This window comes from Carica papaya, chromosome 8 (assembly GCF_054855325.1).
Source record: "Carica papaya isolate Zhongbai chromosome 8, ASM5485532v1, whole genome shotgun sequence".
Taxonomy (NCBI): Eukaryota; Viridiplantae; Streptophyta; class Magnoliopsida; order Brassicales; family Caricaceae; genus Carica; species Carica papaya.
In genome coordinates, this window is record NC_142316.1 from 34282675 (window position 1) to 34420730 (window position 138056).

Genomic DNA, 138056 nt, shown 5'->3' on the forward strand with positions numbered 1-138056 from the left:
TTTTTTTATATTCTTATTTTTAATTTATATATATATTTTTTCAATAATATATAATATTTATCCATCTAAATTTTTAAAAAGGACATAACATTTAATTTTTAATTAATTATAAATTATATAACGCGAAATAAAGATTTAATTATGTACTGTATTTAATTTTAATAAATACAGTACAATTATTTATTTATTTATTAAAACTATTTTTATTTAAAAATAATTTAATATCACTTCACCACTCAAAGTATAAACAATGCCTGTTTTACGTAGCGAGCCCCGTTATCCCCGCATGCTATTTACTGCTGGATTTTTTTCATCGTCTCTCTCATTTGGCTAAGAAAAGCTTTTGAAGTTTGATCTGGTATTGAAAAAGGTAAGACATCTTTTAACACCCAGATTATCTATTGCTTCTTAACAGAACCGATTCTCTCGCTTCGCGTCTGAGTCCAAAGGAATAAGAAGGGGAAAAAGAACTTAGGGTTTTAGTCTTAGTTATCCGTCGAGTTTCTTCCGAGATATTTCGGTACATGCTTATTTAATTTCTCTTTCTATATGTATAGTTTTGTTCTTGCTCTCTGTTTGTGTACTGTCAATCGCTTTCTCCGTGATAAGGTGTTGAGGCTGCGTTTCTTTCTTTTTTTATTTTTTATTTTTTATTTTTTATTTTTGGCATTTTGCGTGGTGTTGTTACCGTAGTAAACATGGTGTTTCAATTCTTCGATTGGTCTGTTGTGTCTGTCGTGATGTTTTCTACCGGATCTGCTTGCTTTCTCATTGTGTTGTGATGTTTGATTTTCTTAACGGGTTGTAATCTCAACAGTTTTAGCGAATTTTGTGTTTGAATACTGATTTCTCGGACGTGCGCCTGTTTTTAATATCTATTATTGTTTGCTTAATCAGGTTTTTGTTTTTGCGGCGGTGTTTTCATCATTCGGAAGTCTTTTCTTCTTTGTTTCTACTATTTTTTCCTTGTTGAATTTACCAGACTTTTGTGTTGTTTTATGATGGTGGTTGTGTTGTTGTGATTTATTAGGGTTTGATCCACAATTTATACAGAGGAAGGAAATAAGAGGAATTTTAGTTTAGAGGAGTCAAATTTCGCGTCATTTTTTAGCTGGCTTAGGCGTTTTAGTTTCGGAAATTAGGATACACATTAGATACAATTTTCAAGATGAGAACTTCGTGGGCAGATTCTGCAACTAACTTAGAGAATGCTGCTTCGGGTTCTTCTGCTAGCAACAGCTTATCTCGTCCTCAACGGTCTGCATATGTTCCACCACATCTTCGTAATAGGCCACCATCATCTGAACCCTATGCTCCTTCACCAGCCAATGATCTTGTTGCTTCTGGTGGTCCTCATGGTGGGTCTCGCTGGGGTGCTGGTTCTAAACCTGATTATGGGCGTCCGGCACATGGCTCTGGTAGTATGGGATATGGTTCTGGAGTTAGAAGTGGTGGTGGTTGGAATAATAGAAGTGGCGGGTGGGACAGGGGAGAGCGGGAAGTGAACCCATTTGGAAATATCGATAATGATGCAGAGCCTGCCTTTGACGATCAAGAGAACACAGGCATTAATTTTGATGCCTATGAGGATATTCCAGTTGAGACAAGTGGGGAAAATGTTCCTCCACAAGTTAATACATTTGCCGAGATAGACTTAGGGGAAGCACTGAATCAAAATATTCAAAGGTGCAAGTATGTGAAGCCTACTCCAGTTCAGCGGCATGCTATTCCAATATCACTTGCACGGAGGGACTTGATGGCTTGTGCCCAGACAGGATCCGGGAAGACAGCTGCCTTTTGCTTTCCAATTATCAGTGGAATTATGCGGGAGCGATACATCCAGCGACCACGTGGGCCCCGGACTGTGTACCCACTTGCTCTTATTCTCTCTCCAACGAGGGAGCTTTCATGCCAAGTCTGTTATCAGTCTGATTACTTGCATGATGTGCTTTGTTAAAAGTTGCAAACTTCCGAGTGGATAATCCTTACTTTGTTTCTATTTTTACTTACTTGCAGATACATGATGAGGCCAGAAAGTTTTCCTATCAAACTGGTGTCAAGGTGGTGGTTGCTTATGGAGGAGCTCCAATTAACCAACAGGTTTTAATCATGTGTCATCACTGGTGGCATTCTCTCTTTTGTACTATTATATTGTTTATTTTCTAAGAAAAATGAAAATCGGTATTTGAATTGTTTTCATATGAAGTTATTGAACTACTTGACATATCAAATTCTTTTTTTGTTTGTTCGTGTGGCGTTGGCTTATGTTTCCAAATTTGCAGAATTCTGGAATTGCTTAAGCAAATAATCTGCAAACAGTGTAAAGTTTTCATATTATGATTTATTTGCTTGTGGTTCTTTTTTCAATGATATTTTAGTTAAATGACATATGAAGGTCAATAGGCATTCTCGCCAAGGGGGAGGGAGTTGGTGGGAATCTGGTTTAGGGAATGAAACATTTGACAAAAAAAAAAATTAGGCTTTGAGAATGATTCTAGGTTGCAACATGATCAAGATTTTTTAAGGTTTTTGTTCCAACATATGCAGTTGCCTCTTGGTCTTGATGTCATATTGAACTTTGAGGTTGAAGTGTTTTCTTGTTTTTTTTTTTTTTTGTTTTTTTCTGTTCAACCTCCCTCTCCTTCTCTCCTAATCCATACTGTTGATAGCATATGTTTGTGGATCTCTTTTCCTGCTAGTCATTGTTTACTATGGATTGTTATTATGCAGCTGCGAGAGCTTGAGAGAGGAGTTGATATTCTTGTGGCAACTCCTGGGCGATTGGTTGATTTACTTGAGAGGGCTAGAGTCTCCTTGCAGATGATTAGATACTTGGCCCTTGACGAGGCAGATAGGATGCTAGATATGGGTTTTGAACCTCAAATTAGAAAGATAGTGGAGCAAATGGACATGCCTCCAGCAGGTGTGAGACAGACAATGCTGTTTAGCGCCACCTTTCCAAAAGAGATACAGGTTTGTTTAGATTGTTTCGATGGGATTTCTGCATCTTCACATTTTGCTGCATTTTTGGTGATAACAGCAGACCAACCCGGACTATGTGGTTCGGCCATATAACAAACTGAAACTAGTCAGATATTTTGCTGTTAAATAAATCAAAATAAATTAAAAAATATACTCAATAAATGTCTAAATTTTGTCATATTATACATATAAATAATAAATCATATATCTATCTAATTTTTGTCAATTAGAAATTAAAATTCATCAAGTAGTAATAAAATTTTAAAAGTAAATTAAAATATACAATTAAATATTAATAAAAATATATAATGAAAATTTAAATATTTTAAATTTAAATAAAAAACTTTCTTAAGTATATATTATATTATATTTAAATCCGACATATATATTAGATTTACATATAATGTGTAAAATATTTTATACCTTGTTTATATACAAAAAATGTTATATTTACTAATAAAATATATATTCAATATAATTGGTCAACCATTTTGTAACTGTGGTCAATTAAAATTACAAACCAAAACCAAAAATATTTGTAGAGTTATGTAGTTCGGATCAGTTATTGGTTCTCATGCACACCCCTATATTTAGCTGAATCTTCTTTTTCATTAGTCTTTATTTTTAATTGTCAAGGACTTTTACCTAGTGGTATGTCATTAGATTCACTTTTATCATTTTATCATTCTCATAACTATCTTTTGCCTAAAATTATGTGATGTTGCCTAGCATGTGAAGTTCTTATCCATTTTTTTTGTTTGTAGACAATCTCAGTTACAGTTACACAGTCATTTGTAAAGACCTTTTTGTTTTCCATATGCCACAGAATCCCAGTGGAGGTTTTGTGTACTGCAGTGACAATTTTTTTCCGAATACTTGTCTGTCTTGCAGAGACTTGCATCTGATTTCCTTTCAAATTACATATTTTTGGCTGTTGGACGAGTTGGTTCAAGTACAGATTTAATTGTTCAAAGAGTAGAATTTGTTCACGAGTCTGATAAGAGAAGCCATCTTATGGACCTTCTTCATGCACAGAGGGAAAACGGAGTTCATGGCAAGGTAAATAAATGCACATTTGCTACATTGTGAATTTAGGACTTGCTTAATGAAGATCTATAATCCATATTGTTAATTTTTTCTTTTGATACAGAGTACTTAGGCATAGTATTAATTATATTATCCTGGACTAAGTTTATTATTCAAACTGCTGGTCTGAAGATGTTCATTCATTCAATTTGACAGCTCTATTGTTTCTAGCAGTTTCTGAATTATAGTCTTGAAATTTGGCAGCAAGCTCTGACGTTAGTTTTTGTGGAGACCAAGAAGGGAGCTGACTCATTAGAACATTGGTTATTTGTCAATGGGTTTCCAGCAACTACTATTCATGGTGATAGAACACAACAGGTGAGTTGCTTGGAGATTTGAATAAGATTCATTAACAAAAGGAGTAATAGGATTTTATGTTTTCTATTCTTTCAAATTCATTTTGTTCTTGTGCTTTTGTTCCTTGTTAATGAGCTTAAAGTCATGTTTGGCTGTGCTGGTATGCTTTATGTTAGCCTGACTCATCTTAGCTTGAGTATGATTCTTGCATTTGCTTAGTATTGAGTGCGTTAAAAGATTATGAAGTTTGAATAAAAGCATAATATGAGTTCAAATCTTCCATTTTTTTACAAGAGCAGAAAATGTATTTGGTACCAAGTGGTTCCTGATAGTACACATAAGCTAATTACAAGCACAAAAAGATCCACGGGTTCTCCTTCACTTGTCAGAGTGTGGGTTGTAATCCAAAGATAAAAGGATATACATCCAAAAATCTCTAACCCTATGAAAAGAGGTTCACCCTATTGGAAATTCTTTTTTCATGCTTCTTCCAAATAGATCGAAGGATAGAAAATGTAACATACTAGACCGAGGACACCATGACAACAAATGCCCCAGGTTTAAATGTTTTAGACTGTGCTCTTTAGTCAAATTTTACAATATTTTGGTGCTTTTCACATTAGTTTCGAAACATTGTGAAAGATTAAAAAAAAATCAAACATTTTTTTTCTTACTTGTTCAGGTAATCTGTTTTCTGATTTCCCACTTGACACTTGATAATGACTTTAATTCTTATCTCTTGTAAGTGAAACCAACTTAGTTGCTTGGTCACATTTGAGTGACTACTAGTTTTAGGCAGTTCGATTCAATTATTTTGCTGCTTCAGAAATTGATGTTGTGATGGAATGGCTGCAATATTTAACAGGAGATTTAGTTATTTATAGTCTAATTACACTAGCAACCTCTATTTTAGGTTATGCTGTGATTACCTCCTTGACTTTAAAACATACACGTCAAAGAAATTATAAAATTAGTTAACTATCTTGCTATATGTACAATATCAAAATGGTTGAAGTTAAATTAAAGTTGTAATATGTTTTTTGACTAAAATAATCTATTTTGTCATTTGAAAACATTTAATAGATTTATGTGAATAGAAGATTTAATGAAATAAAATTTTGCATTTTTCATCAAATATGTATTGATTAATATGAAACAAATTAAGTAATATGTATATCTTTAAAATACAGGGGATAAGTGTAGGATATGCTAAACTAGGAGGCAGTTAATGTACTTTACATTTATTTGTATAGTGCCAATTTATTTTTGAGAGAGAAAAGGAATATTTTTTTAGAATAAAAATTAATGTAGTTTATATAGGCACCAAAAGAGTGCAACCAGCAGACAAAGCTTAACAAATTGTCAAGATATCAGTTAGGTTCTCAAAATCCTCATCAGTGTAAAGAGGATGATCCTTAAATAAGAAAACCTGGGTTTTGGAGCTAAACATCATGGATTATATTGAAAGAAAATTCTCTGTCATGAAAAACCTTTTTAGTTCTTCATTCCGAATGACACATAAGGTAGCCAGAGAGATAGGGCCTAAATTCTCATCGTAGTGCTTATCCCCATCGAATACCTTCATACCCAGATCTCCTATTTGACCAAGCCAACAATTGCACAAATTTAACCCTGAAAGTCTATAGGCCATAGACCAAACCTGCTAAGAGAAAGGACACCAGAGGAGAAGGTGATTACCCGACTCCACATCTTTCTTACATAAATAGCACCCATGAACAATGACTTTCTCCTTTTAATCAGGCTCAACTATTTCTAAAATACATTCCCTTGTTGCTTCCCAAGCGAAGAAAGCAACTCTAGGTGAAGCATTGTTTTTTCAAATCAGTTTCCATGAAAATTTCACATTGATTATTCCACTCTTTGCTGATTGGAGATAGTAGGATTTCACCGAAAATGTCCCTTCCGATCTGAGCCTTCCAAACTGGCTTAGCCAAGATATCTTTTAGCCGTGCACATTGGGACAAACACTGGAACAAATTGACAATATTCACTTACTTTCCGGTCATGGAGATTCCTGGCCAGTTCCACCCCCAAACACCTTACCCAAGGAGTTGGCAATTCACCACCCTCATTTCGCTGCCGTTTCCTCTTTGTTATGAGCTAAGGAATAAGTTGTGGAAAAACGTTTGGCAAGTGCACCACCCTCATTCTGTTCATCCAACCAAAAACTCACCCTTTTGGCCAATTCAATTTTCCACCAGATACACCCATGAAAACCCTCCCTTCCCATGTCTATTTTCTTTCATAATCAAATCATCATACTGACATTTAGTGCTTCTAGAATATCAGTCCTTACTTTCTGTTAAAACTTGGCTTTGATCACTCTCCTTCAAAGATTTTTGTGCGCTCTCATGAATTCCTATAGCCACTTACGCTACAGTGCTTTGTTGAATTCAACCATTAATCTGATTCCAAGATATCTCTGAAGCAGGCCTTTTTTGACATCCCAAGTCACCAAATAGAACTGAAGTCACCCAATAGAGACTGTTGCTATATAGCCTTCTGATTTTTTTGCTATGCTCACCAGAGTAGTTAATCATGACAAGTGATAGCTTTAATTCCTTATTTAAAAAATAAGTAGTTGCACGTTTGGATAAAATACTAATTACAAAATATTTTTATAAGAAAATTAATAAAAAATATATATTTATTATAAATATTTTATAATTTACAACGATATATAGTGGATAGTGAGTGTAAAAGTAAATTCGTTAGATAAAAAAATAAGTATATAAAATGTTAAAATTTAGGTCTTTATTTTTTACATTCTTAAAATCACTTTTAAGAACCTAGTGAGCACACTTTATCAAACATGAAGATTGGAATAAAGTGCTTAAAGCTGCTTATAAGCATATAATAAACAAATCCCAAACACCTTTAAGTTTGTATTGCTTTGTGGTTTGTAGTTTATTTCAGCGACATGTGCCGTTAATTTATGTTTAATCACGTTTTTAACTGATAGTTTTGATTCAGATTTTCTGAGAATAATTTTAGCTCAATTAATGCTTTGGTTGATTCCAACTCATTGATGGGTAATTGGCACATACTTCAAACGAGCTGAGTTGGGTGACCCACTTCAATTTTTGCATCTCATGGACCTTGATTTGGAAAACATCCATCTCAGCAGTAAATTCAAACCTGAAGAAAAACAGGAGTCCTCTTATTAGATATTTTATCCTACGGTTTGTGTTTATTATATTGTCAGGCAGCAACGTCTTTGACATATTAATCATATGATTTTATCTGATCCAGGAAAGAGAAATGGCATTAAGATCATTTAAGAGTGGGAAGACACCGATATTGGTGGCAACAGATGTCGCAGCGCGAGGCCTTGATATACCTCACGTAGCTCATGTAGTTAACTTCGATCTACCCAATGACATTGATGATTATGTTCACCGGATCGGACGAACAGGTCGAGCAGGCAAAACAGGGCTGGCGACTGCCTTCTTCAATGAAAGCAACTTTTCAATGGCAAAGCCCCTCACGGACCTAATGCAAGAAGCAAATCAGGAAGTACCTGCTTGGCTCGCTCAGTATGCATCACGCGCCTCATATGGTGGCGGTAAAAATCGGCGTGCGGGAGGGCGTTTTGGAGGCCGTGATTTTAGAAGAGAAGGCCCTATTAACAGAAGTGCAGATTACTACAGTGGAGGGAACACCGGCGGCGGCGGATACGGGGCTCCCGGAGGTTATGGCGGGGGTTACAGCGCCGGTGTGACCAGTGCATGGGATTAGGGTCTCTCATCTTATACTGAATATATTTTCTTCTCTCTCATTAGTTTTCATATTCTTCTCCTTCAGCATTCAAGGATATGATCCTGTGCTCCACCTTTCTCAACTGCTGCTAGTTCAAAATTTCAGGGAAAATAGTTCTAGGTACTAATCTAGGGTTTAAATTTTTTTAGGTTATTATTTTAGAGTCATTGATTTATTGATGTTCTCCATTCTTTTCTCTCTTCCTCCTCTCCTCAGTCACTATGAATCTTGTAAAATTCCCAAAAAAAAAAAAAAAATTGTTGACTTTTCATCTCGTAGTTTTATTAAGAAAAAAGACTTTGTATCGGTAACTTTTCGCTGCTCCTGGTGTTGAAGATGGTCAATCTGAACGCTCCAGTCTCCATTACTCTTTTAGGTAAAACCATTTTTTCTTAATTATTTCTGCCTAATTGATTATTAACACAAATTTTGTCGATGAACAGAAATATAATAGTATTGATAATAGTATCTTGTAATGTAATCTTGGTATATGTCAGCTTTGATTATATATGTATCACCTATGCATTTTGCAGGGTTACGCAAATGCATCATATTAAGACCCTACCAAACTTACCAGGCAAGCAAGGAAACCCGTATTACGTGGCAGCTGTAACATATGTGTGTATATATATATATGTGTGTGTGTATGTATCTATATCTTTGTACTCTTACCAAAAAAATCTCTAGTAGAAAAGTATATAAGCCTTCCCGGCATTAATTAGAATTCTTACGTTTAGGTTAGCTCTAAAAGCATTGATCTTTCTATAACGTACAAGACACTATGACATGTAATTGTGTTTGATGTCAAATTCTCATTCGATTCTAGATCTTGGGTAAGTAGTGTTATTTCAATTTTACGTATTAAACGTGTTGCTAAATCAATTTCAAATTTCAAATTTAATGTTAAACATTAGATTGGTTTTTATCCCACGATATAAAAGCAATTCGTTAATGACATTTTTAAAAACCCATTACTATTTTTTTTGTGTGGATAATTTATAATGTCAGAGTAATATATACATACATACATATATATATAATTTGCACATCAAAATCTCAAATTTAGTAGTTAATTACAAATATAACTTTATAATTTCAGTGTTTTTTTAATGTATCAATCGCTACTTAACTCAATAATTGATATGTCTATTTTTTTAAAAGAAGTCACGAGTTCGAATCGGATTGTATTTCTATATATTATATTATTTAAAAGTTATTTGTATTGTATTGTGATTGATATGTATATATATATATCATTTCATTGATGAGTGTATATATTTTTTATTTTTTTTAAAAAAATCTTTTAATATACGAAATTCATGAACAATTAAATTTTAATGTATCAATCACTACTTAACTCAATAATTAGTATGTCTATTTTTTTAAAAGAAGTCATGAGTTCGAATCGGATTGTATTTCTGTGTATTATATTATTTAAAAATTATTTGTATTATATTATGATTGATGTATATATATATCATGAATGAATATATTTTTAAATTTTTTTTAATGACCAATTAATTTTATTTAAAAAATATTTTTAAATTAATTATAAAATTTATTAAATTCAAAATTCAGATTTGGAACATTAACTACGATGTTTTTTTTTTTTTTTTGGGTTCATAATTATTCGTAAAGAGAACTTTTATGTTTGGATGATGCCATGAAAAAAGCACTCCATCGCTTGAAAAGTAGAAAATTCCAACCACCATCCGCAGCAGTCGAAACCGGAATCAGCGACAGAAACGAAACTACACTTCTCTCGTCCAATCAGATTCTGCCGTGTCCGCCACGCGCACAGCGTTGTAGTGTTTAATTCTCCCGTGCACAATTATAATTCCTAACAGTTCGTTAATTATTTTTTTATTTTTTAATAAAATATATGAAAAACGTTTTGAATATAAAAAGTAACCAAAAGTAACTTATTCAAAAAGTTTTAACAAATTAATTACATAATTTTTACGTCATAATTATGTGCTTAAAAAAAATAAAATTAATATTATTTATCCTTTGGCTGGTAGGGGGTGTGGAATGACCGAAATGCCCTCGCATTGTGCGGAACAGTCGTTGCCCTTGATATTTCTTTTCCCCCTTATTCTCTCTCTCTCTCTCTCTCTGTTATTTATTTTCTCGGGAATTAGAGAAGAAAAAAGGAGGAAAAAGAAAAAAAAAAAATGAAGAAAAGATTTTGATAATTTGATCTGATTTTGAAAAGGGGAAGACATCTCAAAACACAAATATCTTGCTCTTCATTCTCTCTCTCTCTCTCTCTCTCTCTCTCTCACCTGCATAAAGCTTAGCCGATACTTACGCTTCGTGTCCTGAGACCGAGAAGGAGTTATTAGGGTTTCTGTCTTCGAGCTTCAATCGAATTGAACTGAGATTGATTACATGCTTGTTCCAGGTTTACTTCTCTCTTTGCCTTTCGCACGATTTTCTCCTCCTTGAAATGCCGCGAGCTAGGTTTATATTTTCGCATTAAGCGCGGGGGGTTGGTAGGAAGTGAATTTGGGGTCTGTTGTTGATTAATCTTTTTATTTTGGTCTAATCGCATTGGTTTCGTATACTTTGGTTGTTATTTTCTACCGGATCTGTTTGTTTGCTTGATTGTTTTATGATATTTGGTAGATTGTTGTAATCGTATCTGTATCTCTGCGAATTTTTAAGCTCGGTTGCTATTTTTCTGTTTGTTGGATATGCATGTTTTTATTTTGAAGTTTTAGTTTTTATGGTTCCTCGATCATATCTTCGTTCTTCTGTTTTTTTTTTTTTTTTTTTTTTTTTGAAGCGGGTTTTTGTTTATTTTTTGGACTAATTTTTGTTTTGTTTTGTTTGACCGTGGTTACATGTATTGATTAGGGTTTGATCTGCGATTGGTGTAGAGGAAAGGGAAAAAAGATTCTGTTAGTTTGAAGTCCTCCGATATTTTGTTATATTCTGTTAGCTGGATTAGGCATTTGCTTTTAGCTTTGGGATTATCCTAAAATTAGGAGCAATTTTGGAGATGAGCACTTCATGGGCAGATTCTGTGGCTAATTCAGAGAATGCAGCTGCTGGTTCTTCTGATAACAATAGTGTTTCTCGTCCTACACGACCAACTTATGTTCCGCCCCATCTTCGTAACAAGCCACCGTCATCTGAGCCTCCTGCTCCTTCCCAGGCTAATGACCGTGTAGTTTATGGTGGGCCCTCTGGTGGTTCCCGCTGGGGTGGTGGTCCTAGACTTGATTATGGGCGTCAAGGGTATGGCTCTGGTGGCTTCGGGTATAGTTCTGGAGTTAGAGGTGGTGGCTGGAATAATAGAAGTGGGGCCTGGGACAGGAGAGGACACGAAGTAAACCCATTTGGTGATGATGATAATGATGCCGAGCAGGCCTTTAGTGAGCAAGAGAACACAGGGATTAACTTTGATGCCTATGAGGATATTCCAGTTGAGACAAGTGGAGACAATGTTCCGCCACCTGTTAATACATTTGCTGAAATAGACTTAGGTGAAGCATTAAACCAAAATATTCGCAGATGCAAGTACGTAAAGCCCACACCAGTTCAACGTCACGCGATTCCAATATCGCTCGCTGGGCGGGATTTGATGGCTTGTGCTCAAACGGGGTCGGGGAAGACAGCTGCTTTTTGCTTTCCAATTATTAGTGGAATCATGCGGGAGCAGTATGTACAGAGACCACGTGGTGCCCGCACAGTTTACCCGCTTGCTCTTATTCTCTCCCCAACAAGGGAGCTATCATGCCAGGTTCATTGTTAGCCAGAGTACTCAAGTGAGGTACATTGTTAGGAAGTTGCAGAATTCATATGGGTGATCTTTATTTTGTTTTATTGCTATTTACTTGCAGATACATGATGAGGCTAGAAAGTTTTCCTATCAAACTGGTGTCAAGGTGGTGGTTGCTTATGGGGGAGCGCCAATCAACCAACAGGTTTCCATTATATGGCATTAATCGTGGCATTCTTGCTTTCCACTTATACATGGGTTTTCCAGAAAAGAGAACATTATCAAAAAATTATCACATTTTTCATTATCCTTGCAATTAATATTTATTTATTTTTTTTATAAATATTATCATCCTTTCTGAAATCCATCAAATTCTGGAATTCCTATTGTTTTTTTTGAAATGAAAGAAAAGTATATTATTATGGACAAAGGTACCAAGAGGGTACCGCTCGTATATAAAATAGTTACATATCAGTTAAGTAGTTAATGACCATTCCAATCTCTTCCCAGTCTCTCATGTCATGATCCAATAAAATAGAAGCAAAAGTGTTACTCCATTTATCTCTAATTTTTACAAAGTCAATTTCAATACCCTCGAAAGTTCTCATATTTCTTTTCTTCCACACTACCCAAAAAATGATAAGCAGAACTAAGAATAAATGTTTTTTCTTTTTACATATACCTGACCAAGCCCACAGTTCCTTACCAACCAAAGTCCATGATAACCCAATTCATTTCCATAATCCCATAAACAGTTGTCCAAATATTGTAAACAGCTGGACAATTGAGTAAGATATGATTGCATGATTCCTCATTGTTTTTACATAGATAGCATCTATTTACCAAGTGTTGCCTCTCCTCTTCAACATATCAATGGTTAGGATACTTTCTCGAGCAGCTTCCCAAGCAAAAAAAGACATTCTGGGAGGAGGTTTTGATTTCCAGATCTGTTTGTAAGGTGCTGTCAGCTCAACCCCACTCTCTTTTTTGCCTAAGTAATTGTAATAGGACTTCACCGAGAAGCCCTTCTGCTTGTCAAGTTTCCAAATTCTGCTGTCATTCTCCGTCAGCTTGATATTGGTCTAACAGAGGAGCAAGTTACAGTATTCTTCCACTTCCCAGTCCTTCTGGAATTCCTATTGCATATTTTGTAGCTGGTATCAAGTTTTCAAATTATGATCTCTGTGTAGTTTCTGTCTCAGGACTTAGTGCTGTGTAGGCATTCTTGTAGATTGGCTGCTGTACCACATTTCCAACCTTTTGGAGTGTAACATATTTGATGGCTATAAGAAAAAAAAAATTAAATCAATGGTTTCTGATTTCTATCATTTCTGCGTTCTTATAGCTTGCTCTTCCATATCTAACATATTAGAGAGTAAAATATAAATGGTTTTACCTTTTTATTGTCAGTAAATGTTCTTGTTGTCTATATGACATCTTTCCCAGTTTCCCTTGAACCAGTATTTATTTATCCCTTATAGAGGTAGTGCGGGATGATTTATGGGCAGAAAATATTTTGTTTGCTGCTGAAAAAATGAGTTAATATGCTACAGGGGGTTGCGTAATTTTGTTATAACTTGTGTTTGCTCCAAAGGATTTACCCAATAGCATATTTACTTTTAATTTTTTCTTCCCTTATTTTCCTCTCTAAATCTGTTTTGTACTTGTGATATGTTTTTCTATCAGTTGCGTGAGCTTGAGAGAGGAGTTGATATTCTTGTAGCAACTCCAGGACGATTGGTTGATTTGCTCGAGAGGGCTAGAGTTTCATTACAGATGATTAGATACTTAGCACTCGATGAGGCAGATAGGATGCTGGATATGGGATTTGAACCTCAAATTAGAAAGATTGTGGAGCAAATGGACATGCCTCCACCAGGTGTTAGACAGACAATGCTTTTTAGCGCCACATTTCCAAAAGAGATACAGGTTGGTTTGCCATTCTGCCTTTTTTTGTTAGGTTGTCTCCATTTCCTTGTGGTTGGTGTGATTTATTTTCTTTTTATTCGTGTAGATTTTTATTCTGAAATCCTTCACATGCATGACCTTTTTTGCTAAGATTACTTGCTAGCATGTAAAGTTCTTATAAAATATGGAGTACTAGATATCATCGATATCTTTCTTTCAAAATATATTATTTTTTCATTTGCTTCTTTCTCTTCCTTAGTAATATTTCTTCTTTTATCTAAAAAAAAACATTTTTTCTTGCATGCAGAGGCTTGCATCTGATTTCCTTGCAAACTACATATTTTTGGCTGTTGGAAGAGTTGGTTCAAGTACTGATTTAATTGTTCAAAGAGTAGAATTTGTTCATGAGTCTGACAAGAGAAGCCATCTTATGGATCTTCTTCATGCACAGAGAGAAAATGGAACACACGGCAAGGTAAAAAGATGCATGGCAGCATTGCATTTTTGGTTTGCATATTGAGGCTCCTTATTTTAGTGAAATTAAGTTTTATTATTCTGAAGTAAAGTTATCATTTAAAGTGCTAGTCTAAGGGTATTTTCTGATTTAATTGATAAATTTACTGTTTTGAGCGGCTTATTTTGTAGTTACGTTTTTAAATTTGCAGCAAGCTCTTACATTAGTTTTTGTTGAGACAAAGAAGGGGGCAGACTCCTTGGAACATTGGTTGTGTATGAATGGGTTTCCGGCAACTACCATTCATGGTGATAGAACACAACAGGTGAGTTGATCAGATTATGAATAGTTAACCAATGACCGTTGATGTTACTTTTTTTTTTAAGAATATGTTGTCTTTATTTGGTTTACTTGTCATCAACGAACCTTTTTCACTTGCTTGACTCATCTTGACATCAGTATGAGCCATGCACATATGACTGTTTAGCCTTGAGTTAATAGCTAAAATTAATGCATAAATGATTTCTTATCTCCATCATTTTTTGTTAAGAACACAAAAGCCTTAGAATTCACAAGCCTCCGTGTAGAAAACCTTTGCACAAATCATTAGACTATTTATGAGGTGCCCCAGATTTTCTCCATCAATTAAATGATGACCCGTGAACAAAATACACAGGATTTGAAACTAACCAGCCCTAATTTGCCAAAAGGAGAACAAATGTCGCTGTAAAGTCTTCCGTCCCTCCAATGATATTACCCAGGAGATAGCCAAAGGGGTGAGATAAACTATTTTTTTTTTGTTTTACCCTCTCAAAGATCCCCTCACAATCCTGAAGTGACCCACAGCCTTCTGGCCTTTGAGCAACGTAGGAGTAGATTATGAGGGAATTCATTCTTGTGGAGACAATGGAAGCATCTGTGAGCCCAACTTCTTCCACATTTCATCAATTTATCAATAGTGAGAATACTGCCCCAAGCAACTTCTTAGGCAAAAAAGGAAATTTAGGGTGAGTCTATCTTGTTTGTGATTGGTCCAAGGGACCAGACTTAGGAATGTTATTCTGGTGCCTATCACGTTAGTGCTTGGTATACAACTTTTTGAAAGCTTATGAAAGATATAAAATGTGTGACAAACATGTAAAGATGTTCGTTTTTTTTTTCTTTTGAAATAAAGAGATGTTCTTAATTAGGTGAACTATTTTTCTATTCTCTTTTGGTATTTGACACATTTGATGATAATTTCTTGCATCCTAGGGGACAACACTTGGAAGATTGATTATTTAAGTATAAGTACTGTATTTAAAAAAAAAAATTAGTATAAGTAGGGACACTTGGTGAAAATTCAGAAGACACCCTTGTCTGTGCGGTAAATTTAGGATCTTCGGAGATGACTTTTTTTTTTCCCAGTAGTGATTGTTGCATAAAAATCTGAATAGACTTCTACTGCAAAAGAAAAAGAAAAGAAAAAGAGAAAAAGAAAACCTTCTGAATAGAAAACTTGAGTTATTAAAGTCCTTTTATCCTGTATTTCACATGTATATTATTTGGGAGCAATGTCTTTGACGCTTTTAGCCTATGGCTTTGCTTGATCCAGGAAAGGGAGATGGCATTAAGATCATTTAAGAGCGGGAATACGCCAATATTGGTGGCAACAGATGTTGCTGCACGAGGTCTTGACATACCCCATGTTGCTCACGTAGTTAACTTTGATCTACCCAACGACATTGATGATTATGTTCACCGGATAGGACGAACAGGGCGAGCAGGAAAAACAGGGTTGGCAACTGCCTTCTTTAATGAGAACAATTTGTCAATGGCAAGGCCCCTTGCTGATCTAATGCAGGAAGCAAACCAGGAAGTGCCTGCTTGGCTCACTCGGTATGCATCCCGTGCTTCATATGGTGGTGGAAAAAATCGGCGATCTGGGGGAGGGCGTTTTGGTGGCCGTGACTTCAGAAGGGAAGGCTCTTTTACTAGAAATATGGATTACTATGGAGGGAATAGTGGTGGTGGTGGGTATGGTGTGCCTGGAGGTTATGGTGGGGGTTATGGTCCTGGTATGACCAGCGCATGGGATTAGAGTCCCAACTTTTACTTAATCTTTCTTTTTCCGTTTTTGTTTTCTCATGACTATATATATATATTTTCCCTTCAGAGTTTAAGGATAATTTTGTGTCTTCATCTCTTTTTCAACTGCTGCTGACTTTTTGTTGGGTTTCGATATTGGATTTATTGTGGCAAGTTCTATTGAGAGGAGTATCGGGAATATCCTCTCTGATTGGAGGATGGATGTAATTATGGTTTTCTTTTTAGTGAGATAACGTGTTAGATTTCTCTATGTGCCTCTATGCACATCTGCATGAGCACACCGAGAGACTAGGAAGGTGTTATTTCCATTTTTTGTTAGGTGAGAATTTCTGAAAGAATTACATACAATCTGAATAGAATTACATGCAAGGAAGACTCTAGCTTTAGTTTCATTCACGGTTTAGTTATAAATTGAAAGTTCTGTTGAAAAGATGAGGTTTTTATGCTTGTGCTGGAAAATTTGATGTTGTTGGAATGCAGGATAGATGTATTTCAACAGGGGCATGCACAATTGATTCAGTGATTAAAAAATATGCATGTTATTGTAGGTTTTCAAAGGCTCTCTCTCTCTATCTAGTAAGAGATATTCATTTAGAAGTAGTGTTTTTCCTGTTGATATTGACCCATCAAGTAGCCTTGCTTTACTGTTAAGTTCTTTTGTATTGACACTGAAAATCTATGAAAGTAGACATTGAAAGCTTTCTGCTTGGGCATTGTTTGCATGTTTTTTGGCTTCTTATGAAGTTGACTCTCTCTAGTAAGAGATTCATTTAGACCCATCTGAGTAGCCTTGCTTTACTACTATTAAGTTCTTTTGTATTGGCACTGAAGATCTATGAAAGCAGACATAGAGAGCTCTCGGCTTGGGCATCGTTTGCATTTTTTTTTTGGCATCATATGAAGTTGATTTGCCAAAAGACAATTGGGTATCGGAGGATTGTTGAATGCCGATGCAAATCCAATCAATGCTATCTGGTAAAATGAAAAGAAATCCATTTGGAACTTCAGTGTATAAAATTCTTTCCATGCATGTCAAGCAGCAATTGCTTCGATCATATTTGGTAGAAAAAGAATGCGAAGTTGACCTCGAGATCAATGTGAGGATTCATGATAAAATTGGTCAGATGTATCATCATCCTAAAGATACACATACAGAGAAATTATCTTTATATTGCGAAGTACATGTTTGTGTCAGGGTATGGAAATGTTTGACATGAAACTGCCACTTCAATTGCCAAAATTCACCTAATAGAAAATATTACAAGTTTGGTGGTGAAAATTTGAAGGAAAAAAAAAATGTATTCATATAGAAAAGCTATATATGTCTAGCAGAAAAAACATTAAACTAAAAATCAATGTCATCTTTTGCAATGACATGTTCTAAAAGAATTTGACAAATACTTTTTTTTTAAAAAAAATTAATTATTTTAATTTTAAAAAATTTAATGTGTCATAACTCGCAAGAACGAATTATAACTTAGTCATTATAGTTTTATTAACACACTAATAATATAATTACGAAGTGATGAGTTTTAGATTCGAACTCAATGATTTTTAAATAATAAACAAAATTTTTAATTACTAAACCATCGTATCAATAATAAATAATTAGAAAAAATATTGTGCTGCTTATACATTCAAACAGCACAACACTTACATAAAGAAAGGGCGACAGGCAATAACAATATACGGCCAATTTTACAAACTCATACGAGCGCAGCCAAAATGATATGACAGCATTTGTATGGAAATCTTTGAACAAGTTATGGCCAAGGTGAGGATAAGGAAACACAAGGTTTGTACATTCTATATGTTCATGTCCTACTCTAGATATCATACTCTTTCAGTTTCTGGCAGTAATATTCAAGGGAAGCTCATGAAAAGCAATCTTCTTCTGTTTTCTCTTAAGGTAGCAAGAGAAACATATTGAAATTTTTTTCAGGCTGCTATTAACATTAAGTTGCAGAACTTCTAACTAGTGGTTTCATAATGTAAGTTACTATATCCTCACTGTATCCGTGATAATAAGGGACATGATAACATATCAACCACTGGGAAATAAGTGAAACTGAAAAGGCTCTACTCTCTAGTATCTACACCAAAATGGGAGGAGAAAACACTTCTGCAATAGAGAAGAATAACATGTCATTTAGCATTTTCTGAACAATTCAGTCCTTGAATTTACTTGGCATCAGTAGTGATCTACAGCTAAAATTCTAAAACCATATGCTTTATACTGTCTACGTAATCTTTTTGAGGTAAAATACCATTTATGAACTTTATTACTATATGCTAAAGAGTAAGAAAATCATGATATTAAAAATGAAGTAAATTAGAGTGTCAAAGAAAAAATAAATTAAGATGTTGTAAAGCAAATAAATGAGGGTGTTAGAGAAAATAAATTAGATTAAAGAAAAAACTATATCTTTTCTAATTAATTGTTTATTTTCTTTTTCGTTATAGAAAACTTTTATATATGAGACTGCAATATTCAAGTAAATACACGTCAATTGAAAAAAACCATTCTTAACAATATGTTCTGATTGGTTTTAAGTTTGTTCCTTCTGCAACAAGTTCCAATTGTTTCTCCCTTCCTCAAAGCTAAAATCCAATGAATTGTCTTACGTGCAATATGAAACAAAAGGGAAAACAAACTTATGGAATGCCAAACTAATTTGTTTCTCCAAATGTTGTAGATTTAGAGAAGTCAAAGTTTAAATCATACTCTAAATTATTTGATGGTAAATACAAAATGGAGAGAACCATATAATTTAAAAGCAAGACACAATAGGTAAAGCTAAAAAGCACAGCAATGGAAATCAAAACCTGCTGCCCATTCTCTAAACAATCTTTGTTTTACAAAAAGAACCTACCTCAACGTTGATAATCACTTTTCCTATCTTGACTGAGCTCTAAAAGGGTGTTGTTTCTGTTAAAGAATTACTCCTCGTTGTCGGATTCATCATCTGTATCTGATGTTTCTCCAAAGCATTCATCATCGGTTACACACTCTTCCTCTTCCATCTCTTCTTCTTCTGTTTCATTCTCTATATCATCAAGCAAATTGTTTTCCTGAGATATCATATTCACACCTCGACCACGATAAAGAAGACCTGTTCTCATGACATGATAAAACTTCTCTCTAAAATTGGCTAGAGGATGTGGATCTGTCAATTTCCCTCGGCGGTAGCCTTCCTTGAGTACCACAGTCGTCGTCTTACATTTTAATGATAAATAGAAAATCCCAGGATACCTTGTAAACAACCGAGTAAATTTATGAGTAAGGTTCAGTTCCTCTCTCAAGCTTCTCAAGTAGTTCCTCTTGGTCTTCTTTTGAATAGTCAAGCTCAGAAACTCATGCAGAACTCCAACAGCTCTTTTCTCCATAAGATCAGTCTTTGGGTCTATATGCCTTGAATCCTCATATGGTGATATATATGGCAGCTTCTGAAACTCCTCCATCCACGCCCTAACCTTCTTCTGTGCTCCATATCCCCTTGGAAAATTCATTGGGAATGCTAGTGCTGTTTGTCCTCTCTTAAACTGCCTATACTGATCTCGTGTTTCACTGGCCTCATTACTCCGCTCCAATGCCGAAGCAGCAAATTCCTCATGCCATTTTGCAAGTCGCAAACATGGAATCCCATTTGAGGCTTTAACAAATTGAAAATGACATGGGTATTTCGGAACCAATATTTTCTCACAGTTATCAGGCAAACCCAGATCCCATCTCAAAGAATGCAGTGACTTGAGAGGAACTATCCTATTTTTCATCATCATAAGCACTCTAGAAAGTCTCTCCACGGTATCATTCTCCTGATTCTGATATATACTTTGTTCTTGTGAGTCCAGCAAAAGTGCAGTGTCTGTCAACTTGAAACAAGGCAAATTTGCATAACGATCGTGTGGAAATTCACGGAAAAGAGTTGGATACCTACATGGAAATAAAATTTTTTTTTCCCCATCAACACAAAATCTTCTACAAAGTCCTGTCTTACAATAAGAAAAATTCAAAATGCAATATCCATTGATCTTATACAGAGGCAGATATGCAACAAAACTACAACAAGCAGCCATCAGAAATAGCTTGGTACCTCCATGATTACCATTTCACAAGCTCTCTAACTAATCACCCCCACAATTACAGGATAAACTGTCTTCACCTAGGTTCTGTTGGAACTAAGGAAGAGAAAAAATAATAATAAACTCAGAGGACAGGAGAAGAGAAAATAGATATTGATATGATTTTCTGGTCTCCTCTCTTCTGATTTTGTTCTTATTTTTTCTCTTCTTTAGAGCCTCTCAGAAGTAAAAAGCAGCAGCTTTATATAGCAAACCACAAATAGCTTTTGAAAGCTTTGTGCAGCCAGCAATTCCATGTTTTGATGGTCATTATGGCCATTGGAGTATGCTTATGGAAAACTTTCTAATATCCAAAGAATACGGGACTATGGTTGTTTCTGGAATAGCAGAACAGCAGGTACTACATTGACAGAAGTCAAGAAAACGAAGCTCAAGCACAGAAGTTTATTCTTATTTTTCTGTTCTTAAGTTCCAACAGGTTCAACATAATCACAATTTTGATGACAGTATAGCAAGAGTGCAGAATCTATCAATAAAAACCGCCAAAAATCATAAATTTGTAACCAAAAGATTCAGGAAAAGGAGCTATAAAACACCTGCGCAAGAAGCGAAGAACCGGAACAGTGAGGCCAAGGAGCTTTTGCCAATCGGCAAAAGACTTTGCAGTGAGGAACCCAGTAGGAGAACGTTTGATTGCATCCTTGAGGAGGCAAGCAGCCTTGAGATCAGTCTCCGTGTCGATGACATGATCGAGACTTCGGTTTTTAACCCATTTGAGCCTAACCTTGGCTATCCCTCGCCATTGATGGCATTGGGGAAGAAGAAAAAAAAGATTATGGTGACTCGGCTTTAATCCCTCCGCCGGCGGCTGTAGTAGAAATCTCGGTATTGAAGTGAAAGACTTTCTGGGTCCGAAGAACATGAACTTGCAGTTAGTTTTGCAGAGAATCTGTAAATCCCAAAAGATTATGTTTCATTTGATGCTGTGTCTTTGGTTTTCTCCTCCTATTTGTTCTTGTTCGTTCGAGGAAGACCGCCTAATTGCTCCAGTGATTTATTCATGTAAATTTGCAGACAAATAAATGGAGTATTTCATTATATATATTAAAGATTTACAGTGCAAATTAACTGATTTTTTATTTAAAGTTCAAGTTGAAAATTTATTTTTCATAAAAAATTTATTGACAAAATTTTTATGATTTGCTTAATTTTGATTTTTTAATATAATATATAAATAATAATAATCATATAAACAGTACAAACTCACGATTTCACATGTAGGAAAAAAAATAGTAATTATTTAAATAAGGAGTATTTAGTAATTTAGTATTGATTAATTAAAAATAAATTGTTTTAAGAAAATATTAAAAAATATGAATCTGAAGTAAAACCAAAAAATAAAAGACCAAACTTTAGAATTTTTACCATCCCTAATACGGTGGTGTTCAGAAAAATTCTGTAAAAGGATTGAACGAACAGAAAAAGTGTCTTGACGGGTGACAACAATGGAAATGCAAGAGGAGCCAACGTGGAGCAGAGAAACAGTGCCAAAGGTGATGAAGATAGTGAGCGCAAGGCTTCCTCAGAAGGACCTCATATCTCTCCTTCTCGTAAATTCATGGCTGTATCATACTCTTCTCTCCTGCTCATCTCTGTGGTTGGTACGCCTATGATTTTTCCCCTGCTAATAAAAAGTTTCACCCTCTTTTTAAGTTATTTCTACTGTAAGTTGCTTCTTCTGATCTGGGTTTTGCTTATTTTGGAAGGTCATTAACTTGCGTGAGATGCTTAATGCTGGAGATCGACTGATTGCTGCTCTCTCATTGGTAGGTTTTAGAAGTTCTGTAATTGGTTTTGGTGAAGTCTTAATTTTTTTGGCATGAAATGAAGATGGGTTTCTCTTTTTTTTTTTCTTTTTCTTTTTTAGTTTCTTGCTAGGAGCTTTTTTATTTTGCTGGGTATGGTGAGTGCATGATTAATGGGAAAGTGATGAATTGATGTCCCTTTTGTAGTCCAGATATCAACATGTGAAACAAATAGAGCTTGAATTTGCACAAGATGTTGAAGACAGACATATGGAACTTGTTAAAAGCAAGGTAATGTTTTTATTACTCAGGTAATGGAAACGTTTTTCTTTTTTTGAAAAACAAAGCGTGGGTTGTGTTGATACATACAAAATTTGTAAGTCAATTTATGTATCAACAAGTTCTACTAAATCCTCCAAAGAACAAGAAGGATGATATTGTAACAAAAAACCAAGAGTCTAAAACCATATATAGATATCAAAACCATTTACATCCTTCACCTCACTTAGGTATTGGGAATTATCACTGAGGAACTCAGGAAGGTGGGAAGAAGAAATTTTAAATATGAAGTTTTTTTTGTTCAAAATGATTTTTTTTTCTCTTTTGGATTCATATAAAAAATTTTCTTTGTTTTCTCTTTATTTCTGTTTAACATGTGAAGTTATTTTCTAATGTGTAATGATTTCAGTGCTCAAATGCTCTTCAAGATTTGGAGTCTTTGAATCTGAATGTGTGCCAAAAGATTTCTGACAAGGGAATCGAAGCCATCACCAGTACTTGTGCAAAATTGAAGGTCCTCTCTATCTATTGGAACGTGAGGTATTATTGGTTTCACCTGACCACCAGACATGCTTTAATATCTGATTGTTTACTATCAAAGCCGAATTTTCTTGGTTGTAGTGAATTATTGAACATCACTTGAATCTCAGGGTAACAGATATGGGCGTGGAGCATCTGGTGAAGAACTGCAAATATATAGTAGACTTGAACTTAAGTGGGTGTAAGGTATCAGATTCCTGATTAGGTCAGAATTTTGTCCTGAATGATACTATCAGCAAAACAGCTGTGTGATTATACATATCCCCTTAACATATTCATACTCCGTTTCTCTCAGAACTTTAGGCTAGAGTAGAAAAGATGAACAGTTTTATGTATGCTTGTTTGTCTAATGGTCAAGGCCAAAAGACTTCTACTCAATTTCCAACTCTGCAATGATGCACTTTAGGGAGATTTATTTTGGTAGGATGAAGTAACTGAAACCTTGGGAATGTTTGTAACTAAATTTGTGGCTTATTTTTGCTGTTGGAATCTATCAGTGATAAGCCATAATGAGAAGTATAAGAAGAGTACGCACTTGTAAGAAGTTTAAGAAGGTGTGACTTGTAAGATAACTGAGATGATTCATGAGTCGCATCGATATTTGCATCATTACATGGTGACAAGGTTTACCATTTAATAGATCAAAAGGTCCTGTGGCAGCAGTGGCCAAAAAGAAGATGTTAATTAGTCCAGCCTAAAAATGTCAAATACTTGACCTTTCATTTTCTGTGTTTGGTGAAGTCAATAAGGCGTAATGAAATGTCAGTTATAAAAAAAACATCTCCTACATTTCACCTATGAACAATTTTAACAAATGCTGAAGATCCTCCAATTATGACTGATACTTGCATCTATGCCCAGACTAAAAAGCTGCTGTTCCTGGCCTGATATGAGAAGAGTGAATCAGTGCATAGCTTTCAGTGGCCAAGGTAGTGAGTCGTTGCAATTCAAGAAACAGAAATAGGGAGGGGATGGAGTAGGGATCAATGGGAAGGAAAGATGGCTCTCTATGTCCATCACTTCTCAGGTCTTACTTCACTCATAAATAAAAATCTTGGTCTTTAACTTTGTGGCGGAGTGAGGACTGACAGGAGATCCAAAGGAAATGAAGTGCACATTGAAATTTTTTTATTATTGTATAACTACCCAATTTTCTTTTTTAATGACTAAAAAAGATGGAGACTTGCAATGTAATATAATCATGGAGGTTCATTTTTGGAAGTTTTGTTTACTCTAATCCCTTCAAGTAAAGAATAAGTGCATTCATTATAGATTTTATTCTGTTTCCTTTTAAGAATTCCTTTTACATGCATGTGTTTCAGTTTTGAACTAATATTTGTTATTTTAATGCACTGACTTCTAATAAAGGCTTTTTGGGTAACAATTGCAGAATATAACTGACAAAAGTTTGCAATTAATAGCTGATAATTATCAAGACTTAGAGTCACTGAACCTGACTAGGTAAGGAAATTTTCTTTATTTTATTTTCCATCGGATCAAGGTCATGTAAATGTGAAATGAAAATGATGTCTGAGAGAGGTTCTCTTTTAGATTTATGATTACCAATTTAGACTGTGAGCAATCTAGGAAGTGGTGATATGACTATGCATTTTGATGAATGGGATGAATGCGATGATGATAATGGTACTCACAACTTGCATGCAATAAAGAAGGTACTCACAACTTATAATGATTATGGGTGCTCCCAGGTGCATCAAACTCACGGATGAAGGCTTGCAACAGATATTGTTCAAGTGCTCTTCTCTCCAGGGCTTAAATCTTTATGCACTTTCTAGGTATGCCATGATATTGTCGGTACCTATGTGGACAGTTGTAACTATTATTGGTCTATTTTGGAACTGATGTAAATGTTTGTTCAGCTTCACAGACAAGGTTTACAAGAAGATATCACTTTTAGGCCATTTAAGATTCTTGGATTTATGTGGAGCCCAGGTAGCAAAATTTCCCAAAAAATTACATTTTTTTGGTTGAACTTGATGCTAATCAAATAGTTGATGTCAGAATTTATCCGATGAAGGACTTTCTTGTATAGCTAAATGCAAAAACCTGTTATCTCTCAACTTGACATGGTAAGGAAATTTTTGAACATGCTGTTGACATTACATAAAGTAATAGCGTTATAGGAGGCTAATGTTTGTGACTTTATAGGTGTGTAAATGTCACCGATGTGGGCGTGATTGCCATTGCTCAGGGTTGCACCTCCCTTGAATTTCTTAGGTACTTCATTAATATTATTATTTAATTTGCAATTATTGCTATGAGTTATTTCTAAGATTTCATAAGTTTCTGATCATTCATCCAGTTGCTTCTGCATCTAAATGATGAGTATTCTTTTAAGTAGATTCCACTTTTTAGTTGTGTTTCTAGACTCTAGCAATGGGTACCCAGTGGTAATTCCCTGAGAATATGATTTGGAAATAGCTCCCCCAAAAGCTTTTTTATTTCTTTCTTTCCCTACCACCCAAAAGATAAGTCAAGAGAGTAAGATTTAGATATTTTTTCTTTTTACAATCCCCCCCCCAAAGCCCAAATCTCCTCCCCTTACTGAACCCGCAACAGCGCAATTAATTAATCCTTAGCATCCATAGACCATTTACCAAAGATTATACCCCACAGGGCACCATAAAAAAAAACAAGTGAAGTTGGAGAGCAGTTTATTGAGGTACCACACTTAGCATGACCTGTAAGAAGCACGGAATCATTAGTAAAAAGGGCCAAGTTCAGATGCAGTAATACTAACTCGGTCTTACTCTAGCACTAAGAAAAAGGAAACAATTCATGTTGAGAAGGAAAATGGGAAAATGAAGATTTGGCATGATTAGATTTGACTGATTGAAATTTTGCTGATATTGGCATAATTTATACACAATCACACATGAACCTGAACACATAAAAAGTTAGATGTCAACTGATAGTTTGAAAGTTTTGAGCAAATAGCGAAGCCAATATTCATGAGTTGTGCGGTGGGCAAATAAATCAGCATTCAATGAGGTTCTAGGAAACATATGCAATTTTAATCGAAGAGCCTGGTTTTGATTGTTGATAATTTGTTCTTATATGGTGAGATGCTGTGAGCCTGGTTTTGATTGTTGAAGATAATTTGTTCTGTCTGTGAAAACTTTTATGGTGAGAGAAATAGAAGAGTTTTTGAAGGGATTGATGATGTGGGGGATTTTGATAAGATCGGGAATAGATGGTTCCAAACTCTTAATTTTTTTATTTTGGGTCATCCTCTTTTATTCTTGTAGGATTTTTGGAGACTTTACAGACATTTTGTTAGAGGTGTAAATACTTTGTATACGTTATTGGAACCCCCTTGATACCTGTTAATATATTTGTATACTTTTTATTTTTAAAAAAAATTCTTCTGTTCATTTCTTACTAATATTATTGTGTAAATAACCCACAGCTTATTTGGAATAGTTGGAGTGACTGATAGATGCCTGGAGTCTCTTTCAAAGTTCTGCTCAAACACCCTCGCCACTCTTGATGTAAATGGATGCATTGGCATTAAGGTATTTCATGGTACTAATAAAAAAAGGTCTTTTAATACTAGTATACTAATATGTTGGCCGACAGATCGAAATCACCTAATTTAATGCTGTTGTATCCTATAGTTTTTACCGAGACATGCATACACCTCATTGTGAATTGGATATAATTTGAGATTATCCGGAACGAAAGGTTGATAGAAGCCATGGTGAATGTAAAAGGCGTGACAAATGAGACAAATCACTTTTAATTTGGCCGAAAAGGAGGCATGTGGGCAGATTAAGTGAAAATGAAATGGGTTCCATGGATAAGCTGTGAAACATTCCATGGATAACTCAACTGTTAAGAGTCTGTGTATGTACATATTAACGTGCATGCTTGCTTGTGAGCGAAGAATCTGTGCTCGGCACGTATACATACACACATTATACACAGGGTGCTGCAGCTTTTAAACTCTTGATTATTTCTGGAGTTGATGAATATGTGTTGTTCTTGCAGAGGCGAAGCCGTGATGAACTGCTTAGCTTGTTCCCACATCTGAAATGTTTCAAAGTGCATAGCTGACAAGTTCTTGATGAGAAATTTTAAGATGGACTTTCTGACATTGAAGCAAGTGGCAGCGCCAATCATTAATTTAAATTGGAAAATTGTTCTTATATGACATTAAATTAATAGTGCAGATTAAGATGTTGATTTTGTGTTCGATCCGACTTGCTTACTGTTAGCAAGTCCTCTGAACAGCTTGTATACTCACTTGTTGATATTGAGAAAAAGAATTTCAGGTGAAGAATGGTATGCCAGTCTTTTGGAGGGCACTAAGAATTTCTGCACCAGGCAAATATATATATATATATATATATATATAGACATATGATTATGATATCTTTTTCATGTCGATCTTAAAAAATGTCCATTTCAATTCTTTCATCCATTAAATTCTCTCTTTTTTGACAGAGAAGTGTTTATTCTCACAAGTAATTTACACTAATTCACAAATTTGATAGTGAAGTTTGATTCAGGATGGTTTCAGAAAATGACACAGACATTCTAATTTCAAGCCATTTCTCAAGCAAAAGTTCAAAAAACAATACAGAAATTATTACATGGTTTCAATAATTGACTCAAAAAGGATGCTTAAGCAAACCAAAAAAATGACACCTACCCTCGAATTTTTTTTAAAGTTAAAAGTCATAAAACTCAAAACCTTTAAATATTCCTCTCATGAAAAATCAAGACAAGAAAATATCAACCTAAATTCTGGAATTAGAAAAAAAAAAAGAAAGAAATTATTATTCCTGAAGGCAACAACAGAAACAGTGAGTTGAGTCCTGAGAAACATGGAGCTCATGAATTCTGGAGGGCATGCAATCGGATGCCACTAACCACTTTGCTTTGCAGAAAATTTAGAGTACATTATACCAACTAATGGTAAACTAAGCCTTTCTATTGGCAAATGGAAAAAGAAAAAAAGTGAGAAAGAAGAAACAATTGAGGCAAGGGCATAATCATAATTTTTCTATGAGACAAAAGGTAGCATAATACAAAGCAGATCACAGCAAGGATCCCCTCTGGTGGACAGACACCTGAGGGAACAACTCGTGAGGATCTACCAATCTTACAATAACTTATCTCTATCCACTGGCTATTACAGGCCACATTTTCAGCATCTCCAGACCTGACCAAGCAACAATAGAGATCTGTCAATCATTATTACCATACTGTATGTGTGTGTGTGTGTGTGTGCATATATATGCATGTGCTATTGCAGATATTTACAAGTGAGCAAGCTCGGAAAGAGCTAGTCAACATTTTGAGCCATCATCTTCTTGCCAAGAAGGCAAGGCAGTTCTACATAATTTTTTTTTAAAAAAACAAGTGAACGAAACACAAACTTGAGGACTTATTCAACATAATTATCTATCTCTTTTTTTCTTTGGCCCAGATGATCATGGATTATCGTTTGAACTTGAGCACAAAAAACTGCCACGCAAAGGAAGACATCAAGCAGACTGTAGTCGGCTGCTACAAATATCTATCTAATGAAAATTCAAAAGACATCATTCCTTTAAAAAAAGAGAACATGACATTTGATCCATGATCACATCCCAAAAAATTTGAAGCAATTATGATTTCTCTTGATCAATGAAGATATTCTGATTTCCAACAATGACCAAATAAATCCCAAATTCAATTCAGAGGTTTATACTCCAATTTTTTTGGCAGATTGTTTTCAATAGAAGAAAGAAATTTCACCAGAGGCACCAAGGTGATGCTGCCATAATCAGATGGATTTACAAAAGAGATCCAGTCAATACTATCAAAAAGGCTGCTAACACATCTCTGTCATGGGAAAGGTAACCCTTGAATAACTGTTTTGGCAAAAATTTCTCCCTCTTGACACCTTGCTTTCTTTATAAAAATCTTCATAGTGCAAATAAGCTGAATTTCATTTCTTTTGATCCTGATGAAGCATGCTCAAATAAGTTCTAGTGCAACCTCCAAACCAGATCACCAAGGAAAGAATAAGTCCAAATCCTAATACAAGAAAGTTTTGAAATGCAAATACACAATAAAAATAACAAATATTCAGAATAATTTATTTGAAGGGGGAGAACAAAAAAAGATTGCATACCATAGTGTCAGCGTCTAGTCCTATGCACGCAACGGAATTCAGCTAAAAGTGCTATATGATCAGAAGACCACTCTGGTGAAGGGAGAGCTGTATCTTTCCTCAAGCTATCCTCATCCAAGAGTTCCAACAAAGATTCCACTGCTAATGAGTCGGCTGAAACAAGGATATACAACTTTGTAAGTATGATAACTAGAAATGAATGTTAAACATCCAATCACAGACTTCAAAGAAAAGAAGAACAAAGATCGAAAACTTTTCTTGCAGAAATGAAGAGTTCCATAGAAGAAAATTTCACCTGTGTAAAATATGTAATCAAGAGTTCCAATAAAGTCTCTGGTACAATTTGTAAATAAAGGCTCATTTGTCGCAGGATCCATCCTTCGTCTCTGCTGCTCTAAGCCAATACCAAGCCCCATTCTTGCAAAAGATGAATAAGCACTGACCTGTAACATCCACTTCTTCAGTGATCACTATCTAGAAGAAGCTATATTATGTATCAACACTATCCCAGTATCCCTTTCCACCATCTTCCTAACTTTTCATTTTTTTATTAACCTTTCCTTATTTCTGCTCAATTTCCAACAAGCTCCAAAAGAACAATAGGAAAAAGGAGAAGTATACAATTCATCCATGTAGTCCCTCAAAATTATGCATTAGAATAAACATATTACCAGTGGTAGTTGATGTGTCAGCTTGCCATGAGGACGCAAAATTCCAAGAGGATCAACCGCTAAATCAGGATGCAAAGACTCTATCTTGCCCATGGCAAGAAGTGAATGCGGAGCACTGCAATAGATTTAACCAGCAGCCTTACTTAAAGTAAAAACTTTGTAAGCTTGAGCTGCAACAACAGCTAAAAATTAATCAAAACATAGATCAGACCTTCCAGGAAGTGAGTTAAAATCTCCACACACCAACATGGGAATGTCGGCACTGGCCGCTATTTTTTCCAATCCTTTCAAGAGTGTATGAACCTAAAGTGAACAATCAGATAGCACAACTGAATCTTAGTCTTTCATATGCTAAACAAATAATAAATATACAATGAAGAAAATGTTGACCTGCCAAAGCTTGACATCCTTCAGATCCTGGTGGACATTTACATGTGTGTTCGCCTATAATCACACCATTAAAAGTTAAAGATGGTTATAAGGTGCTGGAAAAGATGATGATGCAAAAGTTTTAGACAGAACAATTCCAAACTTATGTAGGAAAATATCATTAATTCTCTAAACTGTCTATATCTCCTATATGCAAGTGTCTATGCTACCATAGAAAGAATACACAAAACACGCTACAACCACCTATACGAAATTGTCAAAGAATCACCTCCAAAAGCGCAAGTCCCTAAAACCTAAAACCCAAGTCCAGAAGTAGAAAAGATTGAAGAGTCAGTTTGACCAAGCTTCTAAGTTGAGCTTTTCTGTGAAAAATAAAAACTTGACCAATCACTTGAAACGAAAGTGTTAAGTTGAACTGTAGCTTTCATAAAGGAATATAGAGACCAATGTAGATGTTTTCCGTTACGACTTTTGCTTCAATAGACATAGGTGAATAGTGTCTCAGAACATTTTTAACAATAATGTCTTTGTATATAGTTGATCTGGATGTGGTTTGATTGAGTAGCAAAGATGAAAAGATTGTATAGGAGAAAATAAGCAGACAGCAGAGGGAGAGAAGAAGGGAGTTGTGACGATAATCTTTTTTGGTGTTTTTGTTTGCTGCCAATGCGGCCATCATGTTGGCAAGTCTATCTAAAAATTGCTACCATGTGGCTACTATGTTGGCAAAGCTATTTAAAAATTGTTGCACGTGACTATTGATGCGGCCATAACAGGAGCATTGTGGTAAATAAGTAAACAGAGTTAACAGACACCTAACTTCAGGGGATTATTTGAAAAAAATTTCGAAGTACAAGACCTATTTGTGCAGAAAAAGAATATCTTAATTTGGAAAAAAATATTCTAGTAAAGAAATCATTTTGCAACTATTATTATTTTGTATTTTTAAGTTATCTAGAGGATCTAGGCATTAACATATTTTAGTTTCCTTTTAAATAGATTTTAAATATTATATGAATTAGAATATTTTACCTTTCTTGATATGTAAATCTATTTTATATACGAGCGGTACCCTCTGGTATTATTGTACATAATAATATTTCTCTTTTATTTAAAAAAAAGAATATTTTAGCTTTCCTCTTTTAAAATTTTCCTTATTAATGGAGGTATTATAATATTTTAATGTCTTAGGAGGATATTAGATACTATAGGAATTACAATCTTTTAGATTTTTCGTCTTTCATAATTTTCCTTATTTATTGCAACACTAATGACTCTATAAAGGCTAGTAATTACCAATGAAATGACAAGAAAAAAATGAATTCCTTTTTCGGGATTTTATTCTCTCTTTATCTCTCTCTTGTGTTTATTCTCATGGTTGTTATTCTCTTCTGATCTATCTCATTCGTTCTATTTCTCCCTAAATTTCTTCACCTTCATTCCTAATTTCCTCTGGTCTATCTTTATTATTCTATTCTCTATCCTATATTTTCTTCTATTTCTCTAATTTTTAGGATGATTCTGGTTCTACCATTACTTTTCCTACATCACCTATTTGAACACAAAAACAGTCAAATGGCTAATTTGCAGAAAAATGAATAGTGTACCAACAATTGAGTATTTATGCTCATTAACTTTTATAGTTACATCAATTTTTAGTTAACATCAAAAACAACATTTACATTTTATTTACATATTTTTGTCTACACAGATTCTTAACAAACAGTGCACATCTTTAACCCCAAAAGTACTTTTACTGAAAGTCTTTTCCTGACAATTTTAACCCCGAATAAGATGAATATTAGGTTTGGCCAAACGGGCAGGTAGTATGTAAAGCATCACAATTTACCACCATTCACCACTAAATCACCTATAAGCTGGGAACAGCTTAAAAGTTTACATAACATGCATTTTTGAATGTGTGAATCAGATTGGCTCCAACTAACTCAGAAAACATTAAAAAAAAATCCTACCACGCAAAGAAGTTGTCGTTTCCCAGGATTATCAGCACCCTGGTTGCTAAATTTTGCTTCCAAAACCACTATTAGTGCAACATTATCCTGGGACCAAAAAGAATTCATATTAGCGGTACTGCAAAAATATAATATAAAGAGTCCACGTAAAACCTGAAATTTTCAGATGAAGGGGTATCAAGTTACCTTAATCAATCGGTTCAAAGCAGTTTTCTTCTGAGCACTAGGAATCAGAGCATCAGTCAAAGACTGAGCAGCCTTATTAAATTCAACCTGCTTGCAAGCATCTGTCTGTTTAGCATGAGAAGAAACCATAAAGAACATACTGCAATTTCAAGGCTTTCAAACCTCATATTTTTTGACATGTGAAAATCTATCTCTTCGAAAAAATGTTGCACAGCCGTCAACTGTATGGGTATTTCCACTGTAAACCTGCAGTAATCAACATTAAAAATTACAGTAGAAATGCTTAATTACTAATGAATTTTTTAAAAAAAGTGTGCAACTAACCTCATTTGTTTTCCTCTTATATAAAGCCTGATAGCCATGTTTGTCGAGCTCAGGGGCAAAAAATTCCTCAAAATGATCACTTTGAACCTGCAAGAAAGGAAAGGAAAAAGTACTACAATCAGGATTCTCTTTCATACATATAAACTATACATTCAATTAACATCATTTTCCCAATGGAAAAGGGATCCTTTAACAATACACCCAGCAGGTGCCACCCATTTCTGAGGAATTTACAGCTCGGCCAAAATATCAATAAGGTGCCCAGATCCTTTAAAGAAGAAAAATGATGAAGCATAACCAAAAAGAAGATGGTCTAGAACCAGAAATCTCTGACTCACCAGAAGCAAAAAAACACAAGCCTATTACCCTTCTAATAATTAGTATTATAAACTGCATAAATTCCAAAACACTGAATTGATACATCAACTGAAGTTGATATATAAACTTGAAAAAGAGATTTCAAGTACCAATTAGTTGTGGAACACTGTTGAATTTTCGTTTTCTAAATATATATACACACACATATATGTTTGACAAGCAACATGGTTGTTCAAATGAAAACAAGGACAAACTCATGAACAAAAAACATATGATCTTTGTCAGAAGCAAAAAACAAAAGCCTTAATAGCCCTTCTAATTCAGTTAGAATCATAAACTGCACACATCCCAAAAACACTGAGTTGATATATCAACTGAAGTTGAGATAGAAAATTGAGAAAAAAAAAGTCAGGTTCCATTTAGTTGGGAAACACGATTGAGTTTTCATTTTTTAAATAAATATATATATACACATAATATGATTCTTAAAAATGAAAACAAGTTTTGAAAATTGAAAGTAAATATGAACTGGGTTTTAAAACAACTTTTTGTTCTCATTAATCTCACCATCTTTTTCACCATCATTTTGTAAGCAAACATTTTTTTCAAATAAAAAATATTTATATTATATATATGATACCAAGGGGATCCCGCCCCTATACAAAATATTTACACGTCCGTAAGCAAACAATTTAGAAAATAAAAAATTTAAAACATTTTGCTACAACCACACAGGTACTGTTAATATCTTTAAAAATAAGGAAACCATTCTTGAGAAGAAAAAATAATATAGAAATAAACTATTACATCATTTCCTCATTTTTTCAGTTATACTATATCCAAATTCTTCCAAAACTGCAATACTTAAAGAGGTAAGATAATTCAACAAGTAATTCAGTATCTCAAACTAATCTTGGATAAAGAAGAAGACCGACTAATGTTTTAACCCCAACATTCAAACTAAGCTGAAATAATTAAAGTTCTTTAATCATATTTTCTGTTAGTCAGCATAAAACGGAAACTGTAGAACAAAATCTGTTCCAGATCGAGATTACAGGGTCCAACCTCTCATGAATCAATTACACAGTAATATATTTTTCCTCAATGATGTACATCCCTATTTTTCATAAGTTTCATTTAAACTTTCAGGTAGCCCATGAAAACAAACTGAACAGAAGCATAAGCCAAAACTCAGGACCCTTCCACAACATATGACTATTAGCTTAGTGAAACATAAAGGAGGAGGGGGTGGGGGTGATGTGGGGATGGACCATGGCAACAAGCCACCGAGACAGCAGGTTAGCCTTCTCTGCCCACCTGTCAGTGGGACTGATTCTCCATTCCCGTCCCTTTCCATGACAGAGAATTCAGGAATTCAGGTCAAGAATTAGAATGAGATATTCCATCCTCATTCACCATGAGGAATTCAGGTCTCAGAAAAATTCCCCGCCAAAAACTTAGAAATATTCTAGAATATATTATAACATAATTACACAAGAATAAGTGAACAGTACAACTTACAAAATTTAAACTATTAACATCAAGAATTAGAAAAAAAAAGTTCATATATAGAAGTGGAGGATTCATACAGCAATGATATATCTAAGATTACTTCAGAAACATTGAGAGGTAATTGATACATTTTATATAATCATTGTGGACACAGTGAGGGGGCAATGCTCCCAACCCCTGGTCCCCTACCCTATGACAAGAACAGGTACAATTTCGCATTTGCCCATCCTCATCCCCATCCTCATCCTAGAAAAAATTGAGGAAAATCTATCCCATTTTGGGATCCCCAATTTGTTTGAGGAAAATGTCTCCCTAAAAGGGGGGACGAGGAAAAGAGTAGGTGAGGAAAATTTCACCTAGAACACATGTCAACAATTGCAACAACTAATCAAACAGTTCAATAATTAGAAATTTTTATAGCATACCTCTTGGAGGCAAACAATGTCTGCACGGTAGCCAACAATTTCCCTCAGCAAATTCTGTCTGCGGTATGGCCAAGAGAGAGCCCATGAAGGGCAGTAACTGTATAATTCATTTGTGGCGTAAGCATCAGATAAAATGTTATATGAAAGCACAGTAAATGTTCCTGTAGCTGATAGACGGGCTTCTGAATCTAGATGCCCCAACACATCGACTCCATTGACCGGGATCAACCTACGAGGGCTTGGAGAAGGAGCCGGAATAACACGGGAAGTCAATATAGTGTTGGGATGTCCAACAGAAACTTTAGTTTCTGCATCAACTACAACACACTCGAACTTAAGAACATGACCAACATCATCAGCCGTCGGCGTATATGTTTTAGAGCGCCCAACCTCAAGAAATGCTTCATTACCACTCCTCTGCGCAACTGCAGCCGGGTATAGTGGTGCTGAACCATTATTCAAGTTAGTGGTTGACGTAGAAGCAGATAAGCTGGTGTTGATAACCCCAGATCCTGAGCTATTATAGCGTCCAAACAACTCCTCTTCTTCATTTCCATTTTCATTGATAGCACTTGCAGCACGGTCATGTAGGACACGATGATGCTGCCATGCATCTGAAAAACACTTAGGTGAGCAATGGTAGCTTTTGGAAACAGGTATCTTAGCTTTAAGACAACCAAGGCACTGCAATGTGGCTTGTTCTGATGGATGCACACTACAAACAGCAACCTTTCTATCACTTTGTACACGATACCTGCAAAACAAGCCAAATATTGAGTATAAAGCCAAAAAACCTATCTCAAAACCATTCGAAAATCGTTATCTATATGTCAGGATGACAGAAAATTCTGAAAATCAGACAGCATAATATATTTAGCATTAAATGTACATTTGCAACCAGGCAAGATGGAACAATTTCCAACAGGGAAATTCAAATTTTATGATCCCTGAAAAAGGTAAGAACAAACATTGCACCACTACTCTTTAGCCAGCATCCAATATTCAGTGGTCCGAACAATTTCGCTGACAATCAATAAGCAGGCCTCAAATATTCCAAAACCATCAAACATCCGTGGACATACTAACTGCCATATTTTGCTTCTTCCCATAAACAACGGTACGCATCTTTTGGAAAATTTAAGTCTCCAGAATTTTCATGCTGAAAGAATAGTCAGTTCTGATCAAAAGTTTATGTTGTCAATTTTTCATTCTTACAATCTAATAGACATTTAATATTACTGTTTCCCAATGAAATTTGAAAAGCGATCTAAGGTACTCCGCATACAATCTAATAGACATTTACCTTACTTCGCTCTAAGAAGAAAAAAGTAAATCAGTTCCTGTACAACTAACAATTCAATATTTTTTTTAGAAAACAAAGAAATTTCAGATACAAATGTAGCTGTAAAATCAAATCTGGGTGAATTAGAACATGGTTTCTTCCATGGATTGGAACATATGGCAAGATCCTATTAGTTAAAGTTTTTATTCAAATAAAAGCCCTATTAGGTAACAGTATTATGAATATCCAGCAAACACTACCACCACTCAGTCAAGTGCCTAAATAATGATGCAAGTCATGAATGGTTAATGAGCTAATATATAACAAACTTTCACCATTAACCATGTCTAACTCTCTTTAAATTACTAAATAATCTTTTCTCCATCATTCAAGCTGCCATCAGGACATGCCAAAGAAAAAGCTAACTACACAAGTTTCACACTTAATGCAATCACTTTTCTCCGAAACTTGATATAAAACCTCCTAAAACCCTTTTCACAACATTTCTTTTCTATAAGTTGACACTTGGCTCAATATATGAAGATGCTATTCAGATTGAATTGGATTTGAAAAGCTACCACTTTTCGTTATGTAGCAGGCATGGAAGATGGCGAAAGCTACAATTTCTAGACTGCCACAACACTTCGCTCACTCCTATAGCAGCATATGTTGGTGGAAGGATAAACCTTGACAATAGAAAGAATACAGAGGTATACAGAACTAACTACAAAAACTGGTATTGGATAACAATTTATGTACAAAAGCAAGGCCTTCAAAGACAGAAGTCGTAATTTCTAGGATGAAGCAAGCCGAAATTATAGGCAGGTGAAGACACGAGACCAAGCCAATCCACAAACAGCGATAATTTTTTATAAAACCAATGTATTACTCTTTTAAGTAAATCATCGGCATCATAAATGTCTTTCCTCCCTCTCCCTATTCCGAGGGATAATGTAATAAAGACTAAATCCTGTAACCACTAATTTCCTTTTCTGAGATAATTATAACCACTAATTTCCTTTTAAAGAAAAGGACAACTATCTACAAAATATTCCACTTGTGCTCAGTCATTTAAAAGCTTCTGACATGTGTCAAGATATGTGCACTAAGATAAGCACAGCACATTAACAATCCTGTCAACACTCACACAAGTCTATGTTGCTTGTGATTGGCCACTCCCGAATAATGCAGAAACTTAAACTTATAGAACATTAATTAATCACCATTCTTCTTATGTCAATTTTATAATTAAGGTATTTGCCAACAAAGACAAGCAGAACAACCTAATAAAGCTCTGACAATCACGAGTCTTATTTGCCAAGTGATCAACTATCCCTGTAATCAAAGAATGTGAACTTACTTACCATTCATCAAACATATCATCGTTTTCCTTCTTAATATAATTAAGATATGCAATGGCAAAGATTCTAATTTAAGTTACGTTTACATGTTGACAGGCTTCGAACTAAAAATCATCAAAACCCTAAAAAAAAAAACAGTCCTATATACCAATTCAAGAATTCTAGCACGAGTCCCTAATGGAAAATTGTGTCCTTGATTAAGGAAGACATCGATAGAGTTGCAAAACATCAGAATGTGCACACTAACCATGTTCCTTTTACGAAATGTAAGAAAGAATATATACAAACCGTTATCATCAACTCAATGGAAACGCTGAAGTTTTAGCTAATATTCAGTATATTCACGTAGCTAAACAATTTCAAACTACCCGGAACAGAAAAAGACAACCAGCACAAACAATCTCCATCTCCAATAATCAAAAGAACCTAAGAAAAAAATAAATAAAGCAACCAATAAAGAAAACCTTGAGAGTTTTGACGTCACTTACCACTTGTATCTCAAAAAGTGACCGTCGATTGGGGCCGACTCAGAAACATCATCGGTAGTGACAGTCTTATCTGGTCGCCGTAGAAGCACGTACGGCGTGAGCTCACAGCCAACAATGGGGATATCAGAAGGGAGGTGCACACGTAGCACGCTCAGCATGCTTCAGTCTTAACAATCGTCACCGCACTGTAGCCCAATCAAAACCAACAATCCAAACAGCAATAACAGAACCTCCTCTCGTTATAGCTCCCTCAATAACACGTTTTATGTCGGTGCGGATACCTGGCGGATCCGCCATTTAGTTGACCCGAACCCCCGCCAGCCTTGACCAACCTCAAAGCCAAACCCTAGATTTCTCGCAATTAACGATAAAAAGCAGTACGGATCTTATACAAACAGTATAAAGTACCAGAATAAACCAGAGATTGCACGTACGGATGTACAGACACCAATAGAGCGCTGCGCAGAGGAAATGAAAAATCAAAGGCTTTTTCCGGATCGATTAGGGACGACGACGACGATCAAAATTTATAAAGAAGGAAGATTCATCTTCTTCTTTCCGCAGAGAGACGGGTAAAGAGAGATGAAGGGAGTGGATCGATGATTAGGGTTTTACAGAGAAAGTGAAATGTAAGTGTACATATGATTAGATGAGATATAAAAATTTGGGCGTCCTCCGTGAGTCTGTGTTATATGTATAGGTGTATGTAACACGTATGAAGGTGGGAATGGATACTGGTCCGCTCCCCCCTATTCGGGATTTTTTTTCCTTTTAACAAGAAATGGATTAGTAATGTTTGTAATCTGTGAGGGTATTTACGTAATTTCAAGTATCTATTTTTTTTATTTTTTTTTTTACAAATACCATTTTTATTCTTCATGTCTATCTTCCTCATCCCAAATTTTTAGCTCACCAACCCCCTTCTCTACTTCCTTTTTGTAATTTTGGAAATAAAAATAAAAATAAAATTATTTTTAGTCGAATATATTTAATTCATAATTAAAATTTTTAAATTTTAACCTAAACATTTTGTTCGTATATATTTTTTTTAAAAAAATTAAAATTACGAACATTACATAATTATAATACTTTATCTTATTACCATTATTTATGTAATTACACTGTCTTATAAGTACCATATTGTATTTTTATTTATGTATTATTTTGTAATAATTAAAATTTTTATATTTTTATTACAAAATATCTTATTTTTTGTAAAAAAAAAATTAGAGTTATGAACGCTATATAACTATAATACTTTATCTTATTACAATTGTTTGTATAATTACGCTATTTTACAAGTAACATATTATATTTTACTAATTTTAGTTTTAAATTAATATTTTTTATTTATGTATCATCTTATAAAAATTAGATTTTTTATGTTTTTGTTACAAAATATATTATTTTTTACCCAAAAAAATTAGGATTATGAACACTGCATAATTATAATACTTTATTTTGTTACGATTGTTTGTGTAATTACACTGCATTATAAGTAACATATTATATTTCAGTAGTTTTAATTTTAAATTAATGTTCGTAATAAAAATTAACGTAAAATATATTTTTATTTATGTATCGTTTTATAAAAATTAAATTTTTTTATGTTTTTGTTACAAAATATTTTATTTCCTAAAAAAAAAAAATAGGGTTACGAACACTATATAACTTTATCTTGTTACGATTGTTTGTGCAATTACACTGTATTACAAGTAATATATTGTATTTCAGTCATTTCAGTTTTAAATTAATGTTTATAATAAAAATTAACGTAAAATATATTTTTATTTACGTATCATTTATAAAAATTAAATTTTTATATTTTTGTTACAAAATATTTTATTTTCTACGTGCATTAGTTTTGCTCTCAATATAGTTAGAAAAAAAAAATTCGATTTTGTAATAACGAGACTTAAAAAGAATATTTGTTTAAAATTTATGATTTATTATTATATGAAACCGGATTTGGAAAAATAAAAAATTTTCCTTCATTACCAAAAGTAACTGAAATTTATATAACGAATAATATATAAATAATTTTAATAAATAAAATTCATAATATATTTACTAATATTAGTTATAACGAATTTGAATAAACAATAAAAATAAATATACGATCAATAGAAAAATGATTTTTATTTATTTTCAAAACATCAATAATAGCAAGTTGATTAAAAAATCGAATAAGTAAATAAAACAAGATTGTACTAATTTTTCCTCTACAATTTGTTCTTCATGTTATATTGGATATATATATATATATATATATATGAAATACATTTTTGTTACAAAATATCTATTTATTTACTTGCATTAAAAGCAACAAATCAAACACTATCTCGGTCCATAATAGAATTTCATAACACAATAGGATATAATTTAAAGTATGAGAAATAATATTTTGACCATTGAAAAAATATATATATATACATATATATATTTTACCAATCTTTTACCTACGATTTTTTCTAAAGTTACACCGGATATATATTAATTAATATTGAATACTCATTACCATATTTTCATATATAGATAGTCATCTGTATCTATATATTTAGAACACCAACTGGTTATCATTACTATAATTTGTGAAGTGATGGCAAAACAATCTCACATTCTTCTTCTGGTTTTGGCCATTGTTTTCTCAGGTTTGCTTACTTTGTTTGAAGTTGTATATGTATTCAGTTCTTTGTTTAAAGTTGTATATGATAATTAACTTGATACACGTATATATATATATATATATATACACACATGTATACATGCATATATACATATATATTCTTCCTACTACAAGTCCTGAAACTCCAGTCAAATTATTCTGTTCTCTTACAGTCAATTATCATCGTATACTTATTTGTAGTGCTAAAATTTTTTGTCTTCAACGCTACAAAAAAACAAAAGAAGATTGAAACATATTGAATATACGTGCATGTATATATGTTTGTACGTATAGATATAATTATTTTAATATACTGAGATTACCAATACACTTTTTTTTTCCTCATAATATTAGGAGTTTTTGTAGCTGATGGAAAATCATGTGAGAGAATAATAGATCCAGGCCAATGCGATCCTCCATTCTGCATATCGGAATGCAGAGATAAATACCAAGGTCATGGAACTTGTATTCAACTTCAGAAGATTGGATATAGCTGCAAATGTGTTTTCGACTGTTCGGGATGATATGAGTTCGAACTTCGATCTATATATGTTGTCTTGTTACGTGAACGTTTATTTATTTTAAATATTTTCGTTTCATATTATATCAATAAAAGCAAAAGATATATTTACAATAAATTATATCAATTTTTAAAATTAATATTTGAGTAAACCGATACAAAATAATTCTTGGTCTCCCATTTTGTATTACTCGAATCTATCATTAACTACAAAATTAATTTACAAATTATTTCATTATGTTTATTTAGGGTTGGAGTTTTCCTTCTTCGCATATATCTCATTAATGATAGGGTGAATTGAACACTAAATTTATTTGAATAAAGCTTCACGTGTAATGTTTCGTTCGTGATTAAAGTACCCTTCGTTCCTCTCCAACCAGTCAAGCGGCTTTTGCTCCTTGCGCGGTTTTTTTTTTTTTTTTTGTGTAAGACATCCCTATAATGGAAAACCAACCTTCTTTTGGGGGCGGAGAAAGACTAGAAAATTTTAAGGTCTCGTGGGAGAAAGACAATACGTAGGTTGGCTCCCAAGCGGAGAGAAGATAACTAGCAAATAAATTACTCGAGTTCTATTAATCAATACAAAATCTATTAGTATGGTAAAATTATATTAAACTTAATGATTACTAATACGATAATACAATAGTTAAGATTTTTGTATTTTGTTATTGCTGAATTTTGATAAAAAATTCTTAAATTCTATATAATATTAACGATATTGACCTAATTTATTAATACGATAAAAATAATATAATGTTAACTATAGATAAATTATTCGTGTACGAAATAATTGTTTATAATTCATCATTATAAATTTTATCCGAAATAAAATAAAACTCAACAATTATAAATACAATTACATTTGAATTGGCTTCCACCGAATTCTTTAATGATTATGGATTTTTAGTTGTAACCATTATGTGTAGTGTTGTAATACTAATTATACATGTATACGTACGTATGTGTATGTATAGGTACATGCCAGAATTGGCACGTATAAAAATAAATGTAATTTTTGGAATAAATAATAGTTAACCCAAAAAATAAAAAGAAAGTAATATAGGAAATGAATTATATAATCAAGAAGGTAGATTATATAGGGATACTCAATGATCGATCATAATTACAATAAATTTTATTATTTTTAAAAATATAATAAATTGGTAATTTTTATAATTGCCACGTAATAATATGCATATATATATATACACATAATTTTTACTAAATAAAAAAAATATTTAAAAAAACTATAGTTTATTAATCTATTTTAAAATTTTCTAACAAGATAATTATTTTCTTTTAATTCCAATTAAATCCACCATTTAGTTCTAAAGCCCAAACCCATTACAACATAATATGGGCCCATTAAAAATTTCACAGGCCCATTTTTATTCATAACAATTCAAGAAATTTTGAGATATTATATTTTTAATTTTAATTTTAATTTTTTTTTTTGCCATTACCCATTAATTTAATTTAGTCCTACATCTAAATTCACTTTATATAATATTAATAAAATTTATACTAATCTCAGCAAATTAATTAATTAATTAATTAATTAATTAATTAAATCTCGTGGCTTTTAATTTCTAACTATATATGTTAAAAATTACCCACATTTATTTAAATCTATTATTTATCGGTAAGTGTTAAAATAAAAATTTGAAAATTGTTAAAATATTTGATTATTTATGTTTTATTTAATTTAAATACTAAAAAGAAATAAACCATTCAAAAAAAAGGTGATAAACCTAATAAATATATTGTTATTTTAATTTAATGTGTATGAAATTTAGAATAAAAATCAATTAAAAAATTAAATGTTTAATTAAGCGACAATTAAATCATTTACTTACATATTAGATTTTTATTTTTATTTTTTAAAATATAATTCTTTATAAAATAACATTAATTACCCTATTAATAAGCAATCAATTTTAAGATAGAGATGGTTAGAAATAACACGTATACAAAAACCTATATATATATATATATACATGTGTTTGTATGTATATATGCAGATGAAGAACTTTGCATCAATTCATTACTTTAATACCAAATTTGGGATTGGATTCTCCTTTCAAAAAGTTTTGAGCAAACAAATATTTAACTTTCGGATCAGACAAGTTATTCTATCTGATTATTGTCATTTCTGAAAATATATATATATATGTATATGTATATGTATATATTCATGTGGGTGAACCACGTTCTCCATGCCCTTACATACAAATATATATATATGTGTGTGAAATAATCAAAGCCCCAGTACAAATCTATGCAGCTAGGAAGGTCAGGAGAGCTGGTTGATCGTGTTTAATTTGGCTCTGGAATATATATATACATATATATATATATATACCGGTGGTCGTTTCATTTGTGCATAGATGATTATTTCAAGTAAGTTTTGCTTCCCTATTAATTTCATTTTCATCAGAGTCGTGAAAAAATCATTATTTAATTTAATAATTTATTCATAATCACATGTGGATATGCAGATATATAATATATGATGCGAAAATCAATATATAAATTATTGAAGATCATTGTGTGCAGTCGTTTATTCTAATACCTATCTGATCCAAAACACACACACACACACACACGTGTGTGTGTATATATATATATATATATATATGATAATAAATAGAATGATTGAAAACATAATCCTTATTTACATGGTTGTAGAATGAAATAATTTTCATTTTGAAACTTGCAGTTGGTGATGTTGTGTATTACGTAGATATTCATGGTTGGTTGAAGCAAACTCTTTCAGAAAAAGAATTTTGGAATAGATGGCAGCTTCGATTTTCAGTCGTACTTAGTCTTTTCCTGCAAGCAATTTTGGTCTGGCTAGGCAAGCGTCGAAAACACATTCCCACACCATGCATCACTATAGTTATTTGGTCTGCATATTTAGCAGCTGGTTGGTTCGCCACGGTTTCACTGAGTACTCTTCTGAGAAGCAAAGGAGGTTTAGAGAGTGAGTTCGTCGTGTTTTGGACACCATTTCTTCTCTTGCATTTGGGTGGTCCAGACACCATTACAGCTTATTCTGTGGCTGATAATGAAACTTGGTTAAGACACCTAGTTGGATTATTAGTCCAAGTCGTCACAGCTTTTTACATATACTACAAGTTTCGAACTAATTCTCCTCTCCAGTTTATAGCAGTCTTGGTGTTTATTACTGGGTTGATCAGATATGGTGAAAAAATATGGGTGCTCAGATCTGCAAGTGCTCAAAATTTTGCAAACTTCATATTCTCTGATGTTAAACTAGAAAAATATTTACCAGATGCTGATAGAAATAAAAAACACACCAGGTTGGATGAGTACGTTTCACCAATTCGAGTTTGTAACCCAGATGCTCGGCACGTGTATAAAGCAAATTTTTTATTGAAGATGTTTACACCAGTGCTTTTAGATTATCGTCTGAAGATTTACAAGGAGGTTATTGACGTATTTACAGTAAAATTTAAGTCAGCAGAAGAGGCCTTTGTTATGGTAAATACTGAACTAGGGTTCTTATTCGACCAATTATATACAAAGACACCATTGTTTCACACCACAATGGGTGGAATTCTTCGGGCTATTTGTTTTCTTTCATTAATTATTGCGTTAATTGCTTTCTCTGTCACCTTGGAGAAACAAAGATTTTCAAAGGTTGACATCTTTGTGAGTTATTTGTTATTGGTAGGAGGACTGTTCTTAGATTTTTGTGCAGGTGTCTCTAATATCATCTCTAAATGGACATTACTCTGGATGGCAAAAGTTAGCATCGATCATGCCATCCGTAAAAACACAAGTAAGAAGCAATTTTTTAGCTTCCTCTACCCAATTCTAAGCCCAGGAGAGAAGAAAGAAAGACTCAGATTAATTGGACAATACAACTTGATCAACTATTGTGTCAAAGCCAGAGTTGATGTATTGACTGGAATCTTAAGAGTCTTTGACACTAACAATATTTTGGAGAAGTATTGGCATTCCAGATGGGAAAATGTTCATCCTGACATGATGCAGTTTCTGTATGATTACTTGTTATCCTTGCAACAAAAATACGAAATGGAAAATTTTGATTTTAAGTTCCTCTCGGACTTGTTGAGAAATAGAGGACAAAACGCCATTAAAAACTTCATTTATGATCTAGATTGGAGCATAAGCGGCGTAGAATTTGACCACAGTCTCCTCCTTTGGCATATTGCTACTGATCTTTGTTACAATGCTGATATTGAAGAAACTGGGGTTATGAATGTGACTACTCCTAAATGTGAGATCTCTCAGTGCTTATCTAATTACTTGTTGTATCTTCTCGTGGTTAGACCAACAATGCTTCCAGGCGGAATCGGGGTAAAGAGACACAAAGACACTCGTAATCAAACTTTGAATTACTTCTCGTCAGCTTCACTTTTAGGAAATGAAAATGCTAGGAAGATATTGAGTGACATGACACATTCGTATGTTCGACTCAAAACAAACAACAGACATAAATCTGTGTTATTTGATGCACAAAGACTATACGAGTCTATAACAAATGTGGCTTCCAACTTTAGTTCTCTTGAGGAGAAATGGGAGTTGATAATCAATGTTTGGATGGAGATGTTAATATATGCTGCAAGTCAATGTTCATGGAAGGAGCACTGTCAACAACTTATCCATGGCAAGGAGTTACTCACCCATGTCTCGCTACTCATGTTGCATTTTGGTTTAAGCACTCAAGTGAAAGTTGCAGAGTTCTCTACCGATCTCGAAAATGACGGGTATTATCCTCCGTGGAGTTGGGATGATTTCAGTGACTTAGCTTATTACGTGGCTTAACAACATGTTACTAACACCATCATACTTTACGGCCGTTGATACATTCTCCGTCTCGAGCTTGCAACTGCATACTAATTAAATAAAATTAAATCATTTTTTTTATTTTTCTAATGTAATTACAATGGTGACTCTTTTTTTAACAAATTTCTCGCTACATTATTTAATTTATTTTATTTTTTTGGCATGTACGAAAGATCTATTATTTTATTTACTCGCTATGATTTGTAATCATTATTATGCAAATTGGGTTTAATTTCATAAGTATTTTTGTAATTATAAATTAAATTAGTGTTTTTTTCTTTTGCACATAAGTTTTCAGATTTATTTTCGAAATTTGCATGGAGATTATGTTAATCTTCTTTGTATTATTTAAATTTTATAAGATGTTTTTTTTTTCAAAGTAACGATAAGCACAAATTAAATAATGTTCGAAAAAAATAACTATTATTTAATTGAACGTTTGGTATGTTTATATTTTTTACAAGAGAATTCAAATTCGAATCATACTATATTTATTTATTTATTATTGTTTGAAAATTATTTTTGCTATCTTATAATTATTCTTTGTATATGACTTCCTAAAAAATGTACATATATATATATATTTGAAAAAAAGAAAATGATGTTGCCAAAACTCATAGGAACTTGGAAATGCTCCTTATGCCCCATTGCAAATCTAGTAGGATTTTCTTTAATCAAGATTGCTTTCCAAATTGCAATAACCTAATTAATTATAATATTAATTTCTTCTTATATATATATATATATATACACACACACACTCGTGTAAGATTGAATTTCATCTAAAATTTTAATTATACGAAATCAAGATATATATAAGTAATATTAGAAAATGTAACATAGTATTTCTTTATTTTTTTTTTTGAATAAAAATCAAAATGATATAGTAAAACTAGTTGTAAATAAATATATATATATATATATAATACAAAGACAAAACTTTAGAGATATCCTCTTCTCAAATTTGAAACCCGAATGGCTAGTGAAAGTAGGACCACCGAATAAGGGCCCAAAGAAGAAAAAGGAAAAAATTAATAATAAAATAACATAAATAAATAAACCAAGAAATAAAATAAAATAATATATATATATATGTGTGTGTGTGTGTGTGTGTAAAGATATATGATGGTTTGAATTAATAAATTAATAAGAGGGTTAAAATTGTATGAGAGATTAATTAAACTAAAACATGTTGTAATGAGCCAAAGACCAAAATAATAGGCTAAATAGGATACATTATTAATTTGTGAATTAATTAATTAAATTGAAAATATTTTGGTTATTATACTGAAAATAAGTTACATGGGTATAATTGTCCTAATTTTTTGATAAATGTACATCGCGTAATGATAAAAAAAAAATAACAATACCGGCCTTTCGTATGATAAAAGTTATGTGATTAGAGAAATTTAAAGAAATAATATGTCTAGAAAAAAATAACAATAAAACTTAACTAAATGAAGAACGAGAAATAAAATAAGAAGAAAAAAATAAACCCGTATAAAATGTCAGTTTAAAATTTTTAAGTCAATGTAAAATGTCAATACAATAAAACCCGTTTGATCAAATATCAAGGAGGGTGCGTGCATGTGTGGTAGAAATTCGGTCGATGGTAAACCTTATTATGTGGACGAAAAATCAAATATGTTGTTAGTGTTATTGTTATTGTCTTCACGAAAGAAAGGGTGTGTGCGTATGTAGCAAAGATTTGGTCGGCTAGTTAACCACATTTCGTGAACAGAAAAATCAAATTTAGTATTACTGTTACTGTGTTTATGGAGGAAGATGTGCATGTATGGCCAGATTTTAGTTGGTTGGTGAACCTCATTTCCATGAACGAAAAAATCAATATACTATTACGGTTACTGTATCCACAAAAGGGTAGATGCATGTGTAATCAAAATTTAATCGATTAATGAACCCCATTGGTGAACGTAATGTAATGCTCCATCCCAAAGATGGGACCTTACCATCACCTATCATTCCAATTTAAGAACATTTTCTGTCATACAACAAATTTCTATCATTTCATTTTTTAAAAATAACAATCACCTCCTGTCAATTTAACATTTAGATAGTACATGGTCAATTCGCATAGTTCGATATTACAACAACTATAATCTCAATGTTGATAAACTGTGCGTGCTCATGTATATCAAACTAGCATTCTCTACTAGCGTGCGTCCCTTCCTTAAATGCGGGGTTTCATCGCTATGCATTCCGACTTCTGATCTAACATATCTGAAAACAATGGTAATGAGCATTAATAGGCTCAGTAAAAAAATATAGAACTTAAGACTAACAGTATGGAAACGAAAAATCTTCCCACTCTAACACTCCTCACCTAGACCCTCATTTCCACCTATCCACTCTCCCATCTTTACCCTAAGATGGCCATTTCCCCAGAGTTTCATTACCTATATCCACTCAATTGTACCTACATCTTACTCTTACTAACACTGAAATACTCCTACACCCAACGCCCATAGCTACGATCCTGAAGGCCTACACGCACACACTCACAATTCGCCTGTGTCCACTACTCAACCTCAGTATCGGAACTAATCAGTCTTTACCGACCATACACCTACACCTTCCCACTCTTTCGGCCTGGAGAGGCCACCCACCCACACCACTCAGTCAGTTATCCCTTAATAACCCTGGGGCAACGACCTAAATAGACCCCACATATACATCTCAGCCCATACCAACACTGGTAATGCCCGGCCTAGAAAGGCCATGCACACACATCCAACCAACCAGTTTTCCATGTCCAACCTGGGACAACGGCTTGTAAAGACCACACATACCAATACCCTAGTCCATATCAACACCGGCTATACCCGATCTAGAGAGGCCACTCACACACCTAGTCCACCTTCATCTCAACTACAACCAACGGCCTATATAGGCCACCCCTACACACGAAGTACCGTACTACATGTCTTCCCCCACACAACTCTCGATCAGTGAAGGCCCTCTGCATATCTATCACACAACCTGCCCCCACAGCCATAAAGGCCACCGCACTCACACATACACCAGATCACATAACTCACCTACTCAATCCATACCATGCTTAGTCAGTCTCTACCACACATGCACACACCAGATGCCATATTAGAATGCTCACTCACACTGTCACACTTGACCTGTAATGGCCACACACGCACACTGACAACGTCACGACTCTTCTAGAGCCACATGCACTCACACACATACCAAATCACATAAATTCAACTACTCAGTCCCTACAATCTTCAGCCAATATCTGCCACACACGCACATACCAGATGCCATACTGAACCGTTTGCTCACACTGTCACACTCAGCCTGTAATGGCCACACATGCATATCGATTGCATCACGACCCTTCCTCGCTCCAGAACACTCAATTCGTCTATTCTACTCGGATCCTATGGCCTTGCCCTAGCCTACACAACTTCCGCTCATCCTATATTCTCACCAACTGCTTCTACTCTATCCACACCAAACCTCCTCATAGTAGAGATTACTACATCCACACTCGACTTAATAACTTCATCCGCATCTCTCCTCCCTCAGTCTCGATCACATCATTCAATCGATTTTAAGAAAAAAGGAAATACATATAGAATTGATCTTGCTTTACTATACCTAGTCAGAAACCCTAAATTTTCTTAGCTCTTGCCTCTATTTCCTCTCCTTCAGCCACAACTCATTCAACTCCTCTAGTCCTTCGAATTCTCCCCCTTGATTTCACTCTCCCTCATCGTCTCCTTCACTTTTCCCTTGTATCTCCCTCAGCCGCTCTCATTATCCTCTTTCTCTTTTTTTATTTTTTTCCTTTTTTTGTTACCCATAATTCCCTTTTTATACTCCACCCAACTCACATCCTATCTGTTGAAACTCCATCCCCTAAATCTCCACCGTCCATCCCATCTCTCTACTCTCACTCACTCACTCACTCTCACTCACTCTCTCTCCCTTATTCACCAATGATAAGTTATTATAGTAAAAATTAATCATACTACATTGTACTGTTATATTGTTATTGTGATTATGTCCACGTTGATAATATAGATTTATTTTTCTCTCATTGATAATAATTAAAATGATATTGTACAATGAAATACCATTATTTAAATATAAAAAGTATGAACCGTACTTTCCTGTAAATTGTGAGAGTCAACTATATTGTTATAGTAAATTATGGAAGTGTTATTGTATGAACCATAAAGGTAAAACTATAAATGTAGTTGTAATTATTTAACTATAGTGTCAATTGTAATCCTTAAAATAAGGACTAAAATTATGTGCAAATAAAAGAGGTGAATAAAATTATTGAAATAAATTAAACATAGATACTTTATTCAAAAATTTCTAATAAAATAATTGAAATTATTCAAGACATGTTTACAAGGGACTTAAAAGGGTTTTTCACATACTATTTTCCGTTATGTAAATTAGGTTACTAAATTGTTCTTAGTAAATACGTGCAGTTCATTACAATCCCTTATTGTTAGATCAAGTTTAAGACCAACATTAATAGTAAAGAGAACGAGCCTTCAGTTAATATTGATTTAGTTTTTCAAACTTTAAACTATTATTTTGTCCTTGAGTTTAGAAACGCTTCGCGTAACTTGTCAATTGCTTTAATTCCATTAATGTTGCAGGGGAAGAGAAAATATAAAATTTAGATTTCTTCACTTCTATACGAATACGACTTAAAATCTACCAATTGATGGTATAAATGGACGTCCGGTGACTCCCTCTAGAGCACATGTTGTTACAAGTCAATTCTCTAGAATTTTTAAATAAAAAATAATTTTGATAATATATATAATATAATTTATTTAAAATTTTAAATATAATAATAAAATAATTTTTAAGTAACTACAAATTATATATTAATTTTAAAATTATGACCGATATATAACACGAGATAGAGATCTAATAAGAATATTAGAATCCTATTAATAACGAAAGAGGAAACATAACCCTTTATGAGATGATATAAGTTATTCTATTAATAATTGGAAGATAGAGATTGTTGGAAAAAATATATGCATATAAAAACTCTGTATGCACATGTTGTGTTTGTATGGATATATATGTACAGGAAGAACTTTGCATCAATTCATTGCTTTTATATCAATTTTGGAATTAGATTTTCCTTTTAAAAAGTTCTGAGCAAATAATATTTAACTTTCATATCAGACAAGTTATTCCATTTGATTATTGTCACTTTTTAAGTTATACATGTACGTATATATATATATATATATAGTCATGTGGGTGAACCACGTTCTCCATGCCCTTATATAACATATATATATATATATATACTATATACGTGTGTGTCTGTGAAATTATCAAGCCGCAGTATTGCTAAAAAGGGTAGGAGAGCTAGTTGATCGTGTTCAATTTGCCTCTGGATAATATATATATATATATATATATATATATTATATCGGTGGTAAAAAATGCAGAGATGACTATTTCGTGTAAGTTTTGCTTCCCTATTATTTTCATTTCTATCACTTGATCAGAATCGTTAAAAGAAGTCATATCTTTTTATAATGGACCGAATCATTTCATTTTGAAATTCACCCTCACTTCAATGGTTGCATGATGAATCATTTCATTTTGAAACTTTCAGTGGGAGATATTGCGCATTACGTGGATATTCATGATTGGTTGAAGCAAATTTTGTCAGAAAAAGAATTTTGGAATAAATGGCAGCTTCGATTTTCAGTTGTACTTAGTCTTTTCCTGCAAACAATTTTAATTTGGCTAGGTAAGCGTCGGAAACACATTCCCACACCATGCATTACTATAGTTATTTGGTCTGCATATTTAGCAGCTGGTTGGTTCGCTACTGTTTCACTGAGTACTCTTCTGAGGAGCAAAGGAGGTTTAGAGAGTGAGTTCGTCGTGTTTTGGACACCGTTTCTTCTCTTACATTTGGGTGGTCCAGACACCATTACAGCTTATTCTGTGGCTGATAATGAAACATGGTTGAGACACCTAGTTGGATTATTAGTCCAAGTCGTTACAGCTTTTTATATATACTACAAGTTTCGAACTGATTCTCCTCTTCAGTTTATAGCAATCTTCGTGTTTATTCCTGGGTTGATCAGATATGGTGAAAAGATATGGGTGCTCAGATCTGCTAGTGCTCAAAAGTTTGCAGACTTCATATTTTCTGATGTTAGATTAGAAAAGTATTTACCAGATGCTGACAGAAAAAGAAATCACACCAAGTTAGATGAGTATGTTTCACCAATTCTAATTCATAACCCAGATACTCGACATGTTTATAAAGCATTATGTTTATTAAAGATGTTTACACCAGTGTTTTTAGATTATCGTCTGAAAATCTACAAAGAGATTATTGACGTATTCACAGTGAAATTTGAATCAGCAGAAGAGGCATTTGTCATGATAAATACTGAATTAGGGTTCTTGTTTGATCTATTATATACAAAGACACCATTTTTTCACACTGCAATAGGCGGATTTCTTCGGTTTATTTGTTTTCATTCATTGGTTATTGCATTAATCACCTTCTCTGTCACCTTTGAGAAGCAAAAGTTTTCAAGAGTTGACATCTTTGTGAGCTACTTGTTGTTGGTTGGAGGATTACTTCTAGATTTTCATGCAATTGTCTCTAATGTCCTCTCTTATTGGACATCACTTTGGTTGGCAAGGGTTAATATCAAACTTGCTATCCGACAAAATACATCTAGTAAACAATACCTTAACTTTCTTAACCCGTTTCTAAGACTACGTAAACAATATCTTAGCATTCTTTGCTCACTTTTAAGTCCACAAGATGATAAAGAAAGGCTTAAGTTAATCGGACAACACAACTTGATCAATTATTGTGTCAAAGCCAGAGTTGATGCATTGACTGGAATCTTAAGAATCTTTGACACCAACAATATTTTGGAAAAGTATTGGCATTCAAGCTGGGAAAAAGTTGATCCTGACATAATGCAATTATTGTATGATTACTTGTTATCCCTGCAACAAAAGTATAAAATGAGCGGATTCAAATTTAAGGTTCTCTCAAACTTGTTGGCTAAAAGAGGCGAAAATGCCATTATAAAATTTAAGGATGATCTAGATTGGAGCATAAGTGATGTAGAATTTGACCATAGCCTCATCATTTGGCACATTGCTACTGATCTTTGTTATAATGCTGATATTGAAGAAACTGGGGTTATGAATGTGACTACTCCTAAATGTGAGATCTCTCAATGCTTATCTAATTACATGTTGTATCTTCTCGTGGTGAGACCAACAATGCTTCCAGGGGGAATTGGGGTAAAGAGACATCGAGATAGTCGCAATCAAATTTTGAATTACTTTTCATCAGCTTCACTTTCTGGAAATGAAGATGCTAGGAGGATATTGAGTGATATGACGCAATCATATGCTCGACTCACAACAAATAGAAGACATAAATCTGTGTTATTTGATGCACAGAGACTATACGAATCTATAACAAATGTGGCTTCCACCTTTAATTCTCTTGAGGAGAAATGGGAGTTGATAAACAATGTTTGGATGGAGATGTTAATACATGCTGCAAGTCAGTGCTTATGGGGAGAACATTGTCAACAACTTATCCATGGCAAGGAGTTTCTTACCCATGTCTCGCTACTCATGTTGCATTTAGGTTTAAGCACTCAAGTAAGAGTTGCAAAGTTCCCTACCGATCTCGAAGACAACGGGTATCATCCTCCATGGAGTTGGGATGATTTCAGTGACTTAGCTTATTATGTGGCTTAACAACATATTACTAACAACATCATACCCTGTGAGGATCGATACATTCTTTATCTCGAGTTTGCAACTATAGATTAATTAAATAAACCTCAACAATCTTTTTTATTTTCCTAGTGTGATTACAATGATGAATTCTTATTATTAAGTTCTTTTTTTTTTCTTTTTTAACAAGTTTTTCACGAGATTATCTATAATTGTTTTATTTTTTTACCATGTATACAAAGATCTGTTATGTTCTTTTGAATTGCTACTTGTGTGGTTTGTAATTATTTTTTTCTAAAAATTCAGCAGTTAATTTGTATTGGAAATTATTTATGAATTATTGTCTTCTTTTTTGCGCTTAATTTATTTAATAAATTTTTATGGAATTTTTTTAATATTATGATTATAAATTAATTTCATATTTAATGTATAAAGTATAATATATATATATATATATACATATATATAGACAATTGATTATTAACAAAAGAAGAGATATCACTTTATTTATTTTTCAAAAGTTGCTTTGACTCTCTATTGTATTCAGTATTAATAATATTATTTATGTAATTCTATTTTTTCAGACATATTTTTTTAATAGTTTTTATTGTAAATTTATAAATAAAAATTATTACACCTAAGATTCAGTGATAATATTGGACTATTTTTTTTTTCCATTTTAAATTATTTCAAAAATAAATATAATTTGAGAATGTCTAATTAAATATAAATAAATAAATTTTTTTTGTAAGTAATCGTAATAATTTAATTAGTGTATTATTACTAATATATTAATAAATTAAATTTTTAATTCAACTAAATCAAATATTATAAAATAATTAAAAAGTTGTAATATACATATACATATATAACTTTTTTCATAAAAAGTCAAATTCAGATTAGCCATATATTAGTTTGGGCTGATATATACATGACATAGATATATATATATATATATATATATATACTACATTGTTAAAATAAAATTCAGATTAACCATAGATTGGTCTCAATAATTTTTTCTTTATTGAGAAGTTTCATAAGCCATAATTATCTTTTAGCTTTTCAATCTGTTCATCAGAATATCATCACACATCACATGTTAACTTCTTTTACAAGTATGCACTCCATAACTTCTAGTTAGCTTTCCTTTAACTCAAATCTATTTGTATTTGTGTGTGTGTGTGTGTGTGTGTATATATACATATATACATATATATATATATAATTACTTATCACTGGGTAATTCAAGAATACAAATCAAATTAGCATAATACCCACAATTGATATATTTCAAATTTTGTATATATAATTACTTATAATTAATTCACACCAAGTCACCGACTCATGATTTATTTAATATAATAAATGGTGGGTTAAAGTTAAACTATATTAATAATAATTTGTGTCATTTATATAATATGTCACTTGGCATAATATATGTGTGTGTATATATATATATATATTATTATGAAAAAAAGTTGATTGGAAGGATGGTAGGCCATTCCAATATTATGAGTTGGAATTGAATTCTACCTTTTGCTATATAGTCAATAAAAAAATTGTATTATAGTAAAGATATACGTACAATATAAACATATTATATGTATGATATAAAAAAAATATACCTAAGTTTTTTTTATTTTAAAAAAAGTAGTAAATACTAACAAACCCTTTCCATTTCCATCTTTATATAGGTTCGTAATGATATATTCCTCTCACTCTGTCACCTCCACTTTACTTCCTTACTCTTCCATACGCCATGGCCAAAACCCTCTTCTTCTTCCTCATCCTCTTCTCCTCAACCCTCCTCATTGCCACTGCAAATTCCCAGATCTTCTCCAGAAGCTTATCTCCATCAAAGCTCGGTCTCAAGAAAGAAAAACTAAGCCACCTCCACTTCTACTTCCACGACATAGTAAGTGGCCGGAAACCCACCGCCCTGAAAATCATACCAGAGGCAGCCGTGACTAAAAACTCCTCGTCATTTTTCGGCGCAGTGTTCATGATGGATGACCCGCTGACGGTGGGACCGGAGGCGAGCTCGAAGATGGTGGGAAAAGCGCAGGGGATTTACGCGTCGGCGTCGCAGACAGAGGTAGGGTTTCTGATGGTGCTGAACTTTGCTTTCATGGAAGGGAAGTACAACGGCAGTAATCTGAGCGTTTTGGGGCGGAATGCGGTACTTTCCGGCGTCCGAGAGATGCCGATCGTCGGAGGAAGTGGACTTTTCCGGTTTGCCAGAGGATATGCTAAGGCCGAGACTTATAGTTTGGATCCTAAAACAGGGGACGCCATTGTTGAGTACAATGTTTTTGTTTTTCATTACTGAAATGTTGTCGGGAGGAACTTTCAATAATTAATTTTCTTGTAACCTGTCGTTTCAAATTTTCTTTTATTTTTTAAATAAAAACTATAATATAATATAATATAATATAAATTATATTATAGTTTGTGTTTATATATTATAATATTTTTATTAAGTGTAATTATTGTGATAAATGATGTCCATAGAATTGGTAAAGCTTTAAGAAAAAAGTAGTTTTGACACCTTCAATCAAACTGAGGTGAGGGTTATCTTTTGACTGTTTATGAATCAAAAGTCATAAATAATATATATATATATATGTGTGTATACAGTATATTTATCTTTTCATGTACATAATATATATAATTGATCATAGTCCAAAATGGAGTCAATAAAATTTATTGAATTATATATAGTTTTCTCCCGACCATCTTCAAAAATTATCAATCACTTGAATTTTCAACAACGGCTGACCCGTCAACTTATACACGATGGGCAGCCGTATACATGTAAAAACATATATAAATACATATGTGTATATATATATATATATATATACAAACAGCATAAAACCCTTGATCATTAATCAGAAAACTAACTAAATCTATCTATTTATTCATTAATACAGCTCTGATCAGCACCATGTCTAAAACACTTCCAACACCTTCTTCTCAACCCTCAGCTCTGCAAATTCCGGCGACGGCTTCTCCTTGAAACTATCGCAGGTCTACTCTACGGCTGAAGATCGAGAAACCGACCCATCTTCACTTCTTCTTCCACGAAGTAGTCGGTGGCCAAAAATAAACAAAAATATCTCGAATATTGTAAAAATAAATATTGGACTTAGAACAAAAACATAATTAATCCTCTATTATTTTAAGAACTATAATTAGAGTATTAGTTAAAAAATAGTTTAGAATTATTGAAAAAATTGTGTTTATAATAATATATATAATATTTTAAGTTATTCTATAATAGCCTCAGAATTTCAAAAGAAATAAATTATAAAATTAAGTACGAAAACGAAATGATTAGTTAAGGTTTATATTTTTTACATAATAATTTAAAATAACGAATAGTGTTACGAGAATTACCATTTTGAAAGAAATATAAGAAATAAGAAAATAAGCACAAAATAAATAAAAATTGAATCCTACTTGCAACCTTCTTATGGATCGGGCTCTGGATCCTGATTCTCTTGATCTGAAATGGTTAAATAATAAATGAGTTACATTAACCCAATAAGAATATTACGCTACTCACCGACATAGAAATAAAGGTTGATAGAAAAATAAAAAATAACTAATTGAGTACTTAATTAAGCAAATTCATTTATCAATAATAAAATCATTTACCGTCCACTTACCGTGTTAATATTTACAAAAACAACCTATAGAGACAATAACATATCACTTATCATGGTTCCATATTCAATCGATAACATGCACATATTATAATTCCATATTCAATAAATCAAAATAACAATTGTCTTTTTTCATCAGCCTGCTGATATCTATGGGGTCCATAGGAATGTCTCCATTACGTGCGAACTATTTCTTTTAACATTTTCAATTAACGGATTGTCTCTATACCCCGTTTTGTATGAACACCAAATTACTAAATCTCAATACCCCGTCCGGTATGAGCATCAAATTACCAAGTCTCGATACCCCGTCCAATATGAGACAACGTTCACGGTAGAATTCCTAATGGATCTCGTCCGTTCACCATCTCTCAGGATATCCAATAAGGTTGTTGTTTCGTCCATTTACTTAATTGCACAATTTTTCGTTTACCTTTAACCTCTAGTTTCCCAATTCAACTATAACCGTACAAATAAACAAAACATGCATTCAAAACTATAAAATCGATCAATCAAATACTATCATGCATTTAAACTATAAAATAAATTAATAGAATCAACAGTGAATAGTTTCTGATTCTGACTCCATTACTAACCCGTAATTAATTATGAATATTTTTTAAATTGCACAAAATAATGTATTATTATTAATTTGACTTTAATTTCGTAACAGAGAATAAAGTGATGGATTCTTACTCAATTTGATGTCCGAAAAGTTAAGCTGTTGACTGTACCTACTGGCAGTGCCCTGGTTTTCTGAATTTTTCTTCAGAAACTAAAACGCGCTGTAAATACCTACAAATATCCCAAAAATCCAAAATAAGTCTCAAGACCCATTTTTGGCCAATTCTGAGTCGCCGTGCTCTGGCAGCGGCAGTCCGCCTCGGGTTCGTTATTTTCAGCCAATTTTGCAACAATTTTAGCGAAAAAATACGTTAAGGGGCCTTGGTTAGCCCAAAAAAAATGAAAAATCGAAACTTGTCGGTGACGGGTCTCTTCGGTGCGGCAGCTCCGCTGGCTCACTTTGCAGTCGAGTGCTTTACTTCGGTCGACCTGTAGATAAGGAAACAGTGATCAAAATAGTGAAAAAATTACACATAACGGGAATCGAGAAGGGACTCATCGGAGACAATTTTTGAAATTTTTCGCAGCGGCACCGCCAGGCTTTGTCTGTAGTTTTCGGCCGATCCTTTTATTTCGATTTGGCAATGAGTATGTTTAAAATTGAATTCCGAGCAAAGAGAAATTTTTTTACCTCTTTTAGCAGTCAGAAGTAGCTCTGGCGCAGCGGGGAGTGGCAGCGGTTCTCCTTCCCGGCAGCTGGGTCTTCTTCTCCAGCGATGGTGTCGGTGGCTAGGGTTAAGGTTTACTGTGAATAGAGTTATTTATGTCCGTCCTCATTTAATTTGGGCCGTCCATCGTGACCTAATCTGAACCGTCTGATCGTATTTAAATAAGATGTAGATTTGGACCGTTGATCGCGTCTAAATCTGACCATCCGATCGCGTTTGGGGAAAGAACGCATCCGGGTCATTCATACGCGCAGGAACAGATCTGGATTGTTCGATCACGGACACGCGGATCGTCTGCGTGACACCGCGTCAGCGTCCGTTGCCAAGCAGCGGGTCTTGGTTCGTCAGGGCTGCTGAACGGGCATCGTACGTGGTACAACTTTCTTAAATTATATTTTAACCCTTAATTTTTTATTTTTCTTTCAAAAATACTCACAAAATCTAAATTTTTACTCTTTTTCAATAAAATTGTTTCTAATTTCATACTCTATCAATTTTTTTTTATATGAAATTAAAATTAAAAATTAAAAAATTAAAAAATTATATTTATAAATTAATTTAATTTACATATAAATTAATTTTGGGCATTACATACTCAAAATAATTAAATTTCTATTAAAAGAATAAATGATTACCTACTTTTATATATTTTTTATATTTTTGATATTTTTATAATTTTTTATATTTTTATATTACTTAAAACAAATATTGAAACGTAATAATTCTGTTCGTAAACATTAAATAAACAATCAAACAATTTTCTATTTAACTCCATTCAGTTGAGTTGTATGTTTTTACCGTTGATCTCGTGAAACAAACATATATACTAAAAATTAATATTATATCACAGGCCTTCATATCTATATATATATATATATATATATATGTGCGTATATACAGAACTACAGCAAATTCCATCTCTCTGTTCTGCATCTTCTGAAGTATTACTATTTCCTCCTCTCCACCATGGCCAAAATCCTTCAAAGCGTCACCGTTTTCCTCATCGTGATTCTCTTCACCATCCTCATCTCCTCAGACATTTCCTCTGCAAATCATGAGACCTTCTCTACTCGCTTATCTCCATCAAAGCTCGGCCTCAAAAAACAGAAGCTAACCAAACTTCACTTCTTCTTCCACGACATTCTCAGCGGCCCAAACCCTACGGCCGTCCGAGTTGCAGAGGCAGCCGTGACGAATAAATCCTCAACATTATTCGGTTCCGTGTTCGTGATTGACGACCCGTTGACCGTCGGACCCGAAGTCAACTCGACGATGATCGGAAAAGCTCAGGGGATTTACTCGTCCGCGTCGCAGAGTGAAGTTGGGTTGTTGATGGTTCTGAACTTTGTGTTCATGGAAGGGAAGTACAATGGGAGCAATCTGAGCGTTTTGGGACGCAACGCGGTGTTTTCCGGCGTCAGAGAGTTTCCGATCGTCGGCGGAAGCGGGCTTTTTCGATTTGCCAGAGGATACGCAAAGGCCAAGACTTATTCTATCGATTTGAAAACTGGAAACGCCGTTGTTGAGTACAACGTATACGTTTTTCATTACTGATGCTATACACACACACACACACACACATACATATATATATATATGTTTATAAATTTTTATTCTCAATCATTATATGGAAAATCTAAAAAATTGAATACACAATCTTGTAAAATTAGTGGTTAATAAATGAATTAATCCCTACGTAAATGTAAAACATGCAATAGATTTTTGGGGTCATGTAAGTATGATTTATAACATAAAAGTGATTTTCCTTAATTTCTGGTACATTGCTAATGTGGTATCTCCAATTGACAGAGAAATATATTTTTGTCATACAATAATTTTAAAATTTCAATAAATTTTAACATATTATTATCTTATATTCAAGTTGTCAGAACAATAACTTTCCATTTTTATTTGCTTACTAGTATCTTTGGGAGTCTATAGGGATGTTCTACTATGCGTGAACCCATATCAAATCTTGTCAACTAACCTGCTTTCCCCATACCCCGTTCGGTATGAGTGTTAAAAGTTGGTCCTTAAATACCACATCCAGTATGATAGTGAATCGGATCGTTCCCATATCTGTCTGGTATGAACGCCAAAAGTACCATCCCTCAATACCTCGTCTGGTATGAGGGTGAATCGGGTTGTCCCTATATTCAGTTCGGTATGAACACCAAAAATACCATTTCTCGATACCCTGTTCGGTATGAGGTAATATTCACGGTAGGATTTTCTATGTACACAGTATATTCACCATCTCCCAGAATATCCAGTAACATTCACTTATTCACTTAACCAATAAATTTTCATTTACATTTTAATTTTTAATTTCACAATTTAACCGTAAATCACGTAAGACAAGCGATACATGCGTGAAGTTAACACAATTGAATCATCTTATATATTCCAATAAATTATCATGCATTTAAAACTATAAAATTAAACAATAAGTTAAAACATGACAAACAATAATAAATAACCAGTTCCGACTCCATTAGTAACCTGTAATTAATTTTTAAAATTTTTTAAAATACACAAAATAACGTATTATTTATAATTAAACTTTAATTCCATAACAAAGAATAAGGTAAGGGAGTCTTATCCGAATCGGTTTCTAAAATACTAAACTTCTACTGCGTCTACTGGCGGTTCTTGAATTTTTTGAATTTTCCTACAGAGATTAAAACAAGCTTTACGTACCTAAAAATACTCCAAAAATTCAAAATCAATGTTAAAAATATTTTTTTGGCCAATTTCAGGATTCCGGCACGGCAGCACCATCGTGCTCTGGGATGGCACCACCATCCATGGCAGTGGTTTGCTTCAGTCTAGCTATTTTCGACCAATTTTATCTGATTTTATACTCATCCCTATGAGAAATTACGTTAGTGAGTCTCAGTTGGTCGAAAAAAGTCAAAAAATAAAAACCTATAAGCACTGAAATTTTTCAGTGCAATGGCTCCGCCGGCTCACCTTCACGGCTAAGTGTTTTTCTTCGATCAACTTATAGAAAATAGAACGGTGATCACAATGGTGAAAAATTTGCATAAAACGAGAATTGGGACGGTGTTCATCGGAGGAGGTTTCGAGTTTTACTCGCAATTTTCGATTCATCCGTTCTTCCTTTTACTCTGATTTGGTCATAAGGGTATTTAGAATAAAATTTCGAGCGGATAGAAGGATTTTTTTACCTTTTTTGGCAGTCGGAGGTGGCTCCGGCACGGCAGCGGATGACGGTGGGCTCCATTCTCCGGTGATTTATTCTTCTTCTCTGGCGAGAGGCTGGCGATTAGGGTTTGGGTTCGGTATGATACGACATATTTTATAGTCGTCTCGCGTCAATCTAGACCGTTCATTGCATTTGATCTCGATTGTCTGATCATGTTTAAAAAAAAAAAATGGACCGTTCATCGCAATTTGATCTTGACCGTACGATCAGTTTTAAAGAGGGAACAAATTTGGATTGTCGATCGCGTTCAAGGAGGGAACGGATTCAGACCGTCCATTTGTACGGGAACACTTCCGGACCATCCGATCGCACCGAGTCAACGCGTCTTACCACGCAGCGCGCTTTGGTTTGTCGAGACTGCTAACTGGGTGATCCTATGTGGCATAATTTTTCAAAATTGAATTCTGACTCCTAATTTTCGATTTTTCTTTCAAAAACACAATCCAAACCTAAATTTTCACCCATTTTTTTAAAAATTATTTTCAACTTCGTACTTAAACTATTTTTTTTCTATAATTCACATTAAATTAAAATTTATTAATTTCATAATCCAATTTTATACATATTTTTGAATGTAAAAATTAATTCTGGGCTAAATTCTGAATTCGGATATTAGAGTACAAAAATAAGTTAAAATTGATGAACATCAACTAATATAATTAGAATATATATTTTATAAAAATATAAATATATATATATATGTGTGTGTGTTTTTCTTTTTTCAAAGTTCTTAAAGGTCAATAATTGACTTAGTAACATATTTTGCACGTCATAAGTTATACTTACCTATATAAATTACATATATGTATATATATAATATTATATTTACACAGTTTCATTATAATAATTTGGTTGACTAATTGATAACTTGGGTCTACCTAATTGACAGATTGTCATTCTTATTTAATTTATATTTTTTTAAAAAAATATAATCATAAAGGGTTAAATTAACACCTAACCCATGTTGGAATCTCAATGAAGAACGAACCCAGAAAAAGAAAAAGAATAAATTATCATTTCTCTATATATCTACGTATACATATCATGTATATACACACGAGGATAGAAAAAAATTCAATATCTTTTTGTCGTAAAGTTAGGATTTTTCAGATTAAGAGTAAGCCTGGAAAGCTTCCATGGAGTCCACCTTCTTCATGATTCTCCTGTTCCCGCTCCTCATTCCCGTCACTGCAAAATCTGAAACCTTCTCTACTCGCTTATCACCGTTGGAGCTCGGCCTCAAGAGAGAGAAGTTAACTCACCTCCACTTCTACTTTCACGACATAGTCACCGGTCCAAACCCCACCGCCGTCCGAGTTGCAGAGGCCGCAGTAACCAACAAATCCTCAACCCTTTTCGGCTTAGTTGCGGTGATCGACGACCCTTTGACCGTCTCGCCCGAAATCAACTCCACCGTCGTCGGAAGAGCACAAGGGATTTATGCCGGCGCGTCGCAGAGCGAGATTGCGTTTTCGATGGTAATAAACTTTGCGTTCACGGTAGGGAGGTTCAAGGGCAGCAATCTGAGTCTTTTGGGTCGGAACGCGGTGGGTTCAGGCGTGAGAGAGATGCCGATCGTCGGAGGAAGTGGGGTTTTCCGATTTGCCAGAGGTTATGCTCGGGCGAAGACTTATACTGCCGATCCGAAAACAGGGGACGCCATTGTTGAGTACAATGTCTATGTTTTTCATTACGGATAGCAGGTCTGGACTTTTCTGTTCTTGCTCTTCAGTATTTTCATTACGGCATGTTTGGTTTCTGATAATAATCCTTGTTGTTGTGATGTGAAAACCATTTGATTTAAACAAAGTTACAGAGTCTCTAATTGTACTGAATCATGAACTCTGCATGCACTCAATAAACATCATTTAACAAGTTTATCTATATATAAACTGTAATTAGTACAAATGTGCTTTCATGCATTCTACTCCCAATAGCATCTAAATTACTATCTTTTTTTAATTTCTTTAAAATTTGGGTGTCTACTTTCTAATTACCTAAATGTATCGAGATCATTTCACATATTTTCATTATTATTGTCCGATTATCATCGTCTCACGTAACGATTAAATTTTTTCATTGAGATATCAGATAATATAGTATTATTAAAAGTTTCAAAATTTTAATTATTATACTCACACTATAACTATCATCCTTTCTCTCGTAATAAACACGATAAATTCAAATTCAACGTTAAGGACTTGCAAATATAAATATCTATTTAACAAACCTTTCATCTCTTACATCAGAAGTGGACATTGGTGTCTCGTCGTGCTACAAACACAAATAACATTACACTAAATCTACTATATTTCTAATGATCCCGAAAATCAAATAACGACCCTTTAAGTATTTTTTGGAGAATTTAGAAAAAGTAGAAAATAGAAAGAATGTTGATTTTTAGGGTTTTATTTTCACTTATAATTTCCATAAGAATTTAAAATAAATTCATGAAAAAGTTTTTATAATTTATATTTTGTATTCTGTGAGAGTGAGAATTAAAGTAAAGAAAAGAAAGTAAAATTTTAAATGCTACAAAATCTCAAAAGTAAGGGTTAAGTCGTGAAGATTTTGAAAGATGAGGGACCATGTGGGAATTGAATAGGGCGAAGTTGTTAAGATTTAAAAAAAAAAATAAGTAGGGGAAATCTAAAAAGTAAAAAAAAAATAATGAAAGGCCCGAATGCATCATCAAATATCAAATGGCTCCAGAAACTCATATATAAACTTCCTCTCCTCATTATCTCCAAAAAGAAAGGAGAAAAAAATCCTAGTAGAAGGGAGAGACGGCGCGAGAGAGACGAATGGTGAGGTCAGAGATTGAGAGGGAGGATTGTATGCACGAGAGAAGAAAACTTATGGGCCTTCGATTAAGCTTATGGTTTCCCTCTCTATTACTGGAATATATTTCAGTTTCTGTTGCTCTCAATCGTTCTGGCTCGACCTTTGGTTTTGATTCCTTCAATCAAGCTTACACGATGGTTATATACTGACTCGTATTCAGAAATTAAAATAAAAAAAACGTTAAGTTTTAAAATATAGTATTATTCTAACATCCTGAACCTCAAAAAAAGGGTGTAGAGATACTCATATATTTTTTCAGCTAATGGGACCCACAAAATATGCTTATGCGATGTTCAAAAGTTTAATGTTAAATAAAACATTCATTTGTGATATATACAACATTTATATATATATAAAATATGGGGTCAAAATATAGAGTTTAACAAAACGAAACGATAACTAAAATAAGAATAAAGTGTACACTGATTAGGATACCTTCGCGTGCTATTCGCTTGTCCGACAACTGTTCTGATTCTTCTTACTCTAAAAAATATTAAAGTAAAAAATATTTTCATTATTAAAAGACCCAAATCAAACATCAGACAAAGACAAACACAAACAGACATGTAACATATGCAATATTAATACTTTTCAAATCAAAACTTATTTATAAATTTTCATAATGTTTATAACTTCACCATTTATACTTTGGAATTCACTCATCAGTCATAATTAATTCATATCTTAAAATTTCACATATTTCACTCGAATATCTCAATTACACTCGAACATCATTTTTATGTTCGAATATAACTTATAAATTTGAAATATCACAAATACACTCGAAATAACATAAGCACACTCAGAATATTACAAATACATTCAAAATAATGCATCTGTACTCAAAATATCAAAATATTACAAATATGTATCTAGATGTATTTATTTATAAAAAAAATATGTGTAGAATTATAATTTTTAAGTAAATTAAAAACAAATATGTATTATAAAGGTATTATGAGAAACTAGTTTATGTATAATTATTAACAAAAAATAAACAAAAATATCCCGAATATTGTAAAAATAAGTAGAACAAAAACATATATTTTTGATATTTTAATAATTTATTATCTTTTTATATTACTTAAAACAAATATTGAAACGTAATAATTCTGTTCGTAAACATTAAATAAACAATCAAACAATTTTCTATTTAACTGAATTTAGTTGAGTTGTATGTTTTTACTGTTGATCTCGTGAAACAAATATATATACTAAAAATTAATATTATATCACGGGCCTTCATATCTGTATATATATATATATATGTATGCATATACAGAACTACAGCAAATTCCATCTCTCTGTTCTACATCTTCTGAAGTATTACTATTTCCTCCTCTGTTCTGTATTCTTCCACCATGGCCAAAATCCTTCAAAGCGTCACCGTTTTCCTCATCGTGATTCTCTTCACCATCCTCCTCTCCTCGGACATTTCCTCCGCAAATCATGAGACCTTCTCTACTCGCTTATCTCCATCAAAGCTCGGCCTCAAAAAACAGAAGCTAACCAAACTTCGCTTCTTCTTCCACGACATTCTCAGCGGCCCAAACCCCACGGCCGTCCGAGTTGCAGAGGCGACCGTGACGAACAAATCCTCAACATTATTCGGTTCCGTGTTCGTGATTGACGACCCGTTGACCGTCGGACCCGAAGTCAACTCGACGGTGATCGGAAAAGCTCAGGGGATTTACTCGTCCGCGTCGCAGAGCGAAGTTGGGTTGTTGATGGTTCTGAACTTTGCGTTCACGGAAGGGAAGTACAATGGGAGTAATCTGAGCGTTTTGGGGCGGAACGCGGTGCTTTCCGGCGTCAGAGAGTTTCCGATCGTCGGCGGAAGCGGGCTTTTTCGATTTGCCAGAGGATACGCAAAGGCCAAGACTTACTCTTTCGATCTGAAAACCGGCAACGCCGTCGTTGAGTACAACGTCTACGTTTTTCATTATTGATGCTATACATATATATATATATATATATGCGCACGCGTATGTATATACATACAGCTAAACATGATATTCGGAGATTTTTATTTTTATTTTTAGTTTGAGAGAACTCGAGATTTCTAATTAATAGCGAGATGAAGTTGAAGTTTTAATACATTATATAATAAAATAAAATTAGTATTAATCCTTGTCTTTTTTATGTTACTTATTGCTTCTTACGCTATATATACATACATAATTTTCAAAAATTTTTATTTTAGTTTATTTTGAGAGCTCTCTTACAAATAATAATTTAGAAGTTTAGATTGAGATATATAAATATATATCTTTTAATTTTGTAGGTCGTAGTTTATAAATTAGAGTTATTGTAAGTAATTGTTGTTTATAAATTATAGTTATTATAAATAAAAATCGTATTAGTGCTTATATCAATAACTACAATTAAAATTTTGATTCTTTCTATTAGTTTTTTTTTACTTCTTTCATTTATTTATAATAAAATAATATCAAAGTTTGGTTTTAAAATTCTAGAGAGATAATAAAAAATATATATATATGTATGTATATGTAAATCATTATTTAATTATAATAATATGGTTGACTAATTGACAACGTGGGTTTACCTAATTACAGTTTGTCATTCTTATTTATTTCTTTATTTATTTTAAAAATATATATATATATATAATCCATAAGGCTTCAATTAACACCTAACCCATGTTCAAATCTGTCATCAACCCTAAGAATCTCAAAGATGATATTAAGTTACAATTGCCAAATCTCATTCAAAAAAACGAACCCAGAAAAGAAAAAGGCTAAACAATCATTTCTCTGTATCTATATATATATATATATCGTGTGCATACACAATGATAGAAAAAAATTCAGTATCTATTTTGTCGTAACGTTAGAATTTTCACCCGGAAGAGTAAAATTAAGCCTGGAAAGCTTCCATGGACTCCGTCTTGTTCATGATTCTCCTGTTCCCACTCCTCATCCCCACTAGTGCAAAATCTGAAACCTTCTCAACTCGCTTATCACCATTGGAGCTCGGCCTCAAGACAGAGAAGTTAACCCACCTGCACTTCTACTTTCACGACACAGTCACCGGTCCAAACCCTACCGCCGTCCGAGTTGCAGAGGCCGCAGTGACCAACAAATCCTCAACCCGTTTCGGCTTAGTTATGGTGATCGACGACCCTTTGACCGTCTCCCCTGAAGTCAACTCTACCGTCGTCGGAAGAGCACAGGGGATTTATGTCGGCGCGTCGCAGAGCGAGATTGCGTATTCGATGGTAATAAATTTTGCGTTCACGGAAGGGAAGTATAAAGGCAGCAATCTCAGTCTTTTGGGTCGGAATGCGATCCGTTCCGGCGTGAGAGAGATGCCGATCGTCGGAGGAAGTGGGGTTTTCCGATTCGCCAGAGGTTATGCTCAGGCGAAGACTTATACTTCAGATCTAAAAACACGGAACTCCATTGTTGAGTACAATGTTTATGTTTTTCATTACTGATCGTACGTCTGGACGTTTCTGTTCTTGCTCAATAGTTTTTTCATTGTGGCATGTTTGGTTCCCGATAATAATCTTTGTTGTGATGTACCTTGCTGCTTCTTATGCTATATATTTATATATATATATATTCATACATGTACGCGCACATACATACATATGTTCTTATATGCACATGTATTCATACGAGAAATTGGATGATCGCTTTGCATAAGGAGACTTAATAAGAATTTCAGACCTGCAGGAAGAGATTTATAGTTTGAAACAGAGTATGAAACCTGGGGCATCCTCTCATCAATATGAATCAAGTATCCTGTACACTACTAGAGGACAACAAGCAAGAAAAACTTATGGAAATTATGGGAATTCTGTAAATAATAAAAACAACGACTGGTTCAGGAAATGAAAATAATAAAAAACCTACATGCAGTCACACAGTGGATAGGTGCCTTCTTTGTTCATATGGGAACAATACAACAATTTTTCCATGCCACAGATAAACACAACTCTCCTTCACTATTTCATTTTCTATTGCCACGTGAATTGGGATAGTAATTGACTTAATAATATATTTTGCACGTGATAAGTTATAATTATCGATGTATAATATATATATATGTATGTATATAAATCGTTATAATATTATATTTACACATAATTTCATTTTAATAATTTAGTTGACTAATTAATAGTTTGGGATCTACCTAATTGACAGTTGTCATTCTTATTTAATTTGAAAAAAAAAAATTCCATAAGGGTTTAAATTAATACAGAACTCACGTTCGAATCTGTCATCAACCCTAAAAATCTCGAACATGATCTAGATTGACAGTAGCCGAATCTCATAAAAAAAAAGAACCCAGAAAAGAAAAAGACTAAATTATCATTTTCTTGTATATATATATATATATATCATGTATACACGCGATGATAGAGAAAATTCAGTATCGATTTTGTCGTAACGTTAGAATTTTAACCCAACATTAAGAGTAAGCACGCAAAGCTTCCATGGACTCCATCTTTTTCATGATTCTCCTGTTCTCACTCCTCATTCCCGCTACTGCAAAGCCTGAAACCTTCTCTACTCGCTTATCACCATCGGAGCTCGGCTTTAAGAAAGAGAAGTTAACCCACTTTCACTTCTACTTTCACGACATAGCCACCGGTCCAAACGCCACCGCCGTCAGAGTTGCAGAAGCCGCAATGACCAACAAATCCTCAACATTTTTCGGTGCAGTTGTGGTGATCGATAACCCTTTGACCATCTCGCCGGAAATCAACTCCACCGTCGTCGGAAGAGCAGAGGGGTTCTTTGCCGCCGCGTCGCAGAGCGAGATCGCTTTTGCGATGGTAGTAAACTTTGCGTTCACGAAAGGGAAGTACAAGGGCAGCAATCTGAGTCTTTTGGGTCGGAATGTGATCCATCCCGGCGTGAGAGAGATGCCGATCGTCGGAGGAAGTGGGATTTTTCGATATTCCAGAGGTTATGCTCTGGCTAAGACTTATACTTCCGGTTCGAATACAGGGCACGCCATTATTGAGTACAATGTTTATGTTTTTCATTACTGATCTTGATAATGAGTTTTTCCATTATGGCATGTTTGGTTTCCGATCATAATCCTTGTCGTGATGTATCCTGCGCTTACACTTTCTATATCAGAAATAATATAGATAATCGCATCTTGTTCTCCCATGCACTTTGTCATCTGGGTTTGCCGTTCTTCTGACGCTGAGTAACTTTATTGTACTATATATATATATATATGTATTCACATATAGACGGGAACGTATACAGATATTCTTATATACGAACGTATACATATAAACACACCTTTTGATTTCCCTTGGGATGTTCTGATGTGTTGAGCTAGTATATATCTCTCTGGGTGGTTTTGTGAGGAGTCAAGACATAAGAGATTAGAAATGGCAGAAGGAAGCTGAATGCAGTGCCGGAGATCCGCCAAGATCGACGGAAAGGATGGAGGGGAGAAAGAGCCTGTTGAAAAGTAGTTAATAATATATATACATATATATATATTTAAAAGTAGAACGTGCGACAATTAAATGCACGAAAGGTGATATAATTAAAAAGTAGATAATAATATATATTAATAGCAAAAAATATTTCCTTCAATAAGAGGTTTCAAAGAAGGTGATGGAAAGTCAACTCAAAATGGTCAAAGTCTACGATCATTTCTTTAGTCAATAATTCAGAATGTGATTTTAAATAATTTTAGTATTTCAATTATTTACGTGATAATTGAAAATTGATTTCTAATTAAATAATTGACTTCGACTTATTTTCGTATAATCCATAATTTCGTTAAATAAAAAATAATATATTTTATTAATGATTTAGTAATAATAATATAATTTTATAAAGAATTAATACAGAAAATAATATAAATTCCCAATAAATAACTTTAACTTATATTTTTATAAATATTAATCGAAGTAATAATTATTTAAAAATATAATTACTACAAAATCACAAAATTAATTAAAATAAAAAATTCAGAATAGAATTCTCTTCACAATTTAATACCGATTTAAATAAATAATATGAAAATTGTAGAAATTTCAACTGGTCTGCAATGCCAATTATTCAAACTTTTGGCACTGGCTTTCTAGAGAAGGATGAGAAGTTTGACCATATATTTCATATTCATAAGATATATATATATATATATATATATATATGTAGACTTCATATGTAATACATGCATTTCCCAGAACCCCGCCCACGTTATATAAAAATACATAGCCACCCCCGACCCCTTACATTTACATGTATATATATACATGTACATACACATGGTTAGAACAACTATCTCAAAATATAAACACCATCATCTGTTCTACTAGGTTTCTTCTTCACCATATCTAGCTTAACTTATCTTCCTCACAATCATCATCACCATGGCCAACGCCGTCCTCCGGTCTTTTCTTCCTATCTTCTCTGTTATCTTCTTCTTGACCACCATTAACGTCGCCTCTGCAAAGCCCTTCTCAAAGACCGTATCTCCATCATCGCTAGGGCTCAAGAAGGAAAAGCTCACTCATCTCCACTTCTTTCTCCACGACATTTTAACCGGCGAAAACCCTACTGCCGTCCAAGTCGCGAGCGCGGCCACCACCAACACTTCATCGTCGTTCTTTGGATCCGTCGTCGTCATCGACGACCTCTTGACCGCCGGACCGGACGCGAAGTCGAAGACGGTAGGGAGAGCGCAAGGCATGTTCGCGTTCGCGTCGCAGAGCGAGCTAAGCTTGTTAATGACGATCAACTATGTTTTCACGGAGGGAAAGTTCAACGGGAGTACGATCAGTATTCTGGGTCGGAACGCGGTGTTTTCCGGCGTGAGGGAGTTGCCGATCGTCGGCGGCAGTGGGGTTTTCCGGTTCGCCAGAGGGTTTGCTCTGTTGAAGACGCACTCGTTTGATGTTCAACTGGGGAATGCTGTCGTCGAATATGACGTCTACGTCTTGCATTATTGATTATTTATTTAGTTAATAACAAATTTTTTAATGTGGAATTATTAATAAAAATTATTGTAAGTCCGTTACTTCTTTATATTCAATAATATATACATATATATATACGCCATAATAAATTTAAATTGCTCTGTACTTCCATATATTTTAATTAATAAATTAGTTTTTATTATAATTATTATATACATCACATAATTTACAAATATATTTATATATCCAAAGGAATCTGCAATCAAAATATTAAAATATATACTCAAAATACTAAAATATATGGTAAAAAAATTATTTCAAAGTTACACTTTATACTTTGAGAATTTAATAAAAGAAAGTGTTTTTAAGGAGATAAATAAAAAATATTAATATGTGTTAAGATCCAGCCCAAATGGGCATATTAATTATAATATTCGAATTCGAAATTTAGTTAAAGATTAATTTTAATATTTTAAATATATAAAAAATTTATTTTTAAATTAATTTATTTTAATTTTTTTTAAATTTATAAAAAAAAAGGGTCATAGATGAAATTAAAAACAATTTTGAGAAACATATGTGAAAATTTGAATTTGGTTGGTATTTTTAAAAGAAAAATAAAAAATTAGGGGTCAAAATATAAATAATAAAAATGTTACCATGTAGGACCGTCCAGTCAACAATTCCAACAAACCGGAGCACGGCCCGTGGTAAAGTACGCTGATGTCGGTGCCATGTAGGCGATTCGCGTGCTCCACGATCGAACGGTCTAGAATCAATCTTACGCGCATGGACGACCCCGATTTGTTCTCCTCTTAAACACGATCGAACGGTTGAGATCAAACATGATGAACGGTCTAGATTCATTTCTTCTTTAGACGCGATAGAACGGTCGAGATCAAACGTGATGATCGGATCAGATTAAAGTGATATGAGTATAAATATTTTGCATCACACTAAACTTAAACCCTAGCTCTAGCCTCCTGCTAGAGAATGGAGCTGACTGCCGAACGCCGCTGCACCAAAGCCACCTCTGACCGGCAAAAAAGATAAAAATTCTCCTACTCGCTCGGAATTCAATTCCAAGCACCTCTGTGGCCATATCGAAGAAAAACGAACGGTGGGTGAGCCAGAAACCGCGGACAAAGCACAACGGCACCACCGCAGGCAAAACCCAGAACCTCCTCCGCTGAGCCCCTTCATGTTTCCTATTTCGTGCGATTTTTTCACCGTTATATTCACCGTTCTATTTTCTACAAGTTGACCGAAGAAAAACTCCTAGCCGCGAAGGTCAGCCAGCAGAGCCGACGTACCAAAAAAATTCCACCACCGGTAGATTTTCGTTTTCTGATTTTTTTCGACCAATCGAGACCCCCCTAACGTGTTTTTTCGCATGGATATGTATAAAGCCAGCCAAAACCAACCAAAATTGACCAAAAATGGCCAGCCTGAGACAAATTGCTACCGAGAGTGGTGGTGCTATTACCGGAGCACGGCGGTGCCGCCATACCAAAATCCCAAAATTGGCCAGAAAGGATTTTTTATACCGATTTTGATTTTTTTAGAGTATTTTTAGGTATGTAACAAATGTTTTGAATTTCACATAGATAATTTAGGAAATTCAGTACCCATTAGAAAGCGTAGTAGACAATGCGACATCCCAAAACACCGATTCGGGTAAGGATCCCTCACCCTTTTCTTTGTTACGACAAATTGAACCTTAATAATTAATAATTGTATATTTTTATAAAAAATTAGATAACCCTAAAAATAATTACAGATCATTAGTGGTGCCGGAACTGGTTAGTTCATAGTCATTTTAATTTTTTGTTTATTTTTCTATATTATCTATATTTGTTTACTATTATACTGTGCATAACTCAATTGATGATTTTTGAACTAATGGATAATTGTAAATGAAACCTTAGTCTTATATTAAAATATAAAATAGTATAATTTAGGGACAAAATAAAGAATAAATAAAACTAGTAGATATTTTAGTAGTTGTTTAGGAAACATATAAAAATTAAAGAACATAGAAATTTAGGAAAAAGAAATTAACTTCAATATTTTAAGAAAATTTAGTATTTTCAATTGTAATTTATTCTATGAATTTAAAAAAAAAAATTAGAGACAAGGGTTGTAAAGAGAAAAAAACAAAATGACGGAGATGTTAATAATCGTAAAAGAAAACAAGCTTGGACCATGATTATTTCAATTACAGATTAACAGTTGAATTATTAGGAAAATAGAGAGTTAAGGAGTTAAGGTAAATGAGGAATTGCATTTAAGTTGTGATTTTAATTAGTTGTTTGATAGAAAACTTTTCGCTTTACCTTACCTTTTCTTTAATATATATACTTTTGTTGTAAAAGGAACTGTTGTTTTAGCAAAACACACATCATATTCATGGAACTCTTACATATGTGAGAATTGTGGCTCACGTTCTGCTTCTCTATTCTGTTAGAATTTAGCTCGATTATTTCTTGATTCATTCTTGTTAGAATTCTTTTTTTTGTCTTTATGTTTTCCTTTATTTCTCATGCGAGTGGCTATTTGAATTTGAATGCTTTCCTCATATGTTAAGACACTACCATATAGTTAATTACTTCATTAGTAGATACACATTTGATATTTCATACTCATTTTCAGATGGATCATACAGAACACATAGTAATGTTAAAGGGAGTTTTAGTGATGCTTGTAGGAATTTATATTCATAGAATGAGAAAACTTAGTCATGTACATGAATTAAGGCTTGAAAATGAGAAAGTTCGAGCCAAGGTTATGTAAAGGTTGGTATCAAGTGAGTTCTATCGACACATTATTAGGATGACAACTCCATCATTTACGAAGTTATATCATATGTTAGTTACAGTAGGTAGACTTAGACTTACCATTTGGGTAACTGTAGAACAAATACTTAAAACACTTTACTTATTAGGACACAATCAGAGAAATCGAGTCATGTCTTGGCATTTTGGATGATTAGGAGAGACTACAAGTCGTCATTTTCACAATTTCATATGATCTAAAATAGAATTGGCTGATAAATTTCTTAATCAGCCTGGTGGATCACGAGTGCCATCAGAAATAGCCAACAATCCTAGGTTCTTTCTATTTTTAAGGTAAATATGTTAAAACTACTTGATTAAATTTTTGTAAATGCGTATAATTTTATTTAATTAATGATTAATTGATTTTAGGATTGTGTTGGTGTGATCGACAAAATGCACGTACGTGTCAAAGTGTCCAAAGTTGATGCTCCAAGATTATATGGGAGAAAAGATTTTCCCACATAAAATGTTTTGGTGGCTTGTGCATTCGACTTGACTTTTACATATGTCCTTGTTGGGTAGGAGGGGACCGCATCAAATTCAGGAGTAATGAAACATGCATTAACAAGAGCTGATGATCCTCTAATTATTCCAAAAGGTGATTAAAAAGTTTGAATTTCAAAATATAGTGTATAGGTTTCAAAAAAAAATTTATAACTTTACGTAAAGTTTTTAGGTAAGTTTTACCTAGTAGATGTTGGCTTTATATTCCGGGATTGATTAATTACTTCATATAGAGAAGAACGGTACCACTTGAGTGAATACTCCAGAAAGCCACCACTAAATGCTTGTGAGCTATTCAATATTTGTCATTCTTCTTTACGTAATGCGATTGAACATGTCATCTGAGTTCTCAAAAAACATTTTCTAATTATTTCAAGCGTTAGTGAACCGCACTATCTGCTAAAGAATCTCAATCGCATTATATTTGCATGTTGTATTTTACACAACTTTTTGTAGAAAGATGATCCAAACAATGAACTTCTAAGAGAGGTTGATGAAGAACTTAGAAACGCTTATCATGGGGAATCTATTCCATTTGATGTTAGGGATAATCATGAGGAAACAAGAAGGCGAGAAGCTATTAGGGATATGATATCAGTTGATATGTGGCTTATTTATAATAGTTGATTGCTTTATTATAGTATCTGTATTGCTTAAGAATTGTGTTCTTTGCAATTGTTGTATTTTGTACGAAATTAGTATATTATATTAACATTTTAATGGTAACATTATATTTTAGATTTTCTACTTGGTTTAGTGTTGCAATGTTATATAAAATGGATAGTGGGAATAATTCTGCAGACCGAATGGGTAACATTATCCAGTGGACTAATGTGTTGGATGATGCATTAGTAAAAATATTTTACTCTCAACATTAATTGGGCTGCAGATTAGGTGGAACATTCACCACACAAGCTATGGATTGTATCATTTCATACTTGAAGTGCGTCTACCCAAACATGCCAATTGCAAAAGAGCGAGTCCACAATCACATTAAAAATTTAAAAAGACAATTCTCAAAATGGTATGATATAATCAAACATGGGCTGAGTGGATTTGCATGGAATCCGTCAACTGAAAATTTTGAAGCTGAATAGGAGGTCTAGCAACAACTAATAGAGGTAAATTAAAAATTTAATCATATATTATTTGTAATACTTTATATAGTTTAAATATTAATATCATATTTTATAATAGGTTAATCCAGAAGCAACTGAACTTAATAACAAATGGGTTCGAAATTACGACAAAATATTGTAAATATTTGGAAGAGATAGATCTAACAGAGTTGGTAGCGACACAGTACGTACCACTCGAAGACAAACGAATATGAATGTTAATACAAATGCAACGGGAGTTGAGGATGTGATGAATATGAATCCCAAAAATGTCAGTGTTAATATCAACGTCAATAGTGAGAAATCTTTCTATGATTGTCAAATGCCTTAAACTCCTACTTCACAACTCGAAGGAGAAATTCTAGGTTGTTCAAGACCGAGTAAATTAAGGCGGTTAGGTACTATCCTATAAAATAATTATCTGCTTGAGAAAATTGGAATGATTATTGATGCACTCAATAATATGGTATCAGCAAAACATGTTTTATCGACTCAACTGTATGAACAGATTGGTCAATTGAGTCTCACTGAAGATAAAAAATCACAAGCTTATATTTATCTTTTGAAAGAATCAAACATAGTGTCTGATTTCTTGAGTTGTCCTCCTAAAGGTCGCAAGAATCTCCTAAAGAATTTGTTTCTATAACTAGGTAATGATATAAATATTAAAATTCAAGTTCGTTTATAAAAACTTGTTACTTTGTAATTTTTGTTTTTTTTTTAATTAATATTCGTTTTTGTACGTATTTAAAAATGGAAGATGTTGTTATTGAAGTGCAAAACCCGAGTTTAGATATAGGAATGTTGCAGAATTTATGTTGCATGATGTATCATGTTTCTTTTTATGGACACTTATACTTCTTTACTTTATTACGATGGTCTAATTTGTATTTAGAAATAAATGATGACGTTATAAAATGTTCGTATTTGAAGTAGTTGAACTAGTATTGTATTTTTAAAGCTCTTATATTTAGGAAATTATGTAATTTTTTAAAATTTTTAGATAATTTATTTATTTATTTTATTATATATATGTTTATATATTTAAGTATATATATATATTTATATATAAACATGTATTTATATATTTAATTAAATTTATGTACTTATATTTTTAATTATATATATGTATATAATTTATTTAATTATATTAATTTTATTATATTTATATATGTGTTTATATATTTAATTATATATATATTTTTTATATATAAATATGTATTTAACTAAATATATAAATATATTTTTATATTTAATACTATATATTTTTTAATTTTTTATTTATTATTATATACAATAAAAAAATATTAAAATAAATAATTTATTTAAATATATAATCATATCTTACTATCAAACTAGATATAAATAACTATTATTAACAAATCTTTCATATACTGAATTTGTTCAATATTAATGAAGTATTATACAATTCCTTCGATCAGACTCTGCGACGTGATGATTAAGATTCGATCCTCGCCGGTCGGAAGGAAGATAAGTGGACCAGTAAAAGGTTTAGAGAAGAGAGAGAGGTGAGGTAAAAGGAAGAAAAATTGAAGGAAATTTCAGGGAAGCGTTGTGCCTAGGAGGGAGAAGAGTTGCGAGTGAGAATTTAGAGTTAGAAGGTGAGAAAAACCTGAGAGATTTGAAAAAGAAGCAGCAGTGTTCAAAAGAGGGAAAACAGCGAATGGGAGAGTGAGGAATAGGTGAAGAATAAAGGCAGAAAGAAAAGACTGGAACCCGTTTGTTCCAATCCTCAGGTATAGTCTAAATTCCTTCTAATGATTTCTTTCTAATTCCAGTAGTGTTTCAAGCTAGGTTTCTATGAAATTATGCAATGTATCTGAGATGGCGTGTAACAGACCCGGAAAATTTAATTTACAAAATACATCTGTGTGATTAATAAAACTTTGTATATACTGATTTAAAAGGAAAATATATAATAATATCAGTTGAAAATTAAATATATCTGAAATTAAAAAAAGAAGAAAAACCCTAGGGGAGAGAGGGAGATTGAGGAAACAAGGAGGTCGACGGAAAAGAGGGCGGTAAATCGATTCGCGAGGGACGAGGGACGAGGGACTAGGAGAGAGGAAAGAGGGCTCGAAGGGGGACAGCTACTGCAGGCAAACACCACCCGGAAACAGGAGGTAAGACGAATTGGGGATTCAAACCCCGAATTTGAGATTCGTACTTTTAAGTAGTTATTGTGAGTCTGATTCTATGCTTGTGTTGGGAGTTGAAAGAGAAATCTTAGGAAACGGGTGAGTCTTAGCCGGATGCCATTCGGGGAAATCATAAAGAGCGAACTCTGGGAGAGGAGAATATCTACCCGAGTGGAGTGAAAAGTTAGGCAGAGATGAGCTATTGAAAAGTGACGATTTCGGGGGGAATAACCTGGGGTTTCCTGTTGAAGTGGAGGGTGAGGTTTTTGAGAACGAAGCAAAAGATAAATTGAGTGATATGGCGGGCAGGGACATGGGTTATTGGGCCTTATCAGAGGACTCGGGAGTGCCTTTAGAATTCTAAGTACCGATTGGGTTATAAAATCTAATCTGATGACAGTGTGTGCGTGTGGCCACAGGGTGGTCGGATATTGCATGATTATTGTTTGCATTCATTTTAGATCCTCTTGAATTTCTTTTATGACTGGATTTCTGCATATGTTCTCTGGTATGGCCCGCTGATTCGGGTCGAATGAGATATGATTGTCACTATGGACAGTGGTGAAATAGATGGGTCTGTGGGATGATGTTCACTGTTTTATTTCCTTGTTGTGCATCTGTCTGGTTACGTGAGCAAGAACTAAGTGAGAATTGTATTGAGGGAAGCTAAGGTGAAGCAGAAGGATTTATGGAATTACGGTTGCTGTTTACCTTCCTTGCTGTGCATCTGTTTGGTAACTTGGGCAGTAACTGAGTGAGAATTTTATTGAGGGAGGCTAAGGTGAAGCAGGAAATCTATGGGATGATGTTTCTGTTTTATTTTTCTTTCTTTGCATCTGTTTGGGACACTTGAACAATAATGAATGAGAGCGTTGTTGGGGGAATTAATTGGAAGCAGGTGAATACATGGGATGACGCTTTTCTGTTTCTTTTTATTTCATTTATTTGACTGATGGGTTGCTTGAACAGTGGCTGAATGAGAGTAGTATTGAGTGAGCTAATAGGAGACAGGAAATATATTGCAGAATGGTATTTTGGGTTCTGTTGAATAATAGCTGAATGGGAGTACCTTAGGTGACCAAATAGGAAGTAAGGAGGAAAATCTGGGTTTAGAATTTATTTAAATTTCAACTGAGGACTTCAAATAAGGAACCTGGAAAGCAGCAAAAGTTTGCAGAGACACTTTTGCAGAGGGAAGAAAGCGAACAGTAAATTCTCAGACAGGAAACAGAGGGGAATTTAGGGGAACAATAGAGGTGAATAGTGAGGAAATGTGGAGTTGTGCGGGAAGGTGAACAAGAGAGAGTATAGGGATGGAACCAAATTTTTGAGGTGGTTGCGGATTTCAAATCTTAGGTTTGAATTTTAAATTTGACTTACTGGGCATACCAGCTCATTACTGTTTTATTTACAGATGCGGTGAAGCAGGAACAGGTTCAGGAACTACCAATAATGGATCCCATTACCTAGAGGATGCAGAGGGTGCCGAGAGGAGTAGTACAGGATATAATACCTTCACACATACACACACACACAAACACACACACACACATAAAAACAGATTTGGTATATTTGTATTTTGAATACTGTTTTTTTCTCCTATTTGCTGTTACGGAACATGGTGACCGTGCCCTTCAAGAGGATAGGATATATGTATATGGTTAAAAGTATAACAGGTGTATGGATGATTATATTTTGGAATGAAAAGCATTATTCTGTATTATACCAAATGGTAATATTAGAGGGACATACTACATGGGAATGTAAGGACACCTCGACTATTAGGGGTACGGGGCATTACATGACATGTATACACGATTATACGAATTTCAAATTGAATGTTTCAGTGAAAGGATTTTAGTTTATGGTGTTTTTTTTCTGTTGATTTTATGGACAGTTGGGGTTATATTTTCAATACAGAGTGATGATTGTTATTATTCTCTGTAGTTCTAGAGATTGAAGTTTGAATTCAACCACATCATCTTGTGTTACTTATTTCATTTGATTGATATCACTTGAAGCTGGATTCATGGTATGGGTGTAAAGGTTTACTCAAAAAATGGCATTGCAATGTGATTGTTTGTGGCTGGTTCACTGTTTGGGTATGAATTTAGTTAGAAGATGGCTTTTTGTTACGTAGACAGTTCATTGTGATTGTCGGTTTTTCTGTCAGGCAAACTATAGGGTTCGGTTAGCTATTGGCTTATTAGTAGATGAGACAGTTTGCATATAAGTACCGATTGTTATGATTTTCAACCCATTGTTCCTTCTATTTCTGTTTGGATTTCAGGTCTCTTGTTATATGGATTTTAGTATTTACTGTATTATCTATAAACTAGTTAGTTTTTGTATGACATTATATAATTATTGTCATGGTATGACATCATTTGTTTTCATTTAAATTGATGAGAGTGCGGCATCTTATAGTTTCTTTCTTTTTTGTTAACCGTATTTTGCCCTTGAAAGGGGATAGGACTTAGATTGTGCCTCTTGTCTCTCATCATTATTTTTTTCTAAATTCCTTGTCATATATAATGTACAAGAAAAAGAGACACAATTAAGAAGTAACAATAATTAAAACGAAGATTAAAACGTCAATGGAAGGGTTGGGTGCTATAAATGAGATGGACAAGTCTCGAAGTACATCGAAAGGAAATGCAGAGGAACAAACTATATGGAATGTGTCATGAGATTCTAATTTTGTATTTTATCTTTTAGTTATTTTATATTTACTTTATTCATCGTATTTTGATTTCAATTCCCCCCATTTATGTAAATACCGTATTAAATTATATACCATGGATAAATGTTAATATTACACACTTGCACCACAGTTAAGATATTAATAAATAATCAGAATGCAAATCGCATTTAGTAAATTAATTTACACTACAGGACGGGTGCATTAGACCTTCCTACAATATATACAATATATACATTAATGACAAATGAAAATATACATTACTTATTATCACATAAACTAAAATATATACGCTATTATCAAGTGAGTCCCTTTTGGTTTATGATAGCGTTCCTACCATGTATACAATTGGGGAAAAAATGTAATTATTTGACGTTTTTTTGAGACAATTTCATCCTAAGCCCATTATGAAAATAGTAGGCTATAACTATGCCCTCCTACTTCTAAATGATTCTTCATGTTATGCAGAAGTTGACATACAACTCAGAGGTTTAGAGTAGAAGCAGACTGAATCTTCCACAAGAAGAGAGAGAGAAAGAATGGGGACGAGGGAGGTCTACGAGCAGAAGCTAAGAAGTGGAAATCTGCACTATGATCCCACAATGAACCCTGGTCTTGGTTCTCCTCGCTGCCCTCGCTGTCTCTCTCTCTTAAACACTAATCCCGTATGTGTTCACTTTTGCTATGCATATATGCCTGCTTGCCTTTGTATGGCTGGTGTTCAATTTTAAATTTCTAACTAGAAATTTGCCTGTGCTGAATTTTCAGGATAAAGCTGAATGGGCCATCACCTCTGTTTTACATGATGCCACTGCTGTGGTCAGTCCTCTTCTTCTCTTTTTTTTTTGAAATAAAAGTGTGAAATGTATTAATAGTAGACATCAAGGGGATGCCGTCCATTTACAAAAGATTTACAGGTCAATAAGTATATTTACAATAGAACCAAAATCGACGATGCTATCAAGGTTGTGACCAAGAACAATAGATCCAAAAAGATGCTACCGTTTATCCTTGATAGCGGCAAAATCCAATTATTTTCCCTCCAACGCTCTACTGTTCCTTTCTTTCCAAACAATCCAAAAAATAACTAGGGGTATCATTTTATGATTAGCTTTTCTCTTGCAAAGTCCCTCCCAGGCAGTGACCCAGGATAAATTCTTGATGCTGAAAACCAGATACCATAGAGAGTGAAAATAGGGGCACCAAAGGAGAAGGTGGTTGCAAGTTTTCAAATCGGATTTACAAAGTAGCATCTATTGACCACTGTGTTACCTCTCATTTGGAGATTGTCCATAGTTAGAATGCGTTCTATAGCAGCTTCCCAAGCGAAGAAGGAAATTCTGGGTGGGGCCTTTGATTTCCAAATAATATTGGATGGAAATTTCTGACTGGCAGAGCTAGTGTGACCAGCTTGTTGGAAGTAGAGAGATTTTACAAAGAAAGCTCCATTTTTGCTCAGTTTCCAAACTAATTTGTCTTCATTGCTGTTTAATCTAATGCTGGACAGAATCTGTGCCATAGACAGGTATTCCTCCATCCCCCCAATCTTGTAAATTTCTGTTCAAAGCCAAATTCCAGTCCCCAAATGATTCAGACCCCAGAATACTGTCAATGAGTGTGTTTTTCTTATAGCAAATATGTTGGGAAATCTATGTTGAGACATTTCCTGGCCATTCCAATTATCTTTCCAAAATCTCACTTTGCAACCATTACCGATTAACGACCTCGAGTACTGAGTTACAGTAGCCCCCGACTGCTTTATGCTCTTCCACAAGCTGTAACCATGCGGACTATGATCCAATAAATTGGAATTATGTAAATTTTCCCCATACCATTTGTGAATAATAACATTCCTCCAAAGGCAGTTTTTATCATTCCAAAACTGCCAAGTCCATTTACCTAGTAAAGCTTGATTGAGAGTGGTGACCGGTCTGATCCCCAATCCACCAGAAACATTAGGTTGTTTGAGATCTTCCCATTTGACAAGGTGAATTTTTCTGTTGTTGACCTCATTTCCCCAAAGAAAACAATTTTGGATAACTTCCAATTTCTTAGCTACCTTTTTGGGGATGTGCAGCGCGAATAATAATAGATCGGATGATTCGATAAAGTGCTTTTATGAGAGTTAATCTATCCCCCTTGGAGAGAAAAGTTCTTTTCCAACCGGCAAGTTTGTTTTCCACTATATCAATGCTTGGGGCCTAACTTTTTCCGTCTTCATATCTTGAACTGAGGGGCATGCACAAATATTTGATTGATAATTGAGCAATTTTACAGTTTAAAATCCAAGCCAAAGGTCTGCCCATTAACAACAGTGCCAAGCTCCACAAGCTCTGATTTATGCAAGTTAATCTTAAGGCTGGATACTGCTTGAAAGCAAAGAAGAATCCACCTTAGGATAAGAAGTGAATTAACATCCAGTTGACAAAACATTAGGCTGTCATCGGCACATAAAAGATGAGTGATTTCCAACTGTTTGCCAAAATTTCCCACTTTGATGCTCCTCAATAAATGTAAATTTTTAGCTTTTTCAATGAGTTTGTTTAATCCTTTCATAGCAATGATGAATAATAAAGGGGAGAGAGGATCACCTTGTCTCAAACCCCTCGTAGCCGAAAAAAACGTAGAAGGGCTACCATTTACCATTACTGCAAAACTGGTCGTGGAGATACAAGTACACATCCATCTTCCCCATTTCTCACCAAAACCCATCCTATCTAGCATATAATCAATAAACTTCCAAAAGACATGATCAAAAGCCTTTTCCATGTCCAATTTGCATAGAACTCTCCTCTTTTTATTTCTGTAATCCACAATATAATTTGTTGTGAGAATGGCATCTGTGATTTGTCTACCTGAAATAAAGGCCAATTGGCTTTCACCAATGATCTTATAAAGGCAATTTGAGAGTCTCTTAGCTAGGACTTTGGAAAGGAGCTTGTAAATGCTCTTCTTCAGTCCTCTTCCTCATCATCTGCAATTACAATTTTATGCATGTTGTGTACTTTTATTTAGACAAACTTGCGAACACGATTGTTATATGCTTCATTTTTTTTCTTGTCAAATCTCATATCAATTAGAATATCTAACGGCTTTGCTTATTCTGACAGAGCTTTGTGTTGGTTGCTGTTTGCTATTCAGGTCCAATTGATAATTTGCCTTCAGGCACACTCACATGCAGGCACGGACAAGATAATATATATTCGTGAATATAATTTTAAGGGATGATATAAAAAAACATCTACACTTATTTCTATGAAATCGCACCACGTAATAGACCTTTAACTTTTGGTGTCCACTAACTCATCTAACAATATAGTCTCAGCTTTCTGGTAGAAGCTTTTTTTTTCACAGCCAGCTAAACAGAGGTTAAATCGTTAATTGGTGTATAGTTTTGAAGGGAGATTGTTTTGAAATTTAAGTGGTCTGTATAATTTGGGCTCATTATATTTTGAAGCTTGTGGACTTGCAAACATATGATAATTTGACTTGTCAATGATATATTTCTCACCACCTAATCTAAATATATATATATATATATATATATATTTCTGTTTAATAGGCTGGCTCTGGCATTGGTGCAATGCTTAGTGCAGTTCATGTTTTCAATACAGGTATGTTGTTGGTTCCTTTTACCTTAAGTAATTATACTCTTAAATAGGATAATTCTAAGCATTGTTTTTCTCTTTTCAGGGATTCCATATCTTCAAAGTCGGCTCAAAGGACCAAAATGGCTTCCTTTTGTAGCTGGGGTGCGGTGATTCTACCTCCTATTCACATTTCTGATTCTTATACCCTACAACCAGTTCCTTCTTATCTCACCATTTTTTCTCTTTTTTCCACAGGTTCCTCTGCTGCTAGTGTTTTCAGGAGCAAGTGCTTTATTTGGAGGTATTGATTTCTTTTTTTTTTTCACTGGGTTAAAAGAAGTATAAAATTGCTTGTAGCATCTGATGCATGACTTGGCTCGATATTGCTTCAACTATGGCCAGTGAATTTTTTAGGGGCCAGTAGAGAACAAAAAAATTGTACAATTTAGTCACATGGTACATCTGCATTTTCTTTAAATTATAGTTTAAGCCATCTAAAGTAATGAAACAACATGTCTTGAATTTGCTTTTACTCGTAATCTTTAATGCTCAGAAGAATCTTCATCAGCAGTTGATTTCATCTTGACAAGTTAGCTATTTCAACGTTGGTGCCCAAGCAGTTGTTCTTGGTCCTGATGCATATCTGCATGTCTCTATAATTATTTAGTCTTGTATGGTCAAAAGGATAAGCATGATTCTCGCCATTTGTTCAAGCAAATGAAATGTGACCAAAATCTGGAGTGCTTATCATTAGGAATTTGAGATGAAAGTGCAGAGATGTGCTGGGAGTGACAAAATCGGTGTGGTTAATGGCAAAACTCATGAAATTTAAAAAAGGGCATAGCTTAGGTTACGGATTTTCATGTTTCTGATTAATTTCTCCTACAAAAAGAGGTTGACACCGGACACTACGAAACCACAGAAGATAAGGGATCTGACTTTTAGATCTAGTGACCAACCTTTTTTGAATTTGTATTTTTTAAATATTTTTATAGATTTGCTTCGATATGAATAATTATTATCAAATTATCTATGATTCAATAATATATTAAATGATGTCATTAATTTAATTACTAAATAATCTGTAATAAAAATGTTATCTATTATTTGTTGACAAAAGTAATAATACTTAAATGATTTATATGTGTAATATTCTATTAACTCAATAGATTCACAAAAATAAAAATTAAATAACTAGTTGATTAATTTAAAATTATGTTTTGTCCTGTATAACATCATTAAACAGAGAAAAAACATTTCTCTTGTCTACTCATGTGCACACAGCTTTCCTTTTTAGTCATATTTAGTTGTTTTCTACTCTATCTGTTCACCATACACTACAATACTTGTTGCAAATTCCTTACTGCAGATTTCCTCTGAGCTTGAGTTTCTTGTAACTGAGTTCATTTATTAATTTATGATATATGTTGGAGCTTCAGTTACGTTAGTACTAGATCAGCATACAGCTGTAGACATGGAAATCTTAATGCCAGAGATGTGTGCCATCTGCCACATGCTCGAGTCAGCATGTACGCATATCCCTCTTGCCACCTTATGATTTTTTGAAAGGAGTGTAAGAGAAGGGCTTTTGATGGCATATAATTTTCTTTTCATATGTTCAAGGATATTTGCCTCGAGACTTCGTGTTTTTTGATAGAGAGTAATCTGCGCTATACTTATGAGAACCTTGAAGATTTGACAGACATTTGACAGATTTGTAAGCTTTATACTGGCTGGATCTCTTTGGTGCTTATATATAAAACACTAGGTTTTATTTGAAAGACAAAAGAAATAAAAAACTTAAGTAACAACAGAGCTATCTTAATAGTTCCTAAGCTTAACATCCTAACAATATATAGTTATTGTAATTATTCAACTTGATATTAAAATATATCAATTATAGAGTCTGCTTGTTCTGCATTATCTTGGTTTGCAATTCTCCACCTAGGAGCTCCTTGTTCATTTGTATTAACTTGTGTATATCAACATGTTCTGATACATATAATTGCAAATGAATGAGCACCCAAATTCAGATGCATACATAATTCAATTTTCTGTTAACATGTGAATTTGTAGGTAATGCACTTCCAGCGTTTGCTCAACTCACTGTAACATCTTATTATGCTGCCTCAAGTGCTTCACATTATGGGATTTCTTTGCTCACACGGCATATTGAGGAGACCTACTCTTCTCGGGCTCCAAAAGAAAGGTTAAGATGAATTCCTGCATAGACCAGAAAATCTGCTTTTTGAGTCTCGAGGCAATATTAATTTGTGTCCATAGATACATAAATTTTGTATATGGTTGAGACCTTTCCATATTTTTTTTTTCAATCTCTTTCTTCTGAATGACATGTTATGCATTTTCATGAGATTATAATGAATAAAATAATATTTTTTTGTTCTATTTCAAGTTCTCGTCTCGTTAGTTGGATGTCTTGTGCAAGATAAACTTGTGATATTGTTGAATAATGATACATTTTCATAATTATCTTGTGGAGCTAATGGCTATATATATATATATTATGTTTGAATTCCAAGCAGCATAATTATGATAATGACTGAATAGGCCGAATATCTGTTTGATCTGCGGATGAGTTAGTGAAGAGGCTGACAAATTTTGCTCTATAATGTGGGGCATCTTTTCCAAAAACTGGCAGGCTTTGTAAGACTGTTTACTGTATACAGCCTATTTTTAGCATATTCATTTATAAGATTTGTGAGCTTCAGCTGATTTTGGTTTTCTCATACCTTATTTAGTTAAAATGAGTAGTGACCAAATCAATATTTCATTTGTAACAACATGGTGCCTGCTAGACTATAACCTGATGTAGTTAATACCCCTCTTGAAGGAAAAATTCTAGTTAGTCAGTTTAATTTTGTTTCTCTCTATAAGAAAATAGCTCCTTAGAGGAAGTTATGAAGGTTTTGGCTGATTTGGAATGAAACAGTTGATATTTTGAAGTTGCCACTAATAAATGCGCAACTTGGTTGAGTTTTCAGATGTGCTGAAGTGTCACAGTCATGGCCTTAAGGTTCTGATTTGAATTGCCTCTTTCCTTTTGTTTACTTGCTTTTTTGAATTTTGTGTTATAATGTTGGCATTGATGAGCTTGTGTGGATGCTGGTGAATGTATGTTTCATGTGGGGTAGGCAGTGTGCTGCAGTCCATTCAAGAGTAATTTTGCAGAATAATCAGGATTTTCTTAATAGATGCAAGTCTGAGCATAATGAATATATCATGTACCCATATGCTGTTTTCTGGTTTCATCTTCACTTAGTTTCTACTGCATTTGCAAAATAAGTGCTTATGAATTATGCTGTGGATGGTGGGATTGTAATGAAAGGCAAGTTTCTGTAGTGGGGGAGAAGAAAATTAGGAGGTCTATTTATTGAATCCCTGACACTTGATCAGGTTTGGATTTGGGGAGAATCATGGGCTTAGCTGGGCGATTTAGATTTATCTTGAATTGAGATTTTGGGGTCCTAGAATGCACCTGTACTTATGCAATTTAGCAAACTATTCAGGTTATCAACTTTCTCCACCCAAAAACCCAAAGGAAAGAGAACTCCTCTCCATTGTCTAATCCCCAGGAAGAACCAAAAGGGTGAATGAAAAAGTGGAAGACATGTCATGTCGATGTTAACATATGTCATGGAGCATATACTTATATATAATTGACAAAATAAACCATGTTCCAACATCTTTTTGATCTTTTGCTTTTGAAATTAGCAGCTTTTGAAGATTTGACTTAAATTTTATTGAGCTTTCAACAGCTGATCAACGGATTTTAATGTTATATGACATGACATACTTGATCTCTTCCCTTTTTCATTTTCTGAAACAACCATGACTGCTTCAGTTGATTAATTCATGGACACATAGTCATTTATACTGCAAATTAGGCTGGTATAGAGAGGATAGTGTGACACTGACAACTCAACCCCCTATTTTAGAATTCTGTTTATTAGTAGCAGCTAGTTGTTTGTAGTTAGAATGAGTTTCAAATGCCTGGCTGTTGTTAATTAGGAAAAATCTATGGTTTGATTTAGATTTTAGGCTAAATACTAAATCACCCAACTCGTATAACTTATAATAGATGCAAAAAAAGAAAAGGAAAAGATAAGTTTGGTGGGAGTTAATGCAAAATGCTACAATGTATTCGACCCAAATAGGGACTCTGAATGCGAAAGGTGTTTTTTGTTTTTGAGGGTTAAGCACCCAACTCGTCTAGAGCAGGTTTCTCACAGAGAGCATAAAGTAACTACTGTATAAACTGTCAATCTCGTTTGCAACTTTATAGGGCTGTGGGCCGATGTTTCTTAAATTCCACTGCCCTCTCCATCTCTCTCTTGTCTCTGTATCAAAACATATGGAAGTGGTCCTTAGTTGAAGTGTGTACTCTGCACACGTCTTTATTGTGTGTCTCTTTAATCATGTTGCTCATCACATGCTTCCTTCTCTTGTGCATTTACTTGTGGGGGCCCTAGATAGTTGGAGTTGATGTTAACCTTTTGACAGTATTTCTTGGAGTTAAAAAATTGTGCCCTTAAAATTTTCATGACCCTTAGGTTACCCAGCGTCTTGCGATAATGTAGGTTCCTCGATTTGTCCTCCGTGGTAGGGAGCAGACAACGGGCATTAGTTGGGTAAAGATGTCGTTGTGGGCTAAATTGTGGGGTGATACCAGATTATTGTATTAACCAGAATTGTGGTTTTTAATGAATTTGATAAGTTTCCTTCTCAATTGCTTTAGATTCTTCTGTTACAGCTTCTCTTTTGTCCCTTGATTTGGAAAGAAAAGGAGGTGATACCAGATTATTGTACTAAACTAGAATGGTGGTTTTTAATGAATTTGATAAGCTTCGTTTTCAATTGCTTTATATTCTTCTGTTAGAGCTTCTCTTTTTTCCCTTGATTTGGAGAAAAAAAAAAAAACAAAAACGAGAAAATATTAGTTTAGGAAGAAAAAAATAGAACCTACCCTCTATCCGTACTCTTAATCTCTGTTCCTTTATCTAAACAATATAAAATATTTTACCTTCATTTCTATTACCATTTCATTCAAGCAAAATAAAATATTTGTAGCTCAATTTTGTTTCTCTCTTGTTCTATTACTTGACCTCTGCTAAAGTCATAATGTCGGTTAGCACGTGTCCTCCAATACATCCTTTAAAACATATACAGACCAACTTAATACGTACAAAGGCCGCCATAAATGCGGAATTCTTGTTACTTCCCTTTTGATGCTTGCTTGCGGCCACACATAGTGGAGGTGGACTGACCACCTCACCAGCTTTGCCATTTTTCTTAAGATTTCTATCAAAGATTACATTCTAGATTTTTTTTTTTTGAAGTTGCAGTTTTCGTTTGTGGAAATTCTTTTTGCATTGAGAAATTTTATGGTGTCTCTAGTGTCATGTTTCTTGTATAGTAATTCTTTAATATTGTATGGTAATTTAGTAACTTTTGTAATAATTACGTTATCACAGAAATTTACTAAAATTGCTATGAAATTTTAAACATTTACTTTGAGATATGGTATCTCCTAGGCACTATAGTATCACCTCAAGAAATTAGAGAAGAAATGGGACTATCTTAATTTTTGTTCTGACTATATCTCTCGGGTTTCGTCTTCTTGAACTTCACAACCTTCTGGTTGCTTTGCTTCTAATATTCAGTTACTGCCTTAACTTCAATGATTTTGAACATAAATGTGAAAATACAAAAGTAAACTCTCTTTTCGTGCTAAGAAAAGTAAAAGACCTTAGCTGTATATGCTGAATTAGGATATTATATTTATAACTAGTTTTTTTCATTTCCCTTTTCCATTCTCTAATATATATATATGTGTGTGTGTGTGTGTGTGTGTGTGTGATTTTTTTTTTTTGTTATAGGCTTTAGGGTTGCAGGGTGGGCCATGGAGTACTTGCCAATATTAAAGACTACTTCTTTCTGTACTTTGTGCAATTGTGTCATTAGATGGAATAAAAACAAAAAGTATAGGGGGAAACAGTTGTAAGACCAAATTAGATAAAATGATGTATAGGAGGCTTTCTCAATTCGGTTCTGAGAAAAGACTCGTCCACCAAACTTATAATTCTCCATCCATGAACTAATAAAATATTATAAGTTGCTTTTAGTAGCACATGAAGTACTTGACATATTGTTCTATATGCAGAGACGTGTACCTTAATCTGTATTATATTATATAATCATTAAATAGTATTTATCACTACTGCCTAATTCCAGAATGCTGTTAGTGTCAAGTGTAATTTTCTTCTTGATCTTGCTAATTAGTGCTAATATAATGTCTTGATAACTGATGGATTACCTGTTTTGCTTGCTAATGGAACTCATGCCTTTGATTCAAAAACTTGTGAAAATCTCAACATATTATATTGTGTATATAATAGTTCTGATGGTTCTTGTCTAGTTACTGATCTTTTTTTTTTTTTGCGTGATGCAAAGGCTGTCATTAGGTGTGAGCTTTAATGGCCAAGAATATTATTGTACGGGTATTGGACTCTTTTAACTTTACTTAGTACCTTTAATATCTAGTTTAACTAAATTATTAGAGAATGCATTCATATTGCATATTAACCATGTTATGTACTCCATGAAAACAAGTCTACCGAAGATTTGGATTGAGTAATAATTTCTTTCAGCAGTGAAAGAATTGAGGCAGTGGAGTATAAGATTTGGGTGAGTAATAATTTCTTTAGTGGTGAAGGTATTGAGACAGTAGAGAGTATAATGTTGTTGTGATTGTAGTAGATGTCGGTAAACCTTGCAGCTGAAATGGCAAGTATTAGTATTTATGTGTACATAGGCATGGTGTACTGCCATTGATTGGAATCTAATGATTAGATTAGGTATACATCTCTATATATATATATTTTTTTATGTGTTAGGTTTTATGACTTCTCATGAAAGATTTGATATTCAAATTAATGTATTACCCCACACTCCCATTCTTAGTATCAATATAGTTTAGTAACAATTTTGGCACTATTACAGGACTGGTTAGGTTATAAGGAATTTCGTAGGGTTTAGTGTTAAGAGTAGACAGATATCAAATAAAGAGGTCCTAAATAAGGTAAGGTTATGTTTGGAATTAGGTCAAGAATCATATGAAATTTGTTTATAAATACCCACTTAATATAATTGGGAGAAAATATGCATCTTACTAGATTGATGAAAAACTTGAGATCTTATATTGAAGTTCATGTAGAATTAGAATGATGCTTTTCAAATTTCATCAAGTTAAATGGAATTTTAGATTGGGTTGCTCTAATTTTATGAGGAATTACTTCAACATTAGAGAAACTGACATGGGATTAAGTGTAGTATACATGAAAGCTTCACTGCAGCTAAACTTGAATTGTGTTGCACCAACAGGTTTCTGTTATTTTTTCACAACTTTTGATGAACATGTTTTTACCAGCTGATGGAAAAGCCTATGTCTTCTTCTAATTATGCATTGTTTTACTTTGCACGATTAAGCCATTTATGGCTTCACTGATAGATACACACACACACACACACACATATATATATATGTATGCTTAACTATACAGTCTATACTAAAAGTCTTTTAAGCTAGAGTAAGAGATACTATAAATATTGTTTAAGAGTAGCATTTGAAGTAAATGAAAAATTTAGGAGGAATCTAATTATAGAATGATGAAATTCTTTATACGAGCTGAAAATTGAGTTCTTATGAATTCAACTGAAATTTGAAGTTGATAGAATCTGAAATATACATATTTGAAATTTTGGGTTTTTGAAATTTTTATGATACTTTGTTGCTTAATGTGATGATTTATATTAGTTGGGGATTGGATTGGTTTAAATTTTCTTTTCATATTCATTTTTGGTAATTTACCAAATTGCTTTGATGGATTAAGGCATGTATGAATTTCTTTAAGAAGATCGATCAGCTTTTTGTTGGTTGTGGTTGTTGATACATTTTAAAGCATGCAGAGATATTATATATATATATAGAAACTGAGAATGATAGATAGAAGAATATGGAGTGTATATACAATATACACTTTAATGTATTTGTATTTGGAGCTGTAATTTTTTAGAAAGAGAGAAAAAGAAAAACCACACCGCTTGACCAAATGACATCTTAAAGAAGATTTATCCTTGAGATGATGAAATTCTTTTTTCATGTGAAAACTTTTTTGTCAGTACTGAACGTCTGTATGTATATACGTCTGTCTGTATGTCTGTATGTATGTATGTATGTATGTATATATATATGTATGTAATGTTGTTGAAAGTTGAATTTCTTTTATGTTAGCCAACGCAACAGTACCTGGAGGAGGAGAAAGCAATCATTCAAGCAAGGGAGACAAATGTTTTCATCTTCTGTTTTTCTTTTCTTTTTGCAAATGTAATGGAGACCTCAGACAAAACACAAGTCCCAACATAAATCAGATCGACAGCATATTCCAAAACATAATCTACTTAAGCAGTATATATATACACACTACATACACATATATACACACACACACACACGACACACACGTGTATATATAGATGTACTGAAATATGTTTGCTGTATTGGGTTTAAGAAAACGGGTAAGTTGGTAAGATTCTGTAAATATGATTGGTATATTAAAATTTATTTTTATAATTTATAATATATATATATATATATATTTAAATCATTAAAAAAATTAGAGTTTTAAGTCGTTGCATTGACTTCTTAATTATACGATACATGTATGTATATATAATTAGTTTATTTTATATATACGTGTATATATATATATATATATATATATATGTAAATATGTCAGTTTTTGAGTGCTATGAAAAATGTGGTTGCACCATTCCTAATCCCACTACGATATATACACTCACACGTGAAAGCCCGGGGGCAACACATCAGAACCGTTAATTTTCAATTAATCTCATCATCTCAGAGGGACCCAACTCTCCATTTTCATGATTCAGAAAATCAGATGGACCTGCACAGATTAATTTGTTCTTAACTAAAGATACCTTTTTATAATCTTAACATATACATATATATATATATATATATTTATATAGACACCGGTCTTTCCACATATGCAATATTTAGATCATGTCCATGGCCATGAGTGGTCTCAAAATTGCCACCTTTTTTTTTTTTTGTTTTGTTTTCCTTCATGTCTGATGATCACCTCGTCTCATGACAAGGAGGTTCCACCTCAAATCTTGAATCCAATGTATATTATTATACAGTATAAGACATCATTTAAACCTTGATTGCAACACCTACATATACATTCATGTACATATATATATATATATATGTCTGTATTTGCGTATGTCATATTTATTTTCTTGAAAAGAATATATATACGCAGGTGGGAGAGAGAAAAATCTACCATTTTATCTTTCTTAATTCTCTCTCTGTGTGAAGATAAAAAAGAAGAATATACATTGAAGTTTGGCAAGCTATACATGCAACAAATACATACAAAGAGACATACATAAATACATACATATATATATATATATATATATTCTGGTAGTGCTATGGAGATATCATTTTCTTCCTGCAAGTTTTATGCAGAAGAGGAGACATACGTCTATCAAAAACCTTATCGCCTGATCTTTTCTGTGATCTAATTTTAAACCCATCTCTCCTTTCAACCCACCTGTTCAGACAACATATGGATTTCCATTGCACACGTGTGTATTACACAGACGTTTTTTAGTCATATAATCACTCCAGTATATTCTTCACACGTGTGAAAAACTTCTGAAGGGAATCTTAGAGGAAGAAAACAGTACTACAACAGGTTTTTATGACTACTGAACAAAAGTTTTGGGACGTTTATCTGTAAATTTTTACGGTACTAGAAATGAACAATCTCGTCAAGAGAAAAACCAAGATGATGAAACGCCTGATTATGTATGTGTATATATGTATATACCCTTTGAGGAGTCTTCCTGTAGTAACCCTGAAAATAATGGATCTAAAGCTATATAATTAATGTTGTGAAACTATAACACCATCCTGCTTCAGAAATTTAAGAAAGCCAAGAACATACGTACATGATCATTTAGAATTTTCATTTACATAATATATATATATAATAATTAATCATGTACTAAAATCTGGAACAGGGTTTTTCATATATATAGATATATATATGTATAGATGTAAGTAGGTAACAAAGGGGTGATGTCGGCCGGGTGTGCTTTCATAAAAATCGCCTCATTTGCAGAACAAATTAAAGCATTTTGCAGCTTAAAAAGAAAGAAATTAAATTAATCTCTCAAAACATTCTCTTTTTTTAATGATAGAATTTTTATGTAGTTATTACAGATGAAGATCCAAACTCACATGGTCTTGCACGCTTTGCTTTGGCTCATACACGTACCGGCTCTGCGAGCTCGACCCACCAATGATCTGTACCGGCGGTTTAAGCTGACGATGATGATCAAAATCGCCGGCAAACAACTGATGAGAGGAAGAAAGGTCACGATTAAAGCTGGAGTTAGACGTACTACTTTGAACGGCAGCCGGGATCCGCCACATCCCTAAAGGGCTACCATTGATGGGTGTCTGTGTAAAGGATCCATGGCTAGTAGCGCCATAAAACCTAGCAGCACCGCCATTGATGTTAGTGTTCCATGGTGGGTAAGTACTAACTGCACCCGGCGACGGAGTTGAGCCTATCCTGTAGTTCATGAGGCCGTAGATATGGTGAGCGTCAGAGAAAGAGCTGTTCACCATGGCGGTCTGAAGATTCTGGCGCTTGGCATGCTGACGCTCTCTCTTGTGGGCGTTTTGGTGACCCCCCAAGGCCTGGGAAGTGGGGAAGTTTCTGAAGCAGTAATGGCACTCGAATCTCCTACTGTTATCTCCACTTTCAGCCTCCTTTAGGTTCTCCTGATGTGCGTTGTTATTCTCCGGCCGGTCTGAATCTTCGGCCGGGACCTCGTCTGCGCCAAACTCTATGCCGAAAAGGCGAATACCCTTTTCTTTAACGGGGTTTGGACGGATGAAGGGAAGCTGAGAGAAAGATTCCACGTTCATGAAGTCGTGGGTTTCTTGTTCAGAAGAGGATGTGTTCTTACCCATGGCGATTGGTGGGAGTTAAGATGGAGGAAGAAGAAGAAGAAGAAGAAGAGGATTCGGAGTTAAAAGAGGAAGGAGAAATGCATGTAAGAAGAAGTCCTGATCAGATGAGACTGCCTTTACATCCCACTTTGGCTCCTACAAGTACCATTTTTTCTTTTTACCTTTCATCTTCCCACACCCATCTTTATATCTCATATATATATATATATATATATAATTTATAAAAACATTTTTACATAATTTAAATATAAATATAAATATAATCATCATAATATTTTCTTATTTTGTTTTATCCAAAAATAAAATAGAATAATTTTATCTGATTTTATATATATTAATTTCATGATTATTTTACTCTTAGGGTTAATTAATTTATACCACATAAATTTTTAACCCGTTACCCATCCAAAAATATACCATTCAATAAAGCTGCAAGCACAGATAGTATCATGTGTTATAACTTACAAAAAGAAATATCGATGAAAGTACAACATCAATTTTAGTTACATGTTAGAAAAATTAATATACTTATATATATATATACACACACACATAATAATTAATTAATTATAAAGAAAAAAACTCAATAATTATTTAACTAAATATATCTTTTTTTTTATTAAAAAAATTATGAATTCAATTCTGTGTATTTTCTTATTTCGAAATTATTTATATTGTGTTATAATCTATTTATATATATCAATTAAATAGTTAATAATTATAGTATATAATAATGTATTTAGAGAAATAAATTTAATGGGTTTCGTTGTCAAGTAATTTTCAAGATATAAATGTAAAGAGTTTATTTTCATGGTTGTCATACACAGTATGTATGAGTCTCGGATCCCACATGTTGGGTTTTTAAGTACTTGTTTGGATGTGAACAATTATATAACAAAGTCATGTTATTATCAATTTCACAAGCAGCCACAAACCTTACAATTATATAATTACATATATGTGACCGAACACGTATATATTGTGCAGAGAACCATAACATCAAACATATATATATGTATGTACGTACGTAAGTATATGTAATCATCATCACCATCATGTGTGGATTGTTTACGTCCCCAAACGTTCCTTTATCTTTTTTTTTTTTATGCAATTTTGATTTGATTTCATTTCATTCTCAAACCACATACACCAAATTTTGTATTCACAATTATTATTATATATATATATATATATCTACATCTACATATACATATATATATATATATATTTACCTTTGAATTTTAATTCGATTCAATCTGAATTTTTGTACATTCTGAGTTTGGGTTTGAATTCAAATATGTCTTATTGTCATAATCTGATGTTTATTACAATTAAATAAAAACAAACATCAAATTTATTACTAAGTTTTAATATATATATATATATATTATTTAATTTACCCAAAAATAAATACAACCTTAAATCACAAGTTATATAATTATTTTTTTTATTAAAAAAAATATTATATCCTATTTTTTAACCTAAATGTGATTATAATAGTCTCGAGATAAATTTTTAATTTTATTGAATTAAATATAATATATTTATAAAATAATGAGTTTTATATTTTTTAATTAAATTTAATTTATTTATTTTTTAATAGTAATTTAGTTTTGCATGTAGCTTACGTGGATCCACCAGCCAACGCCCACGTAACCGGTACGTAAGTGAACTTTTAATATCCGTAGGCCGGGGGGGGGGGGTAACTTTTATTTACTAAGATTAAAAAAATTAATTATTTCGGTAAATTTTTTTTTTTTACCGGAAATATTAAAAAGATAAAAATACGAATTTTCTCTCTCCAGGACCAGGAGTGCTAATTAGTTGGTGTTGGTTCTTTATAGCTGTTGGCTGTTTTATATCTGCTGCAGGATTCTGAATAAATAAATAAATAAATAAATAAATAAATACAAGTGGTCCTGCAAAGTAAATAAAAATAAAAATTTCAAAAAATTAATTTAGAAATTAACCCAGAAAAAAAATATATATATTTATCTGTGGTAACAAAATGCCGTAATTTTTTTTTTAATTTCGGAGAAATTAAATTAATTATAATTTATTTTAATTTTATTTACATTTATGTCGAATTTGTAGAAAAATAAAATTGGGTCACATGGTACTTCTTTATTTCTACTATTAGAGGTTATATAATAATTTATATTTCGTAAAAATCTGTGGAAAAAAATTAAAAATTAAAAATTAAAAAATTAGGAATTATACAAATGATATATGTATGTATATGTATATGTGTATATATTAATTAATTTTATTTTTTTATTTTTGGAAAATATGCTGTGCAGAAAAGAGTGTGCTTTATTTATTTGTGCATGCTTGACTCGTTTTGCAATTATTCTCTCAGCCCCAACTGCCCTGCCTTTGCCCATCTAAAGACAAGTCGCTTTCTTCTTTCAATTCTCCCCCCTCATAATTTCTCGGGCTTCTGTTTATACTTATACCTATACATACACCTATACATACACGTATACGTATACTGGGTTTCATTATATTTTTATTTTTTTTGTTCTGGGCTGCAGAAGCCTCATTTACACATTGTTTAGTTTTGGATTTAATGCAACTACTCTCTTTTGAACCCATTCCCTACACTTTGTGGGCCCTTCCTCTTCCTCCTTCCCATATTCCCATAACATCCAAAATTTTTGGATAAGTTACATTTTATTTTTCTCATTTCAATATATATATATATATATATACACACACACACATACATATACATGTACATATACATTATTAAGAAAAACAATACTAAATATACATGCAATCCCACAAAATAAATAAAAAAATATACATTAGATTTAACGTGATTCGATAAATATATCTCCGTTCATTAAGAAAAAATTTTTCGAGAATACATCAATAATAGAGTTGTAAATTTCTATATACACAAAGTGCTAGAGTTTTTTTTTAAAAAAATATTTTTAGAATATTCTTGGTGATATACATATCGATATATATATATATATATATATATACAAAATGTGAAGCTACATCAATATGTATATATATATAATATAAATATGTGTACTTAGATGGTTGTAAATTGTTCATGCATTGTTTGCCATTGAAGTCATGATCACAGAGGTTGAGGACTTGGCCGGTTGAGAGGGGACCATGTTATTTTGTTGTTCAGAATTCAATTCTTCAAATGTAAACTGCACCACACCCTTAATTACCCAAACACATACACAGATACATATATGTCTATACGTGTGTGTGTGTGTGTGTATATATATATCTATTTATATACACACACCCCATTTAAAAGGGCATAAAATTATCTGATGTGAACCCTAATATACTTGCTGTTTCCTCTACTTCTTCATCTCTCAACATCGTATGCCACGTTTTGTCCTCTCTGATAATTTATATTGTATATACATGTATCTACATATACGTATGCTAACCTTTTGCAATTTGATATGTATATATGTACGTATAATGTGTTATTTTGGTTGATTTTAATTAAGATATATGGGTAAGTTCATTATAAAAATATCCCTTTAGACAAAATATGAATGTATATATTATATTTAAACCAAAAACCAATATTAAAGTATATATTCTTATATATATATATATATATATTAAAATAGAGAGTGCATATATTCATTAATTAAATAATATATATATACATAAATCATTAAATATATGGAAGAGAATAATTCAATTTAAACTAAAATTTTTTTATAGAATAAAAAATGTATCAACTATTAAATTAAATGTTGATGAACATTCAACTAGATGAACGAACTGTGTCCAAACCTGTAATGAAAGGGAGACCAAAATGTGATGTTTTGTTAAATCAAATAAGAACAATACTATGGTGCGAGCATGTTGTACAAGTACCAATATTTACGAGGTGTAAATACTTCATATTCTTTAGAACCTTCATTCAAACGGCTAACTACGAAACCCTAAATAGGGTTTTGCTTTTTAGTGATAGTTCGGCTTCGACTATTTCTGACGGATTTGAAGTATTTTCTCATCACTTCTTCTGATTTTCTTATTAGATCTTGATTGTTACCAATATTATATATCAAACTAACAGTTTATTATACTAAAATATGGTTTGTATATATCCTTGTATTATAACTCTTTAAAATCAATTAATAAATTGTAATAATGTTGTTGTAAAAAAAATGATGAATAATGATGATAATGATGATAATAATAATAATAAAGATATATATATGTATGTATATAGGAGGAAGAGGGGTGAGAAGGAATAGTGCAAATTGTGGGATAAGAATGGACGGCTGGGATGGTTGACAGGTGGGGTATAAATAGGATGAAAAAAAGAAAAAAAAAAGAAAAAGGGAAAAATAGGAAGAGAAGAGAGGAGATTGTCGAGAGAAGATTCAAGAGAGAGAGAGAGAGAGAGAGAAGAAAGAGATGAGAAGAGAGGAGTCGGTCGAGGACAGGAGAAGGAGCTGGAGAAGGAGGAGACGAGTTAGATGACAGAGTGAGTTGTGGCAGTATGGAGGACGATGGAGACGAGAAGTATGGTAAATTTGAATTTCAAATATATGAATGGTAAATTTGTAATGTAAATTCAATCTTGCAAACATTGAAACAACATTTGGCATTTAAATTTCTATTGTGTTGTCGAGACAGTGTAAGGAATTAGAGGAGGAAATAGGTGTCTGAAGGAATAGGTGAGCGAAAGAAGGATTTCGGTTACGGGAATGTCTAATTAGGACTGTGAGTGAAAAAGAGTAGGGGAATCCGTGGGAGGAGAACTAAATAGGTACGGGAAAGGTGAGTCGAGAGAGAGCGATATACGTACGGGAGAGTGAAATATAGACGAACACTATAAGGGGAAGAAAATAAGAGATGCGAGCATTAGGCAAAAAGAGAGAGTGTGTGTGTGCTTTAAACGATCATCTGGAAAGGGAGAGATAGGAAAACATACCGAAATCGGATTGTATGAGGGGAAGTGAGATGCATAGCGGGTCTAGAGGGGGTTTTGTCATGTGAAGAGAGCTAGAAGGGAGAGAGAGATGGAATGGAATGCAGGGAACGTGTTTTGGATGGAAGTGTGCGGGGTTACAGGGTGATTGAGGGTGATCAGGAGAAAAGTGCAGTGAGTTGAGAGAGACAAATGTGAGAAGAGGAAGAAACAGAGAGTAGGGGATGATTTAGAAGAGGTGCGGGTTTGTAGGTGGTTAATAGAGGTGTGTTGCTGGTTGAGAGAGAAATAGATTAGGAAGATAAAATGGAGAACAATAACAGTGGGTGTGTGTATTCGCACAATATAAGTGTGTTTGTGTATTTAAAAAGTGTATAGAGATGTTGACTACTTACGAATGTGGTAAATTAAATTTAACTTGTATGTTTGTTAAATATGCTTATATATGTGATATTTGAGTAAGATTGTAGAGATGGTATGTTGTTGGTTGTGATATTGGCTTAGAATTTGGACACTAATGTTGGTTGTCGTTGCTTAAAATGGTAAGTCAGTCGCTAATATTGGTGACGCCTGGGAGCTGCCAGACTAGTAACGAGTTGAGTCGCCGATATTGGTGATGGAAGGAAACAGTAACAGTGTGTGTGAGTGGCCAGTTTGGGGTCAAATAGTGAGAAAAAGGGGTCGTCGATATTGGTGACAACTGGGGGGGTTTTATCTGGGAGTAACAGTGTGGGTGAGTGACCGAGTCAGGGCCGAAGGGACATTCACCTTGATAATATTGGAAGGAATTCAATATGGTGACTACACATAGCAAAGTTGATAATTTTTCATCAAAGAGATGTAATAATTACAGTAGTGTTAGATGAGTAGTAGTAGGAGAGTGTGGATAGAAAAGAAGGCGTGACCAATGGAACGAGGGAAAAAACTAGAAGAATAGGCATTTAACTAGATTTGCGTACTATATTTGTGATTCGAATTTACTGTCCTGAGTTTGTATATACTTATTTCTTATCACTTACAGATAAAGTGGACTTGAGACTATATCATAACTGGGTGCTTCCGAACTTAGTGTATAGAGGACGCGGAGCAGAGAGTATGACTAGTAAAACAGAATAATTACTTAGTTAGTAGCAAATAACTCGTTTATAAAATGAGAACTCGTGAATTCGTAAACTATTATAATAATGTATATATATTAAAGAAATTTTAGAAATTGAATAACTTGTTTCAAGTATTTTCTTTATGTGTATGATCGAATTTAGTTATGAAATGATACATGTTATGTTATGTATGCTAACAGAATTGAGTTAATGCCGCTGATACAAAAAAAAAAAAAAATCAGGACGTTACATAAATAAGTTAACTACCATGTATTTTCTCTCTCCTTTTAAATATTTCTCCCATCTTCCAAACAGTCCGCACCAGTTAGGAATGCAGATTTAAGTGGTCTTAATTAATGAAGTTTCGAAATCAACATTAGTATATATATATATATATTTATATACATATGCTCTATATCTCAATCAGAAAATTAAGTAATCATATCATTAATTAATTTTATTTATTTTTCTATGTAGTTAATTAATTTTATTCATTAAAACTTTTCTTATCTTCTTTTTACTAATAATCTTCGGTTAATTAACAATATAATATACTTCTTATAAATTGTAAAGAAAACAAATTTGCTAAAAGAAAAAAAAATAAATTGAAAAGAAATTTATCTACCAATTAAATTTTATCTTTCTATTAAAAATTAAATAATAGTTTAATATAATATGATTGACAAATAATAAAAATATATAATTAATAAATAAGTGTACTTGAAAAAATATTTTTTTAAAAAATTATAATTTTTACTAATATATAGTAAAAAGAATAAGAATGAAAATGCAAAAAAAAAAAAAGAAATATATTATATATTTTAATTTCTGTAACAATAAATTATCAAAAAAATCTAATTTATTATTTTGAAAAATATAAATCCAATTAATTATACATAAACATCGAAATCTCTAATATATATATAGTAACATAACTAAGATCAATATTATAGTATGTCGGATGGTGGATCCCTCAACTTTCTCTGTGTGAAGATGATATTTTATTGGGAAAATGGAACCCACTACGTACATGTATATATATATATATACACAGATATATACATATGCATAGAACATGCATGTGATCATGATCACCATGATCAAAGATTATGATCATGCATCAACAAAATCCAGAATAATCAAAAGGATAGTACAGTTAATGTAAGAGGTCAACATCTTGAGAAACCCTAGTTCTCTAAAACAAGTAATTAACATTTGTCTTTAGTCTGGTCCATATATATATATATGTATATAGCTCCACACGATGCATGTCCTATTCTTCTCTCTCTCTTTCTCTCTCTCTCTCTCTCTCTCTCTCTCTCTCTCTCTCTCTCTCTCCATGCATAAATATATGTATATACACTGCATAGATGTATGTCTATATCTACGTGTGTGTATATCTATAAATATATATATATATATATATATGTAGGAGCGGCGTTGATTTGTCTGGAGTGGGAAAAAGGGTCGGGTCACTATCTCGTAGTTCCTCATGGGTCTTTCCCATTAGGTGGCTTGAAAGCAACTCTGGCCACTCCCACAAACTCATGTCTTTTGCTCCTGCAACTTCTGTCTTCCCCATTTGTGAACCTTTACTTTCCTTTATTAACCCTACTTGGTTTCCATATACATCATAAGGCTTTGTTTGGATGTACCATTAATATTTTGTCCAATAATATTATTGTCCATATCCCATTCCTATATTCCACTATTGTAATACGACATGGTATATAATTTTTGTATTAGACAAGTCTCGAAACTGAGATTTTTAATCTGAACGAAAATATAAATAACTCTTTGAGTTAAAATTTTTAATATAAACGAAAACATAAATTACTTTTTAAGTTAAAATTTATTGATTATGATTATTTAGTCTCGATCGATTTAACTAGTGTCTGAGTGTTGTCTTTTTAAATAATTTTACCATGAAAGAAATTAGAAAATGAATAAATATATAAGGATTGGTAAAATGGAAAAGAAAAATCTATAATGTTGGGGAGACCTAACGTTTATGCAATAAATTTTATTATTTAATAGCGATTTAGTAATTATATATAGCAATTATGTAATATTATATAGTAATTAAATTATTTCAGGATGTCTAAGTGTATATTTCTTATATAAAATTATTAAAGTCTTTAAAATACTAAAAATTAATCAATCATAATCTTGTAAAAAAGAACATATTAAAAAGATAAATTAGTAATGTTTTATTTCCTAGAATTTTATAAAATCAAGGAACACGGTGTGCAATGTGCCAATAGGCTTTAAAAAATTACGATCATTCAAATCGAATAAAGTTTTATAAATGAAATTCGGAATCTGGGTTTGAATTCTATCTATGTCGCTCTCAAAGAAAAGATAAAAAAACGAAATTAGACCCATTAGATTTGAAAATTACCTATAAAAACAAAAGAAAATTGGGGATGGTTAATGATGAAGAAGAAACCAAAAAAGATTTTCAAGCATTCTTGTTTGTCTCCTTTAATCACATGAACATGTGAGTTCATAGATTGATCAACATTTTCTCCCAATATAATTGAATTAATATTCTAGAAAAATATTAAGAGAATTGTCATGAACAATTAAATTTTATTGTCATGCAGAGTTTAATTTTCATAAATAATTAGCATAGTTTGTGTGCTAGATTGTTTTTTTTTTTTTTCTTATACAAGAGATATTAGTTAATGAAAGTTATTGAAAAATTTTAAAAAAATCAAATTGTTAAAACAGCGACAAAACAAAAGCCAAAAGTACAATCAAAACATTAAAAAAAAAATCACTCGAGTAGGAAAACAACTATTTTAAAACTTGAAATATCTAAAGTTTAGTTTAACAAAAATACAAAATTAGTAAAAGTTATACAATGTAGGCATCATCAATACAGATATTTAGAACAAAGAAGCAAAACTATGAAGAACATAACAAAAAGTTCCAAACATGTACGTGAGGTAGAAAGAATGCAAAAACAAATATGATCAAGCAAACCACACTGAGAAATAGCATATGAAGAATGCACGAGGAACACACAATTGATAAATAAGGTAAAAAGAGGTCATTGCAAAATAGCGCATCAAAGTAACATAAACAAACATGGTGAACAAACTTAACAGAGACAGTAAAGTGTAATAATATATGAGAGAACCAACGATGGAAGCCTTAAAGAAAACAAAAAGAATAGAGGTACCACATAGCCTAATGAATACGCATTGTCATATTTTCTTGTAAAATTAAGATTAATAGCAAAAAAACATAATAAATTGATAAAAATAAATAACTACCTTAAGATCGGTTGATGCAATAAAAACGAAAAAAAAAATGTTGCGATGGCAAAAGAGAGCTCGTAAGCAACTGCAAGTACGATAGCCTTAGGCAATCTACAAAGAAGACTCTCACAAGTATAAAATATTACATATTCAGATCAATCTATCTTGTTTGTATTTTTGTATAACCACTTTTTCTAGTACTCTCATGAGTATTATTCGAGCTTCCAATTAAATATCTTTCTAGGTCTATTTTGACTCATGTCATACGATACAATTCATCGTGACATATCTTTAAAAAGTAGCTAAATTGAATATCTTTAAGAGTACTTCTCTAGCGATAACTAATACGCTCTACATTAATTATCTAAATTAAATTCTTGTAAAGAATTGGAAATTTAGTTTTTGAGATCCAAAAACTAAGTAAAAAATATCATTACAACTAAATTTTTTAACATGTATATATATATGTATATATGTATATATAGGAAAAACTTAAGTGACCCAGCATGATGGGAACGGGTCTAGCTTTAAAAGACATATATATATATATGTATATATGTATGTATATATTTATATTATGAAGAGTGTTAAGTGTCAATATAAAGTTAGCTGTTTGAAGTCCTTAAAAGCTTTGGTGGATATGATGATTGTTGTCTGAAACTGAGAGTTTTGGACCACATTTGGGCATCTTTTCAGATGTTGCATTAACCCTTGTAGGCCATTCTCTTAAATTATGTACACATCCTTTTGGTCCATTGCTTTTAATTCTTTCTCTCTCTCTCTCTCTATATATATATATATATCTATATATATATACATTATATGTACATGTACAAAACCATGAATTCAGTTCATATTAATTGGACTAAGAATATTCCTATACATACATATACATATATATATTTATGGAAAAATATCTAATCTTGTCAATTTCAAAATCCTTTTTATATAATATGGTAAATAATCAAACTTACTTATTTAAAATAAATAAATAAAATGTTAGAAATCAAAATGTAATACAAGATATATTAAAATTTAAATTATAACAAATATTAAACTTTTAAAATTAATTTAATAATTTAATTTATATATTATTTATTCATTTTTAAGAAATTTTTATAGTAATAAGTAAATAAATATATGGGTTGAATAATTCCACATTTTTTTTCTTTTGGATTTAATTTTATTCTAAGAGAGTGGACCAAATTTATTAATAACACAAGATGGGAAATTGGGAGGGTGATGGGTAGGAGACACTAATTAAATATATTACATTCAAGTAGTTAATTATATATATATATATTGAGGATTAATTAAATACATCATCAAGAACTTAATCTTTCTCCATTTCCAATTTTATTTGAAATTTCTACATCCAATCACTTAATAATTTATTAGTTCATAACTAAATAATATCGTACTCTAATTATTACGATTTTTGTATTATACTTAAAAGTTACGAGTTTAAATTTTACTAAAAATATAAAATTTATCACTTTATAAATGTATTATATTTAGTTACACCTAGTTTGTAACGCTTATTCAGTTACAAAGACTTAGTTTATTAGTTATTGGTGGAACCGTAATGATTAAGTTGAAAATATTTTTATGTAAAAGAAACATCTTGTAGTGGTTAAGATTTTTTAATTGGCCAACTAACTTATAATGTTTAATTAAGTGAAATCAAAATACTTAATTTATTAATATATTTATGGAATTAAATACATGATAACTTATTACGTTATTGTGTAAAAGAAACATTCCGTAGCAATTAAGATTTTTTTAAGTAGCTGACTAATCAAATACTTAATTTATTAGTGTACGAGTGGAATCGTACTAATCAAGTTGGATTAAGTACGTTATTGTAAAAAAAATTATTGTGTCGCGACTAAAGTTTCTTTAATTGGGTGTAATCATAACATATTAAAAATTCGATTTAATTTTTTTTAAAAAAAAAAAATTAGTTATAAATTAGTAAAAATAATAGATTATGAATTTCTTGATAATTATATAATTGAATATATATATATATATATATATACGGAATTCGTGTGGATGTTTATTGAGTTCAACATTAAATGCTAGAGGAATAGCCGACGGAAGTATCTAAAATTGGTAGTTGCAAGTTAACGACGTTCACATGATTATTTATTTTCAATTTGGTCCACATATATATATATATATATATATATTTTTATTCTCATCAATTTTCCAATTAATGATCTCTCTACTACATAATTTATTACTACTATTTGACCCGACCCGTTTCAGATCCAATTATAAATTATATATATATATATAGTATGTATGTATGTACGAAATTATATATCCTCGACAACAGAATCTTTGGTACCTATCCAAACATAAATTTTCCTAAAGTTAATTCATTTTTGTGATACTTCCTCAAAATGCTACAGAATTTCTTTTACCCTATATATATACATATATATATATATATATATATATCCCTAACTATATCTATAGATGCACACACATTTGATAAAAACAAAGGGTAATTTGGGTTTTTTTCAAATTATTCGTAAATATTTTAATATAATTTAATTATTATATAATATTTTTTATATAAAAATTTAAGAATTTACTAAGATAAAAACTAAGTTGATAACTATAATCTTACTAATTATATATACGAATTAAATCTAATTTTATTATTATAATTTCACCAATTATATATATATATATATAATATTTAATTTAGAGTATGATATTCACTTTTCACCTTTTCTTTTTTTCTTTTCTTTTTTTTTTTTTTTTTGTGGGGTAACTGGGTAAGTATCTACGTAGGCATTTCTTTTCTTGGATGCTGTTGCTCTGCTATTGAATGGTACTTCCTCTAGGACACCCAGCCCCACATCCATACATACACACACACATATATATATATATATGTATGTATATATATATACACATATAAAGAAAAAAGATACAGGATGTGGGTTCAATACTATTTTTACAAGAGGTAATATTTTAAGGTAATTTTGTAGAAAAAAGTAATATCTAAACGGAGTAATATAGGATTTTATATATAAGAAATATTTTAATATTTTTAATTAAAACACACATATGTATATGTGTGTGTGTGTGTATATATATATATATATGTGTATATATCTATTAATAAATCTAACACTGAACAAAGAGGTACAAAAATAAATACATGAGTTGACACCAGAGTTGAAATATATGTATATATACATGTAATTGTGTGGGGCAAAGTACTTTGCTTGAAGACAACCAATGCAGGAGCTAGCTCCTCTAATCAGTGCATGTGGTCCTAAACTAGTACGTACTATATATGTATGTGTGTGTGTGTGTATATATATGTATATGTATATGTATATGTATATGTATAGGTGCAGTACTGATCTCCCTTCACACGCATTTTCTTGTAATTGGGAACTAAGTATTCTCTCATGCATATCTGTTTTTTTTTTTTTTTAATCTTATTCTGCTCTCCTCCCTCCACACACACACATACACATACATGTGTATGTATATGTATATGTATACGTATATGTATATGTATGTATAAACCCGTTCTTGAATTTTACTTGAAACCTTTATAATGTAGGTCCCTTGATGGGCTTTGGCCTTGATGGCAGGCTCTGCAACCTCCATAAAAAGGTAACCAAGACTCACCATTTTTGCATAATTTAATGATCTAATTATAAATTGTATTGAATCTACATATACACGAGCACACATACATATTAATGCATATATACATATACATGAGAGTATAGTTTAATTTAACTCGTATAATAAATGCTACCACACATATATTTATGATTAAAAAAATTAATTAAAATGGACAAATTCACAATTTTTTTTAACTAATAAAAAAATTATATAATCTGAACTTAAACTCTTATTTTTATACAGAATAATAAAAGAAATAACTAAATAATTTGAAGTTATTGAAATATAACCTGACGACTCATGATAATCAATTTATAATATTTGATTTAGTATAATCGAGAATTTAACTCACTGTTACATGATAAACTCTGAAGATTCTAACGGATTCTTTTGAAGGACTTGAAATATTTGGGCTGATAAACTAATCCGAAACAGCTATGATCTATAACTATAATAGTCAGAAAAGTAAATAATTCTATAACTAGTCAATAAGATCCCACGATCTACTCTCCCACCGTGCCACTAGCATTTTTTTTTATTTTCTTTTTGATTTTTTTGTGTCTTTTATGTTTATTTAGAACCATAAAAGTAAGAATTATAATTGTAATTATTTTTATTTAAAAACATCACACATCATCAATAAAAACATATAAATATTTTTCAAAATTCTTCTTGGTGTTTTCTCACCATAAATAGAAAATATTTAATTATTTTTACAGCTCTAACTGAGATCTAACATTAGTATTAGAGTTAGATCTACATCACTTCAAACAAAGAATGCATCGAGAATTTGGAAGCCGACCTCCGTAGGTTGCATGATAGCTTGAATTGAATAGTGATCGAGTTCAACGACAAGTTCCATCATATCGAAGATAACCTTCAGCGGCTTGTGGACACTCTAACAATGAATAGAGAGGGCTCCAACAGCAATATTGCAAGCGGACATGTCCGTAGATGATCCTACCGCAATAAGCTAAAATCTCTCACGCAAATGGTGATTTACATAGTACAATCACCAGTAATTCAACTTTCTAACAAAACCAATTATAGTTTGTCACAGTCCGATTAGAAAGAAACTGTATCCGTCAATATTCACCCGAAATAATGTCATAGTATCGTTATTTCGACTTCTTTTACAGAAAGAGCGAGAATGGTGCCAACAATTTTTAGACAATTGAATTATAAAACATACTTGTCAAAGACATTCAAGATAATTGTGACAATAGCACTACCAAGGAATAAAGAAGTTTAAATTGTCCACTTGATTTCCACTGTGGTCAGCTTGGGAAGATGAAGTTCTCTTTTTATTCCAGCAATATAAACTCCAAGTTAAAGTGTATTGGGATCCAGAAAATGGACGACATAGGAATATAGTATAAAGTCAAAAGGGAGGAATATAGTATAAAGTCAAAAGGGATCTAGAAAAGGGACGACAGAGGAAACTAACATCAGCTGTGTATTGCAGTACCTTCTTCATTGCGATTATCTCATTTGTTGTTTTCATACTACTCTGCGATACTGGAAAAAAAAAAAAAGAGAAGCACTAGGGCCAACAGATGAACTACAAGTCATGGCTGAAGAAAGAGAGTTGGTTCTGTAATCAGAATTCATCATGGATACTTGTTGGGTAAAAAATAAGATAAATTTATGGAAGAAAATCTTGTTAAATTGGAAGAATCTGGTCGCTAAAGATGTAACCTGAAAAAATTCTAAAGAGCTATAAGCTAGATTCATCAGCTTAAACCTTCAGAACAATGTTCCTTTTCGAGCGGGGAGTGATGATAAAGCTCCGAATATCCCAATGGATCCCCGTAAAGAACCTGAAATACCTGGGCTAATAAGCCAACCCAGAACAGTTGCGATCTGCAATTACATTAGCCATAAAAGTGAATAACTCCAGAACCAGTCAAAAAGATCTCACGATCTGCTCTCCCACCAAGCCACTACCATTTTTTTATGATTTCTTTATATATTTTATTCTTTTTTAAAACCACAGAAGCAAGAATTACCGTCGTAATTATCTTTATTTAAAGGCATCCCACGTCATCAACAAAAATATATCAACATTTTTTCAAAATTCTTCTTAGTCTTTTCTCGCCGTAAGTAAAAAAAATTATTAGTCATTTTTACATTTTTCGTCAGAACATAACAGCACATTAATAGTATTTTTAATCACTAATTTAAATTAAGTTTTAATAAATATATTATGTATCCGAACAAAATAAATAACTCGTATCGATTAAATTAATTAAATTAAAATTATCCTAACGGGTTAAAAGTTTTATATATTTTTCGTCATAAAAAAAAAATTAATAATTTATTATTAAAAAAGAAGAAAGACCATGATTGTGAGGCAAGTGCGAAGTTGGGAAAATCTTGAGGCTGTCAACGTGGTGGTCACGGCGTTTGACGTAATTAGGTTTCAGTTGATCTGCAACTGGCACTTCAATTCCCCCCAAAGTCAACAGAGAAGTCTCATGTGGGGGGTCCCTGATATGATGGATCCTCGTTGAACCATTCCTATCATTCTTGCCTTTTATTTTTTTTTATATTTCAATCTATTAATTTTACATAATATATTAATTAATTTAATTATTTATGTAATTAATTTTGCATCTTATTTTTTTTTATAAATTTTTTATTATATCAGAATCTCTTTCTTTTATACAGAAGTTCTTTTGATTATTTGGTACATAATTACGAAATCGCATTGATAGCCTCGACTCGTATCCGAGCTCGTCTGAGAGCTAGATTTGCCGCAGTTGTTTGTCTCTTGCCTTCAGCTTTCCTCAGGTTAGCTTCTGCTATTTCAAGAGTTTGTTGATCGATGTCACTGCTCTTCTCCGTGTCATTTACTAAAATAGTGATTTTATTATTGCTTATTCTAGCAAAACCACCCATTAAAACTATCGTTAACCATTGGTTATTAAGACGTATTACCAATACGTAAAATTCATTATTTTATACGCATAATATATAATTCATAACTTATTTTATTAGTGTGTTGATACGACTACGATGATCAAATTAAATTTCATTATAGTGAGTCATAATATATTCAGATAAAATAAATATTACACAAAAGAAATCAATTATGCATGCTAATACAATTAGATTTGCAATTCACACACAAATTTGAAATTTGTGATCCCAGATAAGATCAGTTCAAAATCGTGAGACCATTTTTTACGGAATGAGTAGTGTTATACAAAAACGTACCTCTGAGTAATCGTCTCTATAAAAAAGAAATTATATAACAAAAGGATTCCTATCTGTGTGAACCAAACTTCAGGAGATTGTACCGGTTCAGACCGGTAACCGGTTTAATAAAACCGAAGTCTTCAACTGTCTACCATCCAGCCCATCTGTCACTCTAGCACAGCCCAGACCAGAAGCTCGAAAAGTATGTATAAATGGGCTGGCCGACAGATCCGTTCTATTTCTCATCAAGGCGAGCTGCACGTCAGTTTCAAGCCCTCTAACCTACTGGTTCTTGATTGATCCATAATGACAGAAGACTATTAGGTGGCTATTCGAGTACTGACTGCTAACATTTCCTCTCATCATTGCGCTTCGTGCTCTCTATTGGAAGCCCAGCATGGTGGATTCGCTTGGTACTTTCTCAGTTTCTCGCGTTCTGTCTCGCTTTCGGCTGTGCTTGATTATTAATCTTTTAATTCTTTCGTTTTCTTCGTGATGTTTGGATTAGTTTGCCGTTTTTTTTTTTGTATGTATTAGGATCGGATTAGTTGTTTAAATTGAGATGGATTGGCTTGCTAGGGTTTAATTTTCTGAAATTCACACAATTCACTTGTTTTGTATCCATTTTCGTTCTCGTAAAGCTTCTTAACTACGAGGAATTTGTTTTGGCGCGCTTTTGTGAAGAAGCTCCGTTTAATTTTTAGTTTTCTGCTGGTTTTGCTATGATGTTTCATTAATTACTGGTTTTGTGTTTACTTTGTTGGTATTTCTTTTTACAGTGTTGTGAATATGAAAGAAAGGAACATTAATTCTCCTCTCAGACGCATTTTAGCAAACTGTGCAGCACAGGTCTGTGAATGAGCTTGAAATTTGATTTTTCCATAGTTTGAATAAGTTGCAAGATAGTGTCCTAGATGTCATAGTTTATTTAAATAATTTTTTACTTTTGTCTACTTAATCTGTTTTTGAGACCAGAGAATCATTCACTCTAATTTTCTTGTAATTGAATTCTCTTCTTTTTCTAAATCAAGATTTTTTACTTATAGTTTCCATTGAAACAAGTGGAGGCCAAGTTTTTCTTCTTTCGATTTTTTATTTTTTAACTTATACCCTGCCTTTCTTCTTGTTGATTCATAGAACAGTTACAATCGTGTCTGGTATCCTAAAAAGAAGAAGAAGAAAAAGAAACCAAGGCTGTGTTTGTTTCTAAAAGTAGTCCATTTTTTCTGTTGCTTTCTTAGAAGGATTAAAACTGTAGAAAAAAAAGCATTGTTGAAAAGAAAAAAAAAGAGGTAATGAAAATGAAACAACCGAAACTTACGAATAAAATAAAGCTATTTTCACATCATTCATTTTTTTAAAAGAAAAAGGGAAGAGTTTTGTAAATAACTACCATGGCTGCATGGTTTCAAAAATTTGAAAATAGAAAAAAAAAAAGTATAGTTTCCATGGACTGAAAACACCACAATTGTCACTTCTTTTGGATTTGTTCATTAGTTGGTTAGACCCCCATGTTCACAAAACCTAAACTGGAGATAATCTGAAGAAAGATAGGTATATTCTTTAAACAAAATATGAATCCCATTCCCCTTTGTTCATCTATGCTCAAAGAGAAATTTGCGAACTAGTGCCAAAAGCTGCTTTCTGGTTTGGTTTTCTTATCTTGATAGAAATATACTCCTTGTAGGCAAAGGAATATGGGAGCTGTGTTGCAGCAAAGATTCCAGAAATTGAAAAAGACATGTGTTTGAAAGAATTTCTTGCATTGAAGACTTGCATGCAAAATATGGTATCAATTACCAAATACTATTACTTTAGAAATTTATAATAATTGGCTAGAAAGCTGGAATTTGTCATCTTCAGTACTAGTTTGTGCTGAAATCCTGCATTTCTTTTTACTTGATAACTCCAGAAAAGGGTGTAATACATACTCTCTTCATCAGTCTTTGAAGATGCTCACTGAGTGCTCCAAGGAGTATCTTTAAAGTTTGGAGGCAATTGTTGGAGTTACAGACAGGTTTGTTCTAAAAAATAATTATTTCCTTACCCATTTTCATCCTTTTCTCTAAGTTTTAAAATTGAATTGACTGTCAATTCCAGCACCAGTGATTTCATCTTATTTATTTATTTACATTAAGTTTTATAAGAAGCATATTAGCATTGTCTTTTGCAGCAGTTTCTGTCCCCTCCATTTTTTTTATCAAGTTGAAAGCCGTGAAGTTGGGAATATGTTGGCAAAAGCATCAAGTTCACAGTCAAGTGTTGGTCTAGGTGGATCTGGTGCTCTCTCGCATGTTTATATACAATACCCACCATTATGTTGCAGTGTACCTGGGTCAAGGGGTTTCTTTTATGACGATGGAAATAAGTTGCTCATCTGCCCAACTTCTGATCAGGTTTTCATTGGATTTTGTAATTGAATGTTTCCTACTGGATTCCTGCATCCATGATTGAACTTTCCTTAATTGTTTATTGTTTCTTCTTCTTTTCTTTCCTTTTTCCCCCATTCCCGTTTAGGTTTTTTCATGGAAAACTGGTCCATTTGACCCTGATGTTGCCCCAACCTGCGATTCAATAAGTGAAGGGCCTATTTTATCTATTCGATTTTCGCTAGATGGAACAATGATGGCAGTCCAACGATCTAACATTGAGATACAAATTTGGCACAGACAAACTGGGGAAAGTTTTAGTCAAAAGTGCAAGCCAGAATCAGAAAGTATTCTGGGATTTTTCTGGACAGATTGTCCATCATGTCACATTGTTGTTGTAAAGACCAGGTAAGCTTCATTTCTGCTTCCACTGAATACTGAAAGTACAGTTTGTTTATGATCTATGGTTTAAGAAGTTTAGTTCAAACCTTGCCTTCTAAAGGATATCTTAACTCTACGAGGATGTGAAATATGAGATTTAAAGTCAGCAACTAAGATGCGGGTGAAATATTACTTAGTGCCATGTCATTCCTTGTAAAGAACTTCAAGATACTGTTCTTGGTATATTTGTCCACTTAAAATGAATTGTGCATACAACATCAGGTGGATAACATTAATTTCTCCAACATACTCCCCTCCACGTTCGCATGTAAATTCTGCAATACTTTTCATATTACTTTTATCTGTGTTAGCGGTGACATCCTGTGGAAATTTAGGTAACATCAAAGGTTTTGAAATTGTTCATTTTACTGAAAGGAGTTTTATCACAGTGGAGTAGACTTGTTTGCTTATGATTCTGCCTCAAAATCGCTCCGCTTGGTTGAAACAAGGAAATTGAATGTTAGTTGGTATATCTACACGCATGAAAGTAGATTGGTTCTTCTTGCATCTGGAATGCAGAGCCGGACTTTTACTGGGTTTCAGGTATTAGCTCATTATTCCCTTCATTTTTATTTGAACATTTCTGATTGAGTCCTGATTTTTGGCTGAGCTGTACTTGCCATGTCTGAAAGATTGGCCAGCTGATTGTTTTGAAGAAATGACCACTGCTCTAAATTTTTTTTTTGGTATAACTGCATTTAAAGCACTGTTAAGTAGGTCATGTTGGAAAATAATATATGGCGAAGAGACTATCAGATATGTGTCAAATTAGAAGATAAACTACATATACACCTGAAGATCTAAAGATATGAATGTTGCGGAAACTGTATTTTGGTGCACTTGTCTTTGTTGGGTTTTCACATATTGGAAACAGTTGTGAGTGGCTTGTCTAGCAGGCATTTCCTTCAGTCTCAAAGTCATGGATTCCTTAGGTCTAACTATTTTAATATGAGAAAACAAGTTCTAAAGCGAATTTCAATTTCTTTCTCAAACTTATTCCGGGATGAATCCTATCCTTTATTGTGAATGAGCCATAATTTTCTGCTTAATCGTGCTTCATTTGTGAAGGAGCCTTAATTGTCATGGGGATGTGGAAGTTTCTAAATGTAGATTTGTACTAATACAGGCTTTCCCTTGACAATTAAACGTTTAGGAGCTAATTGACATAATTGCAAGTGAAGGAGAGAGAGAGAGAGACAGTCTAGAGTTGGTCTCTTTTACATTTTTTATCCTCTCAGATTTTGTGATTTCCTGAACAATACTCCCACATACTAGTTCTTTAATTCTTGCTGTTTGTGTTCTGATATTTATGTGTGTACAAATCCTTATTATGCTCAGAATGTTTTTGTGCACTATATGTCAGCTTATTTTGTTGAATCTGGCTGTTGAATGTACTTTGTCAAAATAGCAGGGTATTAAAAAAAGTTCTCCTGCTTCTTTATTGTATTTTATTTTATTTTTTGAGACAATCTGCTTTGTTTATGTTTGCTAGCTAATGAACGCATGGATACTTTTTTCGAATTAGTATGGATATTATTCATGTTTTCAGCTTGTCTCTTCAGCTTTCATCTGCAGGAATTGTTCGTTTGCCAAGGTTTGAGATGGCTATGGCAAAATCTGATGCAAACAATAAGCCTGTCCTAACTGCTGAAGACGTCCATATCATCACTGTGTAAGTTACTGTTCTTTCTTTGTTTCTCAAGTTTTTGTGGATTCATCAATTTATATAGTTAGAACTCAAATCTAAGATTAGCAAATATCCACAGCTACGGTAGGATATACTGCTTACAAGTTGATAGAGTTGCAATGCTGCTCCACTCATATAGGTTTTACCGTGACGCCGTTGTACAACAAGTAAGAGTCTGCAAAACAAATATATATATATATCTTTTAATGCATTTTAATTAGAATTTGTGAACTTTGATTTAAGCTGTTGCAAAAATTTGACATCACAATTTTTTTTTTAACGACAATCATGCGCATTTATAGGGATCTCTGCCAATTTATTCAAGCAAGATTGCTGTGAGTGTGGTAGATAATGTATTATTAGTGCACCAAGTGGATGCAAAGGTCGTAATACTTTATGATTTATTTTCAAATTCTTCTGCTCCCATATCTGCTCCACTTCCTCTTCTCTTGAGGGGTTTCCCAAGGTCCAACATTTCTTCTTCTCGATCTTCTGCCAAAGATAATGGAAGTCAAATAATGACCAATACCGGGGACCATGAAGCCAGTATTTATGGAGATGATTGGACCTTTTTGGTTCCTGACCTCATATGTGACCTTGCTAATAAGTTTTTGTGGAAGATCCATTTGGACTTGGAGGCAAGTCTGTTAACTCGTTATTTGTTTTTATTTTTTATTTGGGGGTTGGGTAAGGGGTTTTGATTTTAATAGTTGGCTGTGGACATAATTCGCCCTTCCTATCCTTTGCAGGCAATTTCTGCTAGTAGTTCAGAAGTTTCATCAGTATTAGAATTCTTGCAACGGAGAAAGTTGGAAGCCGCTAAGGTTATATTTTCCTTAACCTTGAAATGCTAATGAAACTGTTTTTACAAGGCATTGTCTAATCAAAGAAATATGCATTCCCTTCTCTCATATAGTAGAACTAAAGGCTTCTTTTTTTACCCGGAAGGAAAAAAAAAGGATTAAATTTTATTATTCCATAGCCAATTGCCCAATAAAAATAAACTTAACACTTCAAAATTGGTTTACTAATGGGATGATTTCATTTTCTACATTGATGACAATATGAAGCAAAACTTATGAGTCCTGTCATTCCTGCAAATAATGAGTTTATGGCAATTTAATTTTTAGCATTGCCTTGAAACTCAAGATTCATGAAAAATCAATTCTTTTTGAGCTTTTCTTCCATTATTAGATGTGAAGTATACAATCAACAGCTCTTATTAAGTGTATTCTGTTAATGTTTCAGGCTAAACAATTGTGCTTAGCAATAGTACGAACTGTTATCCTAGAACGTAGACCAGTGCCCATGGTTGCCCAAGCAATAGATGTGCTTGTTACATCTTTCTCCCTTTCAGTTAAAACAGGGAATTATGTTAAGGGAGTAAAAACTGACCAGACTTCTTCTTCAGTTGTTTCCAATATAAGCAGTCCCAATTCTACATCAGATGTGTCTTCAAGTAGGGTCGATGGATTTGGGAAGTCAATCAAACATGAATCTGTTACTGGAGCTCGTAGTGAAACTTTTCCTAGGTCTTCGACTTTTTCAGCTTCTGACTCCGAAGACAATTATGGGTTTGGACCACCTAAAGGTAACTCAGGTGATTATCAATTTGTTGATGGGAAAATGAATCGCGAAAACTTAGTGGGTTTGGAAGGTTCTACTGTCAAAGTCAGGCCATCATCTTTACAATCTCAAGCTCCTGGTCCAACCAACAGCCCACTGAATGCTAATGTCTCTGAGCCGCTGGAGTCTCAAGTTTCTTCCCCAGCAATTTCACCTGATGAGATCTATAAATTTGTCTTTGCACCTGTTGAGGAGGAGATGGTGGGGGAGCCTTCGTACCTGGTTGCTATCATTGTTGAGTTCCTCCGCGGGTATGCTTGTTCATTACTCAGGACCCCAGAATCATGCCAAGCATGTTAAAACTATGGTCATCCAATTTTTTGCTCTTGGTATTCTGTTTTAACTGTGCTCTGCATGGATTCATGTGCAGAGCTTCCATGATATGTTAAAATTTCAAAATTGCTGTGACCATTGCCAGTGCCCTATTCTTACTGGTTCCACTTTGCAGTGCTAATGTTGAAAAAATCAAAGTACATCCCAATCTCTATGTGTTGATAATCCAATTACTGGCTCGCTGTGAGCGATATGCTGAACTTGGGTTGTTCATCATTAATAAGGTTTACAGTCTGTTCTCTATAAGTTTGTATTCTCTCTGGAAATCAGTGATGTCTCATTATCATGTGCTTATAATGGCTGATTTTGAGCCTAATGTTTTCTTGCAGATTATTGAACCCTCAAAAGAAGTAGCATTGCAACTGCTAGAGTCAGGTCGACAGAATGTAGAAACTAGGAAGCTGGGTCTGGACATGCTAAGACAACTCAATTTACATCTTGATTATGTCGTGTTATTAGCACAAGATGGATATTATCTTGAGGCGTTACGATATGCACGGAAGCATAAGGTAATTTTCATGAAAAATAACAAACAAAATAGTTCCAGAAACAAGTAACTAAGAATCTCATTGTTTAGGGAAAAACTAATGCATTGTTCATCCAGAATTTATTTATTGTTCTATAGAAGAAAATCAGAGCTGTAAAGTAGTTGTTGATTTGGGCAGCGGCTCCATCAAACTTCTGTGAGCCTAATGGCCGTTGTTTTGACAATTACGAAATTGTAATTGATGAGAGAGTATTCTGAAAACTTCCCTTCTCTGGAATACCAGAGAAAAAAATTGTATTCTCAACAAAACTGATTTGTTGCAAGGACAAATCCACCAGTCTTTTTATGAAAATATTCTTTGTCAAGCAAATTAAAGAATATTTTCTCGCTAACAGAAAAGGTAAAAGGAAAATGTCTGTATTGGTTGCTCTTTTGCGTTCTTCCAAATGTGAACTGTTTTTATTTCTTCAGTTGGATTGTTGGAGTTATCAGATTATCATGTCTGTCTGGTAGAAGAATAAAATTCTCCATGTAGCTAATTCTTAACTTTCTGAAATGCCTCCGAAAGAAAGCCACATTGTAGGTAAATTTGTTTTTTTTTGTTTTGTTTTACAAGAATGAATATAATTTCAGGTCACTACGATCAGGCCTTCATTGTTTCTTGAAGCAGCAGTTGCATCCAATGACCCACAACTTCTGGCTGCAATTTTGAGATTCTTTTCAGATTTTACCCCTGGTTTTCAAAACACTTCCGATCACTATGCATACTATCACATTCTGACCGAGATGAACTCCTCAATAGCTGCCTGAGGTTACAAGTAAGCAGATAAAATTGCAGACTTTAAGATTCTTACAAGTATTATGTACTGGTTAGGCTATTGTCTTGTCACAGAAGCTATTTCAAATCTTATAGTTGTACAATTTGCAATAAATTATTAGCATGTCAGGATGTCTTCCATCCCAGCCTCCACTTCCTTTTACTTTATGGGATGGATATATGTTGCCTGGTTGGGTTGCCAGTTTTTCTGTTCTTTCTTCCTCTGAAGTAGTAAGTCTGCTTTGAGAAGATTATTCAATTTCGCTATACTGCTGATAGGAATTTTGTTGTATCCCACTGACATCCATGACTTTGGAGGACTAGGAAAATTTTTGCAGTTTACTAGCAGGTTACTGTAAATTTTGCTCATCAACTAGTAGTAAATAATTTATTTTGTTAATTTGATGGTATTTGGTCTCATCAAGATGACGTTGACAGAATTGTTTTACAGCCGCAGTTCTGCTCATAGCTTAACCAGTTAGATTTTATCTATAAATAAGGCCTCTTAAAAGGCTATTGAGAAGCAGGGAGTGGCTACCCCCGTAATACAACTCCAGTCTCCTAATGTCACTCAGGTGTGTATTTAAAAGAAATTCCATGGCATCTCAAGGTACATTCCTTCATGATAATTTACTATAGAATATTAATGATTGCATTTAGAAGAAAGTTAAGTCATACATGAAATAACTAAAATCCCATACAGACACCATTAGTAGCACCTGTGTGTTTATATAGAGAAATAAGCTATCCTGACTCCAAAAAGTAGAGGTGCATACTAGAACTGGAAGGTCAGTTGCTCCTCTCGCTGCCTGATCCAATCAAGGATTGTTGATGTCTTATTTGATGGGTTGCTCATTCATTGGATTCTAAGTCTTCTTTTTCCGAGCTCTGATTTCTTAAGTGGGGCTTTTCAGCTTTCTGTCCTTTCATTTCTTTTGTTAACTTGTTACTTTCACAACCACTCTCCATCACATCCAAAGATGCCCCCATGGCCAATGGCCATGATCTTCTTAGAAATACATGTGAAACTATAATAATGTCTCGTTGCATCTCCAGCAGTTTCTATGCTTCTTTTGTAAAGTTTGTGTGGTACACACTTTTTTCTCACCTCTGTGTTTTATTGAATTTTTGACACTTCTTGCATTTTGGGGCTCTGGAAAGTCTCTTGTCTTCCACCAAATTTTTGTTCTTGGTTGTTGCCTTCTTGTTTTGGTTCGGCTGTAGCAGGTTTACATCACGTAGGTTTGTGGTGCCGTCTAGATGACTTGGTTTACCAAATGGCAAGACCCGATTGGTCCATAACTTTATAATATGTTTAGTTGGGTTTATAGTGCGTTTATGATACAACAAAACGAATTTAGTTATACACTGGTTAATTACATAGTTACATGGTTAAACAGTAGGAAAAAAGAGGTTTAACTAATTTCATTTTTATATCAAATGGGTTATGAAAGAGAATAAGACAATGCACTTAGGATTTTTGGAACATCTCGCATGGTTTAAGAGTATAAATATACGACTACCCTTGTAACGGGAATGAAGTGAAAGCTAATTGAATAAAAACAATAAATAAAAAAAGAATAAATATACGACTAAATCTTATATGTTAGATCAACTTAACTACTAATAATGGATCAATAAAACAGTTGGTATCGTGGTCCAAAAATGTGCATATAATCTGTGTTGGTTGGACCAACCGCACAACCGAACCTTTAGATCTAAAAATTTTGAAAACCTCCTTAATTGCACATTTATGATGGTTATTTTACATCTATTTTTAATGATTCACAAACATATAAATATTAATATGAGGAAAATCAAATCAAACGTACCCGTCACAATAATGCCATTGCTTATTATTATATGATAGCAGTGTGTAATTGGTGCAAGATCATTATAATTATAACCTATTACAACTCCAATATGCAATATAGATTGAGAATTAAAAGTGTTGTTTATTTGCTTATGTGTGGACAGGACAACAATTTAAATGTATAATATAAATTATTTTCAATTATAAATTATTAGTTTGGTACTTCAGTATTTTTCCAAAAATAAAATAATAATAATTACTTTAATTTGATATTGTTAGATAAATCACTGAAAATATAAATTTTCCCCGCAGTAAAGATTAATTTTGTTATATTATAATTAGTGAATGTGTATAACTTAATTAATTAATATAAATAACAAAAATTGTAAAAATAAATAACATATAATAAACATGAATTATTACTATCAATATTTTTATGTGATAAAATTTTATTTATTTATTTATTTATTTTAGAATAAGAATGAGAAATGTCAACGTTAATTTATTTAATGTCTATTTATTTTCTTATTTATTGTTTGACATTTTTGGAACTCAATGTGATTGGTATTTTTTAAAAATTAAAAAAAAAAAAAAACACACACACAGGAAAAGGACATAAAAGTGGGTTTTTTTTTTTTTAAGGCTCAAGTGTTTCCAGTGCCTACTGCCCATTGGCCATGAAGACTGTAAAAGGTTCTCACTTTTATATATATATATATATATCTTTATATATTATTAATCTTATCTATAGAATCCCACATTATATATATATATATGTATATATGTATCTGTATTATATATATATATATATATATATATATGCTTGAATTAAAATATGTATTGGATTGACCCCCTATAGACTATGTATGATTAAAACCCACTAAAGGGTAAATTATATAATTTTGTTAATATTTTCAATCTAATTTTTTATATTAATATATACATATATATATATATCTAAGACACATATATTTCAAACAATTCAAAATTTAATTATTTTTTTGTTTATTTTAAAAATATTTTGTGTTTTTATTCTATTCATAATTGGCAATACACGTAGCATGAGGGACACGTCGAGTAGATTCCTAAATGGAATAAAAACAAAAAAGAAACGTACCGTCACCAAGACAGAAGGAATCCTCTTTACTTTCCTTTTTTTTTTTTTTTTTAATTATATGAATCACATAGCCTTCTATATTATTTTAATTAATTAATTAACTAAATCTTTTTTATTATTATAATCATTACAATAATGATGTGGTATAATAAATATTTTTAGTATTTTAATTCATGTATTTTTTAATTATATTTAATATTTCGTGTTTTATTTTTTAATTAAATAGGGTTAGCAAAATGAATTTTGTCGTACTCAAAATTAAATTCGACCAATCTCTCTGAAATGTAAACCTAAATTTATTGTTAACTCATTGTGAATTTAATTTCTTTTTTTATTTTTTAAATTGTATTAAATTTATAAGTTATTTAATCCAAATTCGATATAATTATTTTATTATATTTATATTAATAAAAAATTAAGAATATACTTATTATTATAGAAAAGTGTAACGATCCTAGAAATTTTTTTAAAAATAAATTATAAATTAAGTACGGAAGCAAAATAATTAATTAGGGTTTACATTATTTACACAATAAATTAAAGTACCAAATAGTGTAACGAAAATAACTCTTTTAAAAGAAATAAACGGAAAATAAATAAAACTTGCATTTTACTCACAACCATCTTATGGATCATGCTCTGGATCTTGATCTTTTTGATCTGAAATAGTTAATAAATAAATGAAGTACACTAGTTGTAACGGCCCCGGAAATATTAAAGTGAAATGAGTATTTAAATATATCAAATGCGGAAGCGAGATCAAAATTTCAGTTAACATCCTTTACACGAAAAAAAAACCAAAAACGTACTTAAAATACAAAAGATTAAACTAACTAAGAGAGAAACTCGAAAATAAAACTATGAGTATGACTACAGAGTCTCTAGGCATCCCCTTCGTCGTCCTCATGCGGAACGGGCTCGGGAACCATGTCTTCCTGATCTGAAATGGTTAAATAAGGAGTGAGCTACACTAGCCCAGTAAGAACATCACGATATCTCACCGTCACGGAGGTAAGGGTGGGTAGAAAAACACAAAAGACCAATGGAGCATAATTTACAACAAACTCGTTTATTAACATGAAAACCTTTACCCTCCACTTACCTCGGTGGAATTTATGAAAACAATATAAGAAAACAATAACATTATCATAATCATTGAATAATATAAGCTGTAAAACATAACACTTATCACGCCCCTTAAAATTTCAATCATTGTACAACATATCTTTTTCTCATTTACCAGCCTACTAGTATCCGTGGGGGTCCATAGGGCTTCCGCTACCCGTTAACCTTTAACATTCATAATCAGTTTCCAGGGCCGTCCCCATACCCCGTCCGGTATGGGCGCCAAAACCATGAACCTCAATACCCCGTCCGGTATGAGGGTGAAACGGGCCGTCCCCATACCCCGTCCGGTATGGGCGCCAAAACCATAAACCTCAATACCCCGTCCGGTATGAGGGTGAAACGAGCCGTCCCCATACCCCGTCCGGTATGGGCGCCAAAACCATAAGATCTCCATACCCCGTCCGGCATGTGAGACCACAATCCCGGTAGGGTTCCCTACGGACCTGGTCCGTCCACCATCTCCCAGGATATCTAGTCAGGCTGACCCCCATAATACAATTATCAGTCTACACAATCTTTCATTTTCCTTTTCCTCAGTCAGCATCATCAATTCACATACAAACAAGCAAAACAGTAATTCATGCCGAACAGACAACATACAGTATCAGTTTTTCAGTCATTCAACCCATGATTAATAAAAACGTAGTATATGCACACAAATCTGTAAAATGAACACATCAAACCTCATTTTGCATTTAAAGCTGTAAACAGGCCAAATAACAGTAAATCACCAATCACACTAGACTCGGGCTCCATTAGCCACCTTAAGCAATTTCACACATTCGTTAATTCAAGAAATACCATTTTATCATTTTGAACTTTAATACCGTGATAGGAAATAGGGTGAGGGGTCCTTACTTGTTTTCGGGATTCGAATACGATTCACAGTGCGCCTGCAGGCCGTCCCTAATTTTTCCTGAATTTTTTCTGGGGAACTGAAACGCACTAACAGTACCTGCACGTGTTCCAAAAAAAACCCAAATTAGGCCCAGGGCCTCTTTCGGCCCAAATCGTAACTCCGGCACGGCGGCTCCGCCGTGCTCCGGCGGCGAGTCGCCTCGGGTTGGCTGTTTTCGGCCGTTTTCGGCCGAATTCGGCCACACTCGCATTGGTCCTTGTCAGAAAACAACCCTAGGGCCCTCGGGGGGCCAAAAAATCACGGAAAAACGGAGCTTACCGGCGGCGGCGCTCTCGGGTACGGCGGCTCTCCGGCGAGGTTCGTGTTTTGGTGATTCGGCTTCGGTCAACCTGTAGAGAAAAGAATGGTGATCACGGTGATATAAAAATTGCATCGAACGGAGGCCGGGAAGGACCTCGTCGGAGGCAAAAACCGAGAGGGGGCGCGGCGGCGCCGCTGGGTTTCGGTCGCGTATTCCAGCCGTTTGGTCGGGATTTCGGCCTCGATTTGGCCATAGGAGGAATCAGCGGGGAAAAACGAGTCGGGGGTATGAAATTTACCTCGATCGGCGGTCGAAAATTTCCCCGGTGCGGCGGCGGGTGGCGGCGGTCGGCCTCTGGTTCGTCTTCTCCGGCGAGCGGCGGGCGGCTAGGGTTTGTGGTCTGGTGTGGGGGTTCTATTTATAACCCCTTGCCTTTTGATCACAGCCGTTCATTTCGTTTTATTCTGGGCCGTTCGTTTTTGATTGAATCTGGGCCGTCCGTGCGATTGAATCTGGGCCGTCCGATCGCGCGATTGATCTGGGCCGTCGGATCGCACCCACGCGGATCGCCAACGTGGCTCCTTTCGGAGTGACGCAGTCTTGCCACGTGGCAGGCCCCGGTTGGCCGGGACTGCTGACCGGGCCTGCTGACGTGGCTGCTGACGTGCCCCCCCCCCCCCCCCCCCCCCCTTTTTTTTTTTTTTTCTCCTCCTTTCCGGGTGCTACACTAGTCCTTTAAAAATATCACGTATTCACCGACACATAAATGAAAGTTGGTAGAAAAATTAAAACAACTAATAGAACTCTTAATTAAGTAAATTTATTTATTACAAACAAAATTATTTTACATCTACTTACCGTAACGAGATTTACAAAAACAACCTGTAGAGTCAATAACATAACACATATTATGATTTCATATGCAATTAGTTTGAACAATAATTTTCTTATTTATCAGCCTACTAGTATCAATGAGGGTTCATAAGGATGTCCCCATAATGCGTGAACTATTTCCATTAACATTTCTAATTAACGGGCTATTCTCATACCCTGTCCGGTATGGGATCCAAATTACTAAACCTCAATACCCCGTCCGGTATGAGGGTAAAACGGGTCATCCCAATACCTCGTTCGGTATGAGTATCAAATTACCAAGTCTCGATACCCCGTCACATATGAGGCAACGTTTACGGTAAGGTTCCCTATGTACCTGTTCCGTCTACCATCTCCCAGGATATCCAGTAAGACTGTCGTTTCATCCATTCACTTAATCACACAATTTTTCGTTTACCTTTAAATCTCCAGTTTTCCAATTTAACCATAATAACATAAAACAAAATAATACATGCATTCAAAAACTATAAAATCGATCAATCAGATATTATCATTCATTCAAATTGTAAAATAAATCAACAGAATCAACAGTGAATAATTTTCAATTCTGACTCCATTAGTAACTCGTAATTAATTATGAATATTTTTTAAATTGCACAAAATACCGTATTATTGTTAATTTGACTTTAATTCCATAACAGTGAAGAAGGTGATAGATTCTTATTGAAATTGATACTCGAAATACTAAACTTGTTGACTGCACCTACTACCGATCCTCGGGTTTTTAAAATTTGTCTTTAGGGATTAAAACACGCTACAAGTACCTACAAATATTCTAAAAAATCCAAAATCAGTGTCAGGACCCCTTTTTAGCCAATTTCAGAATTCTGGCACGGCGACTCTGCCATGCTCCGGCAACGACGCTGCCGCCTGCGGTGGTAGTTTACCTCGAGTCGGCTGTTTTCGGCTAGTTTTGCATCAATATATGGGAGAAAACACGTTAAAGGGGCTTGGTTGATAAAAAAAATGAAAAATCGAAACTCACTGGTGGCGGGGTTCTCCGGTGCGTCGGCGCACATTTGCGATTGGTGTTTTGTTTCGATCAACCTATAGAGAATAAAATAGTGATTACAATTGTGAAAGAATTACGCAGAACGAAAATTGGGAAGAGCCTCATCGGATGTGGTTTTTGTAATTTTTCACGGCACTGTCGCCGGGCTTTGCCCGCGATTTCGGCCAATCCGCTGGTCTTTTTGCTCCAATTTGACCATGGGGGTGTTTAAATTGAATTCCAAGCAAAAATTTTTTTTTACCTCTTTTGGCGGTCAGAAGTAGCTCCGGCACGGCGGCTAGGTCTTCCTCTCCGGTGAGGATGTTTGGTGGCTAGGGTTAGGGTTTGGTGTGAAAAGAGTTATTTATATTTATTCTCTTTTAATATGAACTATTCATTGTGTTTGATCTGAACCGTCCGATCGCGATTAAATAGGGAGTGAATTTGGACCGTCCGATCGCGTTTAAATAGGAAGTAGATCCAGACCGTTGATTGCATTTAAATCTGATCGTCCGATCGTGTTTGGAGAGGAAACGCATCCGGGTCATCCGTGCATGCGGAAGCGAATCTGGGTTGTTCGATCATGAACGCGCAGATCGTCAGCGTGGCCTCCTGCATGGCATCGCGTCAGCGTCCGTTGCCACGTAGCACACTCCGGTTCGTCAGGGCTACTGACTGGGCATCCTACGTTGTACAACTTTTCTAAATTACGTTTTGCCATCTATTTTTTAATTTTTCTTTTAAAAATACATCTAAAACTCAAATTTTCACTCATTTTTTTTAAATTTATTTTTAATTTTATCCTCCACATATTTGCCTTCATTTTTACATTAAATTAAAATTAAAAAATTATATTTATAAAATTTTAAAATTAATTTGGTATTACAATAAGAGCATCTATTAGTTATATATTTATAGTAATAAAAAATTAAAAAATATATATAACAAATTGGGTTTTAACAAATTTTGAGAGGTTAAACTCAAATTCACCATAACATGTTTATCTTTTCTTATTAATCTAAATTTAATCCGACTTGAATTCATATTTTATTAAAAAAAAATTATATCGAATTAAATTTCAACGAGTTTGATTAAACATATACGAGTTTAAAATATCATTTATACTTTTAGTTAAACTCAAATAAAATTTTATTTAATTAGAACTTGGCACATTATATGATACCTTTACATTTTTTAAAGTCAAATATATATATATATATATTTTAATACCAATACGTTAACCTTATGGTTCAAAATTAAGAAACATGGGTAATATATATATATATATATATATATATATATACACATACACTCTAATTTAATATAAGCAAATACCAAACAATATATAAAGACAAATTAATGATGGTGACTTCATTATATTTATATGAAACTAATTAATTATTGCACCATTAAATAAAATTAGAAGTCACCCCCCTTAATCTTGAATCCTTGATTGTCACTTCATTCTAGTACAATAATGGCACTACATTCCAATCGGGCATGTGCCACGGCACACTACACATTGCACGTAAAAAAAAAAAAACAAACAAACAAAAATATAGTTTGTTAAATAGCAAATTTGTCACTATTTTTTGATGGTGACCTAAAAATTCCATAATTTTATTTTATTTACCATTTTTAAATTTTATAATTTTTCAATTTTAAATTATATAAAATAACTTTGTCCCGTACATTTTTATTTAAATTAAAATAATAAATATTTTATCGACACAATAGTAACTAGTGAATAAAATTATAATATTTTTTTTAGATTATAGATTCAAATTTAATTAAAATTATATAAATTATTATATTATATTCATATTATGATTTAATAGTAACAGATTTATAATTTTAATTTAACGATTATAAAACTTAAATATATAATAAATTAATATGATCAAATTAAAATTCATTCGTTGGAGTAAATTATTACGAGTATGCTAAGAAAAAAAATATTTTGTAATGATTAAATTTTTTAATTAAAATAATTATAATAGAAAAATAATTAAAATATATATATTTTATTTTTTGAAAAATAAAATAGTACATGTAGAAACAAAAATAATGGAATTATAATAAAGGAAATACTGCCAGCAGGGGGACTGGAGTCTAACAAATCTGTGGTTAGCGTGTTTGCAGGTGTACAGAATTAGAATAGACTCGCTGTATGTAATTGCCGTTAGGTGGTCGTTTTCAAGATGTCACGTCTCTTGATCAGATCCGACGGCTCTGATTGGAGGAATATTTGTCACTGGTCAACCATGTTATGGAGCTGTATCCGTTCCCATATTATCATCCATATATAGCCGACACGATGCGTCCGCATCACAGCCAGCGTGCGCATCCATTTTAACCGTGGACAAAAATATTTATATTTTTTTAAAATTAAATATCAGTAGTTCAAAATTAATTTCTGCTTCAATTTGTTCCAAAATTATATTAATTATTAAATAAAATTAAAAATTCCCATCTGCATTAGATGATTTAATAATTTTTATTAAAAAAATAAATAATTTTCTAAGATTGTACAATTAATAATTTGAATTTGAATTTCACTCCAATTTTTTTAATGATTATTAATTATTAAATAAAATTAATACGAATTTCATTTAGTCTAAACCAAGAAATTAATCATGAAAAAAGAGTAATACCAAACATAAATATTTATATATATATATCGTGCATTATTGCAAATAATAATTAAGTTTGATTCAATTATAATTTAGGGCAAGTGATTATATTCTATATATGCACGTATGGGACATGAACCAACCATGATTCAATGAATTAGGAATGTTATAATTACGATTTGTAATTATATATATATATTTTAATGAATAAATAAATAATTAATATTTATCAAATTTAATTTATTCAATTTTTTTTAAAATTAAATACATTAAATAAACATCAAAATTTAAATTTAAAATTAAATATTATTTTAATAAATTATAACATAAAATTCACTACTTTATAAATATAGTATAATTAATAGTAATTAATTTATAATACTTAATTTAATAAAAATTAAATAATTTAATATATTAATTATTAATCTAGTCACATTGACCAAATTAAATTTTGTCATAACAAACGAAAATAGTAGAATGATGTTAGCTCGTACTAATGTGTATGTTTGATCTCATTCGTATTTTTATTTTGAATTTTTAATTACCATTTAATAATTTATATAAACAGTAAAATATAAATAAAAATAATATTATAATTTCAAATCAATTAATATATAACTTAAATTAAGTATTTTTGTGATTTTTTAATTAGTATATAATAATATAAAGTTTATAATTATAGAATTAATAAGTGAAGTTAAGTTAGTTACGTATTAAATATATAAATTAATATTATTTTTTAAGTTTCAAATAATTTAAATAAGTGTTCTTTATTGTATTCTCTTAATATCTAAAATGGTGAGGAATTGAAATGGGGGCTTAGTGTTTTACCTTTGACTGAGGGCATCGCTTCCAAAGCAAGCAACAAAAGCTAAATTAGAGATAATCAAAAGGAGAAGAAAAACACTTTCACTTTCTCTCTCTCTCTCTGTCTCTCGCTCCTTTTCCCCTTCTCCAAGAACTGATGAGTGATGATTCCGATCATCTTTTCTGGTAATTATGTTCTTCGATACTTGCTACATTGCACAGCCTCTTCTTCTCTCAGGATCTGTAATTTTGTTTTAGTTTAGTTTTGATTGTGAAGTACGAACTCTACGAGTTCGAAAAAGATTCATCTCTTTCTCTTTTTGGCTTTTTACTCTGTTTTTACTAACAATGTGTTTGATTACTTTCAGGTAATCTTCTAATTTTATGATTTTTTGTTTTTGTTGCAAACTGTCTGTTTGGTTGCCCGGAAAATGGACCGAAGTAGAATTCGGAGCTTTATTGACAAGTCCATTACGGTCATGTAGGTGGATGTTTGTTTAGGTGCCGTGTTTTCCTAATTTTCAGCTAATCTTCAAAAGGAAGGAAACTGGAATTTGAGATTTTCTCTTCTTTTTGAGTTTATATTATCGTTGGGGAGTGGACTGTTTTGAGAAGTCTGTGCGGCCCAGTGGAGTCGCTGTTTTTTAACCATACAGAGCCCAGCGTATCCTTGACTATTTGCATTTGCGGCTCCTTCGCCGCCAATTGTTTCTCATTTCGATCCAAGACTTGTTGTTTGGCTGCTTTGAAAATGAGGACGGAAAATCGTCTAAAGAATGTTGATTACCTAAAACAGTTTAGCACTTATATATATAGTGGCAAATGACGAAATTCGAGCTAGAGGATTCGGAAGTATTTAGATTTTTTTACTGAAAAGGAATACAGCTCAGCAACGGCAAGATTTTCGAAGCGTCTGCTGTATATATTAGCTTCTATTAATTTGAAGAATCGTATAGGTTTAGCTTTCTGTCTGAACGATTTTCCATTTCGTTTTTCTTTTCAGTGTGCAGAAGAATTGATTCGAGGCGATAATGTCGACTAGACAGAGGTCAAAACCGAGAAAATTGCCGCCAAGTAATTCGAAGCCTGCTAATTCTCCTTCATCTTCAACTACATCTTCTTCGAAACATTTCCTAGAGACATCCATTGATGGCCAGAGCTCGCCTGCTTCTTCATCGGCTAGGAGTAAGCCACAACACTTCTACGCGGAAAATTCACTGTTGGAGGCGGAGAGATCCAAAGAAAATGTTACAGTGACAGTTCGTTTTCGTCCACTCAGGTGCATTTCGATTTCTTTTTGTTTCATCTTGATAAAGGCGTTTCTCGATTAATATTTTCAAGTCTGATTTTTCGCTTATGCTTGGAGTAGTCCGAGGGAAATTCGACAAGGCGAGGAGATTGCATGGTATGCAGATGGCGAAACCATTGTTCGAAACGAGCATAATCCATCAATAGCTTATGCGTACGGTTGGTTCTATACCTATACACTGTACTGTCTTGTCTGTATGGGTTTCCGATGGCATCATTAATCAAATCTGCATAAGAGGTTAACTGCATGAAAAGCACAAGTCTAAAAATAATGGTCGGGAACTGTGAAGCTTTTGCCGGTTCTCTGTATGGGAGCCATACGTGGATAGACTGCAATAGATTAACCATGAGGAAAATTACAGTGAGGTTGAGGCAACAGCCGGGAATATTTGATACCCAATTTTGTAGTGTATTTGTTCCCTTCTGGATCATTTTAGCATTTATCCTGAACTTATCTTGGTTTTGAGAGTTCTGATTTTCTCTGTTTGCTCATGCATTAATCTCAATGCTTCTCTCTTTCTTAATTGCTTATGGGGATAAAACGTAATTTATCCATAAAATTGATGTACAATCAGTATGTAAACCTGCTAGAATTAATCTGTTACTTTCTAGCTTTCCTGCTTATCTTATCTCCCATTCTTCCAAGACTATCTAGATTCTTATCTTCACAGTATCTGGAGATGTTTACTAGTTTTTCCATTTTTGCAGCAACGTATTGTAGTTTCTCGTATTAGAATTGATTTTAAATACATGTTGCAGCGTTGACTGGTCGTGCTTTATCATTCCTGTGCAAAATATCATATAGTTTAAAAAAGGAAAAAGAACTTGTTCTCACATCTATTGCTGCGTACTTAATCATATTTGTTGAGTTACCGAATAAGAAAACATAGTTATTGTTAATTTATATTAATACCCACAATCTCAGTCATTACTTGTTTTTTTCCCATGCATCTAGATCGGGTGTTTGGCCCTACAACAACAACACGCCATGTCTATGATGTTGCTGCTCAGCATGTTGTTAATGGTGCTATGGAAGGCGTCAATGGTAAGCAGTACATATCTTTCTGTTTAGTAAGTATGACTTTGCTACCAAAATTTCTTGCTCGGATCTTCTGCTATTTTTCTCTTCCGTAATTGAAATGTAGTTTGAATTGTAATCATCCTTTTCCTACTTAAAAATACAAAGGTGAGAAGAATGAAAAAGAATGAAGATTAACAAGTTTTGAATTCTTGGGTTTTGACCAATTATGATATGTTGACAGAATATCTAGACCAACAAACTTAACTACCACCGGGTAGGTATTTTTTTTATTGAAGCAAAAGATTGCTTAATAAAAATTCTGGCAACATCATGTTTCTTTTTTCACGTTTGTGATCAATAAAAGACTAGAACAGGATTGGGAGTTAATAGAAGGCTACAAGGAAAGTTTGGAGGATGAATCAAGTTTTAAGTAGCAATTTTGTTTGTGTCAGCCAGACCGAGAAAATTTTGTGCAGAGGAATAGAGAAAAAAGCCATGCTAAAGAAATCATGCACTGGGATTATTTTAGATCTTGAAGGCTCTATATGAATAATTCTATTGGTTAAATTTGATAGAGAAGAGTAATATTTATTTGAAAAGACTTAAGAAGCAGTTTTTGTTAAAAGAATATTTTTGTTTTGACCAACAGATCTTCATAGAGGTCATAGATTTTTTCCCTGTAAAGTATGTATATGTGGGTGGCTTTGCTGTCAAATAAAGTTATTTCTTATGAACAGTGGGTTGATGGTTATGAAGACTTTTTAAGGACCTATCTGATTATGATTCGTGAATAGGAAAATCACATCTCTCTTGGTTAGGTAATTCCGAGTTAGGAAAAGTTATGAGTTATACCAACATGGTGAAAAAAAAGAAAAAAAATATGTTAGACTACTGCCGTTTTTCAGCAATGGAATTGCTTACTGCTATAACTCTTTTTGTTTCTTTACACTCACAGGCACCATTTTTGCTTATGGAGTTACAAGCAGTGGGAAGACTCATACAATGCATGTAAGATCTAAAAAATATGCTTGTATTATTCTATATTTCTACCTCACTATATTATTCAGAATATAGTTTTCTCCTGTAATTTCCAACAGCATATCCAGTCACAATTCCTTATTTGGGGTCTGTTTTCCTTGGGCTTCTCATCTGCACTGGTTTCCTTTTCCTTTTTCTGGGGTGTGGTTTTTTGCTTTCCACTTGATTTTATATCCTCCCTCTTTGGATTCTCTTTTGCTCAAATACGATGTTCTTTTCTTAAAAAAGAATATTTTCTTTTGAATGTGTCTTGCAACAGTATGCTTCTTGATAAGGTACTTATTTGTTTTTCTTGGAAAGAAAAGATATAGAAGAATTTCCATGTAAGATTGGTGTGAAAAATTGATTTCTGAACATCTTTTTAGTATATTTGGCATCCTTGTAATTTTCCAATGAGGAAGTTTATTAACTACAAAATGATCTGGCTACTATACAAAGCGTCCTTGCAAAAGTGGTACACCACTTACATATAAACTGCTAGTCACTTAAGAATGAATAAATTTGTTGTCAGTAACGACGAGGACTTTGTAGACCTAGTTGCCATTGGTTTGTACCAGACGTTAATGCTATAATTCTTACCTATAGAAAAAAGAAGAGAGTTCTGTTTGTTTTAGTGATTCTCCTCCATGCTATTTATCTTTTTAGAACTTAATGAGCCGTATATCATTGCTCTGAGAATCTGAGAGTTGGCTTATGTTATGCATTTCTCAGCTGTTGATGCAACTGCTATGTTTTTTTTTTTAAACATAAAGTGTGAATTGTATTAATATAGGCACCAGGGTGTGCCACCCATGTACAAAATTTACAAGTTAATTAAAGTATCAACATAAAGTGTTGATGCAACTGCTACGTAACTTACACATTCTACAACATGACACCTGTTTTGCTATCATCTGGCTTACGTGTGTAACACGAAGAGAAGTAGTTGTAAGAGTTTGCTTTTGTAAATGTTCCATATATGCTTATGTTTTGTTTACTCAAATTGCAGGGTGATCAAAGGTCACCTGGGATCATACCACTGGCTGTGAAGGATGCCTTTAGTATTATTCAAGAGGTATGTTTATAGGAAATTGATCCATTAGATTGTAAGTTGCAATTAGGAAGCCTAATATTGATTTATGCCCCAGACACCTAATCGGGAATTTCTTCTACGAGTTTCATACTTGGAGATTTACAATGAGGTGAGATTCTCCCCTTTTTCCTTTTTATTTTTCCCTCGGAATGCTGCATACTATCCTCAAGTCCTTTTTGCCATATATGATGCTCAATGAAAACTAGCTGCATTGCTGCTTTTGCATTTCCTCTGGTAGATTGTCCTTTCTGAGTTTTCTTAATTTCAGGTTGTCAATGACTTGTTGAACCCAGCTGGACAGAACTTACGGATTAGAGAGGATTCTCAGGTAGCTCGTTTCATTTTCTGATCCTTATTTGGTTTTTTCTATCCACAATGATACTTACTCTACATCTGCCAATGGTCTATGCTATTTTTAAATCGCCTCTATCATTTCTTATTATCATTGCCTTTTCTTTCCAAATTATTCTATTATATGGCATCCTAAGCAGCAGTTTGTAAGCAGACATTGGGCATGAGTTGAATCTGGTTATTGGTGATCTTTTAGTAGAGATATCCAGATTAACCTGGTGAGAATTTCAAGGATAGATGTCACAAAGTGCTTGGAGTTTGCATGCTGGCACTAGTTGAATGTATACTTGAGCATTTAGATTATGAGGCTCAGGCTTGTCTCATATATTTAGTGCATTTGCTTTGGGCTTGGTGATGTCTACTAGATTCTTTTCATGACAAAATCTTGGAGATATGATTAAGATGTCTTGCATTAGGCAGAAAATGGGTCCTCAAAAGCATCCGGGTGGCTTGGTCTGCCTTAATATGCTGGATGTTAGCAGTGTGTAATATGGAAGTAAACTGATTTTCTGATTTAAGGTAATAATTCTGGGTTGTTAAGAAGCTATGTTTTGCTAGAATGCAAGAACAGCATGAAGGAAGTTGAATGTAATTTGGTGTAAATCTGGATCTTTCCTAGAATGTTCCTCTCAAAAAGAGTTAATTCTTCAAAAGAATATTTCCTAGAACAATTAAGCAAGTCAGTTCTAAGCGAGATACTTTTGTATTATAAATATTGAAAACACACTGATGATATTTGTTCATAGGCTAGCTTCCGTGAAGCTTAATCCAAAATTACAATTATGTTTCAGTTTTCACCAGTTTATTTTTAGGATTGGAAATAGGAACTAAATATTAGGATTATTCACCAATGAACTTTTGGAAGATTGGCTTTCTACTATGGGAAAGTAATACTTAACGAAAGGTGAACATTCATTGGTGATAATTTTTTGTGCAATGCTCCTGCTGTTTCATCTTCCTGGGAGATACCAAAAGTTATATTTAGATTTTGTTACAACTTTGAAAACGTCATAGCTTCTATTTGTGGCTTAAGCTCTTGGCATTCAAGATTCTATTGTTGAATATTGTCTGTCTTTGATGGTATGACATTATATATATGTAAATATATATATATATATATATATATATATATATACACGCTGAAATGCTTGAAATATACTCCTGGTTTAATGCATATTGATGGTTTTAGGGAACCTTTGTTGAAGGAATAAAAGAAGAAGTTGTCTTATCTCCTGCTCATGCGCTCTCTCTTATAGCTGCTGGAGAAGGTATACTGTCTTTTCCTGTTTTTCTGTATCTTGGAAGCAGTAGATCCAGATTATACTATATGTGGAAACCCTTTTGATACTTCAAATCCAAATTTTAGCTTTCTTATGCCATCAAAACCGAAGGTGAGCAAAAGCGAATGTTTTTTTCTTTTTTAGAGGAAAAAAATAACTATTATAGGTACAAGGGGCTGCGAACCAGAATATAAAAGCAAAGAAGGAAATATAGAATTAACAGTCCTCTAATGATGAGTAGGTTATAAAGATCCAAAATATTAGCACCATCATGAATGGTGTCCTTCAAGCAAAATACAAAGTGTTTTTAAGTCATGGATAACTGATCTCGTGAAAAGAAAACACAGATTACAAATGGTGTGTTTCTTTTCTCGTGGTAGAGTTGTTCTTGTTAGAGCATTGGTGATGATGTTCAGTTTTCTCGCAGTTTAATCTTTTTGGAATAAATGGTCAATAAGCTAGTGATTTTACCCAATTTCTTGTCTGCAATTAAGCCATCTCGCAAGTCCAGTTACTTCATGTTATTTTTTCACCCATATGGATTTGTGCCACATGCTAAGCTATCTATCTTGTTTGCTTGTGAGGGAACATGTAAAATAAATGAATTAGATAATTTTATATTTGGTTGCCTGAGTAATTATTTAATAGGTTTAGAGACTTGAATTCTGTTCATCATTGCCTCTACTGACACTACAGTGTCCTGTCCATATGGTTTTCCACTTTTACCTTGATCTTCTTTAACTATACATGAGATTATAAGTCCTAATCTATTTGCCATTGACAACAGAGCACAGACATGTTGGGTCAACGAACTTCAATTTGCTCAGTAGCCGGAGCCACACAATTTTTACTCTGGTATGGTTATGCTTAGCATTGAGGAAGTACAAGAGAGCTATTTTTTTTTCTCTTGCTGTCCTCTTTCCAGTGCTGGTTTTACATGCACATATGGGGACATAGACATTTTTTTTAAGGGTCATCCTCTTATGTACCATGAGGACCTTGGGAACCTTATAGATATTTGAACAAAATTGTAAATCCTCTCTTTTTCCCTGGTGGCACCCCTTAGTGCCTTCCAAATATTCTTATTATTTTTTTTTCACAGAAATGATAGTTAAATTATTTCTTAAATTTAAATTTATTTTAAAAGGGGAATTTAGTTTTTGTGATTTTTGGATCAAATATGTTTTCCTTCTCCATTAAAATTGTGCAAACATGTTCTTGCACAACCATTCTATTTTTCTTCCACATGCTGTTAATAGCACTTACTATGTTGCATGGGCAAGTCATCTTGTATGATTTTTGAATTACTTCTGATCTTGAAAAATTAAGGAATTAGACTTATCTTTCTTTTTGAAGTATTGTTTTGTGATTCATGATGAAGATGCATGTATACTGCCATTTCAAATTGGGGTGTTTTTTTTTTTCCAATTTCCCTACTACTTTGTTTCAGACGATAGAAAGCAGTCCATGTGGTGAAAACATTGCAGGAGAAGCAGTACATCTCTCCCAGCTGGTAAGTTATGTAACTTTAATCCTGGTATGAACTTTCTCTTTTTCTCACAATTAGGTGATCTTGGTCCTGGTATAATTTTTTTAGTTGGTGCTCAATCCATTGATTTGGAACATTCTCCTTGTTGACATAGCAGTCTTTTCAACATTTAATTTTTTATTTCTTTTAACT

General features: G+C 33.1%; 12 protein-coding genes and 6 pseudogenes across 31 annotated transcripts in view; 15 read left to right on the top strand and 3 right to left on the bottom strand.

Annotated features, from left to right (window-relative positions):
• Nucleotides 1-234: 234 nt before the first annotated feature.
• On the top strand, nucleotides 235-8970 carry LOC110811688 (DEAD-box ATP-dependent RNA helicase 37-like). Of its 6 annotated transcripts, none has more exons than XR_015813900.1 (8): nucleotides 235-370; nucleotides 1031-1915; nucleotides 2017-2100; nucleotides 2731-2973; nucleotides 3874-4041; nucleotides 4273-4386; nucleotides 7639-8521; nucleotides 8679-8970. XR_015813900.1 is itself a non-coding variant. In XM_088209304.1 (7 exons), exons 2-7 carry the CDS (start codon nucleotides 1169-1171, stop codon nucleotides 8122-8124), a joined length of 1842 nt encoding a protein of 613 aa, XP_088065430.1. In that variant the 5' UTR covers nucleotides 235-370; nucleotides 1031-1168; the 3' UTR covers nucleotides 8125-8527. The 6 variants fall into 6 exon arrangements, 1 of the variants encoding a protein (XP_088065430.1); XR_015813902.1 differs by having other exon boundaries at nucleotides 249-370; nucleotides 898-1915; XR_015813904.1 differs by lacking the exon at nucleotides 235-370 and adding an exon at nucleotides 377-520.
• Nucleotides 8971-10273: 1303 nt separating this feature from the next.
• On the top strand, nucleotides 10274-16415 carry LOC110811694 (DEAD-box ATP-dependent RNA helicase 37-like). Its single transcript, XM_022038254.2, has 7 exons — nucleotides 10274-10549; nucleotides 11005-11893; nucleotides 11994-12077; nucleotides 13559-13801; nucleotides 14088-14255; nucleotides 14446-14559; nucleotides 15829-16415. The coding sequence occupies exons 2-7, from the start codon at nucleotides 11150-11152 to the stop codon at nucleotides 16312-16314; spliced, it is 1839 nt and encodes a 612-aa protein (XP_021893946.1). The 5' UTR covers nucleotides 10274-10549; nucleotides 11005-11149; the 3' UTR covers nucleotides 16315-16415.
• A 2611-nt stretch (nucleotides 16416-19026) lies between these two features.
• On the bottom strand, nucleotides 19027-21481 carry LOC110811670 (Ubiquitin carboxyl-terminal hydrolase family protein). Its single transcript, XM_022038227.2, has 2 exons — nucleotides 21002-21481; nucleotides 19027-20256 (listed from the first exon to the last, which is right to left on the bottom strand). The coding sequence occupies exons 1-2, from the start codon at nucleotides 21325-21327 to the stop codon at nucleotides 19263-19265; spliced, it is 1320 nt and encodes a 439-aa protein (XP_021893919.1). The 5' UTR covers nucleotides 21328-21481; the 3' UTR covers nucleotides 19027-19262.
• A 340-nt stretch (nucleotides 21482-21821) lies between these two features.
• Nucleotides 21822-27332, top strand: LOC110811777 (RNI-like superfamily protein). The gene is made up of 12 exons (XM_022038344.2): nucleotides 21822-22066; nucleotides 22172-22231; nucleotides 22418-22501; nucleotides 22899-23029; nucleotides 23140-23215; nucleotides 24420-24490; nucleotides 24739-24825; nucleotides 24910-24982; nucleotides 25052-25119; nucleotides 25199-25267; nucleotides 26460-26565; nucleotides 27041-27332. Exons 1-12 carry the CDS (start codon nucleotides 21911-21913, stop codon nucleotides 27104-27106), a joined length of 1047 nt encoding a protein of 348 aa, XP_021894036.1. The 5' UTR covers nucleotides 21822-21910; the 3' UTR covers nucleotides 27107-27332.
• Nucleotides 27333-27889: 557 nt separating this feature from the next.
• LOC110807042 (DNAse I-like superfamily protein) lies at nucleotides 27890-38856 on the bottom strand. 6 transcript variants are annotated; one of them, XR_015813786.1, is made up of 13 exons: nucleotides 38105-38856; nucleotides 34974-35727; nucleotides 32719-32805; nucleotides 32557-32640; nucleotides 32395-32481; nucleotides 32209-32295; nucleotides 30236-30289; nucleotides 30057-30148; nucleotides 29846-29960; nucleotides 29470-29617; nucleotides 29175-29327; nucleotides 28796-29077; nucleotides 27890-28217 (listed from the first exon to the last, which is right to left on the bottom strand). XR_015813786.1 is itself a non-coding variant. In XM_088208792.1 (12 exons), exons 1-11 carry the CDS (start codon nucleotides 38260-38262, stop codon nucleotides 29182-29184), a joined length of 1812 nt encoding a protein of 603 aa, XP_088064918.1. In that variant the 5' UTR covers nucleotides 38263-38856; the 3' UTR covers nucleotides 27890-28217; nucleotides 29175-29181. The 6 variants fall into 6 exon arrangements, 5 of the variants coding, with proteins under 5 accessions (XP_088064918.1, XP_088064922.1, XP_088064921.1 ...); XM_088208792.1 differs by lacking the exon at nucleotides 28796-29077; XM_088208796.1 differs by lacking the exon at nucleotides 27890-28217 and having other exon boundaries at nucleotides 28646-29003.
• A 4644-nt stretch (nucleotides 38857-43500) lies between these two features.
• On the top strand, nucleotides 43501-46365 carry LOC148252820 (uncharacterized). Of its 2 annotated transcripts, none has more exons than XM_088209967.1 (2): nucleotides 43501-43689; nucleotides 44009-46365. In XM_088209967.1, the coding sequence occupies exons 1-2, from the start codon at nucleotides 43677-43679 to the stop codon at nucleotides 46102-46104; spliced, it is 2109 nt and encodes a 702-aa protein (XP_088066093.1). In that variant the 5' UTR covers nucleotides 43501-43676; the 3' UTR covers nucleotides 46105-46365. The 2 variants fall into 2 exon arrangements, with proteins under 2 accessions (XP_088066093.1, XP_088066094.1); XM_088209968.1 differs by having other exon boundaries at nucleotides 44033-46365.
• Nucleotides 46366-51441: 5076 nt separating this feature from the next.
• On the top strand, nucleotides 51442-54220 carry LOC110809210 (uncharacterized). Its single transcript, XM_022034970.2, has 2 exons — nucleotides 51442-51611; nucleotides 51767-54220. The coding sequence occupies exons 1-2, from the start codon at nucleotides 51599-51601 to the stop codon at nucleotides 53902-53904; spliced, it is 2151 nt and encodes a 716-aa protein (XP_021890662.2). The 5' UTR covers nucleotides 51442-51598; the 3' UTR covers nucleotides 53905-54220.
• A 1360-nt stretch (nucleotides 54221-55580) lies between these two features.
• On the top strand, nucleotides 55581-56344 carry LOC110809221 (dirigent protein 22 pseudogene; annotated as a pseudogene).
• A 3394-nt stretch (nucleotides 56345-59738) lies between these two features.
• LOC110811689 (dirigent protein 22 pseudogene) lies at nucleotides 59739-60486 on the top strand (annotated as a pseudogene).
• A 2629-nt stretch (nucleotides 60487-63115) lies between these two features.
• LOC110811766 (dirigent protein 22 pseudogene) lies at nucleotides 63116-64034 on the top strand (annotated as a pseudogene).
• Nucleotides 64035-66096: 2062 nt separating this feature from the next.
• Nucleotides 66097-67046, top strand: LOC110811760 (dirigent protein 22 pseudogene; annotated as a pseudogene).
• A 538-nt stretch (nucleotides 67047-67584) lies between these two features.
• LOC110811690 (dirigent protein 22 pseudogene) lies at nucleotides 67585-68931 on the top strand (annotated as a pseudogene).
• Nucleotides 68932-69160: 229 nt separating this feature from the next.
• On the top strand, nucleotides 69161-70066 carry LOC110811764 (dirigent protein 22 pseudogene; annotated as a pseudogene).
• A 1055-nt stretch (nucleotides 70067-71121) lies between these two features.
• LOC110811758 (dirigent protein 21-like) lies at nucleotides 71122-72043 on the top strand. The gene has a single exon (XM_022038323.2). It carries the CDS (start codon nucleotides 71293-71295, stop codon nucleotides 71869-71871), a length of 579 nt encoding a protein of 192 aa, XP_021894015.2. The 5' UTR covers nucleotides 71122-71292; the 3' UTR covers nucleotides 71872-72043.
• Nucleotides 72044-77674: 5631 nt separating this feature from the next.
• LOC110825153 (uncharacterized) lies at nucleotides 77675-87156 on the top strand. 2 transcript variants are annotated; one of them, XM_088209260.1, is made up of 8 exons: nucleotides 77675-78054; nucleotides 78294-78444; nucleotides 81629-81825; nucleotides 81929-81979; nucleotides 84723-84774; nucleotides 84854-84912; nucleotides 85006-85051; nucleotides 86827-87156. In XM_088209260.1, exons 3-8 carry the CDS (start codon nucleotides 81700-81702, stop codon nucleotides 86967-86969), a joined length of 477 nt encoding a protein of 158 aa, XP_088065386.1. In that variant the 5' UTR covers nucleotides 77675-78054; nucleotides 78294-78444; nucleotides 81629-81699; the 3' UTR covers nucleotides 86970-87156. The 2 variants fall into 2 exon arrangements, with proteins under 2 accessions (XP_088065386.1, XP_088065385.1); XM_088209259.1 differs by lacking the exon at nucleotides 78294-78444 and having other exon boundaries at nucleotides 77677-78054.
• A 7772-nt stretch (nucleotides 87157-94928) lies between these two features.
• On the bottom strand, nucleotides 94929-96030 carry ZFP8 (zinc finger protein 8). The gene has a single exon (XM_022037980.2). It carries the CDS (start codon nucleotides 95846-95848, stop codon nucleotides 95084-95086), a length of 765 nt encoding a protein of 254 aa, XP_021893672.1. The 5' UTR covers nucleotides 95849-96030; the 3' UTR covers nucleotides 94929-95083.
• Nucleotides 96031-112320: 16290 nt separating this feature from the next.
• On the top strand, nucleotides 112321-120162 carry LOC110824789 (C18orf8). 3 transcript variants are annotated; one of them, XM_088209409.1, is made up of 14 exons: nucleotides 112321-112415; nucleotides 112782-112851; nucleotides 113915-114019; nucleotides 114176-114398; nucleotides 114520-114779; nucleotides 115202-115355; nucleotides 116375-116484; nucleotides 116579-116666; nucleotides 116802-117137; nucleotides 117249-117323; nucleotides 117748-118376; nucleotides 118574-118682; nucleotides 118788-118967; nucleotides 119579-120162. In XM_088209409.1, exons 4-14 carry the CDS (start codon nucleotides 114231-114233, stop codon nucleotides 119753-119755), a joined length of 2286 nt encoding a protein of 761 aa, XP_088065535.1. In that variant the 5' UTR covers nucleotides 112321-112415; nucleotides 112782-112851; nucleotides 113915-114019; nucleotides 114176-114230; the 3' UTR covers nucleotides 119756-120162. The 3 variants fall into 3 exon arrangements, with proteins under 3 accessions (XP_088065535.1, XP_088065536.1, XP_088065534.1); XM_088209410.1 differs by lacking the exon at nucleotides 112321-112415 and having other exon boundaries at nucleotides 112427-112851; nucleotides 114179-114398; XM_088209408.1 differs by lacking the exon at nucleotides 112321-112415 and having other exon boundaries at nucleotides 112428-112851.
• Nucleotides 120163-130312: 10150 nt separating this feature from the next.
• The window catches only part of LOC110811692 (P-loop containing nucleoside triphosphate hydrolases superfamily protein), a 17813-nt gene continuing 10069 nt past the window's right edge, over nucleotides 130313-138056 (top strand). The window contains exons 1-12 of one of the 6 annotated variants that reach the window (XM_088208821.1): nucleotides 130313-130491; nucleotides 130674-131223; nucleotides 131309-131584; nucleotides 131675-131772; nucleotides 132569-132658; nucleotides 133590-133642; nucleotides 134661-134726; nucleotides 134800-134853; nucleotides 135013-135072; nucleotides 136285-136363; nucleotides 137163-137230; nucleotides 137826-137888. In XM_088208821.1, the coding sequence (XP_088064947.1) occupies nucleotides 131337-131584; nucleotides 131675-131772; nucleotides 132569-132658; nucleotides 133590-133642; nucleotides 134661-134726; nucleotides 134800-134853; nucleotides 135013-135072; nucleotides 136285-136363; nucleotides 137163-137230; nucleotides 137826-137888 (879 nt within the window). In that variant the 5' untranslated portion in view covers nucleotides 130313-130491; nucleotides 130674-131223; nucleotides 131309-131336. The remainder of the gene's footprint in view (nucleotides 130492-130673; nucleotides 131224-131308; nucleotides 131585-131674; nucleotides 131773-132568; nucleotides 132659-133589; nucleotides 133643-134660; nucleotides 134727-134799; nucleotides 134854-135012; nucleotides 135073-136284; nucleotides 136364-137162; nucleotides 137231-137825; nucleotides 137889-138056) is intronic. The other 5 variants (XM_088208824.1, XM_088208820.1, XM_088208822.1 and 2 more) reach the window with 5 other exon arrangements.

What these genes read in the sequence shown, in the direction of transcription:
- LOC110811688 (XM_088209304.1), top strand. Translation starts at nt 1,169, where the DNA reads ATGAGAACTTCGTGGGCAGATTCTGCAACTAACTTAGAGAATGCTGCT. An exon ending in GAGCTCCAATTAACCAACAG is followed by an intron (nt 2,101 to 2,730) that starts GTTTTAATCATG and finishes GTTATTATGCAG; the next exon opens with CTGCGAGAGCTTGAGAGAGG. An exon ending in ATGGTGATAGAACACAACAG is followed by an intron (nt 4,387 to 7,638) that starts GTGAGTTGCTTG and finishes TATCTGATCCAG; the next exon opens with GAAAGAGAAATGGCATTAAG.
- LOC110811694 (XM_022038254.2), top strand. Translation starts at nt 11,150, where the DNA reads ATGAGCACTTCATGGGCAGATTCTGTGGCTAATTCAGAGAATGCAGCT. An exon ending in CATTTCCAAAAGAGATACAG is followed by an intron (nt 13,802 to 14,087) that starts GTTGGTTTGCCA and finishes TCTTGCATGCAG; the next exon opens with AGGCTTGCATCTGATTTCCT. An exon ending in ATGGTGATAGAACACAACAG is followed by an intron (nt 14,560 to 15,828) that starts GTGAGTTGATCA and finishes TGCTTGATCCAG; the next exon opens with GAAAGGGAGATGGCATTAAG.
- LOC110811670 (XM_022038227.2), bottom strand. Translation starts at nt 21,327, where the DNA reads ATGTTCTTCGGACCCAGAAAGTCTTTCACTTCAATACCGAGATTTCTA. An exon ending in GTTCTTCGCTTCTTGCGCAG is followed by an intron (nt 20,257 to 21,001) that starts GTGTTTTATAGC and finishes ATTTCCATGTAG; the next exon opens with GTATCCAACTCTTTTCCGTG.
- LOC110811777 (XM_022038344.2), top strand. Translation starts at nt 21,911, where the DNA reads ATGGAAATGCAAGAGGAGCCAACGTGGAGCAGAGAAACAGTGCCAAAG. An exon ending in TGATTGCTGCTCTCTCATTG is followed by an intron (nt 22,232 to 22,417) that starts GTAGGTTTTAGA and finishes TCCCTTTTGTAG; the next exon opens with TCCAGATATCAACATGTGAA. An exon ending in ATGGATGCATTGGCATTAAG is followed by an intron (nt 26,566 to 27,040) that starts GTATTTCATGGT and finishes TTGTTCTTGCAG; the next exon opens with AGGCGAAGCCGTGATGAACT.
- LOC110807042 (XM_088208792.1), bottom strand. Translation starts at nt 38,262, where the DNA reads ATGCTGAGCGTGCTACGTGTGCACCTCCCTTCTGATATCCCCATTGTT. An exon ending in ACATTGTTTGCCTCCAAGAG is followed by an intron (nt 32,806 to 34,973) that starts GTATGCTATAAA and finishes CCTTTCTTGCAG; the next exon opens with GTTCAAAGTGATCATTTTGA. An exon ending in ATAAGAGGAAAACAAATGAG is followed by an intron (nt 32,641 to 32,718) that starts GTTAGTTGCACA and finishes TGATTACTGCAG; the next exon opens with GTTTACAGTGGAAATACCCA.
- LOC110811758 (XM_022038323.2), top strand. Translation starts at nt 71,293, where the DNA reads ATGGCCAACGCCGTCCTCCGGTCTTTTCTTCCTATCTTCTCTGTTATC.
- LOC110825153 (XM_088209260.1), top strand. Translation starts at nt 81,700, where the DNA reads ATGGGGACGAGGGAGGTCTACGAGCAGAAGCTAAGAAGTGGAAATCTG. An exon ending in TACATGATGCCACTGCTGTG is followed by an intron (nt 81,980 to 84,722) that starts GTCAGTCCTCTT and finishes TCTGTTTAATAG; the next exon opens with GCTGGCTCTGGCATTGGTGC. An exon ending in AGTTCATGTTTTCAATACAG is followed by an intron (nt 84,775 to 84,853) that starts GTATGTTGTTGG and finishes TTCTCTTTTCAG; the next exon opens with GGATTCCATATCTTCAAAGT.
- ZFP8 (XM_022037980.2), bottom strand. Translation starts at nt 95,848, where the DNA reads ATGGGTAAGAACACATCCTCTTCTGAACAAGAAACCCACGACTTCATG.
- LOC110824789 (XM_088209409.1), top strand. Translation starts at nt 114,231, where the DNA reads ATGTTGGCAAAAGCATCAAGTTCACAGTCAAGTGTTGGTCTAGGTGGA. An exon ending in TCTGCCCAACTTCTGATCAG is followed by an intron (nt 114,399 to 114,519) that starts GTTTTCATTGGA and finishes ATTCCCGTTTAG; the next exon opens with GTTTTTTCATGGAAAACTGG. An exon ending in GGTTGTTCATCATTAATAAG is followed by an intron (nt 118,683 to 118,787) that starts GTTTACAGTCTG and finishes GTTTTCTTGCAG; the next exon opens with ATTATTGAACCCTCAAAAGA.